The following is a 144,179-nucleotide window of genomic DNA, read 5'->3' on the forward strand; positions in this document are numbered from 1 at the left end:
GGCTGGATAGAAAAGGTGAAAAGGACTAAGAGGTACAAACTTCCCATTATAAACAAGTCACAGGGATGTAATGGACAGCATAGGGAATGTGGTCAATAATATTGTAATAGCTGTGTAGTGACAAATGGTCACTGGACTTGTAGTGATCACTTTGTAAGGTGTATAAATGTCAGGTGTTATACTAATAAAATATTATATGTCAACTATAATTAAAAGTGAATTAAAAAAAAAAAGCACTGGGCTTTGGGCCTTGGCATCTTCTTGGCTACTGTCAGCTTCACCCCAGCTCCTTCAGTTGCTGAGGAGCACCTCAGGGAAGAGGGGTCCCCTCCACCCAGACATGGATAGTATCTTAAGCCCCTCTTGAGGTGGACTGTCATCTCACTTGACCCAGGTATTGTTCTTGCCCTTCCTTTATCTTCCAAGTTCTTTCCCAAGGAGCCCAAAGATTCTCGAAGTGATTCTTCCATAGTCACTGAGGGCTGTGGAAACCTAAAACAGGTAGCAGGCACCACCTTCTAGGCACAGCACATCAAGGTCCCTTCAAACTCTGCTGGCATAGGTTACTCTTGTAGATTTCCTGCCTTCAGAAACCCCCTGATAGAAACAGATGTTCATGTCTATGTACACATACTGCCCCAAATTCTACAGGTATATGCTCTCTCTAGGCTCTGTCCATGCTTTGCTCTAGTGACAAGAAGGACCTGTAAGCACTTCTGGTATCACCCACTCCGCTCCCTGGACGTGGGAGAAACCACGCCCTTCCCCACCTCCCAGGCTGCCTGCTGCAATCACTATTTCCCCTTGAGGTCTAGGGTTCGCTCCCCCTCCTCACACCTCTCTTTACATAAACTCGTGGGTGAAGGAAGTGGTTGACAAATCCCAAATTCGGCAGTTTTGGATAGTAGGATGTGGAAGAATCATACACTTGCCAGCAATCCAGAATAATGGGAAAGCTCCTATTGATGATTCTGACACAGGTATTTGTTTTTTGTTTCCTTTTTATTTCTTATGGTGACATTGGATAACGAAATCCAGTAAGTTTCAGCTATACACTTTAACAGTAAGGCATATATATATTTACACTGTGCTGACACAAATATTTGTAAGACATGGCTCTCTTAATACCACACTAGAAACAAGGATAGGAAACAACTTAGCATCATGGTTAGACTCCAATCTAAATTGAATCCCACAACAGGAAACTCTACTGTTTTCATAGGTGTTAGAATACGTGATGATAGCACAAATGAAAGCTGGACTCAAATTTTTTTTTTTAATTTTAATTTTATATTAGTTGCAGGCATACAGTATTGGTTAGACATTTATAGTTTATGAAGTGATCCCCATGATTGCTCTGTCACCCAGCTGGCTCTGCACACGGCCATGACAATACTATTGACTATATTCCCTATGCTGTCCTCTGCGTCCATGTGACTCCTTTGTAACTACTGATTTGTTCATCCCTTCAAGACCTTTCTCACCTAGACCCCCAGTCCCCACCCCAATCTCCGGCAATCACCAGATTGTCCTCTGTATCTGTGAGTCTGGTCTCAAATTTAAGAGAAAAATTTTTTTTTCAAGAAAATTTAGAATACATTCAAACATATTAAACAAAAGCAACAACTTCAGAAATTGGAAAAACAAATATTACCTTACTAGAAGTATAAAACTACCTTCTGACTTAATAGAGTACTTAAAGTTACTTCAGTGTTCAAATTACTTTACCGTCTTGTGCACCAATGGCCACACCACCAAAAATAGCTTCCTCGTGTTTCAGGGTTGTCCTTGAGGGCTGTAGTAGACTTTGGAGCAGTGGTTCTCAAACTTCAGCATGCATGCCTCAGAATCCCCTGGGGGCTTGGACTGCAGGGCGTCAGGTGGATTCGACTAGCAGCGTCTGTTGGGTGAGGGCTGAGAATCTGCACTGCTAACAAGTTTCCAGTGGTGTCAACCTGCTGGTCTGGGAATCACACTTGGAGAACCACTGCCTACCTAGGGCCTCATTTTCTGACTCACAGCAGCCTGTGTACCCAGTTGTATCATAGCCACACTCGTGTCTACATGTTGTCTGTGGCTGCTTTCTTGGTACAGCTGCAGAGATATTACGGCCTGCAAAACTTTTTTTGGTCCTTTACAGAGTATTTATTATTGGTTCTTTATAGAAAATCCTAATCTCTGGTCTAGAGCATCAACTTCTAGCTCATAGTCAATCCTGCCACATAGCTTCCTAGATTGGATAAAGAATGATTACAGAGGATTACCCGATCAGGCTGCTGCCATGATTAGGGCTTATTTCACTAAATATACAATTTGATAAAATTTTATAATAGCCTTGACTTTGTATGGGTCTTTTATAGCCATATATAAACTTTTAAAATATTTGCTCAAAACATTGTTTTATATTCAGATCATTATTTTAATTCTTTTAATGAAAACATTTTTTTAAAAGATCTCTGTACACATTGGAAGATAATGAACTGTTGCAAATATCTATGTTATCTAGTAACAAAGGGAAATTGGAAGGATACAGCATTTATTTTAGTGGAGTTGCAGTTCATAGAGAGAAATATATACACAAAAAAAATCTCATGGAGTCAAAATTATGCTTGGAAATCTAAGTCACCTTTAAAATACAGTATACAACATTTACAGACCATGTTGGAAGCAGACTCTCAATATGTCCAACACAGCCAATTTTCCCTTCAGTGTTCAAACAGATGGCTCACTCTTTGGGTGAGCACCAGATGAAGTAGTTGGCTTGCATTTGAGGCCATCTTGTATAAAAAAAAAATACTTTTCTTTAAACACTAGAATCACACTCTGCACAGTGAGAAGCTCAGACTACAAGGCACAAAGAATCTATGACCAACTAAAGGAGATATAGATTAACATCTCCCTTTCACAGTGACTGCATGATTTAAACCCTCAACCTCTCATTCTCTCTAGTCCAGCACATACAATTAAATTGATAAACTTGTATGTGTCTCTGATAGGACTCCCCTGTGTTCATGAAGATACTGAGAATGAAATGAAGATCTTAAAACAGTGGTTCACCACTGCTGGTACCAATTTCTGTTATGGCTCTGCTCAGGTTACAAATAAGAAACATGCCCAGATAAACATAAAGGAAATATTTATTTTTAAGATATATCAGCATCACTAATGGCACTAGTACTTTGATACTTTTATCTCCAAATAATCCAGGCTGGAAGCTGACTGGGTCATTTCGTCACCATCCACCATCTCTATCCCTGAAGTTATGGCTGAATCCACACCATGACAAAACGCGAACACGCCGATTCCACATAGACAGTGCTGCTTTGGGCTATTTTCCCGCTAAGGCAACTTAGCAGACCTAAGTAATAGCCAGGAGATATAAATTTTACACTTTTAGCAACTTGTGTTATAAGGCTAGTGAAAACTAGGAACGCCATCTATGCCTATCTCGTTGAAAGATAAAAGCTTAAAACGCTTTTGTTGCGAGTAAAACTGCCTTTCCCTTTGCATATTATTTATCTAACTAAAGCAAAAGATCGAATAAACAATTTGAGTTTTATCTTTTTCCTTTCACATAAAAAATAACCTTGTAAGCAAGATTAAGATTCATGAGAAAAAATGAATACGTTAAGTTTTAAAACTAATGTAAGAAATTCATTATATTTACTCAAAAATCAATAGTTTGATTCAGTTTAATAAAATGTAATTGTTTCTTACATTTAGTGCTTATGAGTGGAGATTTTTTAGGTTGCCCAAACCACATTGCATTAGAGCATCTATCAATGATTAAAGAAACATCTCCCCATTAATGATTTATGATTTCCTACTTTTCCTTTGAGATTTAATGAACATATAACAAAAATATTGTGTCCCAATTTGTTTTAAAACCTGAACCCACTACTGATTTATACATGGATAAAATGTAAAATATCTGATCTAAATTTACATAATTTTAATTAATTGGTAAAGTTATGGTACTATTACTTGTATGTACTCAATTTATTACCAGTGTTTACCTACTTGCATTTTGGTCAGGAGAGTCCTCAATGTCTGGGACTGTCCTGAGCGCTAGAGGACATTTAGCATCCCTGGCCCACTAAGTGCCAATAGTTCACTGCATTGTTATACCCACAGTCATGTGGACATAGACCACGAGTGTGCCCCAGACACTGAAAACCCTCCCGCTCCCCTCACCCGCTTCAAGAACCACTGTGATGCGTGTTGCAGTAGATCTTGGCAAAGCTGGCAGAGACAGCTGGTTCTTTGGAACAAGTGTTTAGGACACTGCAGATGTTATTGAGTGTAAGATTTAGCTGGAAAATTTTTCTATAACTCATAACTTGACTTGCTGACTTATTATTGAGCTGGATTTAATTTTAGAGTAATACATCTACATTGTTTATTCTAGTAGATTATTGTGTTCATTTAAGTTGGAGAAGAGTTCTAAATCAGAACTATAAACTTAGAAATTGTACCTTTCTCTCTACCTACCATGTCCCCCACCCCACCCCCAAACACCACACAGGATGGACCTCTTTTTAACTTGAAAGAATGAAGTATAATGGAAAATAAGGTATCTCTATAAATTTCACATATCATGAAAGATTCTTTAAAGTAATTCAGATTTATTGATTTTATAGAGCACACTTACTAGTTTTAGACTTACTTTTGGAAAACTGTTATGCCTATACATATCACAAAGATATTACACTGCAGAGGTCTTGCACAATTACATATAAGGATTACAAAACCAGAAAGCTTTAAATAAGACTGAAGGGAAGCAACTATTAAAATGCATGTGAATCTGAAATCTCAAAAGTGGGTACAGAATCAATCTTTCATAATTTTTCTTCAGTAGTTCATCTGCCAAAAGGCAGGGGGGTAGAGTTTCATAAAAAAAAGTTTCAAATCATCAGTTGAAATCAAAACCACTCCTTAGAGCACCCAGGTACAGAGTCTGTTTTATATAAGTGTATATTAAAATTAAACCAAAATATCCATTACAGTTGTGTATTTGGTAGTTACAAATTATAAGGACGGATCCCTGCATCTACATATGTACATAAACTGGCTATATTTAATAATGAGATTGCCTCTGTAGAGTAAATGATGCAATAACTGTTCGACTATTTTGAATGGTTGCTATTTCTATTTTATGGTCAGCGATATGTCTTCATTGTTTTGAAAATGCAGACAACTGAAATTAAAGTCAATACCATTCCTCTACAGTAGGCACTAAAAGGTACATTATACATGAATGCAAACACTTATAAAAAGCATCCTATGCATTCCTTTGAAACAGGTGAACAGCAGTCATAATTTGCAAAAAGTGTAAAATAGCTGCCTTTCTCCTGATGACTTTCACTTCTAGAGTTTTGGATTAATATTTTTAATTTGGAGAATTTAAAAATATACAGGAAATGTGTGACACCCATTACACAAAACTCACATACCAACATAATTCCATGTTTACATAATAGAAGCTGTAATTTATAACATATCAAATAACGGTGCAAGCTTATTACAACTATCAAAGGTGTCTTCATTCATCCTAAAACATTTATGCTTGTGAATGGTTGCTAGCTCTAAAATTTTTATATTCATCTTATTCATTGCTTAATTTAAGCCTTTTGCCCCTACCAATACCTTGAGAAATTTTTGAACTATATTCTTGCCTTTCTGGTAACTTTATTTTGATTGTGGTCTAGATTCTGGAAATCTATAGAATCCAAACATTTGGGGGTATATGTGTTGTTAAAGTTTGTTAGAATAGGTCATACTACTTGGGCTAAAATAAAGGAGAATTTCAAAGTTAAGGAACTCCAAATCTATGATGTATATCTGCCATCAAATAGGAGGCACCATGCACCATGCTATTTAGTTGAGACCCACTGAACTAGATGCCAAGGATCACGTGAAAGGACCAGGAAAGCAGATGGTAATCTAGGAGTCTGATAACCATTCATGGAAATTAATTCATCCATGTTGATGAGTGACTAAATTATTATGACTATGCATGTTCTTTCTGGTTAATTTTAAATAACCTTAAGATAGAATTCAACTTGCCTTCTTAATCCAGTAGGAATTTAAGAACAGTAACATAAGAAATTTCCTAATGGGCCAATCCAGCAAGTCCTTTTTCAGCCTTAGAGAAGGACCCAGAGAGTTTATCTATCAAAGGCCAGTCTTTCTACCCCTACTCTGGATTCCAATATCTTATCTCTCTTGGATCCATCTTACTAACGTTTAAACATTTCAGTCTCTCCCATCTTATAACACCCAACTCTGGATCCCAAATCGACACCCTTGCCTATTATCCTATTCTTCCAGTGTCTTCCAGCTCAGTGCCAACAAGCCCATCACTGAAGCTACTAAGAATTCTGGAAGTCTCCCCTAAGAACAAGTCACCTTTTGTGATACTACCTTAAAAAAACTCAAACATGTCACCTCTTTCCATCCCCACTGCTACTCACCTGGGTCCAAGCCACCAGTACTGCTGTATTTCAAGTATGGTACGAGCCTTACACATAATCTGGTATCCTCAGATCCATTCTCCAAATTGTAGCCTGCATAACCTCACCTTAGGCAAATTACCAAACCCATGCTTCAGTTTTTTCATATGTAAAGTCTACTTTTTTTCACCAGACCTCATGAGATTGAAGATTAGATGAATACTAGAAAAAAGCAATTAGCAACTATGAAGCATAATAAATGGTAGCTTTTATTAGTTTATTAATGTACAAATACTTAATAGCAATTGAACTACTTATATTAAGAGAAAACATAATATTCAGAGACTAAAGCAAAGGGCCTAAAGTCTTATTTTCTCTGGACTCCACCAATACGCCAGTCTCATCTTAGACTCAACAGAGCAGCCTCACTCTTATAACTTCACAAAGTACTTCTTTTTGCCTGGAATAGTCTCCTTTTCCCATTTGGCCAACTAACTCCGGCTCATCATGTAAGTTCTAACTTAATCGTTCATTTCTCCAAGCAGCCTACCCCGACTCCCTCGAGCCCCTCCCCAACCATCAGGTCTTCTACACCTCCTTCACCACTTCCTGGCACATCACATCTGCAGTCATCTGCTCCATGATCGTCCTTCCCAGGACTGTGAGCCCCATGCAGGATGTGTCTCGAATTCCACCAACTAGCACCATGGCTGGGACAATATAAGTTTCAATTATTTAATAACTGACTTTAATAACGTAACTAAAAAATACCCTTAAGAGCGATACACCCTAATAGAAGCCTGTGATCCCTTCAGCGTGAGTCGGTAATTGCTGGCACTTCTCTATCACTTTGTCTCCCTTGAGTTTCACCAACCAGAAACGCTGTACCATAGAGTAAGGAAACTACCTTGATTTTTTTTCCTAATATAACTTCTAATATAAAAGTTATATCTCTAGGATAACTTTTGCCGAGGCGATAAAACACCTGCTTGGCCTATTGTGCTATTTATATCACTAAGAAATTCTATACTGAAGAAAATAGGCTGCTCGGCTTTCTCATTCTGGATTAAAAATAATAGTTCAGTGACCAGGACCTTAATTTAGATTACATTTTTCTTTAACTCATTACCTTATACCAGCTTACAAGTGCTTCTTACTATCCAGTTACAAGGTGAGAAGATTCCCATAGATTGTCATCTCCAAGAGCATACTACACACTGCTCCCACAAAATGTTCAAGACTAGCAGTCCTTATATCAAACACGATAAATATCTTCACCCAGAAGTATCTATATTATCCTTAGCTTCTTTTATTTATTTATTTTTTTTTACTGAATTTAATCATTTAAACTAAATTCCCATTGCAGCAGGACCAGAAACACTTGGTTTTGTTCCCATTAGGTATGTCTTGCTTTAATTCCTTAAGTGTCATATGAATCTAATTTTTGAAAAACAGACACTACCTGGAGGAATTTGAAATATTAAAATTCAAAACTAAACTGTAAATGCCCATGTGCATAAAGTTTGTTTTACAAAGCTCATTACATACAAATTTTCTTAAAGCAGTACTTTTTCTCTGTTTCTGCATTCAGAGGTAATGATGCTCTTTTCCCTAAAAGTTTACCTCCCGAAACTGAGTCCTGACTTCTGGCTCAGCTTTTTTGGTCTGCCTTAAGGTTTTCACCTACATTTGTTTTGAACCTATTTTTCATTCACTGGCAAGGTCACGATGGCTGATTTTCCATGTATGTCCTTTTTCCATCTTCTTTGATTTCCTATCATTTTGAATTCATTCTATGCCTGTCAATCTTCTAATTCATTTATCTTTTGCTAAAAATTTCTTTTTTCTACCAATCACAAAATTACTTTACCCCCTGAAAGTATATTTTCCATCGATCTATTTTGCTGCCACTGGATAACCGGAATATTCCTGTTCGCACAGACTACACATTATTATTTTTAATGTGCCCTAATATCCTCCCACCTGAAACATTTAAACATGAGAAAATGGGTATTTACACAAGTTACATTTTCACATTAAACTGCTTAGCAGAAGAGAATAGGGTTTCAGAGCCATTAAAGGCTGGAAAGAACCACAGGAAACAGGCTGGCCCTGAAGCCACCAGTTATGAGGAGGCTCGGACTTGGGCTTCAATTTGGCTTGATAAGGAAGAGAGCAGTACAAAAGAGGGAACACAAGCTTTGACACTGATCTCTGCTGTCATAACCTAGAAAATGAAGAGACAAATGACGTACTTAAGTGGTCAAAGGTACATCACACCATTTAGGTGTTGAAAGTTTACAACATTGGGAAAGAGATTGTCAGGGGCCAAAGCAAACAGGAAAGGCTCCACTGAATAGCCAGTTCTTGAATAATAGATAGAATTTGGTCAATTGAGAAGAAAATGCATTCCAGATGAGAATAATGCATTTACTGAAGACTAAAGATGCCAATTTAATTAAAAATAAGAGTGTCAGGTCCATCAGTAGGAGAGTAGGGCAGGTTAGAGAACCTTGAAAACAAGAATAATTTAGATTTGACACAATAAAAGTCACTAAAAGTTTATAGCCAGGACAGTAGATAATAAAAATATACAATAATTATTTCAGCAACTATTTAGTCACTAAAAAGGACCTGTGAGATCTAAATCCCAACCCTGAAATTTATTAGTATTTGACTCCAGTTACGTTATTTCTAAGCTCCAATTTCCTCTGTAAAATGAGTATGAAAAACTCCAGCTCACTGGACCATTGTCATCGTGATGGTTAAAGGGGATAAAACAAAGGACCTTGTCCAAAGCCTGGAACAAGTAAGTACTCTAGTAATGCTAAGCGTTATTAAGAAGCCAGTGGCAGTAATGTAGATGTGCAATTAAGATCTAGACAAGAGTAGAACCAAAATACCAAATACCCATCTCCTCAATATCCAAATATTACTCTGTTTCACCACAACTCATTCGTAAACACTCTCCAAACTCAGCACACATAGTATTATGCTCCACAGTGGGCAAACTCTAGGAAAACATAGCAAATACTCCCTCCCTTTACAGATCTTGATCTCAGTAAGAAACATACTTATGGAAAGAAACAGACCACAAATGAAAGGTTCCAAAGTACTATAGCAGTTGAGAGGAAGAAGGAATCATAATCACAAGGATATAATGGATTTATAGAACAAGCAGTGGGATATACTGCAAGTTGAAAATATTTTTATTAAAAAAGTGAATATATCTTTTTAGCATGTTGAAGAACTTCTATACATCAGGTAAGAAAAATCAAATTGTTCTCCCCACCCCACCAAAACATAAAAAAAGGAGAGACAGTTGACAGAAAAAAAATACTCAAAAAGCTCACTCTGACTCATAAGAGATACCGTTTTTAGACTGCAAAGGGCTAAATATGGGATAACACGGTTGGAGAGGCTGAAGGGAAGCAGGAACTCTCATACTTTGCTGGTGAGAGGGGAAACGAGTAATCTCTAAGGAGGCGGGAACTGTCAAAATTAAAGCACTCACACCTTTGACAACAGTTCTATATCTAGGAATTCATTCTACAGAAAGGCGTACATAGTACTATTTGTAAGAGCAAAGGACTACAATCAAAACACTGGTTAAATAAGTGGTAGGACATTAATATAACGTGACACTGTGGAGCTATGAAAGAAAGCTGCTTTGTATAGGATACAGAGAAATTTCTAAGATACATTTTAAGTGAAAAAGGTAAATGGCAGGGCATTATGTTACCACTTGTATGGGAAAAAAAATATGAAAAAGTTGGTAAATTTATAGAATATTCCTGATGATCATACAAAATTTATAACAATGCCTGTTCCTGGTGAGAGGAACCAGGTGACTAAGGAGAGTCACTGTTCACTGGATGCCTATTTTGAACACGTTAAAAATCTGGTGTATATTTGTTACCAACAGAAAAAAGGAAATTCAAATAAACTAAAAAATGTTATGAATATTGGCTATGTTGTAGAAAGGCAGGTGATCTGTTTTCTTTATGCATTCTGTAGTATATCGACCTTAATATTTTAAAGGACCTAAGAGTATAAACGAGGAAATTTCAGGTAGCAAAGAATATGAGTGAAGACCTGAAGGGTAGGATGAATACGGAAAACTTAGGTTATAATATACAAGCCTAAATAAGCAGACAGTTTTTGTAACAATAGGATAGACAACTGTGCCTCGCATATAGAAAAATGTGTAATAATGCTACACAATGTATGAAAAACTAGGTTGGGGGCTAAACTGATGGCATTTTTGGTGCTAGATAGAGTCCAAACTAATCCGTAGGTCTCTGTTGACATTAGAGCAGAAAATGACAATACTATTAAATTTAATCTGATAGATTAGAATGTGGCACGCTAGAAGTAAAAAGAAGCCAATTTCTGGCCCACAGACATTTTTCACGTGGCTCAGGCAGTGTTTTTAGGGTCTGGAAGAGCCACAAAGTCCAGAAACTCCATACTGTTAAAAGTCCACAAGCCATGTGAAGAAAAGGCAGTTTTCCCTTAGACAGGCCTGGTGTTCTCCATGTGTTTTCCTATGCTGTGGCCTAACCTGACTTATTTCACATATCTAACTTTTTCTGGTCTCGAGAGAGTTTTTGATTTCTAACAGACACCTGGATTAAGTCACTTGACATGATGCAAGTGGAAGGGGCTGGACTGGAAAGGCACAGCTGAGGCACCTAAGATAGAGGCTGCCTTCTAAGAGTGTAGAGACTCAGAAGCCAGACTGCCTGGCTTTGAGTCCTAGCTTCACTACTTACTAGCTCTGTGATCTGGGACCAATGAGTTACTTATCTTATTTTTCCCATCTATCTAATGAAATATAAAAGTACCTACCTTGTAGTTGTTAAAGGTTAAATGAGTAAATATCTGTAAAGCACCTAGCACAGTGCTGGATACAGAGTTAGTTTTTCATTTAGTTTTTTTCTTTTTAATCTATTGCATGCCTATCATGAGTCTGTTTCTAAAATAAAAATTCGGACTTCACATTTGATAGGTACAGAGAAGGAAAGGGAGCTATCAATCATGGTAGAATGGAGACTTTGAAGTTAGATAACTGAGAGCTAATTGAAAACCTGACAACAGATAAATTCTTCAAGGGACAACATTTAGATAAAAATCAAATAGCTGAGGACTAAGCCTCAAAAAAAGTCCCTCTGATTGGATATAGAAAGATAAGGACCCAGATAAAGTATGATTACAAAGATATAGTGTTTTACTTGAGAATCAAGGACAAGAGAATTGTGTCAAATTATTGTAACAATAATTCCATCTTACACTTGCAAATTTTTAGTTTTCAAATTATTCATGATGCCACTGGATTCTAATAATGACCCAGGAAGTAGAGAAATTATCTCCATTTTATTAATGAAGGAAAACCTTAAAGATTAAATTATTACCTAAGGTTACACAGCTAGTAAGTTATAAAACAAGAAATCAAAAACACCACTATATATATGTGTGTATATATATATCATATATGGCACATGATATATATAATATATAAAAATGTTCTATAACAATTCTGTAAGAATCAGGATATTATAAATTAATCCTAACTTCATTCAATGGAGCAAGTATTATGCCCCTCTGCTACTTCAAAAAAATAAAAATAAAAACCAAATAACAAACTATAAATTGAATAAATCAGAAACAAACATGCCTAGAAAAAAATAATACAACCTGTCACTTTTCCAATTTGCCCAAGTTAATTAGCACCTTCTATTTACTTTTATTTGAAAAAAATTCATTTGCCTAAAAAAATATTTGAGTGCTTGCTACTACCCAGGTACAGCTAAAGAGTCTTTTCAAAGAGCTAAGCAGGGAGAGACACTAGTAGATACAATCTCAATCTAATGTGATAAATGTACAATGAGTGTATGTAAAGGGGCGACGAATCCAAAGCCGGGGGAAGGAAGGTGTGAGGCTGGGAAGGAGACGAATAAGACTCACGGGAATTAGTCCAGTAACGTACCTGCAAAGGAGCTAGGAGAAGGTGCCAGGCAATGTGGCTAAAGACAGGCTTAAGAGTAATCAATAATGCTTATACCACAAAAATGCAATAACCATTCAATTTTAATTATGTTACCTTTTATTAGACCTGGAAATAAAAGAACACTTAGAATCAGAACACACAAACATCAAGCTGTAATACCTACTTGTACTGAACCATTGCTACCAAAGGGATGTAGTTTTTTAAATAAGCAGATGTGTGGCGATGCAAAATAAAATTTAAGCTTGTTAAAATGGAACAGTAAACTTTGTTTTAATGGCTATAGAAAGGAGGTGGTTTTCTTTTCTTTCTTCAACACGTCTGGTTCTGACAGCAAGTTGTATTACACGTTTAAAGCAATACATGCCCTGAAATCTTATATTTTCAGTTGTGTGCGTCACCTGAATTAGCCCAGACATATGAAAAACTCTCTCTCTCAATACCCTCAGTGCCCCTCCCTCCAGAAAGTCACAATGTTTGTGAACTCGAGATTCTGGTTAGTGAAGTATTTTACAGTAATTTTTCTCCAGTGACACTGGATTCTTTTAATTTCCTCTAAAAGAGAAGTGCTGAAAATGCAAGGAAATCCTCCGGGGTCCAAATTTCATTTCACATTCTCCAAGCAGTAAAACAGCAGCTTTACATGTTGATGAAAAAGAATTTCAATTGCTTTCTATTAGTTTTTAATCGTATTAGCATTAAAATTTATCAGGATTTGGATTTCCAAAAGGAAAATTTCAGTTGCCAAATATTTCAGAAATGCAATAAAGCATTACATATATACAATTAGCTTTTACCTACCAAAAATATATATGTATATATATATATTTATATTTATCTTACCTTCACTGAAGTTCTTTTTTTCTGTCTGGACATGGAAACAAAATTAAGTAAACCAATGCTCGCTTTATTTCTTTATAAGCACAAATTTGAGTCTTTTTTCATTCAGTACAACTGCCAAGTTCATAATAAATTCACAGAAGGCAATACAAGGAAATACTTACTGAATAGGCATCTGCCAAGCGATCATGGGTTAAGGTTAAACTCTACCAAACGGCACTATGGCATATAGGCATCTGATTTTTGTTTTCTTTTTTCAAGTTTGTCAGTTCCCTACACTTTTTTTTTCTATCTGGGAGAGTATATAGTCACAAAGTAAGGCCTAGAGACCATTTACAGTTGCTCCCAATATTATGGTGGACATAATTCACAAGAGCTGATATCAACCAAACTGAGCAGCAGTCAACAGGAACCACATTTGGTCACATTCAAACAGTCTCAACAGCACTTCACTGATATATATATTTCCTTCTTCTCGAATGATTTTGTGTTAATCTTATTGATAACATATAAGATTGCAAATTTTTTGTAGAGTTATATTTTTAGGGGACTGCTACATTCAAATGAATATATTTTAATTCACAAAATGTCATTAGTAATGTCTTTTCTATAAACATGGTTGGCAAAATAAAAAAAGGCACAAAAGGGGGATAATGAGAAATGTTTTCAACTTTCAGTGAAGAGGACCAAAGCAAGTATCTTTCATGAAGAAAAGCCGAGAAAAATGTTCAGTAATTCATGCACAACTCGAGCTTAAAAAAAAAAAACAAAAAAACTTCTCTTCAGATAGGTCCTGAGGCTTGAGGAGAAAATGTGTTTTCCTAATCACGTGCTTTATGTAAAATAAAATGTAAAGCTGCACATATGTGTTTGGTTTACCAATGGACCCATGTTTTTTAAAAAGTGAGGCAATTAAAGAAAACCAAAACCATAATACCTGCATCAACAAAGCAACTCCACCTGTAGCCTTCTGTCCTTTTTACCACTTAGTGGGGCAAAATGTCCAATAAAATGTAAAATGCAGCATACACAATCATGTAATCTAAAAACTTTTCATGATAACTTATTGCAAATTGCACTTGACAGTTAACCACAACATTGGAAAACTGGCCCCCTGTTCGTTCACACAGTCCTCGAGCCCCAAATTGAAGTCACCAGTAAAATGATCTCGACAAAAAGTTTGCGGCTGTGCTCAGCCAGCTAGCCCCACCCTCTGGGTGGGAGCCAACCCGGGACACTGCTTTGTCCTGCTCCTTTGTGGGGCTCTCATCCTCAGGCAGGTAGTCGGGCAGCTCTGTGTTCTGTTCTACTTCCACAGGCGTATCCTGGAATGGAACCAGCATCTGACACAGAGAACATGTGAAGAGTATTACGAATCAGCCTGACATAGGCCAGAAGTGAAAGGTTTACTTTACTCCTCATTCCAATCACCAAAGTATTTTGGGGGGGCTCTCTTTCTTTGAAAATGTTCCTCTTACACAGAGGTAGGCCCCACTGCTGAGCACTGTGTAAGCACAGGAAGGCAGAACTACACATGAAAACTGATGAGGGTCCAGGAATAAATGTGCAATCTCTGTCTATTTCAAGATGACAGGGTTAGGTGGGAAGGGCATTAAGAAACACAAACTTCCAGTTATACAATAAGTCTCAGGGATGTACTGTACGACACAGGGAATGAGTCAATAATATCATAACTATGTACAGTGACATGGTTACTAGACTTATTGTGGTGATCACTTTGTAAAGTATATAAATGTTCAATCACTATGCTATACACTTGATACTAATATAATATTGTATGTCAGCTGTAATTAAAAATAAATTTTTAAAAATGTTAAATAAGACAAAAGGAAGTATCTGGCTACTGTATAGATCTCTGGAGGGGCAATGAATCCCCCTTTTTGTGGGAACTCAAATGAGCTAAAGCCACATAGATTCATTTTCCCTATCACAAAGCTAGTGGAAAGAGTAGCGAGAGGCAAAGATTTTCACTGGATATATTTGCCTAATGGTGGGATTGGACTTCTTTTTTCTGGACTGGCAAAACTAATTAAGGTTAGAAAGCATTTAAAGACCAATGCAAGGAAACCACGAAGCCTTTTTATTTCTATATAATACCATCAAGACATCACTAAAATAAACAACAGTCTGAAACTCACAAAAATATGATATAAAAAGAAGGTGAAATCCACAAAAGAGCTCTCTATATTTCTAAGAGTTGACTGTTAACAAGAAGCATTAAGATATTCTGACCCAACCACATTCCTATATACTTGGCAACTTTTAGTCTAGAGAATAAATCGAGAGTTGGAGTTGGGTATAAATAAAACTAAATAAAGCTTTTACCTCTTCTCCACTTTCACTTTTCACAACTTGCTGAGCCTTCATAACCTTGGTTGATGCTATCGCTGATGCCAAAGCCTAGGCCAGGATAAAAACAGACAATTTTGAACACTGATTTGTTACCTGTAACCTCAAGCATATTCAGCCATTTAAAATACTAACCTCTGCTTTCAAATCGGAACGGATTCGCACCACACATCTTTGAACAGCCATTTGAAAAGTAAAGCTAATAACACCTTTAATTTTTAACAAAGCCTCTTCACATAGATTTCGCCGAGACTGAAAAAAAGCAAATTGTTATTAACACTGGCAGAATAATAAAAGGGAATAAATCAACTCAAACCACACTGAACTAGTCATTATATCTAGGGGGAGGGGGACACCACGGGGGCAAATGTCTCTTTTCCAGTTCTACCTTCTCACATTAGAGGGCACGAAGAGGGTGATGCTTAGCCAAGTTTATTAAATTTTATAATAGATCAATAGAATACTAATTCCTGCTAGGTTTTTTCAGGCTTCATCACTAATATTTAGTTTTAATAATTTTAATAAGAAGTTAGCCAATGTTAATTTGAATCTCAAAGCAAAAAGAATGAAAGGCTAATACAGAAAAAATGCTGAAAAGCAGAGGTTCCCCTAGCTCAAGGGTGGGCAAACCATAATCCGCCAGCTGTTTTTGTAACACCCATATCCTGACATACTGTCTGAGGAAAGTTTTGTTCTGTTGCAGTTATAACAAAGACCATATGCCCTGCAAAACTTAAAACATCAGGCCCTTGAAAGAAAAGGTTTGCTGACCCCTGCTGTAGCTTAAAAATCTCTAGTATTAAATTCTAATAAACTGAAATTAGAATTAGTGAACATTCAGTGTTTGAGTCACTATTTTTTAAAGTACTTGATATTTAATAAATATCACTGCCTCCTTCATTGATGGCATTCTCAATGGGTACCACCAACGCATTCTCAAGGTTATCAGTATCTTTTTGGTTCTCATTTCCCTCTCGCAACACAATATAGAATATACCCTTCAATGCCTCTTTGACTCCTAATAATACACTATCCTGATCTTCCATTTACACCACTGATTATTCCATCTCTGTCTCATTTTATCTCTAAGGTCCAGTGCCTAAAACTAAGGGATTTTCTTTTTACTTTGTCTCTCGGTAGACTATTCTCATCATTTCTGCCGTCATTACCAGAGGGAAGCACAGACATATATCTCCAATACAATTTTATTTTCATTTGTCTACAGATATATCCACTTGTATTCCAATGGTCATCTCAAACAAAAGATGCAAAGGAAAAAATGGATTAAGAAGTAACTAGTTTCTCATCCCTCCCTCCACCTCCAGCCACATGTCAAATCACTACCTACATTTTCCTGTTCTGTATTGAGACCAGGTTCAAGGGGACAGGAATCTGCAATTGACCCCAAGTCACTGGATAACACCCTAAAACACAGTGCTTTCAAATTACCCAGTTCACTCTTCTCTCCCATTGAATAAAATCAGTCTTCAAACCTAGTCTCACATCCTTAGAAACAACTCATATACTCGCTTATCTCCCTATTTAAACTACTTTTTCACTTCTGCATTTCAACACTACTCAGGCAAGGGTCTGGGGTACGGCTGCGCATGGCAGCACACAGACCCACAGGGGCTCATCTAGTGCACTGTTCCTGGACTCTGCACTGCTGAGCCCTGGGTTTTGCAAGGCTCCATTAGGGAACTGGTGCCAATTCATCTTTATTTTGACAGAAAATTAACCCACATTTGCAACAGGCAAAGCCTCAGGGTCGTGGAGAGGGTAAATTCAATTCCAAGATTTGATCTCAGAAATAGTCCATTTCCAGGTAAACGAGATCTTCAACAGAGCAAACAGGATCAAGAATTAGTCACAAAGGATGAATACCCTCTTGATTGGGATATGAGGTCAAGATTAGGTTGAAAGAATCATAAGTAGATAAAATTGTAAGTGGGGCAAGGATGTAGATGAGTCAAGGTTAAGTGCCTGACAATGAATAGAAGAAAAAGTGTGTGTGTGTTATTAAGAGAGTATCAATTCAAAGAACATAGACAGTAGTCTGTCTCCAATTTCTAAAGACTACATAGTAGCATGCTTTGCAGTTGAGCAAATTAAAGCAAAGGGAAAAATGCCTGGAGGATCCATTATCAGGAAGAACCTCTGAAAGCCTTGATACATACACAAAAATAATGTACATTGCTTCACTATTAAGACTAAACATGTTTCCATGTGTAGCTGTCCAAAGCAGTGGTTAAGAGTGGGATTCTGCAGCTAGACCCGCTGCCTAGGTTCAAATCTATGTCCTTCACTTGGTAACTGTATGACCCTGGGAAACACTTTATATTTGGTGTGCTTCAGTCTCATCTATAAATTGGGGCTATAATTAGACCAACCATATAATGAGAAATAAATGAGTTAACACATCACAAGGATCACTGTATTTCAATAAATGTTTGCTGATATTATTTATTGGAAATTTATCTCCTTAGGGATTTTTTCCTATTAGATTTTCTTTTGTTGATTTTTAACCTGCTGTCAGTTATTCATTACAAATATTTTTCAACTTTTTTTTACCTTCTAAGATTATATTTGACAAAACAAAAACTTTACTGTCAAACTAGAGATCTTTCCTAAAGCAATTTCTTCTACTGTCTTTTTGCTTAAAGAAGTCCTTAAAGAGATCAGTTACATGTTCAGATTTCTTTAATTTCGTAGTTTTAACTTTTTAATACATTTTGAATTTTTAATGTCTGATAAGATGCCCTCTCCCCTTCCCTTACAATTCCTGCAAAACTGTCAGTTTTCTGGCACCATTTATTGAACCACCTACCCCTTTCCTGCTGGTGTCTGATGCTTCCTTTATCATAGGTTAAGTTCTAATGTACACTAGCTTCAGGGTTTTGTTTTTTCCAAATTTTTTTCAATATTTTTCATCATGAACATATTGTTTAATTATGGAAAATTAACAGTACATTTTAAGATCTAGTAGGGAACATCTTTTCATTACTCTTATATACTCTTAGTTGTTGATATTTCAAGCCTTGGCACTTATGGCTCCCTCTCTTGGGAACATGCACTCCTTCACAGATATCCACTGACTCACACACTCCCAGTCTTTGTTGAAATGTCAGTTTCTCCAGGTTTATCGGAACCAACCTATTTAAAACTGCAGCCCTACCATCTCACCCATTAGTAGTCCCTATCTACCTTCCCTTTACTTTTCTCCACAGAACTTACCACTTCTAATATAGTATACACCTTGGCTTACTGTCTGCCTCCTCCAACTATGATACTAGCTTAATGAGGTCAAACATAAAATTTATGAGAACTTTTGCTTATTTTGGTCTCTGTTGTATCCCTGGTGCCTAAAATATTGGCTGGTATATACTGGGCACCTGGATATGCCACTAAAAAATGTTATCTAACATTATAGTACAGTACTAGAGTTAACTTGCTAATATTTTACTTTATGGATTTTAGCAATCATATTCTTAAAATATATTGGCCTGTATTTTCGTGTGGGTTTTATTATTTCATTTGGGCTAGCTTTAAAAATAAACAGTATAATTCCATTAAAATTAAACAGATGGTATTGGTGATATTTTATATATCTTAATATCTTCCATTCAATCAATTTAGTTAGCAGAACCTGCTTAGCAGAATCTTTTCAGGATTTTGTGGCCCCAGTTTCAGTAAGACAGTTAGTTGTTAACTTACTTGGCAATGTTACGGATAATATGCATATGAAGAGCTTCCCTTCACCCTTACTTACTGAATCCTGAAGCCTAATCATCCTAACACAACTAGAAAAAGCTATGTATAATCCAATGTAACCTAACTGGCACAGCTAAAAAGATGGGTAGTAATTCACCAACTGCAACCCCTAAATATGTAAAGTATATAACTTTGGATAAATAAAGGTGTAAAAACTTGGACATACATGGAGCATGGACAGAGAACCCAGAAGAGTATTGCCTCAGTAGTGCAGCAAAATTATCCTTAGGTTAAAGGGTGCTGTGGTCCTGCCTAACAGAGCTTAAACACAGCCTCATAAAGATCCAACTGTTTGCAAGTAACTGATCTAAAACAAACTCAAGAATATTTAAAGGCTTTGCATACAAAATACATGCTGTATCCAACAATGTAAAATTTGCAGCATATGCCATCCAATCAAAAAATACTAGGCATGCAAAGAAGAAAATATAATCTATAATTAGAAAAATCAATCTACAAAAACACTCAGAAATAACAGATTGGTAGAATTAGTAGACAAGGACATTAAACAGTTATTCTTACCATATTCTGTATGGTCTAGAGTAGATAAAGTATAAACACATTAAAGAGATACAAGAATCAAACTTCTAGAGATACAATAAAACAATGTCTACGGTGAAAAATACACCAAATGAGATTAGCAGCAAATTAAACACCTGCAGAAAAAAAATTTAGTGACTACAGCAACACAAACTATCCAAAATGAAACTTAAAAAACATTTTAAAAGAAATTAACAGAACATCAGTGAGCTGTGGGACAATGTCACATAGCTGAATATATATAACAAGAATTCCTGAGAGACTGAGGGGAAAGCAAGACAGAAAAAGTACTTGAAGAAATAATAGAAAAAATTGTACGAATTTGCTGCAAACTGTAAACCCAGAGATCCAAGAAGCTAAATTAACATGAAGAAAATTCTACCAAAGCACATCATAAACAAACTGATCAAAAGGAGTGGTAAAAGAAACTCTTAATAGAAACAATACAAGGGAGAAGATAGTACAACAGTGACTTAAAGTATTGTAAGAAAACTGTCACCTAGAATTCTATACCCATCAAAAATATCTTTCAAAAAGAAAAATAAAATAGATGCTTTCAGATACATAAAACTGAAAGAATTGGAGACTTCAACACCTAACTTTCAAAAATGGATAGAACATCTAGACTAAAGATCAGCAGGGAAAAAGTAGGCTTAAACAACACCAACAGCCAACTAAACCTAACAGACACTTACAGAACACTCCAGTCAATAGTACATACAGTCTCAAGTGTACATGGAACATTCTCCAGAACAAACCATGTTAGGCCATTGAACCAAGCCTCAAAAAATTTAAAAGGGTTGAAATCATATAATGCTATCTAATCACATGAAGTGAAATTAGAAATCAGTAACAGAAGGAAGTTTGGAAAATTCAATATTTAAAAATTAAACAACAAACTCCTAAAAAACAATGGATCAAAGAAAAGATTAAAGAGAAATTAGAGAATACTTTGAGATGAATGAAATGAAAACACCGCATATTAAATCTATGGGATGCAGAGAAAACAGTGCTTAGAGGAGACTTTATTTCTATAAAATAGAAATTCTCAAATCAATAACCTAACTTTCCATTCTAAGAAACAAGAGCAAACTAAACCTGAAGCAAGCAGAAAGAAGGAAATAATAAAGAATAAAACAGGGGGAAAAAAAAAACAGAAATAGAATATGGGGCGGGGCGGGGGAGGGGGGAAGGACAGAAAAATGAGTGAAACCTAAAGTTGGTTCTTTGAAAAAGACTAACAAAATTTATAAACTTTATTTAGACTCACCAAGAAAATGAGAGCAAAATGACTCAAATTACTTAAATCAGGAATAAAAGAAGGGATAGTATGACCAACCTCAATAAAACAAAAGGATTATAAGCAAATACTATGAACAATTGTATGCCAACACATTAGATAACCTTAATGAAAGAGAAAAATTCCTAGAAAGACAACACTACCAAAACTGACTCAAGAAAAAAAAAATATATGGATGGACCTATAATAAGAGAATAAATTAATAATCAGAAAACTTCCCACAAAGAAAAACCCAGGACCAAATGGCTTCGCTCGTGAACTTTAGCTAATGTTTAAGAGAATTAAAATGTCTATTCTTCACAAAATTAACAATGTCTATGATGTCTAGCTTTCACAAACTCATCCAGACACTTTCTAACTCATTTTATGAAGTTAGAATTACCCTGATACCAACACCAGAAAAAAGACAGCATAAGAAAACTCAAACTAATATCCTGTATGAATATTGATGCAAAATACCTCAACAAAATACCAGCAAATCAAATCAAGAATCATATTAAAAAGATTATACGCTACAACTAAAATTTATCCTAGAAATGAAAGGATGGTTTAACATATGAATTATAATATATGATATTAATAGAACTCAATGATAAAAAGACATAAGCAATTTAAAATATACAAAGAATAGACATTTCTCCTAAAGAAAAAATCTGTGATAAAGATGTATGCAATAAACCCTAAATCAACCACTATAAATGGCCAATAACCACATGAAAAGATATTCAACATTACTAGTCATTACAGAAATGCCAATCAAAACCACAATAAGATACCACTTCATACACATCTAATAGGATAGCTATTTAAAAAAAAAAAAAAGAAAAAAGAAATGTTGACAAGAATGTGGGGAAACCAGACGCCTCATAGATTGCTGAAGGGAATAAAATGGTATAGCCACAGCTGTTCAAAAAGTTAAACATAAAATTACTATAACACCCAGGAATAGACCCAAGGAATAGACCCAAGAGAACTGAGAACATAAATCCACACAAAAACTTGTACATGAATGGTCATAGCAGAATTATTCAGAATAGTCGAAAAGTGAAAACAACCCAAATGTTTATCAACTGATGAATGGATAAACAAAATATGGTATATTCATACAATGGAACATTATAAAGAGGAATGATACACTGATACATGATACAACAGAGATGAACCTTGAAAACATGCTAAGTAAAAGTCAGGGGCTAGGGGAGTGATTGCTAATGGGTACAGGTCTCCTTTTGAGATGATAAAATGCTCTAGACAATGGCAATGGTTGCACAATCCTGTAAATATACTAAAACCACTGAATTTTACACTTTAAAATGTTAATTTTATAGTACATGAATTCTATTTTAATTAAAAAAAAAAACCTGAAAGAATTCATTCCCAGAAGACCTAAAACTACTACAAGAAATGTTAATGGAAGTCCTTCAGGCAGAAGAAAAATGATATCAGAAGAAAATCCAGATTTAAATAAAGGAATAAAGAGCCCCAGAAATGGTAAAAATGTGGTTAGACAGAAATTACTTTTTCTTATTTTTAAAATGTCTTTAAAAGAGACTTTTTCAAAATCAGAGACAGAAAGCAGAGTAGTGGTGAGCTAGGAGGAAGGAAGACAAGGGAGTTACTGTTTAATGGGTATTGAGTTTCAGTTTTACAAGAAAAAACGTTGTACATACATATTTGTATGGTGGTGACAGTTGCACATTATAAATGTATTTAATACCACTGAACTGTTTACTTAAAGGATTAAAATGGTAAATTTTATGCTATTTTACCATGATAAAAAAAACTGAAAAACAATTTTTTAAAAAGAATATTTAATGTAATAATAATGTACTCTGGGGTTTATAACATATGCAGAAGTAAAACATATAGTAACAGCAGCACAAAGGCAGAGATAAGGGAAAGGAAGTGTAGAGGGTTTTAAGTGTTATGCTATACATGAAGTCATATACAGTAGCCCCGCCATCTGAGGTTTCCCCTTCTGCAGTTTCAGTTACCCATAGTCAACAGTGGTCCGAAAATACTAAGTTAAAAACTCCAGAAATAAACAATCCATAAGTTTTAAATTGCGCACTGTTCTGAGTAGTGTAGTATGACGAAATCTCACACCATCCTGCTCTGTCCTGCCCAGGACATGAAGCATCCCTTTGTCCAGCGTATCCACACTTTATATGCTACCCGCCCGTTAGTCACTTAGTAGTCCTCTAGGTTCTCAGATCAGCTGTCATGACATTGCAGTGCTCGTGTTCAAGTAACACTCATTTTACTTAATAATGGCCACAAAGCACAGAGTTAGTAATTCTGGCAATTCATATATGCCAAAGAGAAGCCGTAAAGTGCTTCCCTTAAGTGAAAAGGTATGTTATATACAAGAAAAAACATAATATATATGAGGTTCAGTAGTATTTGCTTATCAGGCATGCACTGGGGGTCTTAGAACGTATCTCCAACAAATAAGGGGAGAATACTGTAATATTAATTGAAGTTAGACTGTGATAAGTTAAAATATATATAAAATAAACCCTAAATCAAGCAACAAAAAAGAAGAAAAGAGGGAAAGAGGGCACAGAGGCAGAGAGGGAAGAAGAGAGGCAGGCAGGCAATCTTGGTAAATGTCCCACGTGTACTTTGAAAGAATGAATATTATCTTGCTGTTGGGTGGGGTACTGTATAAATATCAATTAGGTTAGTTATTAGTGTATTTGAGTCTTCTATACCCTTACTGATTTTCTGTATACTTGTTCTATGGACAGATTGGTATTCAAATCTCCAGCTCTAACTGTAGATCTATTTCTCTCTGCATTTCTGTCAGTTCCGCTTCATGTATTTTGAAGTTCTATTATTAGGGCATAAATATTTAAAATTATTATGTCCTCTGATTAACTGACCCCATTAGCATAAAATGCCCTACTTTATCAACATAAAATATTGATATTAGGACTTATTCTTAAAGACTGTTAGCAGATGACACTAAGGAAACTATTTAGTTAACATATTTCTCTTTCCCATCTTAAGAACCTTTTGTAAAGTCTTACCGTATCATCAAGACCATCTATATGCAAAACCACTGTTTTGGCACGTTTGTTTGTAGTTCCCAGAAAGAACTGAGCTTTCCTTCGACGTGAATTCATTTCATTGAAACTATCACTATCTGCCATATTGGAAGACTGAAGAATGTCATAGATTTCAGAAGCCAGCAGTTTTGTTTCTCCAGGAGTTGTAGTCCTTGAAAAGAAATATATAAATTAATAAATTAGTCTTGTCTCTTCTACTGATTCTGTAATATTAGTCCTCAAGTTTGCAAAGACTTGTTTATTTCATTCTGATGTTCAATTTAAAAGAAATACCAGTGAATCCTAGAATAATCAGTAATGCAGAAGTACCTACTCTATAATAAAGTCTTCACATTTTCTTTTAAACCCATTGTTCATTGAGATTCAAAACTCATCACTACAATGGTATTAAAGCACTTTTAATCGAGATCGTTAATTAAATAGGAAATCAACTAAAAAGATCAGGATATAACAAGTCCCTGGATTAACACTCACATTCAACTCTCAATTTAAAAGTACTCTGACCTTCAATTAAATATAAAAATCCAAAGTGAGAAAACAAATTCGAAATCACTCAGAGTTATTTCAATAAAAAGATTTCTTAGTAAATTCAAACTGATTCTTTCTTAATTCATATTTTTTACATCTTTTACGAAACATGTATCATAAAACTCAAACAACATTTTTATTCTTAAACTTATAAATCCTGCTATAGATCCTCACATAAACAACTAGTGAGATGCCGTCCAACAGAACTTTCTGCATTGAAGAAATGTTTTTTTATCTGTACTGTCCACTCAGATGTGGCTATTGAGCACCTGAAATGTGTCAAGCCCAACTAAAGAAATAAACTTTATTTACTTTCAATTTAAATAGCCACATATGGCAAGTGGCTACCAAATTGGACAGCAGAGATCTAATGATTCTTATTAACTGAATTAACAATATGTACACACATAACTATAAGAAAATAGTACTCATTTCACCTATAAATGGCCTCAATTAAGTCCAAACCATTTCATATACATTCAAGGCCTCTAAAATCTGTCCTCCACCAACTAAGGTTTACCAACATATCACTGTGTCCTTTTTTATAGATGCCTCTCTTTCAAACTCTTATTTCTCCCCTGAAGGCTCAGTTCACCCACCATCATTTTATGAAGCCTCCCCCTGCCCAACACCTCATTCATGCTTCTGAATTCAAAGTATCATCATGCTTGTCCGTATACTACTGATCTTAATTTTCTATTTCTTTCTCTTCAAGAATAGGGGTGTATTCCCTCTGTACCTTCCACAAAGCCTAACAAAAATTTTTTGCAATTCATTTGTTTACTGAATGAGCAAGAATACTTCAATTTCTGATATTCAAACCGTACACATCCTAGCTATAAAGACCTTCTCTTCCAGGGGTGCTAATCTGGCAATTTTCCAGGCTCTCAATTCACTATGCCAGGTGCTTTTTTGGAGCCATTGCTGACTACAAACATCAATTACTTTGAATGATTTTGGCTCTATATTGCAGGAAGCTATGAAAAGACTTTTTTTTTTAGATGTCTCAGCACTTTTCCAATAACTATTTTACAGTTTATTGAAGAAGTCACTGCAGTTCTGAGATATTTTAAATACTAGGCAACCACAAGTTGTAAAGAATATGAGGACATTAGTTAGAGGCACTCATGAATTTAAGAGGAAAAAACTACAAAAAAAGCTACGGGAAAAAAAAAACCCTGGGTGACTATTTTCTCAATTATAGAGCTAGAACCATTCCAGATTCACAGGAAAGATAATCTGTACATCTAATGGATTCCTTAGGGCTTTAGGGCTTAATTCTCTCATAAATCTGTTCTACTAGTTCCCATACCAGTGGTAAGAGAGGAGAGAAACTGCCACTTATTCAAAAGAACAATTTGCACAGTTGACACATGTGCATTTATGACTGCCTGTACAGCTACAGAGGCTACTCATACTTTGTTAGAAAGTTGAGGATTTACAATAAAATTATCCCCTATACAGGTATTATGATTTTACAATAAAATTAACTTCATCTATAGAATCATACAGACTATGCCTATTTAGATATAACAATTACAGATGACAGATTAGCAAAAATGGTTAAATGAAATAACTACTCCCACCACTGCCATTTTTAACATCCTTATTTCAGTTTCAAAGTTTCATCATTTTCATACAGTAATAAATTTCTTTCTGGAAGATTTTCAATTTCTATCTACTTAAAACCAAAAGATTTTAAAAGGATAACATAATCAAAGCAACATGACGATCTCACTTATTTTAAGTATGTTCTTCTGGTGTACCTCAGAACTAAACTTTATTGCTAGTCTTCCTGTGAAATAGTTAAGAGAATACCTCTATGTATAGACCCAGATCTCTTTTAAAACTAAGTAAAATTCTGTCTTAGGCAAAAAAAATTTACAAAATTTACAAAAGCATTTAAGCAAAAATGATTTACAAACCAAGTTACTTCTTGATCTGGATACTATTTGAGTATCACAAATATGCATATTGCTGATCAACAAATCAATTATAATTATTTCCTCAAATTAAAAATATGCTTTTAAAACTAAAAAGAAAAATCCAAGAGCATCTGCAAATTTGAAAGCTACCTTCCCCTTTAAAAAAGTCTAGAGTTATACAGTACTTTCGGCCATAAATGTAAGAGACACTGTATAATTAAGCAAGTATTAATTGCCCTAATCTTCTTAGGAAAATTAAAAGAGCTGATTAATGCCCTGGATTTAGTTCAGTCTTTAAAATCTGACATCAGAAAAAAAGACTATATTAAAAGGCTCTTTCATTTAGTAATTGGAATTTTGCTCTCAGTAATTTACTATTCCATAATGAAGTATATTGATTCCTCACCACTTTTTCTAATTAGTTATCTATATTGAAAAAAATTCAAAACACTGTTCATAAAGCACAACTAAAAGGTGAACTCTGATCTTTATTATACATTAAAAATAATTTTCATTCTGAATATAAATATAATATTTCCTTATTGGTCAGCAATTCACTCTAATTCTAGATGCTGCTAATAACATTTTCTATTGCCCATAACAGTCAGTTAAGACTTCCACATACTTCATGAAAGCAATTAATATACTATTTTATTGTTAGAGACTTGCTATTTTAAAAACTTCATGTTACCTTTTGCAGTTGGTTTTGCATTTTTCCCCCTGTGTTAATTGCCAAGAAAAAATGTTCTTGTAACATTTATGCAACCCAGAAAATTATCCCTCATCTTTTAACACAAAAATCCTAACTTGAAAAGGGTTCTAAGAAGGAAGTCAACAGCTCCGTTTAGGTAACGATGACTTCCAAGGCAGGGAAACTATGATCCTTGAGCCAAAGCCCATTTATTTACATCCCATCTATGGCTGCTTGACCCACATAGGCAGAGCTGAGTAGTTGCAACTGAGATTGTCTGTCCATCAAAGGCAAAAATATTTACTATCTGCCTTTTTACAGAAAAAAACTTGCCAACCTCTGTTCTAAGTAATTACAAAAGACATTGGAAAAAAAACTATAAAGGATGTGGAATAGAACTGCAGCCATTTAGAATGATATTGCAGGAAAACGATTATATGGAAGAGTGCTCCTGATATTAAGTAAATTACAGCAGGCTCTTGAATTATATCGTTTTATTCAATGTCATCTTGTTATAATGTTTATGAGATGCCATAGGAACTTAACTCTTGTTTATATCAATTAGCCTAAGGTAAAATTGGTCATTACATGTGGACGTTAAGAGAGGGCTTACTGTATTACTATTGTCTCTATCTTTTATAAGATAGGTTGACATCAGGCTTCTCAAAACATAAAATATCAAAGCAAAATGGAACAGCATTTTTGAGAATCTCAGGAAAACAAAAGGTGAGCCACAGATCCAGTCTAGTTGTCCTTCGAGTGTCAAGGTTATATTAAAAAATTAAATATGAAAGAACTCATAGAAGACTTGAGCCTTTCTTGATCGATCTACTAGAGAATGAGCTTCAACCAAGAGATGATTGGGAGAACTTTAACAGAAGGACTGATGATGAACATTTTACATATTTAACTGTAAATCTAAGTTTAAGATAAATGTGGGAAACAGGATGTAAGAATATATAAATGTTCTGACAAAGCAGAAATAATGCAACTTAAAAAAAAGAAGGGATAAGAAAAGAGGAAAGGAGAAAAAGCTCAGTGACTACAAAATGCATAATAGGTGGGGGTCAAAATGATTCTCATTAAATACTAACAAGCAAAAGAGTAAAAGTTTAACCAAGAAAACAGACAACTTAGAACAGGTTTTAAAAGTATAAGTACAAAGGCAACCACTATAACAATAAAACAAATCTTTCTAAGTATCAGAAGACATTTTCAAAATAAAACATCATGCAGAGAAAGACAACTACTGTAACATAATATACATGGTAACTACAACAAAAATGAGTTAAGATGAAAGGTATCAGTCAATAAGTGTAAACAGACTTACTTAGCTCACCAATCAAAAGAAAAAGATTTTCAATTTGACTCACAAAACAAGACAATTTTAAAAAGTGATTCAGAAATAAAGCAATGGGCAAACATAGAAACGAGAACAGGGGTTGTGTACTGATATCAAACAAATCCAAGCAGTAAACATGCTAAAGGGCACTTTTTAATCTTAAAAGACATACTTCACAATGAATACACACACATATATACACACACATAAAAATTATGAACATATATGTACTAAATAACATCATGTACATCATGTATGGAGAGAGAATGATAAAGTAAATATTAAATGGTAAAGCAAATGGTAAGATGTTAAAACTTGGGGAATCTAGATGTAGGGTCTCAAGGCATTGTACCGTTTTTACAACTTTTCTATAAGTTTGATATCATTTCAATCTAAAGTTTAAAAAATATATGTATATGTATATATTCATATTTAAATGAAAAGATAAACGGCATTATGGGTTTTCTTCCTTTTCGTATTTTCTAGTTTTTACAAATAAGCCACACACCACATACTTGTAATAAGATTTAAGATGACATGTTAAAAAGTAAAAGAACATAGAAAAAATGCATAAAGAAATGAAGCACACACTTCTCATCCAAGATTTTAGCAAGAAGAATAGACCACCATTTATTATGGCACTGTTTCAAAATCTAGAATTTTAGCAAGTTCTCCAGATGAATGAGATATTTTAAAGTTGCGATGCCACATTTTATTAAAGTGGTTTTTATTTCTAGTATACTTCATGTTAGATATTCACAAGTGCTTTTATAAAATGCATCTTGTATCAGAAGTATTACTCCTGAAATACCAATTAACAAATGTCTTCAACTGGGTTCAAATGTTTTCCTAAGTTGACATTTTGAAAATTCTCTTCACATAGGGATCCAGAACTAAAATAAAATGTAAAAAGGTTCTAACCTCTAATGACGAATTTTTATTTATAGAAGAGTTTAAATTAGAACATAATGCCAGATTCATTCTGAGTGACAGAGAATCTGAAATTCTCTTCACAAATAAAAAACTGAGAGTAACGGTGACTTTGAAGTCAATCCAATTGTTGATCTGTAAGCACCAATCTGACCACACAAGTAAAACCTGCTGTTGAATAACATGTTAAAATCTCAGCAATATTCTGTAGCAAACCATATTACGGTGATTAAGGGACAAAAACTCTAGAATGCAGAATTTTCCCTATTTTATACAATATTCTCCTCTACTTCCCACATGAAAATAACCTCCACTCTCCCTACCTACTTCTGCTATTTTGGTTTCCTCTTTGACCACTGCCAGATGGAAGGTTTCTCTTCAGTCAATAAAGTATCCCTTCACAATACATTTTCTTTGTTCTGTAGCTCTTTCTGGGATATGGGAAGATCTTTCTTATACTTCCTTAGTTGTTTAATTCCATTGAATCATAGTTAAATTCTCCTCCTAATTCAGTACTCCTAAAGAGAGATACTGATAGGAATCCCGTCCTGAATGAGAACAATTATCTTGAGATAGAACACTGATCTTTTGTGCTACAGTTTATCAAGGTGACTTATATAAAAATGGGATGCCAATTAGTTCATATACTAGTTACATTAGAACAGTAATAAAATCTGTATTTGGTAACACAAATGTCAAAATACAAAATAATGTTTAAAGAATATATGTTTAAAATTTCAAATCGGTTATGCATACAGTAGTCCTCCCTTTATCCTCAAGGGATACATTCTGAGACCCTCCCAGTGGATGCCCAAAAGCGTGGATAATACTTAACCCTATATATACTATGTTTTTTCCTATATATACGTACCTTTTCACATAAAGGAAGCACTTTATGGCCTCTCTTTGGTATATCTGAATTGCCAGCAACACTACTCTTGAGCTTTCGGGCCATAAATAAGTAAAATAAGGGTGACTTGAACACAAGCAGTGCTCTACCGCTGATAACTGAGACAGGCTATTAAGAGACTAATGGGCAGGGAGCATCTACAGCATGGATACGCTGGACAAAGGGATGATTCACGCCCCGGCAAGAAGATGCGGGCAGACTCGGGACTTCATCACACTACAGAGAATGGTGCACGAGTTAAAACTTAGGAACTGTTTATTTTCTGAAATTTTTCATTTAATATTTTTAGACTGCAGTTGACTGCGGTTAAGTGAAATCATGGAAAACCAAACCACAGATAAGGGGAGACTACTGTATATAAAACTCACCTTGCTCTATATGATAAAAAAAAAACTTTTCATTTTGATTTTTAAGAATTTTTAATAGATAGTACCCAAAAGAAACAAGTAAATGAAGAGATAATAAAAATGCCAATCTAATTTCTTAAAAAAAAAAATTGTGTCCAAGCCATGAGATAGTTCACAACACAAAGTTAAACATGCTGAACCAAAGCCTGATCCAATACTTCATGTCTTGAGGTTTACAAGCCAAAACACATACTTTTAACATTTAATTATACTGCTAAACTTCTAAGATGGTTATTTTGGTAAATGTGGGTGACGTTTAAAAAGCATGAAAGGCAACTTTCAAATCTAAGATCGCCAAATGAGCTGCAAAATTGTAAAAGAATTCTTACATTATATCTCCATATTTGAGAGGGCTATAGGACCAAATTATAGTAATAGAATATACAAATGTACATCTGTCTTACTACTGGAAGAGGCAGCAACAATTACCACATTGTTCTAAAAGCTATACTTTAAAGCCACTTGGGACAGTCATGGAAATACACTGCGTGGATCTTCCTTTAAGAAAGAAATCTGAATTTCAGCTGCAGGAAGTCCAGTAGCACAGCCACCAGCTGCGGTGGCTCTGAAATTCATCACATCCACCTTCCAATCCTCTATTCCAAAACCTAGCTCTTTCAGGGCAGCCCCCAGACAATGACAGAGCAGTGGGGGCTTAGGCCTAGCCATTTCTGCCTAATGAAAACTCACCTACAAGGTAATCTTAGCTCTGGAGCTCCCCACTGAGTTGGCTGTCGGACTTGCATTGCAATCTGAGACTCCTTGTCCCATTCCGTTTCCTGTCCACCTTCCTTTTACAGACGTCAATCTGCCTATAGTCTAAAGACTAATTTAATCTTGCTTCATCCTCCTTTATCTTTACAGACCTTACCCCACAACTAACCTTTTCCAGCTTTAACTCTACCTCAGTATCTCCTTCCTAGATACACAAATAGAACGATCTCAACTGACATACCACTTCTCTTAAAAAAAAAAAAAGATACAAGTAGTCTCCTGTTTTACAGATGTATCTCTCACTTATATATATTCACACACATACACACATATCACAACCTTAGACAATCAAAAAATTGTTTTATAGGTTAATTTTATATCTCTAAAACTTGCTCTATATCTTTAAAGTTCAAATTTGAAGTCTATTTTAATAAATCAACATTAATTTTTCATCAAATTTCTAATATTTAAAAATTTTTACTACCTATTTTCGACTTCAACTATACCTGTTAAAGGAATACACAACCTTAAGTTCATCATATGAATAAAACAGCCCTACAGAAGCATCTATATTATGCTTAAACCTTTCACTGTTTCCAACAGAACTGTGCCAAAATAGTTAACTAATATGGCATTAAAGCATACTGGAAATAAGAATAATGTGACCTCATATTTTACACAACATTTGAGAATTTACAAAGCATTTCTATATATATCATCCCATTGGATCCTCGATTACTTTGCAGATGTCATTTCAGGCTTATGGATAAGGAAACTGAAGGGCAAAGAAAGGATCTGTCTCAAGTCAGAACTAGAATCTAAATTTTCACTAAGGAAATTGACTTCAAATGATAGGCAAGGATTAACACAGTTGATGGCAGTCAATATTTCCTTTTATTTATTCCTATCTGATCACCTGATAAAAACAAGAAAAGAACTTCAGTCTCTATCTTGTCAAAGATGAAAACACCAAAGAATTAGCCTATCAGGTAGGTGACCCCATGAGAACAAATATTTAAGTAATCTCTAAAAAATAAGATTAATAATATAAAATTTATCTAGAAGCCAAAAACACTAAAAAACAAAAACAAAACAAAACAAACAAAAAAACACTGCCTTGGAAATCAGCTTAGATAATTCTCCACTAATATAATTCAACTTATAGTATTTGGCAATTATAGAAGAACTTTTGTGACCACTCAAGCCAAAGAAACTGCAAAATAAGTTTAAAAAAAAAACAAATAAATTAAGTGGTTACTTATTATAATTTTAAAGGCAGCCTTTCCTGTACAAGATCAAGATTCAGAATAAACTTAAAAGAAAGCCTCGGAAAGCTTACCTTTTTCTTCTAGATATTTCTCTTGGAAATATCAAAACAGTGAATCTTCAATTTCTAGCATTCTACAAAGAAATCAGCAAGGCCTAAGAAAGGAACAAACCAGACAACCCCAGAGGCAACACAGCTGAAGGGCCACAGATAAGTAACTTGGCCTCTGTATTTTCCACACCCATAAAACTGTTATCTGTCAAACCTACCTCAGAAAGTCATAAATAATAAAATGAAACAATGGATATGAAAATCTTAGTAAGATGAGAGATACAATTAAAAGCCACCCATTTGCTAAAATTCAAATTAAATAGTTCTAAGTCTCTGAGACCTCTCAATGATGTTCAGGAAAACCTTACTAAAACCTCTTTTTTGTATGACACTAATAAAGATTCTTTTAAGACCAGGATGAAGTAACAAAATAATTTTGTACTGTACTATAATACTGTCTATTTTCAAATGCGTTGCTTTGTTAGAAAATCAATTTACTTAACAAAACTTCACACGAGGTAGGATTTTTCTTTTTAAAAAATATTCATAAGCACAATGTTTATCAACATTTAAAATTTGAGCATTTTCTTAAGAACCATTAATATCAATGTTTAAGAATATCAGAACACTGACCATCAGAACATTTTTGGACATATAAATCACAAAAAGCATGCCCTTATATTAGAATAAAAACTTCAAAACACACAATGTAAATATATATATGCCTTACTGTTAAAATGTACAGCTGAAACTTACTGGATTTCGTTAACTAATGCCACCATAAAAAAATAACTTAAAATTTTTTTATCAGTAAAATTATATATCAGCCAGTATACGTTTAATAGGAAGATCCAAGTTTCTACTCTGTTTGGAAACTAACTATTGTACTTACTTCTGTATAACATTTTGCAAGCTTAACATCATACCCAGTTCTCCTTTCATCTTTTCTCTGTTAGCACGGCATTCCGCCAAGTATCGAAGAGCCTACAGCAGAAACAGTAATAGGTTAATTCCCACATCCAGATTACCCAAAATTAAACCCACAACTAACTTACTACGAGAGAAAAAGAGAAAAATAGGTTTTCGTTTTTAGAATCCATTGATTCTGAAGTGTTCAGAAACTCTTAAGTGTGATAATCAGGCAGTCCCCTGGGAGAGAGATGATCCTTTCAGCTGGAGTAGCTGAATCTGCTCTTTGAAATGAAGGTTTCCAACTTATCTGCAAAGTCAAAACTAGGTTGTTCCGGTTTTATTTTCACCATGTCATCTTGTCAAGGACGCAAAGACCTATATTCCATTCATTAATTTAGGGCGTAGTCCCAACAGCCATCATTTTCCTAGATGCTTTTTACATATGAATTAAACTGCTGAGAGGGACAAAATACACAACTAACTACTTATATGGAATCAACAGTTTCTATTTTTACAATTCGCCTTTAAAATGTCTTATTTTTTTTTTTAATTGAAAAGTAAAAGAATTCACTCTCAAGAATTTCTATTTTCTGAGTTCAACTTTTCTAGGGAGCTCCTCTTAAGATTTAAAGTACATTTTTGCACGTATTTCCTTCACATGCTAATTCTTTAGGGATTTCATTAGCTGTTCTACAGACCTCCTAATCTCTCATCATTCATGGAAGACTTTGGTACTTGATTCTCAGGAGAACACCTCCGTGAACTACACCATCCAAAGCACTGCCATCTCAGTCCACTGACCTTCACATTTTTTACTGGTCCTCTATACTCCATTTCCAAAGTGCCTGGTCATGCAAAATGATACAATCTATGAAATCACAAATTCAACAATCTCTGACTGCAATCTCCTATCCTTTCCGCAACTACTCCTACCTCGATTTTCACTTACTCCCATAAAAGATTAACTGCCATGGGACTGCTGTCCCTCCATAAAAACTAATAACCGGGACAACAGATATTAAACACACTGGACAAGAGGCAGCACAGAACTGTAATCCCTGAGAGAAGGGAAATGATGAAGTTGGCCCTAGAATTTTCCCATCTCACTGCTTTGGAGGAAGTTTCCAGACTGTAGCACAGAGGGGTACCCAAATGGAGCCCACTGGTCTTGTGGAGTTAGGGAGGCAGAGATCAGAGTTGGGGATGTTGGTGTGGTGCAGTATAATACAAAATATTTGGTCTTTATCTGGTTCCTGGCACAGAGCTCCTAAAACCCTTTGAATTTTCTAAGGGGCAGGAGTGTCTTCTGTTATTCATAAAGAAGGGGTTGAGATCTATAAAAACACCTGAACAAGGAAATTCAGTTTCTAAACTGGTGACTACATTCACTTGCAAGGAGTGGCACACTCCAACTGCACAGAGACAGAAGTTTCTGTGCTCGGGGCCCTTCCAGACCTTGCCCTATGAACCTGTTCATGTGTATCCTTTATAATAAACTGGTAAACATAAGTAAAGTGGCTTCCTGAGTTCTGTGAGCCATTCTAGTAAATTATCAAACCTGAGGACAGGGTCATTGTAACACCCAATTTATGGCAGTTCAGTCAGAAATATGGTGACCTGATACTTGCGACTGGCCTTTAAAGTGAGAGCAGTCTTGTGGGACTAAACCTTAAACCTGAGGAGTTTAATACTTAGCTCCAGGTAGTGTCAGAATTGAATTATATTGTCAAACACCAGCTGATGTCCACAGAGGATCAGAGAATTAATTGGTTGGTGTCAGAAAACACTTCAGGCACTAGATTTTGCAAAGGAGAACAACAGAGAGGAGGAATCTCAACAGCAAGAGCGCTCCAGAGACCTCTTGAGGGGGTCCCCAAGAATCTTTGATTTAATATTAGTTTGCACATGCCTGGGGTAAAAGGCCATAGGGCTAGTAAATAAAACTACCAAGGAAAGAAACACTGCCTGGAGCTCACACTGGCTGGGAAGTTTGTGGTACCACCAGCCAGAGGTGTAAAGACCTCACATGCATAGAGGAATCAAGGGGAATCCTCAGAAGAGCCTCCCATTAGTACTGGGGATATCATAAGATATAAGCTGCTTGGACTCACTCTACAAAGCCTGAGAGCAAGTCCAAACACATCCCAAGTAACTTAACTGCAACCCAGAACAAAGCTCAAGAAAATTTATAGGAATACCAAAAAAATCTGAAAACCGAAAACCATAAAATGTCTGACATCTGATTAAAAATTACCGGGCATACAAAGCAGGAAAATATGACCCATAACCAGAGAGAAAAATCAATAAAAACAGACCAAACAATGACAGAGATGGAATTAGAAAATAAGAGAATATCGGAAATTAGACAGCTATTATAAATATGCTCCATATACTCAAGGGTGATAGGAAGACATGAACGTGGTGAGGAAAAAATGGAATCTAAATGTAACTTCTATAGGACAAAAACATAACTATCTGAAGTGAATAGCACACTGGATAAGACTAACAGCAGATTAGACACTACAGGAAAAAAAGATCAGTGAACTTTAAAATAAAATTTTTAACAATAAAAACTATCCAAAATGAAGCTTAAGAGAGGGGAAAAAAATTAAAAAAAAAAAAAAAAGCAGTACAACAGAGACCTGTGGGATAACATGAAATATCTAACACACATGTAATTTGAGTTTCAGTAGAGTAAGAGGGAGGAGACAGAAAAAACTTGAAAAAATAATAAAAGACAGTTTCCCCAAATTAATGAAAACTATAAACCCACAGACCCAAGAAGCTCAACAAATTCCAAGCAAAACAAAACCCCAAGGAAACCATCCATTTCAAGCACGTCATTATCGTTTGCTGAAAATCAGTAATAAAGTCACAAAGGAAACCAGAAAAAGGAATTATATAGAGTGGAACAAAAGTTAAGAATTATGACAGTCGTGTTAGAAATCCTCTAAGACAGACAAGGAAACAATACCTTTTAAAGTACTAAAGAAAAAGCCACCAGCAAACTCACAATACATAAAAAGTTAAAGTTCTTTAGGCAGAATAAAAAGGACACTAATAGAAATGTGAATCTATATTAGGGATTGAAGAATGACAGATATGGTAAATATAAGGATAAATATAAAATACATTTGATTTTTTAAATTTTAATCTCTTTAAAAGATAACTTTAAAGCAAAAATACTGTAGATTTTTTGACATATGTAGAAGTAAAATGTATAACAAAAAATAGCAAAAAAGATAGGTGGAGATGGAAATAAACTGTTGCATGCTTCTCACATTACACATGAAGTGTATGTTTTATTTAAAGGTAGACTGTGATAAGCTAAAGATGCATATTGTAAATCTAGAGCAACCACACAAAAACAATTTTTTTTTTAAAAGGGTATAGCTAATAACCCAACAGTGAAGATAAAGTGAAATTATGAAAACACGACATCTGTTCAACCTCTTTAGGAATTTTCACCCACCAATCGCTCTACTTCCTCCTTAGCTCTGTCCCTCCATAACTTAACTTTCCTTCCGATTCAGCCTACCACCTACCATCTATCATTTCAGCCACTTTCTTGCCAAAATCCTAAACTCTCTAGCGTAGTCATTCTGTCCAACTTACCTGGCCAAGAATCAGCCCTGAACAAATACAACCATCTGGCCCTCAGAGCCTACAGCAGGCCTGAAGGGGGATGAAAAAGGAGTTTCATAAGCCATAAGTATCATATCATTCAGTATTACCAAAGTAATCAGCCCCTGAACACCTATGAACAAACTCACCATTCTTAGCAACCTTTCCCATTTTCTGCAACTATGAGAGCCTTCTCAAACTTCTCTCTAGCAACCTCTTGCCTTCTGAATTTAAACAGGTTCAAATCTAGTCTATTAAAAAAAAAACTTGTTTCAACCCCAAGTCCTTATCTAGATCAACACACTCTTCTCATCCTTTATGCAATGTCGATGTCTGTTTTGCCTGTTAACTTCGTTCTATGAAGGTAAAAAGGGAAATCTATATAATGCAGTCTGATTTTTGAAAAAGAAAAGCCAAGATTATTTTTCTGGAAGAACTTGTAAAATTAGACTAAATGGGAATTAATCATGGGCCCTTAAGTAAAGGAGAGTGAGTTTAAAATTTTCTATTATATTAACTTTCTTTCAAAAATTGTTATGAAAATTTTTAAAAGACATAAAAGTAGAGAGAAAATGTGTGGTGACCTCTGTGTACCCATTATTCAGATTTAACAATTATCAACCACTTGGCAATCGGGTTTCATTTATCTCCCCTACCAGTAACCACACTGGAGTACTTTATAGCAAATCTCAGAAAAAGTATAACTTTATTTGTAAATACTTCAGTACATCTCTAAGAAGTTAATGGGCTTTTTTTTTTTAACTTAATGAGAATATTATTATAAAACCCTGCAAAAGTATTGTTCTTTAATATCATCTACTATCTGATCTATAATATTTCAAGGTATTTAAAAATGTTTATAGTTGATTTGTTCAAATCAGGATCTAAATCAGGTCTACATATTACACCTGGTTGATGCATCCCTTAAGTCTCTTTTAATCTATAACAGTTACTGCTATCCCTTCTTCTCCTCTACCCCCACTGTCTTTCCTTTTAATGCCATTTACTGTTTATGGAATCAGATTATTTGTCCTTCAGAAATGATCACATTCCGAATTTGCTTGATTGCCCTATGTTGTTCTTTAACATGTTTCTCTAGCCCCCCAATTTCTCATAATTCCTTATGTATTTATGATCCTGTATGTTTTGATTTTCCTCTCCTTTCCTTATCTTTCCTTCCCATTTTATATTAAAACAATATAATTCATCTACTGATGAATTTATCCATTCATCATTTATGCCAACAGAATATGGCATATCCCTACAATGAAATATTATCCAGCCATAAATAGTAATGAAGTACTGATACATGCTACAATGTGATGAACCTTGAAAACATTATGTTCAGTGAAAGAAACTAGTCACGAAAACCACATAATATATGATTCTATTCATATAAAATATATGTAGGCATTTTTGCTGGAGTAGGTCAATAGAGAAAGATAGCAAGTCGCAGCCACTTACAGAAGCAGGGTAGGGAACTGGGGAATAGGTTAAGAGTAGTTTCTGAAATGATGAACATTTTCTAAAATAGATAGTGGTGATGGCTGCACAACTGTATGGATATACTAAAAACCACTGAATGGTACTCTAAATAGGTGAATTGTATAGTGTGTGATTTACATCTTAATTAAACTGTTACAAAATAAAAACAAAACAATTAAGTGCTTTTTTAAGTGTCCATCTGTACTAATACGATATAATCCTTAAAATTTAAGGGAAAAAGGTTGCAGAATATTCCACGCATGTAGTGTACTACCATTTGTGTCAAAGGTCTAGACACGTACATGTTTGCCCACACAGAAAGAGACTTACTATTATTTCCTCTACAGTCACTTCTAATTTTTTAGCATGTCACCTAACACTTCTTCAAATTCTACTTAATTGCAAAATTATAACACTAAGATTGAAACTGGTAAAAGCAACTTACAAGCAAAGCCGAGTGGACAACAGGAGGGTTGGGATGGTCCATAAATAAAATAAGGCCAGGCAGACATCCCTGATCCTGGACAATGGCTCTTCTATTTAATGGATCTGCTGCTAGATCCCGTAGTTGATTAACTACCGACAGAGCATCAGGTTCTTCATTCATGATGGAGGAGGAAGAATTCATCTTCTATACCATATACATGAACAAAATCTTCTTAAATTCTGTAGAAACGGTTTGCAAAATTAGTTCTAGGTTGCTGAACTATTTTATGGCATTTGTTAAATAATCAAGATTACAACACCTTTAGAAAGAAACAGATGAATCTAAATCACGAAAAAGCACTGGCAATTCCACAGCTTAAGACAAGTAAAATGAACATAAGAAGCTGACTTAAAAAAAAAATTCAAGTTATTTATGTATGCACAATGTTTAAAGAACATATGTCATCTTCAATATTCCAATAAATTCCTTTTTAGCAATACATATTTTAACACTACAGCACCACAATAAACAAAGTCTTTACAGTGCAAGCTTGTAACCTTTGCTGCACTTCTCAAATTGTAACACTGCCAGTGCCTTTTTTCCTCTTGAAGTTTTCTGGAGCCTAAGTCAAGTACCTCAGGGAAAAGTGGCTGGCTGACAGTTTTTCTTATTCATCTATGAACAAAACCCAGCATAATGTGTCTGCAAAAAATAAAACCCTCTAGGAAAAAGGAGAGTCAAAGAAGGCTGAAAGCAAAGAAACCAGAAAGGTTATCTCATCCTGTGCCTCAGGCCAGTGGAGTCTGGAAGGTCATGGTGAACCTTAACTAAACCTAAACACACCTGTCCACCTCAGAGTTTGCCATATTCAGAAGAATGAAATAGAATTTGGTAATTCATTTCAAAGTCACAGAGAAGTTAAATAATTTGCCCCAGGTGACAAAAGTTAGTATAGAACTGAATTACAATCTTATTTACTATCTGCTAAACTGGTCAGCGGTCTCTCTACTTCCCATACAGTTCTTTTAAATTCAGCATATCCTTTTCCCATAAAAGTAAACAGGGTATTTTAGAAAATGTTACATACAAAAGCCAAAGAAACAAAATATCGAAGAATAATTTTCACATGAGCAGAAAATTAAAATTAATCACTTCAATTAACCAAGTTACACAATATATTCCTTGTGAGGAAGAATACAGAGGTGTAACTACTTTTCACAAATTAATAAGTTTAATGCAAATTTGAACAATGCCAACTGGAGGAGGAGGTCCGGAACAAGATTATAACTCCAGAAAGGCTAGTAAAGCTATTTTGGGGAAAAATAAAGTAAAACTGGCCATATAAGGTATTAAAATATACAAAGCTATTAAAAGTAAAGCAATAGGACTTGGATTGGGGGTTGGGGGGAGTAAAGATTCTATTCCCAGGAAAGTTTTTTTATACATTCAATATAAGAAAGTAGGCTCTCAGCCAGACCCAGGCTCCACCACTTGATAACTGAGATTTTAGGCAAATCATTTAACTCTTTGTTCAGTTTCTTAATCTGTAGAATGGGGTTAATTATAGCAGGTGTATTGTCCAAATGAAATAAATACATGTAAAGGGCTTAGACTAGTGCCTGGCACACAATAAATGCTCAATAAATTATAGTTAAATGAAGTCAAAAATCAATAAAAAAAAGTAAGATTATTCAATAAATTGGAATAAGCAGTTTTAAAACCACTACTAAGATTCTTTAACACATATCACGTGGCAAAAAAAGAATCATATTCCAGATAAAATACATTAAATTTATAATTTTTAAGTCTACAAGCAAATGCAAAACAAAGTACTCAGAGAAAATAGGGCTTCAACAGGATAGTATTTCACAGGTAGTTTTCTCAAAGTGAAAATATAGTTACTGTGGCAATAAAAAGAGATTTATAAAGAACAATAGACTGAATATATAGGGATAAGGATAAGACTAAAAGGTTTGGGGACATGTTACATTTTAGATGCTCCTGTTATCAATAGCCTTTATATCCCTGTTTACAAACCAGTTTACCCATGAGCTTTATGTGCTGTCACCAGCACAGACCCTATCCAAAATGGAACCTGCAGAACCAATTACTGGCTCAAAGGCCCAAGAGCCAAGTCACAGTTAAGAACCAAATACTCTGGGTGATGGTTTTTTGCATATAACACTGGCCTTGGAACTGGAGAGCTCCATTCTCACCTAAGGAGTCCTTAGAACTAACTATTCAGTGAGAAAGACTGTGAAAAACCTGTTTGAGATGAACAAAAGTCAAAAGAGTTAAAACTTTCAATGTTCAAAGCCCACTGATAAGGAGAGGGCTCAAATAAGGATCTGCCTGTGAAAGGTTGGAATACCACATGGCATCAAGTATCCTAACATAACAGCAGAGGCAGAAGCTATGGTCAAGCACTGCATTTCCTACAGCACTTAAATGAAGGCAAGAAAGGCAAGCAGAAGCTGCAAGTTGCTTCCCTAAATTCAATGGGTTTTTATGTAAAACTTCGGGAGAGAATTCCTCAGTGTCAGAGTTCATATTTATTTAACATTCTTGATATCATTACTCTGAGAATTACCTAAATCCTGTGAAATGACTATTATTTCTATGGATCGATGAGTTCACATACAAGATTTTATAAGATAGCTATGGAAGAGCTGAGAAAATGGAAACAGGTAAGCAAAAGTGAGGACTTTAATCTCAATTCATGTATTAGATACATTTCGTGTTTTTGTGTTATTCTATCAATTTCACACAAATACTCAAGTTATTTGATGAAAATATTAGCCTTCACGGGAAGAATGTTTTTAATAACCAATGAACTATAATGTAAAAAAAAAAGCCCTCTCTTCTCTTTCCTTTGTCTACAATGAGTACTGCATTAGATTCAAAAGAAAATAAGCTTGCTTTCTAAGGCCAAGGTGTGGACCTGGATAGCATACATCAGAATAAACTGCGTTATTAAAATATAGATTCTAAGACGGACCTAAAAAGGAATCCTTGGAGGTAGGGCCCAAGATTTATTTTAATAAGCACACCAGTTGATTCCTGGTGCCATACTTTATGTTGGTCTATAAATGCATGTCTTTTTAACATGGCTATGAACATCTGAATAAAACCCTGAGCAGTAAAACTCTACAAGATACTAAAATTCTACAAAATACTGAATAACACGACGGGTAAGTGAATTTCGGCCTACGTTTTGGTTTTATTACTAGATAATCAAATTAATAAACTGGAAAAACCACCCCCTCTTGCCAAAGAAACTGACTGGAAGATCTTGACCAATGAAACAAAATTGTGGGGGAAAATTATAGTGGGAAACTTGGGTAAACGGAAAGTTCTTGAAATTTTATTTAACTGTAAGCAGTAGTAGTTAATATTTTTGTCTCAGCCTTTTAAAAACCAGCATCTGATGTCTTACAAGTTACTTTTTAATTACTATTTAAATATTCATGTCTATTTTAAGATTTTAAACTGCAAAGCTAAAGTTGCCAACATAGACATTTAATTTTTATTAAAAAATCATATCCCCTCTAGCAAATGAGAAAAATGAAAGAGGAAAAAAAAAAACTTTTCCTCTTTGTAACTCCAGTCTTATTAGAACACGAATGGACATACTGCATACCTTTTCTCTTTCGTTTAGTTCAATTTGTACAAATCATTATAACACAATGAATGTACCCCAAACTTTAACAAGCACTCTTAACAAGATCACTTAAGAGATCTTAAAAAGCAGATTCTGATTCAGTAGGTGAAGTGAGGCCTGAAATTCTGCATTTCCAACTGGCTTCCAGGTGAGGTCTATGTGGGTCAGAGAACCACACTGAGAAGCTAGAAGTTAGGTAAGTTGATGTGAGACATCTGTAATAGGGCAGATGAGTGATTTGCTTTTCTTTCAGCCAACATTTACTATTCAATTCACAAGAATTACTTAGCTCTCATATACTGAAATGCAGAGGGCACTCAACACAATCTAAATCCACATTCAGTTAAGCGACTAACAACTAACTCTTTGAGAAGTTGGGTTACCTCCTTCGAACCTCAGTTTCCTCACATAATAATACTGAGTGGCTCCCCGGATCAAAGAAAATAAGAATTTAAGATGAAACAGTAGCGCATCGGCAATTACCAAACAAGAACAATACTTGCTCCTGTGGGGATTTTATACCGCCAGATATTGGGGTATGTTCTGCACCGCCCTAACATGTCAGTACACTACCTCGAAAGGAGTTGCTAACAATACTAATGCTCCCAATAACGGTTCTTAAAATACAGAGATGTAAACACTGGTCTCTCTTGAATGAAGTCAGACGACCAGGTCCTTCTGCTCTTAGTGTAGACATGTAGGCACAAAACCAATAGAAAGTTACCAAAGAACCACCTGGGGAGATAAAAAGTGAGATGACATTCATTAATAACGCCAGGATTTGTAAAATTCGGACTTGCGGGGGATGGAGAGGAAATGGGCACAGCTAATACTTTTACAGGACACATGGGAGCAAGGGCGCTTTAAAGAGCGGGGGGTGCGGGGGGGGTAGACGCACTGCTGGGTCCAGATAAGGTAGGCAGAGCGCCCCTGCCCAAGCCGATTCGCCCAATCGGTGCAGGCAGGGTTTGCTCTCTGAGGCCTTCCAGGCTCCACCGCTTTGTCTAACATCCCTGTACCCTACATACCGCTGCAGAGGTTCAGGAGTCCACAGCCTGCCGCACCATCAGGATCACACCAATGGATGAGGTAGAGGTACCCGGAGACGCGGAGGGGGTTCCTGGGTTCACAGCCGGTGCCGCGGCGACAACAAACCAGCAAACTTACTATAGAAGCCAAAGAGCCAGGGCGCCAGCGGAAAAAGCTCTACAGACTCTCCCCCGTGACCCTGACACATCCGTCGGTTCTGCCCTCTTATTGGTTAATAGCATTCCAACGCGAGAACAAACCATCCAATCCTCGAAGGCTTTCTTATACTAAAGCGTTCATTGGTGATCTAGGGAAATGCACTAAGTGTTGAACGAAAGGCTCCAATGAAAACCCAGGAATTCTGAATTGGACCAAATGCCTATCCGTCCACTAAGCAAAGAAACTCCATTCCAGCAGAGAAATCGTCGGACTTTCCCGACTACAACTCCCAGCGTTCCATTTTAGGAAGAACTCCGTTCCTGCATTCAGAAATTCAAGTTGAACGTTTTTTTCTCTAGCAACTCTTTCAGCTCTCTTAAAGGAGTTGCATAATATTTCATTCGCTTCTGTGAGACTTAATTCATAATCTTTAAAAAAAGTTTAAGTTTTTCTAAGAACATTAGCACTATATTAGGCATTTCTTGGATCTCATTCATTTCTTTCTCATGTCCACTGTCTTCCTAGCAACGCAAAGTCAGCAAAGTAGTTTTTTGTTTAAATGGTAACTTCCACTTTGGAGCGATTTTTTCATGTAAGAGAAAGGAACTTCTCATCAAAGAGTTTTCTCAAATTCGTCGTGAAGTATTTTTTAAATATTGTCTTCTATTTAGTTTATCTAAGTAAAGATTTATATACTTGTTTTATGGATGGCAGTGACTGAAGTTGTTTGTTTGTTTAGGTATAGGTTTTTAAAACATTTTTTTTCTAAAGTGTAATCTAAAGCCCACAGGCCAATCTGAGCATAATACATCCATCCATTGCCCTCAGTGACCTCACTGAATAGATTCTGGATTCTCTTTTACAGTTTAATTCTGCCATGTAGCTCATATACAAAAGTCAGAGGAAATTCGAGAGCCCTCTAATGGAGAAAGAGCGTGGGTGAGAATAAATCTCCCGGACTGATTCCATGCTAACATCTCCAATACTTTGATTCGTCTGTAAGTGAATTTAAAAACAAAACGTTTACTTTTGCTCTAAATTCCTTGTCCTCCTTTTTCGTTGTTATCCTTCTCTTCCTTCTAATAAGCTCAAGAAGTAAATAAGAGTAGAGTAGAAAAAATCTTTTTCATACCATTTGACCTATAGCAAAAACAAGTCTGGCGGGGTTTCTGTTTCCCAAAGTCACAAAAGGGAGTGGCGGTAAGTGAACACTGAGTCTGAAATAGAAAAAAGAGATGAAGGTAATGTCCAGTGATAGAAACACCAGCCTTATTTACAACAATCAACCAAACCAATCAACTGCTGGAACTGAAAAAAAAAAGGGCGGGGCCGGGGGAGGAAATTGTAAATGTAGAAAGCTGTAAAAAAAAGTACATATAAATCCAAAGGGCACAATCAGGTTAAATATAATCCAAGTGACTGAGTGAATGAAATTTCATTCAGTATTCTTATTAAAAACAACTCATTTACCCAGGAGCGTAAACTTGCTATTTTTGCTAATGTTAATTTGTACATTAGAAAGAGAAAAGACATTTGAGATTTTCCTAATAACTGATGACTTGTTAGGTTTGTGGCACTGTCTGCAATATATGTTCAGTAGTCTTTGTCTCTTAAAAGTTTACAATCCAAAATATAATCATGCTTCTGACATGAAAGTATACAGATATTCTTCCTAGCAAACTGCCATTACAGAGAGTAAATAACTAGCTTTAAAAAGCAGGGATGTATTCATAAAAAATAATTACCAGTTTCATAAGCATGTATGGATTACAGGGAAGTCTTTAAGATGTTAAGAATTTCTATTCTCCTATTAAAAATGTAAGAACTTAAGACCAGTGGAGTTATACTATTTGTCATTATGAGTCATTGCTTGTTCTAGCCTCAGATATTTTGCCACAGGACACAGCTGGAATGTCAAGTTTCTCAATGGCTGTGTTGCTTAAGACACATGCATCAGACAATGGCAGTTTCATTCATCTGATTATTTAACAACAATTTTTGGAACACATACAATGTGCCAGAGACAGTCTTAGCAATGGATTCAAAGATAAGGAAAAACATCATTAAGGAGCTCATGGTCTAGTGCAATGGTTTCCAAAACTTTTTGATCAAGCACCCCTTTCAGCTTAAAAAAGTTTTTGAACATGTAGTTCCAATACAGGTATATGTATCTATTTATTCATAAATTCTATACATATACTATCAAACTAATACTTAAAAGCATGTCAACGTAGAAATGCTTAAAGGATGAGAAATAATTATAAATAGAAGCCCCGGCTATCCATCTAGATGAAAATGAAATTGTATCCATATAATGCATCATTTTCCTTAAATAAATTCCAGATGGATCAAAAACTCAAGTGTAAAAAAATGAAATATAAAAAATTTTTTCAGAAAATCTTGGAGATTACATATAAAATATAGAAGTAGGGGAGACCTTAAACAAGACGAGAAACCTGGAAGTTAAAAAAGAAAGACATGTACATATTTGACTTGTTTTAAAGGCATTTTTTTGTATGGCAAAAAGATATATAAGCAATGTCAATAGAAAATAAGTTTGAGATAAATTTGCAACTCGGTGGACAGAAAGTGAGGGAAAAATTGAAAAAGAAAATGGAGTCACTATACTTAAGCTGCTAAATTACTTAAACCAAGTAGGTTGAGGAATGAGGAAATGATTCTATTCTTGCTTTAACTAGCCTGGGAACTTAACTAGAACTCTCTCTCTAGTTATGCTTGAAGATTATATATATGTATATGTGTATACACATATACATATGTATAAATTCTATAGATACCCTCTGATAACCATCTGAAGGATACAGAAAAGAATGTTTACATATCCAGAGTGCCCAACATCCATTATCCAGACCATCAGACATCTGGAAGATTATCATCTTGGACTAAACCAGAGGCTAAGAATGCAGTACTGATTCTTCTCAAGAATGTACTTTTTACTATAAGAACTCTCAGTTTTTGTTTCTTCTTTTTCTTCAAAACACTCTAAATATTGCCTAGTTACATTTATGATTTGCAAATCCTAAGACCCTTGAATAAATCTTTATCATTTATTTCTAGCCAAAGCCTCCTTATTCTTTGTGCTCAGTTGACTAGGGTAACATTCAAAACTTGATTACGAATTGTCAAGAAGGGAACAAACCCTATAGAAATTCGGTAAAGAATATAATCGGTATTAAGAGAAAAATCCATGTGGCCAATAAACACGAAAAGATATTTAAACTCACTTGTACTAAGGAATGTAAATCAATATAACAATAAGAATAATCATTTGATGCTGCTCAGCCTGGCAGAAATCACTATGACACAAAGTTTCTAGCAGGGATACTGGGCAAGAAGAGGACCCTCCAATATTGCTGTGTAAATGTAAATTATTACAGCCTTTTAGAAACCAATCCAGCAAAATCTATTATAATAATAATATATTTTTTGACCCAGCAATCCCATTCTCAAGAATCTAAACCACAGAAATAAAAAGCACCAGTATATTAAGACATAAGAACAAAGATGTTTATTGCAGCATTGTTCATGTTGACAAAAAACAAACACTAACCAAAAAAACCTAACATCAAATGAATGCATAGCAATAGTAGAATGTTTTAATAAATGCTGGTATATCTAAAGATCATAGACCATTATGAAAAATATATTAGAAAACTATTAAGAAAAGGAAATTAGAGCTAAAGGAAAAGATATTGAGGAATTTCCACATCTTAATAAAAGATGCTTAAAAGTATGTATGTTATGATCTGATTTTTTAAAACAAATCATATCTTACTATGTTTATATAAGTACATGTCTTTATATGTTATTGTATAAGTATGGAAAATATATAGAAAGATACAATCTAGGTTTTCAGAATATATACCTGAATGAGTAGGATAAGATCTGAGAGACTGGGGGGCAGGGGGAGGGTGTAAATATAGTTTTATATGTAACATGATAAATTTGCATTAAGTGAAATCATATGTGTAAATGTAATAAAATGTGTTCAACAAAAATCTATGTGTTAGGTTATAAGGCAGAAGGGTATTCACCAGTTCCAGGGAAACTGCTTTTCAAGTATGAGAGTGACAAACTTAGAGTCACAAAACAGTAATGCCTGAGGAGGATATATGATAAGAGGTAAGATAGGAGGCTGGTGCAGTAACCAATGAGTCCTACTTAGTGACTCAGTGTCTGTAGGACCTCACTCAAAAAAGCTACATGTTGCCACGTGGATCAGACAAGTCTGAGTTTGACCACTTGCTGGCTGTATGACTTTGTACTTGCCTCTCTGCTACTGAGGGCCTCAGTCTTCTTTAAAAAACAGATACCATGGCACCTACTTCCAAGACTGCTATGGTAATTAAGTAATGTGAGAGCACCCTGCCCAGTGCCTAGAAGATGTTCCATAAATGTACATTTAGTCCCGCTTCTCTCTGTGCAAGAGTCTGCTATCAAGAAAATATCTGATAAACACTAATTTATAATGATAAAATAATGAGTGCTTACTGATCCTGGGGGGCGGAAAGTAAAGAAAAGAAAAATCACCTGTAGAGAATTTGAAAGAACCAACTCAATTTTCCTGAATACTGGTAAATAAAGAGAATCAAACTAAGCATTAAACTTGCCTTTCTTATATGTATTACACCTTGGGTAACAAAATAATTGATGTACAATACTTATTCTGAAAATTGGTAAATATTAAGAAACGAGCATTCAACTTGCTTTCCTTTACAAACATTCCTCAAGGTAACCAATTAGCTAATAACTGAAAAAAAAAAATGACAGAATATCACCATTTTGCAAACTCTTCATGAGGTCATGGACCTAGGCAATGATCACTAACAGCTGATAATGTTATAAAGAAAAACACATGACCATTATATAGCTTCTGATTCAGACCATTGCCTATGAAGTATTCTAGCCAAAAACTGAACCTGAATCAGATCAAATCTTTAGAACTACCAGTTTTCAGAAAATAAAAGGAGACAAAAGAATGTGTTAAATGTCACCATAGGAATGTAATAGGCAAAATCCTGAATATGGGAAATTTCTACAGGATAAAAATCTCAGTTTCTTCATCAAAACAAAACAAAACGAAAAGGTGGGGGAGGGGGATCATGTAGATTAAAATAGATTTCAGAGGTATGTCCACCAAATATAATGTGTGGCTCTTTTTAAGATTCTAGTTCAAAGAAACCAACAGTAAGAAATAAAAAATTAATGAGATATCCAGGTAAATTTGAACATTGAATTGATGATACTGAGAAACAATTATCAATGTTTTAGGCCTGATAATGAGATTATAGTTGTGTGTTTTTAAAAAGACCCTTTAACTTTTAGTGATACACACTGAAATATTTATGGTTGAGATGACATGCCTGAGAGCTTCAAAAGAATCCCAGAGTTCATCCCCTAGCACTTCCAAAACAAACAAACAAACAAACAAACAAACAAAAAGAATCGAGAGGCCTGGAAAAGGTATGGTGAAACCAGTAATTATGAGCTGCTGATTGCTGAAGCTGTATGATAGATACATGAGAATTCATTGTATATGCTTTTTACTTTTGTGTATGTTTGACATTTTCCGTAATTGCAATTTAAAAAACAAAATATAATTTAAAAACATTTTAAAAAGCTCTGCAAGTCAGGGTCTATCCCAAGTGTGTTTATAGAAAGAAATGGTATAGTCCCTGGAAGGCAGAGGCATATTTTAAATATGGGTCTATCTGACTTGAAAACCCACATCCTTTCTACAACAGAATTCAGCTTCACCATCTACCAACATGAACAAATGACAATCTGAACTTTTGTTAAATCTCTACAAGGAAGCTGGCCCACAACTGGCCTTGGTCACCTAATATACTGCCTGCTATACACTTAATAATGAACAAATCTGTTACTTAAATAATGACATTATAATCTTTTAATTTCCTGTTAGGAATCTGGAAGCATAGAAAGGTCAAGGGACTTTTTCAAGGCCGCAAGTGAGTGAAAGCTCTGATCCTTTCTTCTCTATTTAATAAATACTCCAAATAGCAGATAAAGTTTCAGTCATTCTGGATTCTGCCAAGAAAGCTGAGCCATTAATCTGGGTAAAAAACTCCAGGATCAGATACACTAAAAAGGAAAAAAAGAAGTCTATTTTCTTCTAAAATCCCCAAATGGTTTGCCGTGTAACCTTCTACATTAGTTTCCAAATTTAGCCATGCAGAACAATCACCTAAGATTCTGGGAAGTATGTATTTTTAAACAAGCTCCAAAGTAAATTTAAGAACCATTGACCTTAGGGAGAAGACAGATCATATTAGTTATCCATTGCTTCCTAACAAATTACTAAAAAAGTAGAAGCGTACCACAACAATCATTTATTATCTCAAAGCTTCTGTGTCTGAGGGATCCATGTGCAGCTTAGCTGGGTATCTCAGGCTCAGGGTCTCCCACAGGCTGCAATCAAGGTGTCAGTAGGGCTGCAGTCATCTGAAGGCTCAACTGGGAGAGGATCTTTTGCCAATTTCACTTACATGGCTGTTAGCAGGTTGACGGACAAGAGGACCTTAGTTCCTTACTGGCTGTTGGATAGAGACATCCCCCAGCTTCTTGCCATATGGGCCTCTCCTTAGGGCAGCTCACAATATAATGGCTGATATCTCTCAAGAGAAGGAGAGACCAAGAGAGAGCAAGCAAGATGGAAGCCACAATCTTTTTTGTAACCTAATCTTGGAAACGTCATCCTATCACTCTTGCTGTATTCTATTCATTAGAAGGAAAACACTAGGTCCAAACCACTCTCCAAGAGGGGATTACACAAGGGCCTGAATATCAGGAGGCAGGGATCACTGGGGGCCATCTTCCAGATTGCCTATCACAGAGATATAAACGAAGAGTTAAAAAGGAGTTGTAATATATTTCCTAGCTCTGCCTGCTAAGAGAGGCTAGATTCAATGACAGTGATCAACGAGATCACCCAGTAGCAACGAGATCACCCAATACCTAGATCTAGCACTCACTCCTCTCTGATGTGTTCCCTGAGCCACCAGGCAGGCTTAGTTCCTAGGATCCCTCCATGCTTTCCTTATAACTTTTGATTATGTACGTGAACTTTGTATTTCTATCTCTGTTAGCCTGTAGGCACACTGAGGGTGTGGTTCAAGGCTTTAAAAAATCTTTGTATTGTCATAGTGGGCCCTCCAAAAGCTCTTGTTGGGTAAATGAATTAATGCTTTTGCTGAAGGAGGAAAGCCCTCGCCAGGCAGACTTTGGCAACTGGAACAAGAACATCAGAGCTCGGGTGCCTGCCCAATGATCTCTGGGATCAATTACACTGGGAGGGTAAGTGAGACAGCCAATCAGCAACAGCCTCTTGAAAGGTCCTACAGAAATACTGACTGGTTTCTTTCTCTACATATGAATCTTTTATCATGCCTACACACTTTACCATGCTGAATATATTGTTCGCTATAAATGGAATGAACATATTTTCCCGACAGGAATATTTGAAATCCATAATGTCCTAGAATATTCAACTATTAAAAAACACGTCTCCCAACGAATCAGAAGCAGAGTAAACAGATGCTGGAACTGAAGATGGTAAAGTAAAAACCTCATCCATCAGGCACTTTGTATGACACCGCATCCTCACTTTCCCTAACCACAAACATAAACCAGATATAAGGTCCTCAGAAGCAGACCCGCCGCGTGAGCACAAGTCCTACAGCGTGGGACAAAAGGGCTCAACGTATGTTAGGTTAACAAGGGCTTAAAACTCACAGCTTCTTTCAAGGTAATACACTCTTTAGGCTACATTCAGAATGTGGGTCTTCCTGCACACCTAGAGCATGAGGTTTACAAACAAAGTACTTTCTGGGCGGAGCAGCGAGGCCACAAAACGAGGTGCTAGCGAAAGCGAACGCAACAGAGCGAGCCCCGCGCCTGCGCACACTGGCTGCGAGAGGAGGCAGCCGGCACGTGGGGCGGTGCCTAGCCTTCCGCTCCGCGATCTCAGTGCCCGCCTCCGGGCCAGAGGAAACAGCTGATTGGTTAGTCTGGTCTGGTGTTCGGGGCGGAGATTGAATGATTGGCAGCAACGCCCCGGGACCGCCAAGCTGGACGCCTGAGTAGCTGAGGAAGACGCCTCGCTGCCGCGCGGCTGAGGTAAGTAAGTCTGTGGACTCGGGAAAGCGGTTGGCGTGGAGTCGAGGAGGTGTCCCTGGGCCTGACGGCGACGGGGCACCCTGGTAATAGTCCCGGCAGAGTTTGAAGGAGCCTGGTTCGGGCTTGCGGGGAGGCCGGAGGGCTTCATGGGCCGTTGGGTGGCCGCACCGCTGCTGAGGGCAGGCGGAGAGGTTCTCGGGGCGACTGAGGGCCCTGGTGGGGCTGGAGCTTTGGCGGGACGGAGGGAAGTGGACGGAATTGCCCTGAAGGCTGGGACTCACCACCCACCTGCTTAGCCCATGTCCGCCCCTCCCCCGCCCTGCGGTCCGTCCCGCGGGCGCTTCGCGGCCGTTCCCTTGGGTGTTGCTCTCTTTCCCAGGACTAGGCGGGCGGGACTCGGCGGCGGCGCCCCCGCCCCCGGCCTCGGGGCTTCGGCGGGGAGGAGCGCGCTGCGGGTCTGCCCGGGACGTTTAAGCAGCCTCACCTGGCTAGTGTTGCTTTTTCGCCTCTCAGAACTTCCCAATGCATTTTCCTGATCATAGGATTTGCATTAAGCCCCAAAGAAAAGGTCGACCTTTGGACATTTAAATACACTTTTTGTTTTGGAAAATTTCAAGCTATGCAGAGGTCGAGAGGAGTGTGTAAATCGGTGTACCTATCACCCAATTTCAGCGATTACCGGTACGTGGCCGGGCTTTCTCCTCCTCCCTGAGTTAATTTGAAGTGAATCCTAGACATATTCCGTCTCTTCTACAAATTCGTACGGCTTTGCCGTGCTTTTCCATTCGTTTACTTTCTAGAGTGGTTGCGTAAAGTAAGGTACATGTTAAAGTGTGGACGACGCTAATTTAGTTTGCTACAAGAATGTAGGGAGTTCGACTGTGCTGTTTCACTACAGAATCACTGAAAAACAGGTATCAAATAATCTTGTCTCGGCAGCAGCGTTACCGGTTTTGAGCAGTAATAAGAGCATTGATAATTTCTATTTATGGAGTTGTTAATACATACAGCACTTTAAAATTGTTTCCACCTGTCAGTTTAATTTTTACAACAGCTGTGTGAAGTAGGTATTCCATTTTACAGATAAAGGAAAGGGGCTTAGAGAAATTAATTTGGCACACCTGGGATTTAGGATCCTAACCCTGAGTCACTGCAGAGTCCTTGCTCTTTTAAACATAATTGAATGTCCTAAGAATTGTGGAACAAATTTAACTGCTGTGGGAAATTATTTCTGTTGAGATACGAATACATAATGGAGAAAAATCCTTGAAATTTACATGAGTACAATAGTATAGGTATTTTTGGCTTTTTGAAACAGTAAAACGTTAATACAATTGAATTTAAAGTTAGGAGCAAAGGATAGAAGTGTAGTTCAGTAAGTGTTAATTTTTTTTCTATAGTATATGCCAGTTAAAGGGGAATAGAAAAGGAAAAAAATACACATCAGTGAATAGTCTCTATCTCTTTTGGCACTTATTGTGTATATTGGCTGTTTATCCCGAATACTTTCATCCGTATCTTTGATCTTCTCAACCCTCTAAAACAATCTTCATCCAAACAGTGTTAGAGAAATAAAGAACTATAAACAGCTGGTCTTATTCAGAGGACTAAAGACTTGTTAAATTGGAGTTCAGGATTCCTGCTATAGGCGAGTAATTCAGAAGTCTGCAAGTAAAGTTAGACTCACTTGTGAAGGAACTTGAGAGCCAAGTTTAGGGTGTTTAAACTTGAGCAAAGAAGTGACATGATCACAGCCATCTCACTTGAAATGTAAAAAAGATTAGTGAGTTGACCTGATGAATATAAAGGAAAATAGATGTGGGTAACTGGTGAATTTATGAATATAAGGAAAGGAACAGAGAAAAAAGTAGTCTAAAAAAGAAGAAAAGACAGCATGGTACAGTAGGTTTTGAAATGCTGGTAAACTTCATTTTCTACAGGTTTGTTTTCTTAGGCAGTCTTGGTGATGAGTATTATACACTGCCCTTTGAAATGTTAACTACTGCTCAGCTACTTTATGTTTATTGTGTACCATTGATACAAATTACACTAATTAGATAAGCAACAAAATGACACTAATTCCATCAAGGGTAAACCACTGATGATGCTTTAGTATCTGTCCTAGACCAAGGGTTGGCAAACTATGGCCCAAGAGCCTAAACTGGCCCAAGGTCTGCTTTTGTATGAACTGTGAGATAAGAATGTTTTTTACATTTCTAAGAGGGTGGAAAAAAAATTTAAGACTGTTTTGCGATGTGTGAAAATTATATGAAATTCGAATTTAATGTCCATAAATGATTTTTTTAATCCAGCCACACTTATTTACATATGGTCTATGACTACTTTTTTCATTACAAGGGCAGAGTTGAGTTAGTTGTGACAGATCGTATGACCCACAAACCTAAAATATTTATTATTTGTCCATTTACAGAAAAAGTGCCATCCATCTCCTATTTTGGACCTTTTTAATGAATGTGCTTATACACTTTATAAAAATGAGATTGTAGATATTATTTTGCAATCTGGATTATGTATAGACCATCTTTTTCAGATTTAAGACTATCATCTTTTTTTGCATAGTCTTCCAAGATGTACGTGAAGTACTAATGTGTTTTTAAACAATCCTCTTTTGTTAGATTTTTTTGTTTTTCAGATTTTTAAACATTTATTCATAATACTTAAGAAGACACCTTTTCCTTTTCAGGTTTTTGTGTGTCAGATTATTTCTTTAGGACAAATTTCCAGAAGCGAAATTGCTTTCCAGCGTGCCCACCAGAAAGGTTGTACTATGTCTGTGCCAGTGTTGGGTTGTTCCCCTTTCCATCTTTGTCAATTTGATGAGGAAAAAGAGATGTTTTAGTTAACACGAATTTGGTTAGTAGAAATCATTAAATAATTTTTCATATTGTCCGTTTGCGTTTCCACTTGTAAAATGCCTACTTATGTTCTTTTCCTATTTTTCCATTGGGCTTCTAATCGTTCCTAGATGTGCAAAGACTTTATATTTATTAAAGATAATAATCATTTGTTATATGCAAGTTGCAAATAGGTTTCTCCATTACTTGTCTATTCTTAAGTATTGTATAATGGCTAATAAAATATGTGTATCATCTAGGAGAGCACTCAGTGCTGCAGTTTTAGAGAGCAGCACATGCAACCTCTGAAACAATTCCTTCATTTATGATACTGGAGTTATTGCTAGCCGATCTGTAAGTCATTATTACCAAATAAATTGTATAAATATTTGATATCACTTAATAGATTAATTTATACAACTGTATTTGACTAGCGTAAGTTGTTTGTGGATTAAAATGTAAAAAGATAAATAGGAAAATTAAGTCAAGTCTCCTTGACTGAAAAAAATAGACATCATAATACATTCTTTAATATATATTTTAAAACAGTATAAGCTTTTTAAGAAATTTTATTAGTAACTTTTGAAATGGAATTCTTGTGTACTAGTAAGTGTTGATATAATGTGTACTTGCAATAGAGCAGGCTAGTAGTATCCTAGAGAGATGATTTAGGTGGAGCAGGAATCAACTTTGTATTTATTTTAGCCAAGATATCTCTTTTTATCTCAAATCTGTTTGAGCTCATATAGGGAGTACATCCTATGTTAAGTTTTTTAAAGTGTTTTGAGAAAAATATCCTGAAATAGTGAGCTTTGATTACATAGATTTTATTGGGATAAGATTAAATTAATTAATTATTTTTTTAAAGATAGTTGATTTAAACCAAACCATTAAGAGCATTCAGATATGACAAAAATGGTAAATCATAAAAAAATCTTAAGTCATAATGTCTGAAATTGGGAAGTACAATTCGTTTCCTCAAAGTTTTCTTTTTTTTGGTGAGGCAACCCTTGGTTGACCTCACAGATTGCAAGGACCTTGACAGCTTACAATTCCTTATTTTTTATTTTTATTTTTATGCCTACAGCACCTGGTCTTCCTAAGTGATCTCTCATCCAAGTACTAACCAGGCCTGACCCTGCTTAGCTTCCAAGATCAGACAGGATTGGGCTTGTTCAGGTTGGCATGGCCATAGACGCCTCCTCAAAGTTTATGTATTGCCATTGTTTATTTACTTATGTCGTCCAAAGTTTAATTTTTATACCTCTGCTTTTTAGTTTTCATTTACTTGGTTTAGAAAATATTACTGGTCTTTAAAAATTGCATAAGTAGTTTATCATTTTGATAAAAACCACATAAACAATACAGAAATGCATATGTGTGAAAAAGAAAAAGTGGAGGATTTCATCACCAAGCCTTAGATACCGCTTTGGTATCTTCTTATATTTTTTCGCGTTAACTATATGTAAAATATCTATTTTACCACTATTTCTATGCTTAGTTTTACTTTTTAAAAAATGGAATCACATATGTGGGTTAGCTTGCAACATTCTTATTTAGTGTTTTATCATGAAATCTTTTCATATAGAGCTCTTGTCTGTAAACTTGAACAAGTACTATATTGAATTTAACTATTTTATTGATGAACGTTTAGTTTGCCTCTAGATTTCTTCTTTTAGAACAAATGCTTCATTGGTGCCAGCTTTTAAAAACTAAACATCTTAATTTACAAAAGTATAATTTACTGAGTCTTGCAAGTAAGGTAGTTTTGACACACATAATAATCAGGGGACAGTAATTATTATATAATTTGTCAAAATTGCCTTTGTAGTGAGTTTTCATCACTTTGCTGTGCCCAAGGACAGCTTTTTTAGTCAGTGAAAAGAATTATTGACTTCCAAGTTGAGTGTGTGTGTGTTTCTGCTAATGTCCAGGATCACTTAAGAAATTTGAATAGTCTTTTCAAAAGATTGTTTTAAAATTGATGCCACAGTACTTAATTTATTTGCATAGGAATGCTTGAAGTAAAAATACTTTAAGAAGAAAATACTGATATTGTTCACATTAAGGTTATATTTCAGAAATCCTTACATGATATGGCAGACCTTTAATTCATATCAAAATATGACTGCCTCTACCCTCTTTTATATCATAAAATGTGACCTCTAAAAATGTTACAGAAAATGTTCTTCAAGAGTTTAGTTTCATTGCCAAAATCCATTAACTTTATTGAAATTATTTTCATCAAATTTTAATTAACTTGTGTTCTTATTCTTATCTAAATATTTTTTGTTGTTGTTGAGAGATCTATAGGTCATGAGATTTATTAATTTATGAACTGAAAAAAATGACATCATGTGTCATATTTCGTGTTAGGCACTAGGAATTTAGCAGTGTACTTAATTTTGCATGAACAGTATAGAATATCAATTCTAAATTGTCAGTAAATTGTACCCAGAGGTCAGAGCTACATCATTGTTTTATAGGATGGTGAGGTGTTCTGATTTAACGTCTCAACTAGACTGATCTGAAGTGTAGCGCAGTAGTCACTAGACCCGAATTTCAAGTTTAATGGATGTTGACATTAGGGTTGACAGCTTTTCATTGTGACAGTAAGGACATCTTTTTAAAAAAATTGAGTAACATTCATCTACTGTTCCCATTTCCTAAAAGAAAAGGCATTTTATACCAAAAAAGTAAGAAAGTAAGGACAGACTCAAAATAAAGTACAGTCATTTTAAATAAGTTTTGTTTGTTTATTTGTTTGTTTTTACTTTATAGCCCTTAATTTTCTTTTATCATTGACACCAGAATGGGATGCTAACCTCTTAGTATTCTGAGAGCTGGAAGCCTTAGTCTAATAATTTAGCCAACCAAATAACTAAGAAAGTTCTGTTAATCTTCCAGGACTCCTCACAGCCCCTATAAAATGGTCATACTCCTTTCTCATTGTGAAGATAATTAAATGGCCATTTCCTTGAATGATTCCCAAAGACCTTATAAAAATAAGTACCACCATAGTGTTGTAGCTTTTAGTTTTTGGCATTTAAAATTTAATGACAATTTTCTTATTATTGCTAACAGTTATCGTGAAACTATACTGCTAACTTTTTAAATTATTACAACTACCTCAAAAACATGCATTGTGTTAGTTGTGAGCAGTATTATAGTAGTTCCTCCTTATCCTTAGGGGATATATTCCAAGACCCCCCATTGGATGCCTGAAACTGCAGATAGTACTGAACCCTATATGTACTCTGTTTTTTCCTATACTACATACCTAAGATAAAGTTTAATTTATAAATTAAGCACAGTAAGAAGTTAAAAAAATAGTAAAATAGAATATTTATAATAATATACTGTAATAAAAGTTATATGAATGTGATCTTTCTCAAAATACTATATTGTGTTATACTCGCCCTTGTGATGATGTGAGATGTTACAGTGCCTGTGACAGGATGAGGCGAGGTGAATGATGTAGGCATTGTGATGTAGAATTAGGCTACTGTAAGGGTTATCTGAACACAAGTACGATATTGTTGCAGTCAGTATCGAATGAACAGTATAAAACATCAATTCTAAATTGTCAGTAAATTGTACTCACAGGTCAAATACTCTATCATTGTTTTATAGTACAGTAAAGTGTATGGGTAGTGTATACAGCATGGATACACTAGACAGAAGGACAACTAATGACCCTGATGGGATGGCATAGGTCATTGTGAGATTTCATCACACTAAGAAGGGCACACAATTTAAAACTTATGAATTGTTTATTTCAGGAACCTTCCATTTAATATTTTCAGACCACGGTAGACTACGGGTAACAGACCATGGAGAGTGAAACTGCATAAGGAAGGACGACCATAGTTTTGTGTTATCTTTGATGTGGTAACCGTAAACTTGAATTGGTATAACTCTACACTAGTTTTCATTTTCATAGTATTTGTGGAGTGAAGAAGTTTGTTTTCAGAGTTTATCTAGTTCTCATTTAGTGTTGCTTTTCTCTTTTACTGCCCTGCCAACCACTCCTCCCCACAATAAGTCATTTACAGTTTCTTTTAGTCTATGCTAGAGTAGACTAGACTGTAAAGCCTATAGCATTATAAAATTTGTAGAAGTTAAATTATATAGTCCCACAGAGCCTAGGAAGCAAAATGCAGCTTGATTCTTAGCCATCTTTTTTTAAAAATTTTTTTATTTTGAATTATAACATGTGTAACAGAAAAATGCAGAAACATAAATGTATAGTGCAATAACAAATTACACGGCAAACATCTATGTAATGACCACCCAGATTAAAAAATAGAAACTTGTTTGCACTACAGAAAACTCCTTTATTTTCCCTTCTGCTACCAACCCTTTCAATAGTAACTTATGCTGTAGCTTTATTTTGCCTTTTATGCTTAATGCCTGTGGGATATTTAATGATGTCCCCTTTTTTATTCCTGATATTGGTAATATGTGCCTTCTGTCTCTCCTTGACAAATTTCACTAGAGTTCAGTCCTTTTTATGTCTTTTCAAAGAATCAGCTCGGCTTGATTACACTTCTCTGCCTTGGTAGTTCTCTCATGCTTTCAAATAGATGGTTTTGTCCAGCTAGTTTACTTGTCCTCGATGAGAGAAATGTTTGTCTGACATTACCTATTTTACCTGTAAATGGAAGCGTAATTCCTCTTAGATATTTGCTTACAATTGAGATAGTGTAGAAAAAGCACTGGCTTGGGGCTTAGATGTTTTTAATTTAATATTCAAATGTGAATTGAGTAACTGTTTTAACCTATACACTGTGCTAAGTGCTGGGATCACTGTGATGAATAGTGATAGAATTTTTGGCCTTAAGATGATTAAAGTACAATGGAGGAGGTAAGCAGTTTAGGTACATTGTTTCAATGTTCTAGGTAGAGGAATATATATGGGATGGCCCTAATCCTGATCGATCAGGAAAGACCTCTTGGAGGAGGTGAGAGTTAAGCTGAAACAAAGGATTAGTAGGAGCGAGCTTAGTATAAGGATACAGTAGGGAGATGCAATAGTAGATAAAAGAAAAATCCAGAGAGCACGTCGAATTTCTAGAATTATTTGTATGACAGGATCAAAGAGTAGTGTGTGAAATACGTGGAGGAAAGAACAGAGAACAAAGGACCTACTTCAATATTGAGAATGAATAAAAAGAGGAGAGTAAAATTGGGGGAGGAGGGCAACTAGTCTAGTTAATAGTTGTTTTTTCTTTTTACAACAGTATTGGCTTAGAAAAGCAATAAAGGCAATGGAAATGGAATCTGATTTATTTACGAGGAAAAATAGAACCTAATGAGGCCAAAGTGCAGAATTCCATTTAGGAAAGGACTTGGAGAGAAGACTCAGCTGAAGTCATAGCCGAATGATAGGGAATGACTTAATTGTCCTTAAGTCAACCCCTGTGAGGGGCTGAGAATGGTAGAGCAATGCTAACAAAGAAAAGCTTTTTAAAATGAAAGTATAATTTACATACAGCAAAATTTACTCCTTTTGACAAAGATTTCTTTAATGAACACAGTTGTATAACCACCTCCACAATCAAGATATACAGTAGTTCCAATTTCCCAAAAGTTCCCTTGTGCTCCTTTGTAGTTTAACCCTTCTCTCTACTGCCACCCCTGGAGACTACTGATTTTTCCCGCCCCCTTTAGTTTTAGGGGTTTTAATTGAGTGGAAGCAGTCTTGATTTAAAGTATGAGAGAATAAGAAAACAGGAATTACTTTTTTTAAATTCATTTTTAAATTGTAGTTAATCTACAATATTATGTTTCAGATGTACAACATAATGATTAGACATTTACATATCTTATGAAGTGATCTAATCGCCATCTGTCACCATACATAGTTATTAGATATTATTGAAGATATTCTCTGCGCTATACATTATATCACTATGACTAGTTTTATAATTGGCAGTTTGTATTTTTTAACCCTCTTCACCTTTTTTGCCCATCTCCCCACCCACCTCCACTCTGGCAGCCATCAGTTTCTTCTCTATGAGTTTCTGGGTTGTTTGGGTTTTTTTTGTTTTTGTTTTTAATTACCTCCTCCCTCCCCATTTCCACCCCTGACCTACAGATGTTGCCCTTCTGCGTGTAAAGCAGACGTGCTAACCACTACTCTGTGGAACCTCTATGAGTTTCTGTTTTATTTTGTTTTGTTTTTTAGATTTTACATGTAAGTGAAATAATACTCTATTTGTCTTTTGGGATGCTTTCTTTCATGTAGCATAATACCTTCTAGGTCCACATGTTGCAAACAGCAAAATTTCATTCTTTTTCATGGCTGAGTAATATTCCATTGCAAATATGTACCACATCCTCTTTATTTGTTGTGTCAGTAGACATCTAGGTTGCTTTCATATCTTGGCTATTGTAAATAATGCTCCAGTGAACATAGGGTGCATGTATCTTTTTTAATTATTGTTTTGAGGTTTTTTGTGGGTTTTTTTGGATTAATACCCAGAAATGGCTATACCAGTTTACAGTACTCCAGGGTTCCTTTTCCTCCACATTGTTGCCATCACATATTCTTTGTCTTTTTTGATGATAGTCATTCTGACAGGTGTGAAGTGATTCCTATCACCTCATGTGATATGTGGTTTTGATTTGCATTTCCCTGATGATTAGTAATGTTGAGCATCTTCTCACATGTCTATTGGCCATCTGTATGTTCTCTTTGAAGAAATATCTGTTTAGGTCCTTTGTCCATTTAATTGGATTGTGTATTGTTTTCGTTTTTGTTTTTTGATGTTGAGTTGTATGAGCTTTTTAAAAAATATGTTTTGGATATTATTGAATATATCATTTGCAAATATCTTCTCCCATTGAGTAGGTTGCCTTTTTGTTTTGTTGATGTTTTCCATCACCGTGCAAAAAAGCTTTTTAGTTTGATGTAGTCCTATTTGTTTATTTTTGCTTTTGTTGTCTTTGTCCTTGGAGACTTAGCCAAAAAATTATTGTCCACACCAGTGTCAAAGAGCTAATTGCCTATATTTTCTTCTGGGAGTTCTGTGGTTTCAGGACTTACATTTAAGTCTTTAATCCATTTCGAGTTTAGTTTTGTATTGTATAAGTGTCTAGTTTCATTTTTTTTTTGTATGTATGTATGTCCAGTTTTCCATTTATCAAAGAAACTATCTTTATCCCATTGTATATTCTTGCTCCTTTGTCATAAATTGATTATGTAAGCTTGGGTTTATTTCTAGGCACTGTTCTCCATTGGATTATGTGTTGGTTGCACACGTGTGTGCACCAGTACTACACTATTTTGCTTGCTATAGCCTTGTAGTGTAGTTTGAAATCAGGTGGTGTGATACTTCCAACTTTGTTCTTCTTTCTTAATATTGCTTTGGCTATTCGGAGTCTTTTGTGTTTCCATATAAATTTTAAGATTATTTGTTTTAGTTCTGTGAAAAATGCCATTGGTATTTTGATAGGGATTGCTCTGAATCTGTCAATTGCTTTGGGTAATATGGACATGTTAATGATATTTAAACTTTCAATCTATGAGCACAGTGTATCCTTCCATTTATTTATGTCATCTTCAGTTTCTTTCATCATTGTCTTAAAGTTTTCCAAGTACAGGTCCTTTACCTCCTTGGTTAAATTTATTCCTAGGTATTTTATTTTAGAAGCCGTTGTAAATGAGATTGTTGTCTTAATTTCTTTTTCTTATAATTCATTATTATGGTATAAAATGCAACAGATTTTTGAATATTGATTTAAGGCCACTATTCCCTTGTTTATTTTCTGCCTGGATGATCTATGCATGATGTCAATGGGGTGTTAAAGTCTCCTACTCTTGTATTACTGTCAGTCTCTTCATGTCTGTTAATATTTGCTTTATGTATGTAAGTTTTTCTACATTGGGTATGTAGATGTTTACAAGAGTTATATTCTCTTGGAGTGGTCCTTTTATCATTATGCAATATCCTTGTCTCTTGTTACAGCCCTTGTTTTAAAGTCTTTTTTGTCTGATATTGCTACTCCAGCTTTTGTTTGTTTCCATTTGCATGAAATAATCTAATTCCTTCCCTCCACTTTCAGGTTGTGTCTCTCCATCTGAAGTGAGTCTTTTGTAGGCAGCTTATGTACAGATCTTGGTGGGTTTTTTTGTTTTGCTTTTTGTTTTTGTTTTAATTCATTCAGTAACCCTGTGTCTTTTGATTAGAGCATTTAGTCTACTTCTATTTAAAGTAATATAGTTATATTGTTATATTGATAGTTATATAGTAATGTTGCCATTTTATTGTTTTATTCATTTTGTGGATTTTTGTTTCTTCTGCCTTCTTATACATTGATGACTTTCTATAGTGGTTTGTTTGCATTCCTTTCTCTCTGCGTATGTGTATATGTGTGCATGTTTCTTTCTTCCCCTTCTTTCCTTCCTTCCTTTCCTTCCTTCCTTTCCTTCTTTAACTTCCTTTCCTTTCTTTCTTTTCGGTTACTGCGAGACTCATAGATACCAAGCTATGTTTATGGCAGTCTATTTTAAGATGTTGGTCATTTAAGTTCAAACACATTCTAAAAGCACTAAATTTTTTTTACTCATTTCCTCCACATTAATATCTTTGCCATCATATTTTACATCTTTTGTGTGTATTTATCCCTTAATTTATTGTTGTATTTATACATGATCATACTCCTTTTGTTTTTTTAACCTTCATAGTAGCTTTATAATTGGTTGATCCACTACTTTTACTAAATGACTTTATCAGTGAGATTTTTTTTCTTTCCTGTATTTTCTTATTTTTAGTTTTGACCTTTTCTTTACCACTTAAAGAAGTCCCTTTAACACTTATAATGCTGGTCTAGTGGTGATAAACTGTTAGCTTTTGCTTGTCTGAGAAACTCGTTATCACTTCTTCAATTCTGAATGATAATCTTGCTATGTAGAGTATTACTGGTTATATGTTTTTTACTTTCATTACTTTGATTATATTGGGCCATTCTCTTATAGCCTTCAAAGTTTCTGTTGAAAAATTAGTTTATTTTATTATGAGAACTCTCTCATTGGTAAATAACTGCTTTTCTCTTGCTACTTTAAAGATTCTCTCTGTCTTTAACCTTTCATACTTTAATTATAATGTTTGTCGGTGTGAGTCTCTTTGGGTTCATCTTGTTTGGGACTCTGTGCTTCCTGGACTTGTATGACTATTTCCTTAGCCAGGTTAGGGAAGTTTTCAGTCATTATTTCTTTAAATAGGTTTTCTTACCCTTCCTATCTCTCTGTTCCTTCTGTGATCCCTATGATGTGCATATTGGTATACTCGGTGCTGTCCCAGAGCTTCCTTAAACTATCCTCATTTTTTTGGATTCTTTTTTCTTTTTGCTATTTCCGTTGGATGATTTCCATTATCCTGTCTTCTGGATCGCTCATTTTTTCTTCTATATCATCTAATCTGCTGTTGATTCCCTCTTAGTGTTATTTTTTTCATTTCAGTTATTGTATTCTTAAGTTCTGATTGGTTCTTTTTTATATTTTTCTCTCTTTTGAAGTTCTCACTGAATTTATTTATTCTTCTCCCAAGTTAATTGAGCTTCTTTATAACCATTGTTTGAACTCTTTATCTGGTAGATTGCTTGCTTCCATTTCATCCTTTTTTTTTTTTACATAGAGTTTTGTCCTCATTTCACTTGAAACATTTCATGTCTCCTCATTTTGGCTGTATTTCTGTTTATTTCTATGTATTAGATAGATCTACTGTGTCTCCTGGTCTTGCAAGAGTGGCCTTACCTAGAAGGTGTCCTGTGGGGCCCAGGGGTGCAGTTCCTCCTGTTCACCAGAGCCAGGTGCTTCAGAGATGTCCCTCTGTGGGTTGTGTGTCCCCTTTTATTGTAGTTGGGCTGAGATTGCTGCAGGCATGTTGTTGGGTGGGGTTGACCTTGAGGCCAGCTGACTATGAGGATGGGCCCTGGCAACAATGGTCAAACTATTGTGTAGGGGCTGGTAGAGTGGGAGTTGCTTTGGTGGGGCTCTGGTGCCAGCCAGGGCAGTCTGTTGGGTTTGTAGGTTGTATAGCCTTTGAGTGGGTTCTGGCTGGATGTGTTGGGTTTGGAGCCTCTTAAGAGGGCCTGTGATGTGGGCTGAGGCCAGCCAAGGCCAGCCACAGCTGTGGTAGGATTGGGAGGGGCCGTAGTGCAGGCTTAGTCTGGCTGCTGCTGTGCCTGCCTTGGGACTGCTTGGTAGGAGGGATGATGAGAGCTGTGGCCAGTCACCATCAGTACCAGTCACCATCAGTAGTCACTGTCACCACTTGTACAGGGAGTGGAGACATGTGGGAGAGGCTATGATGCAAACCAAGGCCAGCCACCACTTGTGCCACGCTTGCAGCCCCTTGGTGGGAGCTATAATTCGAGCCATAGCCAGTCACTTCTTGTGCTGGGCTTGGGCATACTTGATAGGAGCTACAGTGCTAGCAGAAGTTGATCACTGTTGTGCTGGGCTTGAGGGCATTTCGGAGAGACTGCGCGTGTGTCTGAAAGCTAGCTGCTGCTTGTGCGGAGTATCTGAAGCTGCTGGAAAAGACTCTGCTGGACAGTTAGGTTGGATGGCTCAGGGTCTCAGGGAAACACCACGGCAGGATAAAGGGTGTCAGTCAGGATTAGCCAGGTTAAGGGAGATTACAAATTTTACACCTGCCTGTGCTGGAGCAGCTAGGTGAAAGGAGATCTCAACAAAGGAACACTGGCCTCCTCCAGCACTCCTGTCCCCTGAGAGAGTTCCCACTGATCCCTGCCCCTCCAGCCCTTACCCTGAAGTCAGTTTAATTCCTTGTATAACCCAGGCACTTCTCAAACTGCTGCCTTTGTGCTGGAGCTTAGAATCCTTTAAGATCTGATGATTTTTCTAATTTAAGTAATTAAAAAGCTTTATTCTAATATTTTGGTGCCAGATGAAGAACTTTCCCTATCTGTAATTTATAGTGTACCAGTCCTATAACAGATTCTGATACATGCCTGTAAAGTTAGAATAGTGGTTAGATAGGTGAGGCGTGGATATTGACTAAGTAGAGGCCCAAGGGAGCTTTTAGGGTTCTGGAAATGTTTTATATCTCAATGTGAGTGGTGGCTACAGAGGTTTATACATACATAAAAATTTGTTGTGCTGGACACAAAACTTGTGCACTTTTCTAAGTTATATCTAAAAAAAGTGATAGGTTTTCAAATTCTACTTAAAACCATCCTTTTTCTCTAACCAGTTTTTTGTCATTTCCAGCTTTGACATTATTTTTAGCCCTTGACTGTTTTTATTCCCATTAACTCTGAGTATTCATTCTTACAAGCAATAATAGATGTTGATAGCATTAAAATATATGTCTCAACCAAATTCTAGTCATGACAGTTTCATAGCTATCATATTTCTTTGCCAGTGCTGTTACATACTATCATCTGTCATTAGTGCCTGACTCATTTTAGTTCGTGTTTTACCCAGTGTCCGGTATATTTGTGTCACCTCCCCCACCCCGCCCCCGGCCAACCTCTATAATTGTTCATAAAGTTCTTTTCCAAGTATAGACCACACTCTATGTTTCTGGTCCATAGTGGCATTAATTTACATCAGAATGTAAACCAAATGTATCACTACACTGTTTTGTTGAGCTGTTTTTTTGTTTGATTTTTTTTTTAAAGCAAGATTTCTTGATGAGGAAGCAGTGCATTGATTTGTAGTATGGTGCAAATTCCTTGTCTCTTTGGAGACCAACACTCAGTCAACTGGGTTACACCGTATGAGTTAACAATTTAATTCTATCACATGTACAGTATATTGATGGAGAAGGGGTGAGTGGCAGGGATTATATCTGCCAATGTGAAAGGACTTTTGTTATTATTATTGACCTTCTGGCATCTTAATTCCTGTTCAATATTTCTGGAATTCCTTTATGACTTTAAGTGGCAGAACCTGCTCTCTATAGCCAGGTAGATTTGGCCAATCAAATACCACCAGTACGGATAGCAACTCTGGAGCCAGTGAGACAGAAAAGTGGGATCTGGTAAACTCTGTTCTGTCAGGGGTGGCAATAGCAGTTGCAGTGGTGTCTTCCTAGGACCAATTCTGCTGCAATTTTGGGCGTCTTTTCTGGCCGTGTAGCCTATAAGGCAGGTTCTGCTAAGATTGTTATCTCTTAGATATCTTTTCATAAATATATCTTTTCTTTTTTATCTATGTATGTATGTATGTATATATTTATTTTAGGTGAGGCAACCTTTGGTTGACCTCACAGATTGCAAGGACCTTGTCAGCTTACAATCCCTTATTTTTTATTTTTTACGTCTACAGCACCTGGTCTTCCTAGGTGGTCTCTCATCCAAGTACTAACCAGGCCCAACTCTGCTAAGCTTCCGAGATCAGACAGGATCCAGTTTGTTCAGGGTGATCCATAAATATATTTCCTAAATTAGCCTCAAGTATGTTTTTGTTGCTTCCAACTAGAACTGTAACTGGAAAAAATACTTAAAAAATTGTACTGTTAGTGTATTCAAAGCTAATTACAAGCAAAATTTGTTTTCTCTTAAGTAAATTTACACACACACTTTTAAAATGTTTTAGAGTAGAATTATTTTGTGAGACATGTTGCAGACAGTAAAGATTCTAAATTATTTCATTTTAAAATTTGCATTTTAAAATTTCAGTGTGCTTTATGGACCATGTGCTGCTGTGTATGCCTGAAGAACTTGAAATGCAAATTTGGAGAGACTTTGCCATCTAAATGCTTGGCTGGATTAAGCGCCTAATTAGGATGGTTTTTCAACAAGTTGGAGTAAGCATGCAGTCGGTGAGTGCTCAGATTTCATTTTTAAAATCCAGATATTTAGATGTCTTAAGAATTTTTTTCTGAGAAAGTAAAATGAAATGACCAACATTTTGAATTCAGTATGTTTATGTACTATTTAATTTGCTTGCTATTTAAATGATAAAAGTGAATCTTTACTTAGCTTCCCAAGTGTGGGAGTAACTTTCTAGGTTACATTGAAAACTTACCAATATTCATTTGACTTTTAAAAGCAGTGCTTTTGTTATTAGGGAGGAAAAGGCTTAAATATATATAAAAATCATTGAATATAAAATATATTTGACTAACACATGACAACTCAGTGTTGTAGAAGTATTAATATTGCATGTTATAATATGGTTTATCACACAACTATTTAAAAAGTAAGTCATGTCTCCTAAACAACAACTATAGATATGAAGAAAAAGTTAGTATAATATGGTTATTTTGTGCCAACAGTGTTCTGGTCTTGACATTTTTAAAAGTGTTTTCAACCGATACATAATTTTTTTTCAGATCCAGTGTAAAGTTATGAGAATGATAGTTGTGCCAAGCATATTTTGTGGAATATTTTTTATTTTCGAATTCAACATTTTGTAATTGATGACATGGAATTAAGTTTTATGTATTAAAGATATAGGCAGGGAACATAATTGTAATATTGGGTATACTTTTTAATGCACTATGTTTACTTTTTTGTTTTTATGTTTTGTCTTTTCATATCTTAAGAGAAAGTTGAACTTTGAGACCCCCTAATCTTCCCAAAGTTACATCTATTTTCTTCGGAGAAAAAACGAAGAACCAAAAAAATTACCTTTTTTTTTTTAATAACTGTAATTTTTAGATTATTAGTGTGAGGATAAGCAATAGGAAAATGGTTTGTAAAGTTAATAGTATTTTCATCTTTTTCAATTACATCTTCCTATGTTTTGGACTTAATGCAGCTATACCACCTTTCTCATTTGTGAGTACTAAGGGCAAAAGAATTTTTGCTTTCAGAAAAATGTGAAGCATTTATTGATGATTCCCTAAAAGGGAAGCCTTTACAATTTATAATTCCTACTTATTTGCAATTTTAGTAAGAAGTATAGTTTAGTGGAAAGATTGTAGGTCCTTGATTCAAACAAACCTAGGTCTGAAATTTATTTTTGCCAGTTACTTACTTCTACAAATTACAGATCAGGAGAACTACTGAGTCAGTCTGCAGATTAAATGATGATGTAAGTAAAACACCTAGTGCAATGGCTTATAGGTAGTTGTAGGTACATTCGATAATGGTTAGTTTCCTATGGTTTTGCTCTGCCCTCCACCCCACCCCACCCCAAGTCAGGTGAATGTGACTAGTGCTGACTGAGGCCAAGGTACAGGATTTTCTTTCTGGAACAGATAACACGCTTTATTTAGCTCATTCATTTATTTAGCTTTGTTCATTTTGAGCTGTAAGACTGGTGCCTTTTATCTAAGAATGGATCAGGTAAGAGAGGGTAACTTCCTCTCAATATTGTGATCACAACTGAGGGACCTTTCCACTAATAGCAAATGAACAAGATCATTTTTTTCCTATAACATATAATCAACAACTTTAATCAGTTAACTGAAAATCTATATAAAACAAGTTTTCTTCTAACATAAAGCAATTTGCTCCTCTGGAGTTATGTTCTTTCTTAGTTTCCAAGATCTCATAGCCTGCTGCCTAAGAGTAAAAAGGCATAGTCTACCAAAATTTTATCTTTGGGCATCTGAAAATTTAAAAAAACATTTTAGCTTCACCTTTCAAAGATAAATATGTACTGTTTCAGTAGTTTGATGTAGAAACAAACTTGATACTATGTTTGAAAGTACGCTAAGAGCAAAAAGTGCTTTCATCCTTTACATACTTTATCTGCCCCCCCAAAAAGAAATGTAACCTTTGAGATCAGGGTTTTGTTTTTGTCATTAGGACAACCGGTGATGATTAGCTCTTTGTATTTTACTTTATTTGTCAGCACCACCACAATAGCTATCACTGATTGGCTTACTATGCCCAGTTCTTTTATAGATGTTACGTATGTTAGAACACCACTTTTTTTTTTCTTTCTTTTTTTTTACAGATGAGGAATCAGAGGTTCAGAGGGTTTAACTGACTTGACCAAAGTTACATAATAAGTGACAGAGCTATAATATGAAACCAATTCTGATTCTAAAATCATTTCTCATTTTAGTATACTTTACTACCTCTTACAATAGAAAGCAAAGAGGTTTAATTTTTATTAAATATTTTAACTCACTTAATGCTTATAGGCTCAAGAAGTAGATATTGTAGGCGAGGAAACAGAAGCATAGAGGGATGAATAATTTGACCAGCTTTATACAGGCTGTAGTGACAGGCTTATGTGCTGCCATGGCATCTATGTTTTCTCTTCACTGCCTTCCATTTTCTTCAACATTTGTTTGAATTTAAAACCATATATTTGTCTAAACTTTCTCCTTAACCAAAAACATTTTTAACATTAAGAATGCAAGAAAAATATGAGGATAATGTGATTCTGATTAATCTCAGTATATTATGTTGAAAAAGTTATAGCAAATATCTAATTTGTATTAGTAATATAAATCCAGTAATACTTAGAAATTGTACCCTTGTTATCCTTTTGTGCTTTGCAAGAAGAATGTGAATGTGGCTAGGAGTTCAGAGTAAGGAAGAAGAGAAATGAAGGAAGTGTTATCTTCAGTTGGGGATTTTGAAATTGTTAGTTTCTTCTTTCTATCTCTACCCCTTCTCCTCAGCACACACTTTTAATATTCTCTTGGCTCTCTTGGAATTAAGAATTTATACTTATTGGGTCCTAGAATCCCTGAAAATTTGACTAATGGTATGGTCATTCTTCCCAGAAAAATGTTGTATATACACATAATTTCGCTTGTAATTTCAGTGATGTGCAAGCCCCAGAATAAGAACCCTTGCATTAATATTATATAGTTTGCCTTGAGAAAAATATATTTATTTAGAATTAAATTTATACTTTTCCTGCTAGTGGTGCTTATCAAATAATAGTGGAGATCAAACCAGTCTATAACAAATGAATTACCACATAAAGCTTGAGTGTATTCATTATGGTAAGACAGATGGCAGCTTGAGTCCAGCCTCATACTTCAACTCTTCTACGACAGCATATCACAACTGAAAAACAAATGCTTTCCTATTTTCATTCTCTTTGCTATCATCACTTTTAAACACTGTTGCTAAATGTTATGGACTGCCATTACTAGACACAGACATGCAAATACACATATACCCCCCACACAGATTCATTAGATTATTAGTAGTTCTTATAAATAAGTTATTACTTAATTGCTTATCGATGGACTTGCTATTATTAATTACATCGAATTGTCAAGTAATGATGGCATTCTCCATGCTTTCTCTTACATCTGTAAAATTATTAATGACAGTTTGTCTTTAGAGTAAATTTTTCATTCTCCAGACAAGTATAACTGACAAGACACAGTTCAGCCACCATTAGGGTTTGGAGATGCTCTTGGGCTGCACAGCCTCCCCGTGTACAGAGGCTAACTTTTCAATACCATATGTTCCTCTCTTTCTTCACAGCCATTTACAATTTATCTCTCTCCATGAGAGCTGAAAAGAAGAAAATAAAGACCTGGTTTTAGAGTTCCTGGAAGTTAGCTGCCCTTTCCCCTCACTTTTTTCTATAATCCAGCAAAGGTTATGGCTTTTCCTCTTTTCTAAATATTCTAGTCATTAGCTTACATAGACACTTCATATTTCTTGGTGCAAACTGCTGTGCAGTTCACAACAGAAGAATATCATTGTTAGTCTATACTTGAAAAAATAATCACATAAAGCAATCTGTTCTTTTACTTCCTTTAACTTTTGCATAAGCATAGTCTATTTAGTCCTTATAAGTAAAAGCTCAGTCTTTGTCTACCTTCTCTTGAAGAAAGCACCTGGTATTCTTTGTTTCTGATATTAAGCAGATGGGAAGGAAATAGTTGAAACAGCCCTGAGGAATGCATAGCAAGGAATGGCAAAAGCTGGCAGAAACATTAGTTCCTGACCTTGGCAAATCCTTTCTAAAAATTTTCTCTAAGCTTGTCTTCTTCACCTTCAGTTAAGATTTTTGCTTATTGGAGGGACAGGATATTCCCTTTAGACTATGTAATTGTCATATTGTGATGCACAAATAGTGTTCCACTACTACATCATAGGAGAATTTTGACTTGTGAATAAATGGAAGACTCGAGAAGAGAAATGACTAAATGGCATAGATACTGTTGCCCTATGGATTTATTTTTAAAAGATCAAGACCTATTAACATGTATAAGGTAAAGAGTTTGCTTAAGTACTGTCTTAGAGTTACTTGCCCATGTTTCTTTTTTTTTTTCTTGGCCTCTTTGTAAAACTCTGATGCTTCTCATTTTCATTTAGTCAGATGTTTTCCTTCTTTTAGTCCTCATGTGTTATTTAACACTATTCATGTGATAATCCCCCATATGAACACTGGTGGGCAAGATTTGAGTTCTGAACTACAGGTAATTCCTTTCTAAAGGAACTTTGCCTCAAATATTCTTTGTTTAATATTCATATTTAAATATTGATGCCTATATTTCTCTGACCAATTTTCCAATCTGTACTATCTTTTTAATTTATATTTCAAAACAAAAGATACAATTTTTGGTTATAGTAGCAGTGTAGGTTATAGTACTTTCTGGAACCCTCCCAGATAACAGTCAGTGAAACTTTGAACATTTTGATAAATTATATAATTTATCAAAATTATATAACAGCTGAAGCAGATGCCAGAGGTAGTATATATATCCCCATGATCCTCACTTTAATTCATACTGTTATCCCTAAATTGGATTTGGTTGCTAAAACCTAAGATGTCGTATTGCTTGTGTGCTCATTCTAAGAATGGTGCATGCTTTTAGAATGGTCTAAATGCCTAGTTTGGGTTATGTGTTGGAGCCACCACTATTTGCAGTAACATTTATTGCTTGGTAATACTGTTAGAGTAATTCCATTCTTTAAATTAGAATGGCCATGGTTTGACTTTAAAAAGGAGTTGGTTGGTGTACATTGCTTAGAATACATTTCGACGGATTTGGTACTATTCATTTAGTTTTAGGATATAATTGAATGTTAAACTTGAATGAATTAGCTACAATAGTCATATCAGTCTCATTCCTTTTTTTAAAATTGCTTTTAATAGCATACTACCTCTCTTTACCTCCTCTTCTGTCCAGGCTTTGCAGTATATCACTCAAAACAGATGGGTAGTTTTTCTCTTTAAGAAAAGATATACTTGGGGAGAAGTTTCAAGGTACAATTTGTAATAATTTAACATTCTACATGTGTGTTTTTATTTGTTTTTTGCTTTGGGGGTTTCTTTTTGCTTTAAGCATAGCATAATGTTTTCTAAATATTAGGATTTTATCTGGGAAATCCTGCTCATTAGGGCCACCACTAGTCCATATAGTACCTTCCATGTAAATTAGAAAAAGGCACCTTTTCCCTGGGGACAAGGCCTCACAAGATGTAGTGCAACTGGAGTTTGGCTCCTGCTCACCCTTGGCCAGGCATTCTTGTGTAGTAAACAAAATGCATTACCCTGCATGGTACAAATAAGATTCCGAACTTTGTACTGATTTGGATTTGTTTTGAAAAATCCATGATAGCAAAAGTAGCTCAAGTTTTAAAAATTTATGTGTATATAAAATTCTAAAACTAAAAGTACAGCAGAAGTAAAATAGTATTTCCTTTGCAGAACAGTACGAAAACCAAATGAAAATAATTTTTACTTCAAATATAGTATTATTTTGCAATTACTAGTTATTTTGCAAATGTATGATGCCTACGTTAAACTTTACTACATTAATAATAACCAGTCATATATATTCTTTAATTTTTAATTGAAAAATAGCTCATTTCCCATAACGTATAGACATTCTGATCCCATAATTAATGTGTGAGCATGTTATGCAGTTAATTGCATAGTGCTTTGTATTAACAGTACGATAAGTCTTATAATTAAATGTTTGGTTTTTCCTACTTCCTCAGGTACTTTGGTCTGGAAAGCCATATGGTTCATCTCGAAGTATTGTAAGGAAAATTGGTACTAATTTATCTTTGATCCAGTGTCCAAGAGTTCAGTTTCAGGTACTGTATATTTCACATTTTTGTATTAATATATATATTAGGAATATAAGTAAGCTAGACAGCATTAAAAGTGTTTTTTGAACCTTTTCCCCCCTACTAATGCCACTATCAATAGTGTAAAAGAAGATAAAATCCAGAGTAAAGTCTTTCTAATCTTAGTTCCTCTGTGAAGTGATTATTTAAGATCTAATACCTATGCCAGGATTTAGCACATAATAAGCCAAGCAGTTTTTAATTCCCAGGTGACCTCAAATGTAGGCCTTATATTACTTTAGGAGCTTCAGGTACTGCCATCTTTTTCTTTAATTACACCTTCCTCTTTGGACAGCCAGTCTGTTCACCAAATATATTTTGAGATGTCTATGTGCATGCTATGTAAGTTGCTTTCTCCATCTTTGGTTTAAAACTTAGCGTTAATTGTATGAACTATTGCCTTGGTAACAACAATGTTAAAACAAAGAGATCATTGTGGTTCTCTGAATGAGGTGATAGTCACACCCTTAATTAGGATTACTTTTGAAAGGTCAGGTCTGAGTATTCTCTTCTAGCATCAAAATCAAGAGCAACTCTTTGGAGACAAATTGTTCTGTTCTTGATTTGGGCTTTTGTTCTTTATTGTTGTTATAGTGTTGGACATATATCATATAGCTTTGTTTTTGTTTTTCAGTAATTCTATATAGCAGTAATACGATAAAACCTTTCAGATTAACATTTAAGAAAATAAGGTTCAGCAGATAGTGATACCAATTTAAAATAATAGATTAGCATGTGGAATGTGGAAGATATATTTAGCTCATAATTCAATAGGCCAAAGGTGGCCCCGTGGACTTATGTCATACTTGTAAACACCTCTTCTTGGTAGATAGAGGTGAAAAATCTGTTCCTAAATGGAAGAAATTAGTGTTCATTCAGTTCGACTAACAAGGTTATTCATTATTGCGCTTATACTCCCACTTACAAATTGACTGGCAAAACCTTTGTGCATAAGTCTGGAAATGGACAAATTGGAACTTTCTAAGAAGTAATTTTTATCAAACTATAGGTTTAAAAAAATCAAAATTAAGAAATGTGTGGTAGTGAGTCTCTCTAGCATAATTTCTGAGAATTCAGTTCTTTTAGACACAAGTTACTGATTGCTTTATTTGCCAGCTTTCTTCAAAAAACTATTGTCTTAACTAAGGCTTATTAACTTTTTCTGATTGCTCAGTTCTATTAAAATTTTCTTTTTTATCTACTCAACCTAGTGGCAGGAGAACTTGTTTCAACATTTGTGTTCCTGTAGCTGGAGACATGTAACAGGAGATGGAGATAATCTCTCATTTTCTGGTAGCAACCCAAATCTGCCTTGATAGTCAGTGAACTAAAGTACTAGAGTCAGGTAAATTTCATTGGAAATACTCTATCTCAGTGTTATTAGTCACTTAAAAGGGAATGATTGGAAGAAGAATATTAGCTTTATTACAGGAGCTGTATTTGAAAAGAGATGGGTTAATATAAAGAAAGGAATAAAGTAAGAAAATTGGGTAATTTGAGAATGTAGTGGAATACAGAAGACATTTGTTTATAGTGAGATTTTTATTTCCAGGCAGTTTTGTAGCATACAGAGTCTTTTCAAATTCAACATCAGTATTAAATTGGTTATTTTACCTGCTACTTAGATATTTTAAATCTGCTATTTTTGCTCTGTATCTTCAATTTTTTTTTACTACATCTATTAGAAATATTAAAAAGTAGAGTCGTCAAAGAAAATAAAAGTGCAATTTAGAGTAATAAAACTGAAAATGCATTTTTGCTATTTTTCCGGCTCATTTGGGGGTTTGATATGGAATGTAATTTGAACTAAGAGTCCAACATGAGTAAATACTACTACAGATAGTTTGGAACTGGGGAACCACACTTGGGCCTACTGATACTGCTTCTTACCTTAATAGGTTGTTTTGAGATAGACACACACATTTTCCTCCCTCTTGTTGCTCTGGTCTCTTTCATTCTGCCCTTTCCCTCCTACCCCCTTTTTTTCCCCCATTCTAGGTGTGTCATGACTAGAAAGCATTAATACATGCTCGATTTTTAAAAAGTGACCACATTACTCAGAAACATTAGTGTCTGAGTCTCAGCTAGAATATTTAATTGAGCATTACAACTTTCAGACTAGTATTCTTTATACAGGTATACCTCTTGGCCTATTGGTGTCACTGTATATCACCATATTAAAACACAGAAATTCTGTTTTCAGTTTTTCTCATGATGGTAGGAATTAGAAAAAAAAGAGGAGCAATTAAGTATGTCTGTAGGCAAAAAAAGCTAGAGATTATTTTACAGTGTTGCTCTTAAGAATGCATGTTTTTTATTTGGCTATAGTAAATGGTGGTAAGAGGGACCGAATCTATTTACTATTACACCCTTTTTGGTAAGAAACAGAACATTCTAGTACCATTGTTTTTATTTTATGAACAGTCACATGAGGACAAAGTTAACTCTTCTAATATTTCATTCTAAGTATTTCAACTTTGTACACGCTTTATTTTTTTCTTTTATTCATTTTATTAAGTGAATCAGTTTCCTTGGTTTACTATTACATTATCAGAATATTTTAAATTACTTTAGGAAAATTCTTGGAATATAATTGAATTTTAGATAATTTAGATTGTATAACATGTTCCATTGAACTACTTAAAAATAGTAAAAATACAATGCTGCTGCTGGATTTTTGTTTTGAATCAAATGTTTTTCACACTTTCTAAAAGGAACTTGAATACTTATAAAATAATAAGCACTAATTTTAATTTAAAAATTTATGTCCTTGATTTTTTGGGGAAAAAAGCCTATTCCTTTCACTGCTGTTTGTTTTTTTTTTTCTCCTATTAACAATAGCGATGGTAGGACAAGACCTTGCTGGAACCTTTAGTAAGTTGACCTTTTTCTAACTTTTATCAGTCATCCATGCATGTCAGTAGTGGTGTCTAAATCATACTTTGAAGAATTTCATATTGTCAGTCCCCTTGCCTGCAATGACTTCACCTTAACTGGTATACTCATTGAATTGTCCTTCCCATTCGATGCTTATGTTACTCTGTGCACATTTCAGCAACAACTAAAATGGACTTTTTTTTAAATTAGTATTATTTTTCAGGGTTGTTTTTTTTTTTTTTGAATTACTTCAAAAAGGACTTCATTAGGCTTCTTTTTCAGTGGCATAAATCACTGTTAGAAATGATACAGATCCTATCAGTTCTGGAACTGGTTCTTGACAGTATCATTAACTTTTTTCATTTCATTGAGCACATGTTACAGACATGGCATTATTTCAATGATGAAATATAATCAGTACTTCATAGTAAGACCATAAAATAATGTATGGTCTTTAATTACATTATAAAATACTCTGAAAAGCTGCCTCAATGTGTTAACTTTTATATTTTTTACTATTTTTTAAAAGTATCTTTTTGCTTCCTTCTATAAACAAAAATATCTGAGATGATGTCGGCAAGTTTTGTAATTTTTATGGGAAAGTAAGAAGTCTTGAGGTCAAACTAGAAACTGGTAACCGTATTGGAACATATTTTTATTTTCTAAACAAAGAATTATCATCACATTAATCTTCATGAACTAGCACTGTCATGGTTGGGGCCGTTCAGAGTTTGGCGCCCCCAACAGTAGTGGGGAGGAAGAGGGATAATGAAGGCAAGGCCTATAGTTAGCATATTCCCTCGGTTCTTCTTTTTTTGACATAGTGAGGAATCACAGGTCATTGAGATTTAATAGTTTTATTAAAAGTATATTTTAGAAAGACAAAGAATGCCCCAAGGAGGCACATGGTCCCAGTACTGTAACCAACCCAAAGGGGCCAAAATGACTACAAAAGGGCAAAAAGGCCACAAATGGCCACCAAAACGGGGAGAGAGCCCAGAAGGGCAAAAAGGACCCAGAATCGGGAATGTCTACCTTATATTTGCGCCATGATGTGTGGTTCCAAAGGCATTCCTAGGTGATTGGCAAGTGAGGTCATTTTGATTGACACTTGGCTGCTATACAGCTTTGCCTAGTACGCAGGTACCTACTCAGAATTCAGTCTGTTCTGATTAGATTCATGAACTTCTTCCTGGCATGATCATGAAATTATAATGATGATATAGTGAGGCCGAAGTTAGGGACAGTACTTTCTGCGCATGCGCGTTTGTAGCTGGTTTAGGCCTGCAGCTTTTATGGCCTTTGTGTTCTAGGATTTGGGTAATTTATAACTCTAAAAGGGAGGTATTTCTGGGAGGTGCTTAAGGAAGGTCTTCAAGGGAAGTTTCTATGGTTACAGAGCTGGGCCCCTATTCCTTTGTTCCCCTATAGCTCATGTCTGACTAGCTACTTAACAGCACCTAGGAAGACTCCCTTCTGGCTTTATTTTTATGATCTCTCTCCTACAGAATAGCCCATTAATACTATATCTTCTGGGATTTCTACGAGATTTGGGGACCTTCTTGTTCAAGTATCTCCAAATAACCCACTCAGAATCTCCCTATTATAATGTTTTAGGAATGTTAATATACATTCTGTTTTCAGTAATGGTTTGGAACAGAATATTACCAGATCCCTCAGTTTCTTCAGATCTTATGTGATGCTTGGTTCCCTAGAGTTAAGTTGTATAAGGTACCCATTTACTGAATACGTTTGTTTATTGACTTACTTGGTAAAATTTCTGAAGCACTTTAGGGAGAAATACAAAAATCTAATTTTTGATTTTTTTTGATCATGTCCTATTCTTTCACAATGTACTTGCTGAAGCTTATCGTTTTTTTTCTCTTCTGACCACAATTATACCACTACATGTAAAACATTGGTATTTTGAAAGCCTTTTCTTCTTAATTCCATTTTTTTAACTCAATTAGCAATTTGTTTTCTCTCATCTCTACCCCCATTCTTCCCCAAAGCAGTAATTTAAGGCATTTTAAATACTTGATGCTCTTGATATGTTATTGTTAAAATACCAGTTTTCAAGTGCTATTTCTAATGCTATTTTATTAAGTTGATAATGTTAGGTAATTATAATATTGAAATGGGTACACATATCAGCTGATAATATTCAGTTAAAATTTTATTTATAACATTAAAGATGTTAAACTTTTAACTATATTAGTATTATGTGTTTTATATATATATGTATATTTTATATTTTTATATTTGAGGAAGCAGCATTATTTAGTGTAGCTTCCAAAAGCTTGATCTGGCAATGATAGTATTAAGGTTCAAACAAAGCATGGATTATAGTACAAGCTTTCTGATAAATATGTTAATAATTAAATTTCTTTGGCCTTTAAATTTTTTTTCTTCATTTAAAAAGTGTGCATCTTCTTTATTTAGACTTTATTCCAACTTCTAGGATGTTTTATATTCTGATAACTTTATTTTTTTATTATTCACTGACCATCTGACTCTGAGGCATTACACTTATAACAAAACTTGAATTAAATTATATTTCCATTTTTAAGGTAAATTTCAGAACTTGCATGCTCTTTATTTCAAAATATTCTGTTCCTTCATCTATGTGTTCTCTAGCTAATATTAGGTAGAGAATCCTGATGTGCTATTTGGATTTTTTGTTCTTTAACACAGCCAGTAATTTTATTTAAAAATAGAGATTTAAGGATTTTAAAAAATGTATTTTCAACATTATAACAGCTTGTATATTTAATATTCATTTAAAAATATTCTCAGATTTAGCATAAATTGATCACTTGCTTATTCTTGTTCCTAAACTTTTTTTTTAAAACTAGATAGCTTTAGGGAAAAAATTGATTTTTAATGCTTACATTCTAAAATTTTTTTTAATGTTTTAGGGTGACCAGAGTTGTTTGTTTGTTTGTTTGTTTGTTTGTTTTAATTGAACCAGTCTCACTTGACCTGTAACAAAAATTGAATAAAGTTAAATTAGAATTCAGAGATCGTCATATACTGTCAGGCAAGTGTGATATAACTACTGGACCCTTTTGTGGGGACCTTTAGTGGAAACATTAGAAACTACCCATATGTTTGTAACTCTAAAGCTGATGATTTTTATTTAGGTAATTAAAAAGTTTTATTTTAATATTTTGTTGCCAGAGACAAACTTTCCCTGTTTGTAACTTACAGCTCACCAGCCCTACTACAGAATGGAGCCCCAGTCACCTGGGAGAGGATGCAGTAGCATCTTTTGCTGATGTCGGATGGGTAGCCACAGAAGAAGGAGAGTGCTCAACAAGACAAAGGTTAGTCTGTAAGCCTATAAGAGCTGACATGTGTTTATTATTTTAAAAGATGATACCTTTGCGACATTTCCTTTTAATAGCTGAATTTGATCTCTGATAACTAACCTGTTTATTTTTATTTTTTTTTTTGAGCAGTCTTTTCTGTTCATTTTAAAAGCTCAGCTAGTATTTATAAAGTTCCTAGAGACATGTAACCATGTCCTAAGTCCTTATGAATTACAGAATTCTCTGTAATATAAGTTTACATTCTAATATGAGAGACCAGGAAGAACTGTCACAAATATGTTTAGATAAGTACAGTAATTATAATAGTCTTATTGGGGCAGAGGAGTCAGTGTGGGTCATATTAGGGAATTTGTCTAAATACTGGACAGTATTTCCTAATTTGTATTTTATAAGATTTCCTCGTGAACAGCATGAAGAATAGAAGGGAGTCAGGCCTGGAAATAGGCCAAATAAGAGATGATCAGAGTTTAACTAAAACTGACAGAAGACCTGGAGAAGAGAGACAAAGTCAAGAGATAGTAAGAGAATTGAAAAGATTTAAACCTTTTCAATATTGAGGTTAAGAAAGGAAGTCTAGGATAACTCCCAGGTTTCTGGGTGGGATAATTATGAGAATGATGCAACAATTAATAGGAATATAGGGAAACAGATTTTTTTTTTTTTTGGTGTGTGACAGTTGGAGGAGGTATTCCAGTCTAGAATATGTTGTATTTGCATTTCCTATGGCACATTCACATTGCTCTAAAAACAGTTTGTGTAGCTAGATATTGATAAATATAGATAGAATGGCTGATAATCATTGTGTTCATGGAGCATATGTAAGACATGAAGTACATTTATATTCTGGACAAAGCCTGCATTTGAGAGCTTAATCAGGAAAAAAGAGGAAAAAGAAGAACCACCCCTCCCCAAGCCTACTCCCTAGCCCCAGGGAGAAGTGGTTCAGGAGGCAGGAGAACTGGCAGAGAGTATTGTCGTGGAGGCAGACACAGGACAGTTTCATGGAAGAGGAGTAAACTCTAGTAGTCACTGGTGTCAAAAATTTAGAGGCTAGGTAAATCAAAAAAACAGCAAGTTTCAATTTTGTTTTGCAGTATGAAGATTATCATTGGCTTTAGCAAGATAATTTCACTTGAGTAGTATTAGTTGGATAAAATAAGCATCATGTAACCCAAGAGCATAGAAAGAATTTGATTTGAATGACAAGTAGAAGTGAGGACATAGCAGTAGATGAACATAGACCAGGATTAGCAGGTAAAGAGCCTTTCTTTTTTAAGATATTTATTTTGTAAATTAAACTTTTTATTTTGAGATAATTGTAGATACTTCACATGCAGTTGTAAGAAATAATACAGAAACATTCCCTGTACCCTTTACCCAGTTTTCTCCATTGGTAATATCCTGCAAAACTGTGGCACAATATCACAAGCAGTGTACCCTATGGTACAGTACATTTCCATACCTTCAAGAGCTTCCCTCACATTGCCTTGTTACGGTCACACCCACTTTCCTTCCCTCTCTGGCCTCTCCTTAATCACTGAACAAGTATGGTTTTCTGTTTTCTATTTTCACAATTCTGTCATTTCAGGAATGTTAAATAAATTGGATCATACAGTATACAACCTTTTGGGACTTTTTTCACTAAGCACAATTCTCTAGTGTTGTGTATATTAATACTTCATTCCTTTTTATTATTGAGCAGTATTCCTTTGTATGACAATGAGGAAAGGGCGTTTAAGCTCCTGATTAAATCCATAACCAAGAAAGAATAATGATCCTCCTTAAAATTCTTCATTAAGGCAAACCATGGACGCTAATCACATATACCTTCTGCAGGGTTTCAACACTAAAGGTCAGTCATTACAGAAAAATGGCCTGTTCTTTCTATATCCTGATAAAAATTGCCTTAAAGAACTTCAAGGCAATTTGATTGTTTTCAGACTTCCTGATGCCAGGGAGGGCACAGCAACTCAACCTTATCTTTATATTTCTTCGAAACTATGTACCCTAATTGAAATTTCTGACTTACTAGGTGTATATCTGCTTGTTTTTCTGCCTGTATAAGTGCCACTCACTTCTTTAAAGTTAGCACCATTTCAAGGCTTCTTAAAGCTCTGCTCTTGGGCTATCGTCCCCAGTAAGGTCCAAATAAAGCTTTCTTAGTTAAATATATAGAGATTGCATTTTCTTTTCATTAACAACATTTTAATTACAGTATGTCTTGGTGTGGGTCTCTTTAGATTTATCTTATTTGGAACTGTCTGGGCTTTCTGAATCTGAATGTCTGTTTCCTTACCCAAAATAGGGAAGTTTTTAGTCATTATTTGCTTCAAAAGGTTTTCTATCTCTTTCTTTTTGCTACTCTAATTGGGAGAGTTCCACTGCCCTGTCTTTGACTTTACTGCTACTTTATTCTGCTTCGCGTAGTCTATTGTTGAACACCTCTAATGTATTTTTTTTTTTTAATTGTTATTCTTCAGCTCTGTGACAAAGAGAAATGTGGGCCATTTTTATATTTTCTCTTTGTTGAAGTTCTCACTGTATTGATTGATTCATTGTTCTCCCATGTTCAGCGATCATCTTTTATGACCATTACTTTGAACTTCGTATCAGCTAAATTATCTCCTTTTCATTAAGGTTTTTTCTCCCTAAGGTTTTAGCTTGTTCTTTTTTTTGTGGGGGGGAGGGCATATTCCTTTGCTTCTTAATTTTGCTTGACTCTTCTGTATTGGTTTCTCTGTATTAGATCAAACAGCTACCTCTCCCAATCTTGAAGAAGTGGCCTTGTGTAGGAGATGAGCCTTCTTGTTCAACCCTGGCCTAGCTCTTGACTGTCCCTCGAACCTCTGTGATTGTCTCAGCAGCTTGTTTTTTCTTATTTTAAGCAACTTATTTTTAATAGTTCCAAGTCATTCAGAGTGTGCCAAGACCTTTCCATATTCTAAAAGGGAGGATCTCAGTTAGTACCTAGATTCAGGCAGATTAGAAGCCAGACCCTCAGTCAGCAGTATGAAAATATACAAAGAAATATAGTCCTGAGGGACCCCAAGTATAAGCCCCACTGGCCACCAGAGCCAGGTGATCTGGAAGTATCTCCTGGGCAGCAGTCACAAAAATGGGGGCTACAGATGAGTGCGTAAGCTTTCGGGGAGATACCAGTGAGCTACGGTGAGGCAGCGGGAGAAGGCGAAGCTGCTGTCAACCAGCCTGCATTCTCTGAGAGCATTTCTCTAGACTTCTAGATGTGTGCCAGACCTGACGTCTGCCCCTCAGGCCAAAGCTGGCCAAGCAAATAGATCTCAGGAAGACTGGAGATGTGTTTCAATCTGCTCTCTGTGCAGTGAGGGCTGTAGTCCGCCAAGAACTGTCTCTTTGATTGTTATAGTCACATGGAACCCAGGAATGCAAGAGCTCCTTGCCTTCAGAGCCAGGTAATCAAGGGTTGTCTTTTGGGTGGTAGCCACAAAATCGGCACACCAGACATAAAAACGGGCACAGACATGTGTAAAAGGTCCCCTCTGGAAGATAATGGTGCTCTGGAGCAAGGCAGAAGGGGAAGGTGAAGGTGGTGCTTGCAGAGAATTGGGAGAAAGCCTAGGGTTCTGGGGAGAAAAAAATATGGTACTTAAAGTTGGTTCCTGGCAGCCTCCATCCTTAGAATATACCCCAGCAGGCTTCTTGATGTGTGTTAAATTAGATGAGTGCCCCTCAGGCCAAAATTTTAAGATTAGCAAATGAGACTCTTATGTAAAGTCTGGATAAGATCAGGGATCACTTAGAGAACCCTTTTCTCAGATCACTATAGCCTTGTGGGTCTTGTGGATACAAGCCTTATTGGTTTTCACAGCTGGATGTTATGGATGCTCATCTATCTGGTGCAGGTCTTAAAAGTTGGGATGCCTCATGTGGTGTTCAAATTCTTCACTCCACAGGAAGAAGCTCTGGGTTTTGAGTACCCTCCTGAGTATAAGTCATTGTGCCTGGGGTGGGGTTTATGGCGAGATTGTGTCTCAGCCTCTTCTACCACCTTCAATGTGGTTTTTTTTTTCTTCTCATATGATGTGTAGTCATTGCTCAGCTAGTTTTTACTTTTTTTTCCCAGAGGAAATTGTTCCTTATGTAGCTGTAGATTTAGTGTGTCCACTGGAGGAGGTAAGTTGAGAATCTTTCTATTTTTCCTGTGTGGCCATCTTGAATTGGAACTCAGTATTCCTTGGTATGGAAGGATCAGTTTGTGTAACAAAGTACCAGTTGATGGACATCTGGCTTGATTCCAATTTTTGGAATAAAGTTCCTAGAAATGTTGGTGTACAGTTTTTTTTGAGTGAACATAAGTTTTCATTTCTCTGGGCTAAATGCCCATGAGTGCAGTATCTGGGTCATAGGAGTCATAAGGTCGTTTATGTTTAGAGTTTAAGAAACTGACAAAACTATTTTCCAGAATGGCTGTGCCATTTTACATTCTCAGCAGCAGTATATGGCTGATCCGGTTTCTCTGTATCCTCATCAACATTTGGTCTTATCACTTTTTATATATATATGTGTGTGTGTGTGTGTGCGCGCACGCGTGTACACACATATACACACATATATATTCTAACAGGTGTGTAGTGATATCTCACTGTGGTTTTGAGTTTCTTAATGGATAATGATATTGAACATCTTTTCACATGCTTATTTTCCATCTTTATATCCTTTGGGGTTAAATATCTCTTCATGTCTTTTATCTATTTTCTAATTGGATTCTTTTTGTTCTAGATGTGAGTCCTTGTCAGTTATATGATTTGTAAACATTTTCTCCCACTTCATAGCTGTCTTTTCATCTATTTAACAGGGTCATTTCACAGAGCAAAAGTTTTTAATTTTGATAAAGTACAGTTTATCAATTTTTCTTTTAATGGATAATGTTTTTGCTGTCAGTGTAAGAACCCTGTGCCCAGTCTTAGATCCTGAGGATTTTCTCCTGTTTATTTGTTTGTTTTTAATTATATGATCCCTTCTCTGTTTTTTTGGTGTCAGTATTAGCTTCATAAAATGAATTGGAAGGTGTCCCTCTTTTCTGAACAGATTGTGTAGAACTGGTAGGAATTCTTTAAACATTTGGTAGAATTCTCCAGTTAAACCATCTGGACCTGGAGATTTCTTTTGGGGAGTTTTAAAATTATGAGTTCAATTTTCTTATTAAAGTTATTGGACTATTTTATATTGGATGAGATATAGTTTTTGCTTTTCAAGGAATTGGTCCATTTCATCTATGTGGTGAGATTTATGTGTATATTAATATTCTTGGTACTGCAGGCCCTCGAATAATGTCATTTTGTTATAACAACAACAACAAAAAAATCAGTTACTGGCTAGGGCCATTGTCTGTGTGAAGTATGCACATCCTCCCCATGTCTGCGTGGGTTTTCTGTGGATACACCAGTTTCCTTCCACATCCTAAAGATGAGCACATGAGGTTAGGTGTGTCTAAATTGGAATTTCACTTTGATTTATATATGTTTGGGTATCTTTCTTTGTATAGTTCTTCTGGTGGGTTTACGTATCAACAGCAAGTCCTCACATTATGTCTTTTGCTTCATTGTTTCATTATAATGTTGATGAAATGTTGTAGAAACTTAGCCTTTGGTAAAATTGGTTCCATTATATGTCATTTTGCATAAAATTGCAGAACCCATTAAACACGAAGGGAGGACTTGCTGTACTAGATTGTATATTCATAACTTATTACAGTCTACTGGTGGTCTTATTTTACCTGTACAAGGTTTTTCCTTTATGTTCCTGTACCGTTTTCTATAGACATTTAGAATCACATCAGACAGTATTGTTTGCTTCAACCATCATACAACATAGAAAACGAGAAAATAAGTCTAGCGACACACATTTTTTGCTTGCTGTATTTTTTTTTCTTATTGATGTAAATTAAAGTTCCTCCTTTTTTTGCTTTCTTTCTGTTTAGAGAATTTCGTTTAGCCATTCTATTAGGGTAGGTCTGCTTGCAATGAATTCTTTTAGTTTTCCTTCATTTGAGAATTCTTGATTTCCCCGATCTGAAAGGGTATTATGCTGGGTATAAGGTAATGAGTTCACATGGTTCATTTTTTAGCACTTGAAAAATGTGCCAGTTTCTGTAAGCCTCTGTGGTTTCAGATGAGAAGTCTTCTGTCATTGATAGCTTTCCCTTATAGGTACGGTGTTCTCTCTAGGTGCTTTAAAATTTTCTTTGTCTTTAGTTTTCAGAATTTTCATAAGATGTGTCTTGGTGTGGAATTTTTTGGGTTGATCTTGTCGGTCCTTTTTCATATTTGCCCTCTTTTTCCTTTCCTTCTGGGTCCTGGTGATACAAATAATAGATCTTCTGTTATAATCCCACTATAAGGTCACTAAGAGTCTTTTTCCCCTAGTCTGCTTGCTTTCTGTTTTTCAGACTGGATAATTTCTGTTGTTCTATCTCCAAATTCACTGATTCTCTATCTTCTCGATTGTGTTTTTCATCCCATCTATTATGTTTTTATTTCAGTTATTGTACCTTTTAGTTTTAAATTGTTTTGTGTCTCTTTCTTTTGCTGAGACTATTTTTTCTTAAGTTTTGAAAGTGATGCTGATTGCTTATTGAAGCCTTTTTATCATAGCTGCTGTAAAATCTGTCAGATAATTCTAACATCTGTCATCTCAACTGGCATGTATTGATTGTCTTTTTCTATGCAGTTTGTCTCTTTTTTAATAATAATATATACATTTTAAAAATATTTTTACAGTCGAGATAAATTATTACATTTGCTTCAGGCATACATCATAGTGACTATATTCCCTATGTTATACTTCACATCTCCATGACTATTTTTATAACTGGCAGTGTGTACTTTTTAATCCGTTTCACTTTTTTCATTCATGCACCAATCCCCCTCCATCTGGTTACCATCAAAATTTTTCTTAGTATCTATGAGTTTCTGTTTTGTTTGTCCATTTATTTTGTTTTTCATATTCCATATATAAGCGAAATCATATAGTATTAGTCATTCTCTTATTTTACCTAGCATAATACCCTCTAGGTCCATCCATGTTGTTGCAAATGGCAAGACTTCATTATTTTTTTATGGCTGAGTAATATTCCAATGTATATATGTATCACAGCTTTATACATTAGTCTATCAATAGACAGGTTGCTTCTGTATGTTGGCTATTGTAAATAATGCTGCAGTGAATATCGGGGTGCATACATCTTTTCTAATTAATATTTTGGTTTTCCTTGGATAAATAACCAGAAGTGGAATCCTGGGTCATATGGTAGTTCTCTTTTTAATTTTTGAGGAACCTCCATATTGTTTTCCATAATGGCTGTGCCAATTTACAGTCCCACCAGTAGTGCACGAGGGTTCCCTTTTTTCCATATCCTTGCCAACACTTGTTCGTTGAGTTTTGGATGATAGCTATTCTGACAAGTGCGAGGTGTTATCTCATCACCTCATGTGCTTTGTAGTTTTGATTTGCATTTCCCTGATGATTAGTGATATTGAGCATCTTCTCATTTGTCTGTTGTACATCTCTGTGTCCTTTTAGAAATGTCTATTCAGGTCCTCTGCCCATTTTTTAATTAGATCGTTTTTTGATGTTGAGCTATGCGAGTTCTTTTTATATTTTGGACATCAACCCCTTATCAGATGAACAGCATTTGCAGATATTTTCTCGGTTGACTTTTTGTTTTGTTGATAGCTTCCTTTATGATGCAAAGGCTTTTTAGTTTGACGTAGTTCTGTTTATTTTCACTTTTGTTGTCTTTGCCCTGAGAGACATATCCAAAAAAATATTGCTAACACCAGTGTCAAAGAATTTATTGCCTATGTATTCTTTTAGGTGTTCTATGGTTTCAGGTCTCACATTAAAATCTAATCCATTTTGAGTTTAGCTTTGTAACAAATTGGTCTAATATCATTTTTTATATGTGTCCAGTTTTTCCAACACCATTTATTGAAGAGACTAGACTGTCTTTACCACATGTGTATTCTTGCATCCTGTGTCATAGATTAATTGACTATGTAGGCATTGGGTTCATTTCCAGGCTCTATTCTATTCCGTTGATCTATGTGTCTGTTTCTATGCCAGTACCATGTTGTTTTGATTACTATAGCCTTGTAGCATAGTTTGGTATTAAGTAGTGCAATACCTCCAACTTTGTTCTTCTTTCTCAAGATTGCCTTGGCTATTCGGGGTCTTTTGTGGTTACTTATAAATTTTAGGAATATTTGTTCTAGTTCTGTAAAAAATGCCTTTGGTATTTTGATAGGGATTATATTGAATCTGTAGATTGCTTTGGGTAGTATGGACATTTTAACGATGTTAATTCTTCCTATTCGTGAGCATGGTAGATACATTTATTTGTGTTTTTAAGTTTCTTCACTATCTTAGTTTTCCATGTACAGATGTTTTTACCTCCTTGGATAAATTTATTCCTAGATTTTTTAAATTTTTGATGCAGTCATTAATGGGATTGTTTTCTTAATTTCTCCTTCTGATAGTCTGTTATTGGTGTATAAAAATGCAACTGATTTCTGAATATTAATTTTGTATCCTGCTACCTTACTGAATTCATTTATTCTAACAGTTTTTTGGTGGAATCTTCAGGATTCTCATGTCATCAGCAAATAACGAAGTTTACTTCCTTTTTGATTAAGATGCCTTTTATTTCTTGTCTGCTGTGGCTAAGACTTCCAATACTATGTTGAATAAAAGTGGTGAGAGTGAACATCGTGTCTTGTTCCTGGTCTTAAAAAGCTTTCAGCTTTTCATCATTGAATACGATGTTGTGGGTTTGTCATATATGGCCTTTATTATGTTGAGGTATGCTCCCTCTGTCCCTACTTTGCCGATAGTTATTATAAATGGATGCTGGATTTTTCTCGAATGCTTTTTCTGCATGTATTGATATGATCATGTGATTTTTATACTTCATTTTATTCATGTGGTATATCACATTAACTGATTTGCAGATATTTAATCAACCTCGTATCCCAGGAATAAAGCCCACTTGATCATAGTGTATGATTTTTTTAATGTATTGCTGAATTTGGTTTGCTAATATTTTGTTGAAGATTTTGCATTTATGTTTATCAGGGATATTGGTCTATATTTTTTTTTTTTTTTTTTTTTTTTAGTTGTGTGGTTTTGGTATAAGGGTAATGCTGACCTAGTAAAATGAGTTTGGGAGGTTTGCCTTCTCTTCAGTTTTTTGGAATAGATTGAGAAGAATAGGTATTAATTCCTCTCTGAATGTTTGGTAGAATTCACCTATGAAGCTATCCACTCCAAGACTCGTGTTTGTTGGGAGTTTTTTGATTACTGATTTGAATTCATTTGTACTTATCAGTCTGTTAACATTTTGTTATTTCCTGATTCAGTCTTGGAAGATTGTATGTTTCTAGAAATTAAACCATTTCTTCCAGGTTGTCCAAATTGGCATATAATTAATTGTTCGTAGTATTTTCTTAAAATGGTTTGTATTTTTGTGGTGTCTGTTGTCACTTCTCTTTCATTTCTGATTTTTTGGGGGGGGGCCCCTTTTTTTTTCTAATAAGTCTGGCTATAAGTTTTTTGTTTATCTTTCAAAGAACCGGGTGTTGGTTTCATTGTTCTTTTCTATTGCTTTTTAAAAACCTTTTATTTCTATTCTGTCATTTCCTTCCTTCTACTCACTTTGGGCTTTGATTTTTCCCTAGTTTCTTTAGGTGCAAGGTTATTTAACTATTTATTTGAGATATTTCATGTTTCCTGTGGTAGCACTGTATTGTTATGAATTTCCCTTTTAGAACTCTTTGGCTGTGTCCTACAGTTTTGGGGTCATTGTATTTTCATTATCATTTGTCTCAAGGTATCTTTTCATTTTTTCCTTATTCTCATTGTTAACCCATTTATTGTCTAGTAACATATTATTTAGCCTCTACGTGTTCACGTTTTTCAGTTTTCTTGTAATAGTTTCATACCATTGTGATCAGAGAAGATGCTTGATATGATTTCAGTTTTCTTAAATTTATTGGGACTCGTTTGGTGTCCTATCCTGGAAAATATTCCATGTGCATTCTAAAAGAATGTACATCCTGCTGCTTTGGGTGAAATATTTTAAAAATGTCTATTAGTCCATTTGGTCTAATGTGTCAAAGGTTGTAAAGCCCATTAGCTGATTTTCTGTCTGGATGATCTATCCATTAATGTCAGTGGGATGTTAAAGTCCCCTACTATTGTATTACTGTCAATCTATTTATGTGTGTCAATAATACTTTATATATTTAGATGCTCCTATGTTGGGGGTGTAAATGTTTACAAGCATTATATTCTCTTTGTGGACCGATCCCTTTATCATTATGAAATGCCTTCTTTGTCTTTGTTAGTTTTTGTTTTAGAGTTTGTCTAAGTATTGCTACCCCAGGTTTTTTTTTTTCATTTCTATTTGCATGAAATCTCTTTCTCTATCCCTTTACTTTTAGTCTGTGTGCGTCTTTTGATCTGAAGTGGATCTCTTATAGGCATCATATGTATGGGTGGTTTTTAATTTGTTTTTATCAATTAGCCACCAATGTCTTTTGATTGGAGCACTTAGTCCATTTACATTTAAAGTAATTGTTGAAAGGTATATAGCTTTTTATTGTTTTCTGGTTGTTTTTGTACTTCTCTGTTCCACATTCTTTTTCTCTCTTACATGTTAGTGACTTTTTGTAATGTTATATATGGATTCCTTTCTCTTTATTTCTCATATATCTCTTGTAGATTTTTGCTTTGTGGTTACCATGACCTTCATATATCCCAAGCTATGTTTATAGCAGTCAATTTTAACTGATGGTCACTTAAGTTCCAACACATTCTAAAATCACAATTTTACTCATGCCTCTACATTTGTTTTTTGTCCTTATTAACTTCTTTTGTGTATGTTTGTGTATATCCCTTTATTTTAATTACACATTAACTTTCCACTTTTTTAACCTTTATACTAGCTTTATAATTGGTTGATCCACTGCTTTTACTCAGTGTTCACCTTTGTCAGTGAGTTTTTTTCTTTCCTATATTTTCTTATTCATATTTTTTATCTTTTCTCAAAGAATTCCCTTTAACATTTCTTGTAGTACTGGTTTAGTGGTGATGAACTCTTTAGCTTTTTCTTGTCTTGGAAAATATCTCCCAATTCTAAATGACAGCCTTGCTGGGTAGAGGAATCTTAGTTGAAGATTTTTTCATCACTTTGAATATTTTGTGCCATTCTCTTCTACCCTGCAGTGCTTCTGTTGAAAAATCAGCATATAGGCTTATGAGAGCTCCCTTGTATGTATCTACTTTTCTGTTGCTACTTTTAAGATTCTTTCTTTGTGTTTAACTTGCTATTTTAATTATAATGTGTTCTTGGCATGGGCCTCTCTTGGTTCATCTTGTTTGGGACTCTACACTTCTGGACTTGTATGTCCATTTCCTTTGCCAAGTTAGGGAAGTTTCGGTCATTATTTCTCAAATAGGTTTCCAGTCCTTTTCTCTCCTTTAGAGACCCCTAAAATGTGAATGTTACTAACACTTGTTGTCCCAGAGGTCCCTTAAACTATTCCTTTTTTTTTTCTTTTTTCTGTCCCAATCGTGTTTTCTGCTACCTTGTCTTTCAGATCACTGATTCGATACTCTGCTTCTTCTAATCTGCTGTTGATTCCCTCTAGTGTATTTTTCTGGTGTGGGGTTTGTGGTCCTTTGAGTAAATATGTGCAGCATGAGTCCAGCCAGGCCACTTCTGTGGAGGAGTGGCTGGAAGAAGCAGTATAGCGTTTTGGGTGGGGTGGGGTCCTTGGGAATCACCAGGGCTGGACGACCAATGTTATCCATGTTACTGGAGATTTGACACCCTTTTTCACCAGACTGACTGGTGCCTGCCAGCACTTCAGTCCTGGAGAGAATTGCGCCAGCCCATTAAGAGCATTGTGTCTTGATCTCCCGTAGCCATTTCTCTCTCAGTGATGCAGTCCCTGCTGGTTTCATAGCCAGGTGTTACAGAGACTCATCTTCCTGGCACTAGCATCAGAGGTTGGGACCACTCGCTCCTCACAAGGGATGTTTGCAGCCAAGATATCCCTCCCAGTTCTTAATCGCCACACCATGAGTATGGGCCCTGACCTGTCTGCGTCTCCTCTCCTACTTGTCTTGACATGGCTTTTTCTTTATAGCCTTAAAGGAATTATGTTCAGCTAGTCTTCAGGTAGTTCTCAATTGTGGGTGTGTTGTAATTTTGATGTGATTGTGGGAGGAGGCTATCTCAAGAGTTTACTCATTCTGCCATCTTGACCAGAGGTCCTAGTTTGTGTTCTTTCTGGTTCTTGGTAGGAGTGATTTTTGAATGAAACCTAGATCTTATTTAACCCTTTTCTGTTAGCTGGCTTTCTCCGATAGCACTCTGGTAGGGGAAGAGGGAGTGCTACCTTGTTACTGCCAGGTGGAAGCAGAAGTCCAGGTTTCTCAAGGGCCCTCTGTTCATGGCCAAGGGTGAGTACTCCTTATTAATGATCTGGCTCCCCTTAAGCCTCCTGTGAGTGTCCCAGCGAGCAGGGAAGGTGCCTTGTTACTCCTCGGACTGGAATCCCACGCTCCCCACATTGTATCCACTGATAGCACAGGGAAGTGAAGTGCCTTGTTAAGTCCTGCTCCCTGCCTTCTCTGACACCATCTTGCAGGGTTTGAGGCACCTCATTACAGCCTGGCAGGAGTGAGAGTTCACCTTTGCTGCATGGGGGACATGGGGCCACAATGTTTTCTGTGTTGTCTGGCTGAAGTAGAGCGCTTACTTTTTTATGCTGTCTGTCTTGGGAGACTGCCCTTTCTTGGTCCTTTAGCTGAGAGAACAGGCTTTTTGTTGGGGCTTTTTCCTTCTGCATACACTGGTATTTTTGGCTTACCAGGGACTCCTGAACCCAGTTTGGGATATATGAGGCAAAAGAAAAACTCAAGGAGCTCACTCCTGTTATTTATTTTTTTATTTTTTGGATCCTAAAGTCCCAGCCAGTCCGTCTCCTTTCCACCTTTCAATCTTCTTACATTTATTTGTTTTATATGTAATGTCCAGTGTTTTTAGTTAGCAGGAAGACTAGGGAAGAGTACATCTGCTCCATTTTCCAGAATACATCTGGAAAAAGAAGTCTTTGAAGGTTGTTTTGTTTTTTTTTAACACAGATGTCATGTTTGCACTGGATGTGACATACTGGAGTATTCATTATGGGGATTGTGATTACAGAATAATTGAGTTGGCATAATGGCTCTGAATTGTATGTGTGATGTTGAAAATAATTGGTTAAAGGGTCTTTGAAAAAGTGCCTAGAAGTACACTAGGCAAAGATAATCTGGACATGAAAAGAAGGAAACAGAGGAGACCCATTTGGAAATGAGTGATGCTCTAGAGGAGGGTGTTGACAGGTAGTGAAGTGCCCCCAGAGTTCCAAAGTTAGGGACATTGGTGGCCCAGGCAACTAGAAAAAATTGGGCAGACTTTTACAAGTGTGGTGTCATATCGCTTTTGCATTGATTGTGACAAAATGTAAGTGTACATAAACCTAGTTGGCTGGGAAGGGTGTTCTCCATGTTTATGTTTCCTGGTACCCAGTAAATAGGATGATATATAAGTCTCACCGTATTCCATGGGAGGGAGCTTTGAGGAAGCTCTACTTTATCAGTTTCACATACCAGAAAAACAGTACATCGTACAGTGTGAAGAGGTAGAGCAAGGTTACCATAATATTTTAAACAGTGGGACAAAGTGGAAGCAAGGATAAGTTGATGGAATTGTACTTTGACAATTATAGAATAGTACTCTTACCAGGCAGTTTGAGTCTTTTATCTGTCACTTAGATATTAATGTCACAGTATTATGTTTCTGGAAAAATAACATACATATGAGTCCCTCATAATTGGTTAATTGTTCAAATGATTTTCTCAAATGCCCTGAACTTTTTTCATCTCTAATGTGGAAGTAGTAATACCTACCTTGAATGGAGAATTTTTAAATGGAGAATTTTTAAAGATAACATGAAAAACTCTTAGCAAAATGGCATGCACAGTAAGGCCTCATTTCTTTTCTATACACATTTTCATTTCCCTTTGAATTAACAGAATGGCCTCAGAATTGGGAAGAAATCTCATTCTTATAAGGAGCATTGAGATTCTTTGACATAATCAGTATAACTGATAATCTTGAAGAGTCTCTTTCATAAAGGAAGCCTAAGGAGAATGTCATCTTTGGATATATACACAGCATGATACTTGCATGAAGGAACTATGATGAAATTAAAGACTGTAATCTCTGGCTTCTAGTAGACAACACAGACATTGTCATCATGTATTCGAGTAACTTGGATTAGAAGCACATTACTTATGGAATATTGAAATATTTCAAGTTGAACTCTGGTTTGGTCATTCTATATTAATATACTAATTTCTAATTGCATCTAGTTCTTAATTCTGAGTGCCATATACATATCTGAGTCTATTAAATAAAAGCTTATAGGCTCATAGGATTGAAGTATTTCACATATCTCTTTTTCTTGCACCAGAATGTTTGTAATTTAATTGCTAAAATGAGGATATTTACAAAAATCTGTAATATAAAGATAGTGACTAAAGTGAGACCGAGGGCTTTGACTAAAAATGTCCAACTTTTAATTTTTCAGGTTTAAATATTAAGTGTAAAATGGAAAGTACTATTTTTTAAGGAGTGTTGGGGAAGAACCCCAACCTCATAAAGCATGACAGTAACTATACTCCAAAGGAAATGACTCAGCAGGCAAGCAAGCAGGCTGGCTTGCCACTGCTTTATAGGTGTGAGTGTAGACCAGGAGACTCAGTGGATCAGAGCCGAGAGTTTGTTCCTCACAGCAAACAGCAGGTGTTATTTGTTCCTATTTTAATCTTAATTATTTGACACTTGACATTAACTGATAACATATATCAATAAAATACTGCATTCAAGGGAGAAATGTCATTTCTATTAAGTATCATTTTTAGGAAGATCTGGCTTTTAAAATACGAGACTGAAGTTGAACAGAGCCTAGAACAGCTAATGCGATCAATCCCACTAGTTGTCTAGGTCTGTAGCCTCACAAAAGCCCTGCCAACTCACTATCTTTTAATGAATTACTTCTTTCAGTCAAAATAATTTTTCCAGTCCAGTTGTCTTCATCCAGCTACTTGCTCACTTTGAAGATTATTAGTTAACTTTCTACCAACTTCATGTTTTCAAGCAACTAACTGTTATCCTATTGACAATGTGGTGTATTTTTATACCTTTCTAAGTAATTCTCTACCCTTCTGCCATAAGGCACTCTGGAGCCATTTGGCTGTTTGTCTTCTGCTTTGGGGGCATCCATACTTGATTTTTTTTTTATATGTATATTTGTTTTTGTTTAAAATTTCTCTGAATTATACACAAAATCTGAAGAGCATTTCTTAATTTGGATTAATTCTGCCTCTATATTCTAGTTCTTAATAGCCCTCTATTCTGAAGAATGGGAAAACAGATTGGTTCTGAGAATGAATTATTTGTTGACTGTTTTAGAAAACAGATGTCTGTGGGGAAAGAGAATGGTGTGTATTTTTAAAGCAAGGAGCATGTGAGAATTTTCATAAAATCTAAACTTTTTCCTTACACAAGGAAGACTATTACAGAGCAATTCCTATTTCCGTTTTTGGTTCTCGATCTCCTGTAGATGTCTCTTTGAGAAGACATGATCATTTAAGGATTACTTTCCTTTTTCAGCTTCTAAAAAGCCACATTTAAACTTACACGTTTCCTATAATTACTTTGTTTGAACTTGTAACCATCAGTAGTATTTCACATAGAGAAATGCAGAATCTACATAATCAAAATTATAAAAATAGTATAAACATAAAGTACAGGTGATCTGACACTGTTGCTTAAATTATTTTGCTAAAGGCCCTAAGCTTTTTTTTCTCTTACCCAGGCATACAGGTATTCAATATTAGTGAGTGCTTTGTCCTTAATTTTTAGTAGGTGGAAAAACAAAAGGATGAAATTCACCTGTAGAAGTTACAGGGAGATGTAGCAGCTTAGGTTGTTTTGTTTGTTTGTTTGTTTTTAAACATTGTAGTTGCTGTTCAATATTCATGAATTTTCTGTTACAATTTATTTTGGCTTATAGTTTAAAGAAACTAAGCTGTTCAAACATGCCTTACAGTTGCTATCTTAATCTAAATTGTCTTGTTAGAGAAAATATTTGTAGGGTTTGAAGATTATATTACTTGAATGATAACATTTAAAAACAAACTTACAAGCAAAGCATTTAATGCTTTTGGTTCCTGTGATATCTAGGAGAATTTTAGGTAGGGAAACACTCTCTACTAAAATGACTCTCAAGTCTTGAATAGAAACAGTATTATAATAATTTTTGTTCAGTAGCACTAAAGATTTTAGTATCCAAAATTTTACTTTATTTGCTATTATATAATACAGACTTCATGACATGGCTACACTCATACATAATATGAAAACAAACCATCACCCTCACTTCTACCCCCAGGTGTGAATATATACGTTCTTTGGGTATGTGAAGTGGAAGATGGTGGGAGTAGAAATCAATCTTTATCCTCTGGTTCTTTGTTTCTCTCCTGTCTGCACAGTTCTGTCCATCACCGGATGCCCGTGGGTGGCAGCCATGTCCATCCTCTGTCCTGAGAATACTGCTTCTGAGTGCTCTCTTCTTCTAAATTCAGTTTACTGCTCTTCTGTTTTCTTCCACTATTCTTTTGAACAAGTTGATACTTTAATTCTACATTTATTTGAGATTTCTCTATTTTACCCAGATTGTTCATGAGACTAGAATTCTATCACTACCACTATCCTACCTACCTGCAGTTCCCCTAGGTCTCTCAAGAAATAACTTTTAAAAAATCGTATTTTGTTAAAAATCAAGTTACCAAGAATATAGTTGAAGAAGCATTAAATAAGAATATTTGACATACTGATATAATTAAGTATCCCAAAACTTCATAAATAGAATGATTTCTGTCTACTTGTAATATAACTTCATGAATATTGCAGAGCTGTTTAACAAAATTTGACCTACCTGTGAAAGGTAGATAGAAATCAGAATTTAGCCTGTTGCATCAACAAAGAGCCACTGTGATTTTTTTCAAGATTTTAATATCTTAAAATTACTTTCTTTATTGCAGGTTGATTAGAGCACATGCATCTAATCTCTATGTTCTGATTTATGTAAAAGAAACTTTCAGAGAACATAATATAGTTAATCAAAGCATTGGTACTGTTCCTTATAGATGTTTTTACCTTTGTTTAATCTTCATGTACTTTTTAAGACATTTCACCACCTGTTCCTTCTCCTTGTGGGGATAAGGAAGTGGCAGTTAAAGCTTTGCAAGCCCAACACATTTCCCTATCCCACATGTTAAAGTTGGTTTCTGAGTAAGAACTAGAACATATTTTTGTTTGATAATGTTACAGGTTAAAAACTTACAAGAACTTCTGTGTATGGTAGTTCAATTAACAGGGTGTAAACAAAATTAGATATGAAGAAAAACACCAGAATTCAGTGCATAAGACCAAAAGCTAAGAGTCCAAGAATTCTCCCATTCAAATTATCACAGCTCTCAAGCAGAAATAAAATACTAACACCCAGATAAAGAAAACTAAAATGGAATTTAATGTTAGTGTCATATACCAGGATTAAGTTGGACTACATGTAACAGAGAAGCCCAAAATAATGGTGACTTCAAACAGGATGGGAGTTTTTCTCTCAAAAACATCCAAAGTGGATAGTCTGGAGCTGACAGTGGCTTCAGTGTCCTCAGGGACCCAGCCAGACTCTACCATCCTCAGCTACCATGTCAAGGTTAGCTTCTGGTCCCCTGTGACTCTCAAACTCCAGTCATCACTGGGCTGTCAGAGAAGGGTGGGGACTACAGATGAGAGGATTTTTTCGTAGAGTCATCTCCCTTTAAACTAAGTCTTCCTAGATGGCTTGCAACATTCTGCCTGCATCTTGTTAGCCTGACAATTAGTCACACGACCACATGAAACTGAAGGAAGCTGGGAGATGTTAATTTTCTGATTTCAAAATGTATATGTATATCAAACCACCTTAAATATGTACAGTATTTTGTCAACTGTACTTCAATAAATTGGAAGGAAAAATGGCTTAGAGGCCAGGAAAACCTCATTGTAGAAAATACAAATTGACAGTTTAAAAGAAATCTGAATTTTATTAACTCCAAAAGACTTCCATTTGGAGCTATGGGGTAATGCACATTAGAAAATTTTACACCTTAACTGATTACTTAGTTATCATGTAGTTATTATATGGGTTCAATTATAATGATTCTTTTTTCTCCTTTTGATTCTGTATTTGGCCCGTATTGTTAAAATATGTCTTGTAGACCGATGTATTCTATTCATTGACATGCAGAAGCCAAGACCCTGGGGGGGAAGGGCTAAGGCATTACTGATTTAATTTTGTTGTCTAATATAACTAATAATTAGTTAACCATTTTTAAGAGCATTAAAAAGAGTTCAAAACAAAACAGAATTAGCAAAAACATTGTTGCGATCTGTGACACCCCTTTGGTAGTGTTGGCTTGTGCATATTATTAGCTAGAGAATGATGGCGACCAGAAGCCCATGCCTATGTCTGTGTTAGGTTGACAACTGCTCTGTTGTTTTGAAACTCATGGGAGGGGATTTATGTAAATTCAGGCTGCAAAGTGGTTCTCAGATGTTATGTTCTGATACTTTCTGATTAATTGATAATTTTTCATATTTTTTTTTTACAAAGCCTGTGACAGCCAGCCATCTCTCTTCCTTGCAGGACAGAGGTCTGCTTAAGGCAGCCCCTTCAGGATGAACTTCCTTTCTTTGAGAAGCCCCCAAGCAGGCAGTTTTCCTTACCAAACCTATCTCCAGAAAAGCCTCAACTGAAGACACCACTGGCGAATGAGGAAGCACTGCAGAAGATCTGTGCTCTTGAAAATGAACTTGCTGCTCTGAGAGCTCAGATTGCCAAAATTGTGACCCTGCAAGAGCAGCACAATCTCACTGCAGGTCTGTAAGTCCTACATTTGTTTTAACCAAGCAAACTGGAAATCAGAACAATGTCACTAATTTTAAAATTTATTAGCAAGTAAGAACCATTGGGGTTGTTAGAAAACCAAGGGTTAGTCTCTCTGCATAGTCCAGGACTAGTTAAGTTTAAGTGGTTTGTTTTGAACAATTGATGCAATCAGAGTGGGAATATATTTGGAGAACACTGAAATTCCTGCAGTTGAATTGCTACTCAGGTAAACACTATGAGAAGCTTAGTTGTCTGTGATAATGGCACCAATATCAGACATGAGGTCATCTCACAACTGCCTGGGCAGGGCTGAGTGCTGCTTCCTAACTTGCAAGTCCTTTCTACCTCCCTCTCCTGCTCTAAAATGGGGATAACCTTTGTTATGGAATTATTGTGGGAGGAAATGGCATAAAATAGATTTAGCACATACTGGCTGCTTATTAGTCATTTCTCTTGCTCACAGTAGAAACAATTCAGGTCCTCTGACTCCTGGTCTAATACTGTTGCTTTTGTGTGGCACTGTCACTTTGGAGAAGAAACCATAGCCTTGAAATCCTAGTAGTTGTTTTTCCTAGTGTTGTTCTTGAGGCCGGGCTAGACTCAGTGTTAGCCAACTCTGTCTAAATTACTCTCAGCCACTTAGCTTGTGCTCCTGGAATTTAACGTAACCCAACGAGGAAACCTCACCGGCCAAGGTAGACAGGGCGAATGCACTCGGCACCAAATGCTTGGGTAATTGGTGTTACTTAAATGAAATTTGCGTGTAACTTTAAAAACCAAAAGTCCTTGCCCTTTTCTTTTAACTTTAAATTGCATTTCTCTTTCTCTCCTGGCAGACTAGGAAAAGTGCCGTAAATAGTGTGATAATTTGGGGATTTATGGTAGGTGTTCTGTTTATAATCTAAATCCCTGAGTAAAAACTTTTGCATCGAGTTCTCCCGAATCAATATAGTTTACCCAATTAAAAAACTCTAACTTCCAATTATGCAGAAAGATGAATTTTAAGGTCCATATAACTGCTTTAACTCTTTAATTTCCACTTTTTTTTTCTTCCAGACACATTCTAGTAAATGCAGGCTTTTAATGTTTAGGAAGTATTTTATGTAAATATACTTTAAATGAACCACAAATTTATCATAGTTTTTTAAAAATTATAGTACTAAATTATCAAACTGTATATAATGAAGGTATTTATGCAACAGACTGCTTTACATTTCATTTAAAAGTAGTTACAAACTGTGCCACAGTCAGACTTGAACATTTGATATCACAAAAACACTCCTGTTAAGTTAAATGGAACTTTTCCATCTGGAGCGTTTAGGATTAAATGATACAGTGAACTGAGATTGAGGCATTTAGATCCTAACCAAGTAACTGAAACTTCCTTTCTGCTTACATAACAGATTCTTTTTAAGGATAAGGTTTTCAGGCATATAAGTCTTTAACATAATTAAATTTATTTGCCTATTACCACCAGGATTAAAGATGATTTTTTCCTTATTTCTGTAGGTGATTTAGATCCTACCACACCTGTTACCACAGGACCACCCTCTGTCCCTCCACCTCCGCCCCCTCCGCCCCCACCCCTTCCACCAGCGGTCCACCAAAGCACATCTGCTATTGACCTGATCAGAGAGCGGAGAGAGAAAAAAACCCATGCTGGAAAGACTTTGGATAAGCATAGCCCAAAGAACCCCGATATGCCAAATATGCTGGAGATCCTTAAAGACATGAACAGTGTAAAACTTCGGTCAGTAAAGAGGTGAGGATGCGTTTACCTTTTCTCACGTCCCTCATTTTTTAATGTCGTAAAACAAAGTACTGGGCTTCTTGAGAACTTTATTTTAATTTTGAGTTTTTAATTTTAAAAAGATGGGCTCTAGTGGCTCCTATACATAGTTAATTAAGAGATTGGCAAAATAAACAGCTCCAGGTCACTTTTTGAAGTCTTCCTTGTCAGTCATTCAGTAAAGCTAGGTGGTGGTCACTAGCCTTGTGGAGAATGGAACCGTAATTGCCCGAAAAAGGGTGAAATCATTGCTCTTACTGAGCCTTCAATCTGGGGTTTCCATCTCGCTGCCATCAGTGTTTATCAGTTTATGTTGATACCTGTGATGCTAGGGAAGTGCTTGTCAGCACACTGAACTGTCCTTGGTTTCTGTTCACTTCTCTAAGGTCAGAACAAGCTATAAAGCCCAAACCAGTGGATGCTACTGACCCTGCTGCCCTCATAGCAGAGGCTCTGAAAAAGAAATTTGCTTACCGGTATCGAAGTGATAGCCAGGGTGAAGCTGAAAAAGGAATTCCAAAGTCTGCATCAGAGGCTGCCTCAGAAACAGTGTTGGTGAGTATTAGTGCAGAGCTCTCTCCCAGGACCATGTGGCGCTTCATGCCATTGCTGAGCACCTACATTTTACAAGATGTGTCAGCTGTATCCGCTGCCAGATTCAAAAGGATGTTCTACAGAAGAGAATAAAGGAGAAAGCAAAAGTTAATCCTGGTTTTACTACTTAATATCTGCAATGGTAAATTTTCCATGCTGTGTTTTATATTTAAGCATAATAAAGTCAGATTTATAGGTTGTGACACAGAAATTAAAGGAACGATCACTTTTCTCTTAGGGGTACCCTGTGAAAGTCTTCGGAAGAGGGTGAAATTTCACTTGGGTCTCGCAGGGTGTGGGCCAGGTTTAGGTGGAGACCGAGCAGATTTCCTGGAAGGTCTTATCCTTAATTTACACATTCTTTCTATTCAGGTTACTGTCATGGGAGATATGTAATTCAGAGGCAGATATTTTAGAAATTTTTAGCTTCTTTGAAACTTTTTAGACATTAAAAAAGCTTTGGGGTTCTTTTACTTAGAGGAGTAAAAGTGGACTAGGCTAGGGTCTTGCTAATGATTGTAGTTTTTTAGGAAATAATTTGGTTACTTCTTTGCCTTTCATTCTGGTGATGTGTCTGTCATGTTTATAACAACCTGTCACTTATAGTTTTCATATTATCTGGCGCCTTGGTTTTTCATATAGAACATGCCAGTCTTTTGATCCACGATTGTAGAGGGGCACATCATTATTATTATTATTATTATATGAATCATTACCTTTATACTTTTTGTTTCTTTTCTAGTTTGGGCCTCACATGTTGAAGTCTACAGGAAAAATGAAGGCTTTAATTGAAAATGTTTCAAGTTCCTAAAAGACAAGGAGCCAAGAAGGACTATCCTGGTTCAGCGGTTGGTTTGTTAGAGCTGTTTGGCTAGTAGAAATCAACACTATTTAGTAAATACTTGAATTTAGTATTCATTAGTCTCCTTTTAAATCTAATTATTCTAAAATTTGTGCTTTTATGAGGTCAGTTCTGAAGTTTTCCAGAACATACATGTTTTTAATGTGTAGTCAGGACAATTAGGATTCCAATCAGAACGAAGAAGGGACAGTTCTAGATGTGAGTTTTTAATAACACTAGTTTACCTGTACAAGTGTTCTAGATGCATGTTTGGATATAAAACAGGGTACTGTTATCGTTCATTTTCTGTGATCATTTAGTATTCAGTGATGAAGAGCTGGCATCACAGTTTGTTGGAGTGAAATCTTACCTTGAACAGAACTTTTGATTCTCTCATTTTCTTTGCAATGGAGTTTACAAAGGAAAGTCAGCGACCATGAAAGCCACACTTTCACCTCGGTGCTGCCAGTTCTGAGGAAGAAAATGTAGTAATGAGGAAACAAATTATTGAATTAAATCTGTTTTTAAGTAAAAACCAGAATGTATCCTTATCTTTCACTTTAATAAATGGCATCATAAAGACGACTTGTTGCTAAGTTGATACTTCTGGAAATTATCGGGATAATAAGTTTTAAAAATTTTTCAGTATTGGTCAAAGTAGTAGCTTTATAATGAAATACTGAATCGGTGAATTTCCTACAAGCCGTTCATCACTGGTCAGAATGCTATTCTCGAGTTAAATTATGCAACATCAACCTTAGGTGTTATCAGTGAGCGGAGAACTGCCTTTCTTATCTAGGAATTTGAATTTTTATAAGTGATCATTTTTAAATACTTGATAAATCCATGATTTTTCTATATTTGTTAAACTCAGCTATAGTTAATGCCACAATCCTCTACCATGAATAAATAGCTAGATTTGTTATTTAAATCTAGTTTAAAAAGTTGTATTTCCTGGCATGGGGATTGGGAGATGGGAATAGTAGACAGACATTTACTTTTAAGTTATTGAAAATATGTGCAATGTTCTAGATATTAGCAAATATTAGTTAATTTACATGGTTCGGTCATTCATCTTAAATTTGAACTGTGGCTTTGTTGATGTACATTGTTTCTCATTGTTTTATATGGTATAAAAGAAACTCATATTTGTATCAGTATTAAGTTTTGGCGAGTGCTCCAATATAAGGAAGTTAATTACTGATTTGAAATAAACATACAGGTTTAATGGTCAAAAGTTTGCTTTAAGTAGATTCTTTTATATTGCACATGTAGCTTAATACTACTTTGCTTTTCATTTTTCTCAGTTTCTGGTTCTCAAATCCCCGAAGCGAAATATCTTAAAAACAGTTAACCTCTGCATTTTTTGTATAGCTGAGGCTTAAATATAATTGATATAATGTTCTGTCTGCTATGATTCTCACTAGTCCAGGGATACACTATGCGTACATAGTGTGAGTCAGCACTGGACTTGTAGTTACACATGGTCTGTGGATGTGATCCTGGCAAAGTCATACCTGTTTTTAAAATGGGGACACCACTCAGCTCAGATCGTCGAGGATTAAATGGAATACAGACTTTGAACATTCTATGAACACTAGAGTGCTAGTAAGTTATTACTTACATTATTTTACACGAGCTCACTGTAGTTTCTAGCAGACTGGTCTCTCCCAGGGTACGTGGTTGGTCCCTGACACCTACACAGGCTTGGGGCTGCATGGCAGGGCTTAGTCTTTAGTTCTGGCTGTCTCCCCAGTCACAGGCTCTTCTGTCCTCTTGCTGCATTAACAGTTTCTGTTAAGGCTAAGTGGTGAAGAATATCACACAGGTGACAGCTACCAAAAACAAATACTTTACAAAAACTATCTTTCTGATAATCTACCCCCTGGTTAGAAGCCAGCAGATAAAAGTTTAAACTTTCAGGAGTTAACCAAGTAAAGTCAGCTATGGGATTGTCAGGGAGAACAAGACACTTGGCTTTAAGACAGAGTATCATCATTTCTGTTGTCACAGTATTTCTGAGGAGCATTTGGCCACTCCCAAGTCCATTCCCCTTCTCAAACTAGAGTCAACATTCTTCTCAGCTACCCTTTGTAAACTTTATAAGCAGGCTCGTTCTGTACTGGTGCTAGTGCAGCAGCATATCCAAATAAGAGTCCAGGAATCTTTCATGTTTCCTTCTGACACGGCTTAATCCACTTCCTAGGGGCGAGAAGCCCTAATGTTCCTCAGCTGGAGCTTCTCAAACCTTCCTCCTCTGGTAGATTCTCCAGCCTTTTCCAAAGGTCACAGAGAACTCTTTCCATAAGATTAGAGAAGGACGTGAGGGTCACGTAGACATTCCCAGGAAGGTGAATGAGAACAGCGCCTCCCGAACAGCCTGACTACTACAGGGCAGTCCCTTGCAGAGAAAGGCCAAACTCTTCATAACCGGACTTTTACTGGAGGTGTGAAAAGTCTGCTGCTACCCAGTGGCCATTCCTATTCATTAGCCAGTCAGGCTTTTTTCCAAAGGGACAAAAGATGAGAACTAGACTGTGGTTAGGAAGTCATCTGTGATACTGGTTAGCAACAAGGGTAGAGAAGTACCTTGGGGACCAGGTTATCTAAATCCTCCTCAACGCAACTCATAAGGCAAACCGCCCAGCTCCTGACCCGCCGCCTTCCCTCCTGCAGGACGGAGCACCTAGTAATGTGCGGAAGGTTGGTGACCGATAAGCTGGTCCAATCAGACCCTACCCCAGGAATATGCATAAGAAACCTGGAGAGAGAGAGAGGGGGCAGTTCTTATCTGGAGATCAAATAAGGATGTCATAGGTACAACTAACCTGAGCAGTTTAGACAAAACAGATCATGAGGAAACGAATTAGGTGATAGATTTGACACTGATACGTGTCAATACATTATTTCACTTTTAGGAAACAGACGTTTTACAGGTTAGGAAGCCACTCAAGATTAGGTAACTTGCCCAGGGACCCACAACTAATACATGACAAAAGATCCAAACCCAGGTCTGTCTAGCTGTAAAGACAGCGCTATTAAAAACGTTAGGTTACATGCACTGCCTTTCTGAGGCAGAGGGGAGAAAGAACAGGAGTAGCTTTGAGGTGGGGTGGGAGAGGGTGGGGGGGGAATAAGCAAATGCAGCAAGAAGCTGAGACCCCAGGTTCTTTCCCCACAGCCCTCACAAGGTTTGTCACCATCGTCATGAACACGAATCTTCGTGATAAAGGCCCCAGTTAACCTGAATGAGTCCCTATAACAGAAAAGACTGACCCCCAAGCTTGTGATGATTCTTAAATGGAAATTCAACAGTTCTGTTTTCTTGCAAATGTTCAGCTAGACTCTCTTTAAGAAGATATTTTCCTTCCAAAAGTTTATATACGTAACTTTTATAAATTTTAGCTAAAATAAAGGAACTTGGATGTCTATCATGAGGCCTCCAGATTCTTTATAGGATATGGCTCAACAACAGACTTCAAATTCATGCTCAGAGAATCTCACACAGTCAGCATCATGGTGGAGAACACCCCCTTTGTATCTTCAATTAACAACTAGCGGGATGTCTGTCACCCAACAAAGCTTCCTCTGCGAGATCCGGGGGTGATGCAGCTGAAGGTGGGCGTATTGGGAGGCGCAGGGAGGCAAGATGGGAAGGGCAGGGACCGCAGATGCTGCACTGAGGCCGCGGCCCCAGCTGACGTGGTAGGCAGGGGCGGAGGAGTCAGAGTGCAGCCCCTACACTGTGGCCCAGTCGGGGTAAGGGGGGCGGATGCAGCACTGGCTCCCCAAAATCTGTCTCCCTTCCCTGGGGACGGCGCAGGGCCCAGGAGCAGCAGCAGAGATGCACATCCAGCTCCTAACCAGGAAACCAGGTGACAGCGTGGTGGGTTCGCGAAGCCGGCTCCCCCCACCTGCCCCGTCCTCCACCAGGTGGTGCCCCAAGACCCAGGCGACACGCATAGCAGGGACAGCCCCCCACTGCGGAGGGTGCAAGTAGCACAGGTGAAAGAGAACAAAAACTTGTCTATAGCACCATCTACTGGTGCTATGAAAACAAAGACCTCCAACTCACTACTTCGCATGCACAGAGACAACACATCAAGCACAATGGACAACCAAGGTAACAAAGAAAATGACAATTCTCCAGAAACCGAACTCAAATTCATGACAGACTGATCTAAATGATACGAGTTCAAAATCTCAGTCATGAACAAACTCAATTAATTACATGCAAGAACACTCAGGCAATGCAATGAGCTCAAGAATAAAATTAACAGAAGGAGCACTTTATCAAAGAGATTAAAACTACAAAAAAAAATTCTGGAACTGAAGAACTCAATAAATGAGATGAACGCATCAGGAAGCACTGGAAACAGCAAACAATACGGAAGAGAATTAATGAACTAAAACATCCGTTCTAAAACCCCTCGACGCCTTGAATTCATTTTGCACAATATGAAAACCTGCCATATTGAACAGATACTTTTCTCACTTCATTTTGTCACTCAAACATGTTGAGAACAGAGACCATGTTTCATAATTTTTAATACCTTTATTACATCCAGCGCAGTGCTCTGCACACAACCGGAGCTTGGATATTGCTTACCACATAACTTCAGCACAGACAAACTAGTTTCAGTATAGTTTCTCTTAATGATAGACTGATAGCTAAAAAGGAAACACACAATTAAAACACCAAGTTACATGTTCAACAAACATTTACTGACGGCCCAATTTGCACCAGCCCTATTGTGAGCATGACGGACAAGATGGAGGCGGCCTGCTGTGTGCCCCTCCCCCATTAGCTCACCCTCACGTCTGGTCATTCCACCTACAGACCATGGACCCTTGGGGGCCTTCCACAAGACAGGCTGTCTGCAGATCCTTAGCTGGCAAGGACTGGCTCAGAGCAAGTCTCATATGTATCTATACGATCTTACGCTTCCAATGGATGCTGATGCTATGGTGATTAATGTGCACATTTCCTTAAAAGCATCACTGCGGAGTAGCTATCGGTCATTGTATATTTCCCCAAGCAGAAGATGCTGATTGGGAAGACATTTAAACAAAATATTTATACATTTATAAAAGTACACATGAAAACATTGTAAACATCTGCGGTGAAAGCTTTAAAGTTTTAAGAAAATTGAAAGTTTTAAGAGCCAAGAAATCACTTTGGAAAAAGAGACCCATAGGACTCTTCGAAGAATTACTAGCACCTCTAGCCTGTATGTCAGGTACAAATATATTTCCCAGATTTGCAAAGGACATAAAATATTTACTTATTTTATAAATATTTACTTATACAGAGAATCATTATGAATCATCACATTTACAGAGTTCAACTACTGACCGGAAACCAGAATTTTTTTCACTAGGCTAAGGCTTGCCAAAACTTTCTCTTTGAGGACCTTTACCCCAAGCAGACAAGATGCCCCCCAAAACTAAGTGTTGGGCCTCGAGCCCCAATGGGCTGCTACATGCTCAACAATTCTTCGAAGTCTCCTGTTTTATCTTAAAACTTCATGTGAATTTTTCCATAATATTACTTATTTTAAATGTGATATAAATTACTGAACTACTCAATTTTTAAAGAAAATTAATGTTTTAAAATTAATATTTCAAGGAATATAGGTCATTTAAAATACAGAGCTATAGACTGTGATTCCTTCATATATGTAACAAAGAACAATAAGTTTATTGTATGTGTAGGCAGGAAGTGGGAGCAACACTGAGGAGTCTCCCCCCTGAGAATGGAAATAAGACAGTCCCTTGATATCAAACAATAAGAAACATCATGGATAAGAGAAGCAAGCAATCATACACAAGGAGATGGCGCCCAGGCAGGCTCAGATGAGACAAGGCTGCAGTACTGGCACATCTACTTGGAGCGCCAATGAGAAGCCGATGTGAAGCAGCAGCTACTGGCGGCGAATCTCTAGCATCATCCAAGGGAAGACGGTACCCTGGTCCATAAACATGAGTATCTATCTGCAGGGAGATGGAGGCATGAGACAACTTGCTTCTCATGCTCAGAATCCATGCTCACCAAGTAACCGGGCGATCATAATTTGGCTTCCCAAGAAGATCTGCCTAAAGGGAGAGAATGATTGATAGTTATATTTCACACTGTAGATTTAAACACTAACACTAAAAAACATCAGTTACTGTTGAGCTTGGCTAATGTGAATTTGCTACGAGATAGTTCCACTCTCCATGTGCTGACATACTAGGTCTGTGAGCTTGTACAGATCTTAGTCAGACCATGGAAGCATCTAATTTGCCAAGGTAATGCCACCTCAGGTAAGTGGCCAGTTGACCTTCCCCAGGTAACACTCAGCTCTGTTCTCAGCACACTTCTCTACCCACACCGTCCAATGTGGCAGCCACAAGCCACACGCAGACACGGGACAGTTGAGAAAAGTGGCTAGTGTGAATTGAGATACGCTAGAAGTGGAAAATACATATCAGATTTCAAACACTTTATACCAAAAAAAAATAATGTAAAACATCTCAATTTTTTAATAATGACTACATATATATATATATATATATAGGAATAGATGGTATTAAAATTAATTCCGTTTCATTTTCCTTTTTTAAATGTGGCTATTAGAAAACAAAACCACTCATGTGGCTCGCATTATGTTTCTCCTGACCGTCACTCTTCTAGGCAAATGATGACAATGTCTGACTTTAAAGTCTGCCTTCTAAAGACAGAAGAGGCACTGTGGTACTTTTCTTACATTGGTATCAACCAAGAAAAATTAAGTGCCATTTCTTATTACTTTAAAAAGACCAGTACAAGTAAGTATTTCAGTACGTGCAAAGGTGCAGTTTCCAGCTGTGGGACAAAAGGCTGTGGGGTCAAGAGGCCTGGGCTCAAGCGGGCCTCTACCGGGCATGAGTCAGGACCGAGCAAACTGCACGAGTCGGCCTCGGCCCGCTCTCTCGGGAGGTACAAGTAGTCATCACCCCATCGGCCGGCGCCTGCACCCAGCTCTGCCTAAGTAACACCTGTGAGAGGATGCTGGAGCCGAGGAGCTACGTCTTTGCCTAGCAATTTAGCATTATGATTTCCAAAGGATTGAACTATAAGGTAAATATCAAAGATAAAAATGTAAAAAGATAAGTTTTTATTCATCAAAAGTTAACAGCAACAGGCACATATTAAAATGAGTTTGGCAAAGCCTTTACAAACGGCTTTACACTCAAGCTTTCTTCCAAGAAAATGGCTGTTGCAACAAACTGTAAACATAATTAATAAACAGTCTTTTACAGTAACAAGGGAAATACAAGTGAACTAAAAGAAAGCACCAGTTTCTCTTAAAACTAGATTACAGTTGTGCTTGCTATACATAAAACAATTTAAAACAAATTACAAAAGTGGAATGTTTTAAGTTTAAAATTAGTCCTTAGATTTTGTCCTAGAAAACATCTGTTCACATCAAAAGGCCCGTCAAAGGGTAACGTTTCATCAAAGGGAGGGACAAGAAAACAATGCACTTTTTTCCAAATCAAAACAAGAAGTTTGGTCACTTAGCTTTGTGCATAGTTTAAGGCAACTGGAGCGATCAGTTACAGCTGTCCTACCTTCCCCTCCCCCTCCCAAGTGTGGCTGCTCGTTATGTCACATTCTAAAATAAATAAAGTTTACATCTCAAATCCTCTCCCACATGGATAAATAGAACACATGCACAGTCATACATGCACGACATGCACGCAAACACGCGTCCATCCATTCACACACAACATACCTCTCACTCACGGCAGCGAAAGGGACTTTAGTACCTTGCTCTGAAGGACACACTTCCCCATCCCACTTTATTTCAGATTGGCAAATACCCTGAGCTGAGTATGGTGTTTTAAACATTCCACCTTTTCTTGCATGTGCAGGTCAAGTGTACAGTAGTGAAAACAACATGCAATGTCTTCACTGCAGAATCATAATACAGCTAGGACACTGGTGTTCTTCCCCTCCCGCCCCGAATTAAAAACAAATAGTTAAAAAAATTGCATTGCCAAACAGCAGTGGAGTGAAAGCTTGGCGGCACTCTATGATAAACGCACAGTTTCCAGTGCAAAAATAAAACTACAGCAAACGGGAGGCTCTGGTGGCGTCCAAAGAAGAAAAAAAGGCAAACCAGGGGAGAAGAGCTGCAGTGGAAAGTTTGATCTTTAAAATTTTTAGTGGTTCCTTCACGATTATGCTCCAAGGCAAATGCAGAACCAGTACTTCAGAGCTGATTTGTAAACACTGAGTCTTGCCGGACGCAGCAGAGGCTGGGCCTTTCACATTTCCGTTTTCTCAGAGAGAACCTCGTGGAAGGTGCAGACACACAATGTTGCATCCGACCGGTTGAATTCCAAGAGATTTCTGCTCAAAGATTCAGTTCGAGCTTCATGGTTCCACGACGAAATGCTCTATGAAACACGTGGCACGTGGCAGGATGTCCTTTGTTCCCCCTGCTGGGCTCTGGCATTCGAGGCTTCGTGTGAAAGCCAAATGCATATTGCTGCTGTATGTTCAGGTTTCAACTGAAAAGTGGGTTCCACTGACCCAACAGAGGAAATCTTGGAAATAAATAATGCTGGCATCATTCACTCGGAAACCTCGGCAGTCAAAGTAAGTTCTCTCACCTCAAGACCCCACTTCACATTTCTAAAAACCTCCGGGAGGCAGTCTGTCCTACTGATATGGGGTTATGATAACCGATTTTCCTGAGGTAATAACTGTGAGTTCAACTCCTCAAACGCAGCATCAGTGTCCTCACTGCTGGCCTGTTCTCTCTGCAGTCCCTTCCAGCTGGCTTTATTCAGCCCCACGTGTCCAAGCATTGTCTGGGACAGCCTGCTGTTGGAAAACCGGGCCCATTCTGTGAATAAGGGCTCCACTAGGTAAGTCATAAAACCTTGGGAAAACGAGAGAGAAAGGTTATCAGCATATGCTCCAAACTTTATCTCTAAAACATCTATATAGTGTTTATCCTTAAGTCCTATTTCAGTATTACTGAAACCTTATTTTTCAAAAGATTCTATATGGATGTGTCGTCACCTTAAATTTTTCTGAAGAATCTGTTAATGTAACTCATTGGAACTTTTTAAGTAAAAGTGAACTAACAACCCTATCAAACCTTTTCTGATGGTGCTTCGCAGCTGCAAAACCACATCCCCTTCCTTAAGCAAACACAGGGGCCCCATGGGCTCCGCGGATGGCAGGGAGCAACCAGTGTGAGGGGCCGGTCGATAAGACAGCTGGAAGCTAACAGGGGAGCCCTCCAAGAATGAGGGAACAAGGCTTGAACTGAAGGGAGCTAGGGGTGGTTCCCTGTTTTACACCCTCAGGGATGTAATCTTCACACCTGGTCATGATTACAATCGGCCATTCCATTCAACTCAGAATTTATGAAGTCAAAACTTGTGACAAAAATTGAGTCAAAAAAGAACGGAAATTCGTGTAAACCATCATTAAAGCGAACATCAGAAGTGTGCCAGGGTCCTACTTTATAACAACTCGCATAACTGACCCCCCTTCATTCCCAGTCAGAAAAGAACCGTGAGTAAGTGCAGGGCCGTCTGCATCTTCAGGTTATACAGCACTCAAGTGAACACTGTACGGGATTTAAAGCCACAGAGTATCTTAACACTGGGTGGAAAGAAACCTCTCAGAAAATACCTTATCAATTAAATCATATGTATTGGGAAAAACAAATCACATTATCTTCCTAGACGTTGATCTGTTAAGGACAGGGAAAATGTACATTCAAATTCTATCACTGCTCATGTAAACCAGTTTTTAAAATTTTCAGCTTCTCCAAAACCTTTTTTTTCTCTGCGGCAGAGGACACACTGACCACAGACAACACAAGTTCCATTTAGCCAACAACAACAACAAAAATCTCACTGAAATTAAAGTAGTCGGCATCCATTACTTTTATTCAAAAAAAGTCATCTATGGTCTGATGGTTGAGTTTTTTTAAGTGCACGAATTACAGTATCTGAAGTAGTTATGATATCAGAAACGAGGCTTCCTTTCATTTTTGTTCCCTTCACACATGTTGGCCGAGCCCCTACCCTATGCCACGCACTACCCTAGGGTGGCTAAGGGACAGAGCGGTGAGTAACACAGGAAGAGATCTGCCCCCAAGGGGCTCCGTCCTGGTGAGGTAATGGAAACATGTCATCATGGCAGTCGAGGAACACAGCAGTTTTTCGCCTTATACCAATCCATCAGGCTGGACCAGCCACCCAAAGCCCTGCCTTTGCCAGGTGCCACAGCTAAGGCACGAGCAGCTGAAGTTCTGTAGCCAAATGAAGAACCTCATTACCATAGGTTTTACATGACTCATCCTAATTGATTCTCCTGTTGTTCTAACTTGAGAGCTTTTGGATCCTGGGCCTCTAACAGCCAACAAATTAACTGTTACTTCTGGCTCTATGATAAGGTAAAATTAAAGTCTTTTATTGTACTGCACCCTCTTGAAGGGTAGGGCTCTATCCATCAGCTGCTCCACCACCTGTGGACCCATTTAACTGCACTAGCCCACACGCCTCTATCTTATCCTCACATCCCTCCGGAGGCCTTCTCAGAAGCCTTGCTTGTACCTACTACATGGTATTCTTATTCACCGAAACTAGTATTCCTGTCAAAGAAGAGACCTGTATTAATCAAACATGGCTTCTAATTACTGACCTCCATGCTGGCTCCAAGTAATCACTGCTTGGCGTAGTATTTATTCTAATAGTTACACAATCTACCCTAGAAACAATCTTTCCAAGCCCCATGTTAGCTAGTATTTGATGTCAGAAAGACCAACCAACACCTGTTAACTGTATAAATTGGGAAAACTGAAAAAAGAGAACAGCCATACTTGTCTCCTGGGATGGCTGTGTGGAGTCAGTGATGTCAACTATTGTTGTCACTTACCTCATCCCTGTCCCTCTAAAAACCCATCTGAGATGGACAGTTTAAGGGATCTAGTTCCCTTTCCCTTTTAAAACATTGCCATTTTTTAAAACTTCATTGGCAAGTTCTCCCATTAATCTGGGGAGTGATGTTCTCAGCCAAAAGCACATTTAAAGTGGCTGGAGTGAGTTTCCTGCCCGTTCACTACTTTCGGTTCCCTTTCGCCTGTATTTCACTTGTTCTTTTGCATTCGAAGATAATTCTACTTGAGAATTATCTGTATTTCAAAGCAGCTGTATTTCTTGCTTGTCCCACCGGCCTCCCCCGCTCTCCTGGCCAGTCGGCGCCCCTCACTTTCAGCCCAGTCCTCACGCCCACTCATCCTCTGCAGTCCAGCCAGTCACGGCCACTGACTCCTACGTGAGGGCCCCTGGCGACTGCGATGGGAGCAGCACAGTCCCCTTTTCAAAGTACTATGCCACTGTACTGTGCTATCTTCTAAATTTCTAGAAACTTTCCTCTTTCTGAAGTTTGTGTATGCATTTCACTACGTTCAACCTAATTCTCAAAGGCCCTGTCCCGTGGCAGCCTGACCCTGCCTGGCCATTTCCTGCGCCAACAAGGTCATTCCTGACTGCCCTTCCCCCACCTCAAGGACTCTGCGGCTCACATCAGCTTTTCACAGCTTGCCAACCAATCAATGCTCTTATCTCTGTAGCTGTGTAGGAATGACAAGACTGTAGAAAACTGCCTGTTATGTTACAATCGGGGCTCAGCTTTGGAGAAGAATCTGCTGAGCCAATGCCAGCATCAATAAATGCTGCTTCCTGCCTTGGTGTCCCGTCTCGCGGTTCGAGAATCCCGCAGCAGTTCAACACCAGCTACCAAAACACCTTCGTCCTCGATACCTTTCTGAATCGCCCCTGCCACAGTCCTGGACCTTCCACTCGCCCAGCCCATCTCTGCCAGCTACAGCGGGCTGCACAGCCCTCGACCTTGGCGCACTCCACTGCGCTTCCTCTTACGGCCACGCTCCGCTCCGAACAGCTCCCAGGGTGCAGTGCTAGGCCTTAGGGATACGCCGCCAAAGGCCAGGCGATGGCCTGACAGGGAGAGGCACGTCTGGTGCCCTGGGAGCCAGGAAGAGGACTGACTGATTCTGCCTGGAGAGACTGGAGGTGGTTTCTGGAGGACATGACGTTTGAGGTGGATCGCCAAGAAATGGGGAGTCTGAGGCAGATGGGAAGGACTGGCAGGACGGAGGGTGAAGGAGCTTCGCGGACTTGGGGGACACCGAAAGGTCCCGAGGTGCTGTAGGTGAATAAGGGGGTAAGAATGAAAGGACCATTCGAGCTCAGTTACAAGAGGCCTGTGCAAGACGGGGATGATCAGACTCACGCGACAGGCAGTGAGAAGAGAGAAAAGCCGGCAACTGTGCAAACTGGTCTTCACGCCACAATCATGCTCAGTGGGCACCTTTTTCATTTTGAAATGACAGTCCCAGAATTATGCAAAAGAAGCTTCCACACGGGCAAATAATGTATTCTTTCAGTCTTAGAAAGTTACTGCTACCTGCTCTGCAAAAATTATGCTTTTTATGACCTAAGATCAAATGAGAGTAAATTATAAGAGCCAAAAAAAGGAAAAACAAGGGTAAAACTTTTTAATTATTTAAAAAAATAGAAATGAGCATAATTTTAATATTTTATATTTCAAACGTATATCTCTTCTAGGCAAAATTAAAATCAGTGCCCTTTTTCTGACCAGCCTGTATCTCAGTTTGTATAGTTACCAATCTGGATGTTGGCAACAGACTCGGTCTGACGATCACACAGTGGACTCACACCCAAACGGTACTTCTTTTCTATATCACCTGGAAATTAAAAAAAAAAAAGAGTTCTTAATTAGTAGAACATACCTACTGGTTAAATATATAACTAAAGTCATCTAGCCTGTAAATTCCTTAGGAAAAACATAACACATTTAATCCTCACGAGAGGACAACTTTTAAATGAGTCCTTTAAGTTATTCAAACACAGAAAAGGCTGCCATGCTGATTCCCAGATTCGATGGTGAGGGGGAAAAGTTTCACCAGGTGTCACCTCAACACTAACTCTGTGTTTTAATTTAAAACTTAGGTTTCTAAAAGGAAGGTGCGTGAAGTGAAGACCCTCAGTCCCTGTTTAAATTACGACAATGTCGCACACGTCCTGGCGTCTGGCCCCACCCAGGGGCCAGAGAAACCCTTCTGCTCAGCAGTTTCCAGCCTGACTGAGGTCCATTCATGAATGCATGCACTCACATCTGATGGTTCAAAAGAAAACTGTTAACTTTCAAAACAGACGTTCAATTTGTATATTACTGGTTATATGTACATCTACTATAAATTGTCACCAAAAATATCAAACATCTACCGCTAAACTCCTTATTTTACCCATACGATGCTGAAAAAATGAACTGAATAAGTGCGTCGTCACCCAGCACGGTACTCGCCTTGATGGAAGAATTCCTCTGTCACTTTTTCACTCCACTGCTTGCTTAGCTCCCAGGTCCGACAGGGGTTACAAATATCAGCGCATTTCAAAGCCATCTAGCAAGCAAAATGTTAAAACTGTTTTAAGAAAAAAAAGGTAAAATTTCAACTGTGCTAAGTTTAAATCACTCTAACAGTGGTCAAATGAACACCTAAAAACAACACAGTGCAACGGAAAATTGTTTTTTTACATTAAGTTTATGATACTATTAGGTCTACCAATCATTTCTGCAGAAATGCTGAAAGGCTGCTACCTTAATCACACGTGCTTGATAATACTGAAGAGCCAAGCGCAAGGACTGGATTAACCATAAAGCTACAAATAAATCATCCAATTCTCTTTCGTTTTTTAACGCGAGAACTTATTAAAGCAAAATGCTATTAGCTGACTGGCGCCCCAAACTTGCAAAAGTTGTTTTTGTCCGAGATCTTGAGCATGAAAAATATTAAAGCGATAGTGCTTTCCTAGGGAGCAGGCTCTCCTTCTGGAAAATATTTTACTAATGGAAGGAAACTCCATAGCTTTCTCTCAAGATTTAACCACGATGAAAGCTACACTAGAATATCTCATTTTCATTCTAACAGTCACCTGATTTACCCTAGAAATAAAATCCTTTAAGTCCCATTTTACCTGTAAGACCAAATGCCTATGTCTGGCATCTTCTAGGTGTAAGTCACCTCTATCCAAATGGGACCTAAACAACGACAGATATTCATTTTGGCGACTGATGTCGGTGGCTAGTATCAAAGCACCTATCTGAGTCTCCATTTGTTGCCTGGAATTAGAAAAATATAGAGAGAAAATATAAGACTTTCAATTAAACAGTTACTTCTTGATTTTCCTTCTTAAACTTAATACTCAAAGTTTTATAGAGCCCTAAGATATTCTAATTGCCATTCAAACTTTAACCTATTACAAAAATGAAACTTTAAAGAATGCATCAAAAAAACCAAAATAGTCAAAACTAAAACCAAGAGAGCTTGTAGAAAAATACCAATATGCAAACATTCTAAAAAGAGTGCCTTTATTTTGCCATCCGAGGTGGAATTATTTGCCTAATACAGATATTATACATATATTTGCCTAAAATGTATATGATTGGTATATTGTTGGAGAAAATCCTTTGCTGGGATGTGCTGAGGGCAAACAGCTTTCATTTTTGTTTTTTTTTTTTTTTTTGTGCCTGAGATCTGTAAGGCAGAAGGTTGGTTCAAATAGAGGAAGAGCCCATTCAACAACTCTCTCCTGTAGACATTTTAAATAAGATGCCTGATTAAATCCTGATGAAATTCCACCAAACGGTTTAATAAAATTTAGATTCAATTATATGTATAGCTGAACAGTTGTATAGGTAGTTGATAGCTGTATAAAATTGTATATGTATATTCAAGAATCAATCAGTTATCTACATGTCCATCCAAATTTTCTGGAAGGGAAAAGGTTACATGTTAATACAAATAACAAATACATAAAATATAAAAAACTGTCTCAACTCAAATAACAGGAGGGAAAAATTTGCCTTTAGTTTAAATGGGCCGTAGTAAACATTATCTTTGTATAATGATCAGTAAAGAGCTGTCAATAGAGTAACAGCTCACAATATCAAATATTAAATAAAACAAACCCTAAAGAGAACATGAAAGAATGCTATTGTGTAGTGTTCCTTATTTTCAGTTTTTATTTGTATTAAATCTGAGAATTCAACAGGTTCAATCATAAAGTACAAAACATGATAAAAAGTGAATAATGAAGCAAACTTTTAAATCTACTTTAAGGAAAAGAATTTATATATACAAGCACTGTAGGGTTTAAGCAATTTTTATATTTGTACTACAGCAAGAAACAATTTTACTTACCAGAAGTATTGTCATATCTCCAAATGGTATCCATGAATAAAGATTTAAAAAAATGAAAAGTAAAGTCCAGCTTTTTTCTTATGGTCATTACATAAAACACTTAAGTTTTTTTTTTTGTTTGTTTTGTTTTGTTTTTTAAATAAAGTTGTTTTAAATCATGAAAGGGAAAAAGGAAAGAACAATGACAATAACTTAAATTTTAATACCCAAACATATTTTTATGCCTCACCTTTTTCTAGAATTAGATGGTTTGTAACCACTAGCTGCATCCTTTCTCATTGAGGCATTCATTTTTAAAGGCTTTTTGTTTACGGACCAATGACATAACATTATGTTAACCACCATCACATTGAGCTCACTTACGTTAATGCTTTTTATTAGGCTTTCAAATGGCCTCCTTACTATTAACCTATTCTAAAAAATTAGTATTTTCTGTTCTTTCCATTCATTACTGTCTCCTATAGCTCCAGATGTGACTCCAGGACTATGCTACTGAGGATACAAAGCATTCTTTTTACTTATCAGTTTTGAAAACTTCCTGAAACAGATTTCAATCAATCCATTTATTACACAGACTGTTTACTTTCTATCTTATACTTACAACTTAAGGTTTTATTCAGATTAGCGTAAAATGGAAATACATAATACTATTTACGTAAATGAGCAGTAAACTGACTGACCCACTGTGTTTTTGGAGTTAATTTTACAGTACTCAAATATATGGAATGATCTTTCCTAATAATTCACTACAAAATATTGACTATAATGCAGAATAGGTTTAAATTACTAAAATTTTGATATAAATTTGTATAATTTACCCATTAAATGTAACAAAAACTGAAAACTGTGGAACACCTGAACAATGTAATTTTTAAAACTTTATAAAATTATTTTACCAAGTTAATTTCCATAGTTCATAGCAAACTAAATTTGCCTTAATTCAACCTACCTGCTCTCTAATGGCATGTGTGAGAATAAACCGGATTCTCTCAATAATCCCACTGCAGATCTCCAGTGGTGATTTTCCAGTACTGAGGTATTCTACAAAAAAGGGCATATCTGAGTTATTTAATAAGCTTCTTTCTGAACATAATGATTTTGATGAAAAAAATATTAATGTGGTTAAAATTCTAACATTTATTGAGAATTTGTTTACCGCTGTCATGTCTTAAAAACGTGTAACATTTTCTAGAATGCAAGAATATATTTTGATGATAAAACTGCACTAACCTTGTATAAAGTTGCCAAGTAATGGTTAGTTTTAATAAGGAAAGGTTGATTAACACCTGGATGGTCCAGATCATGAGTGGCAGCTGCAATTAAGCTCAGCAAGACATCCCAAGGAGTTACAGAACTGGCAAGCTAGAGTTGACAAAAGAAAAATTAATTACAGACATATCTGAAATCTGCTCTGTACCATTACAACAGTTTTGAATTGGCCCCAAATGGTAGTGTTGACAGTCTCCTCCCACTTCGTGTTTTTCAGACTGTTCATCAAAGCCACCAAGCGCCCGCCACGTGCTGCCTCGTCACCGCAGTCCCTGACCTGAGCACACAGAGTTCAGAGCGCCCACCCTCGCACTGCCGCATTCGAACAAGCTTAGTTAACATGGCAGCTAAAGTATAAACCACCTTTCTGAGAAAGAATGGCTTTAAAACAAACATAGTTTGTGGATTTTTATTACTGTAGCTACTCCCAAACAGAGAAGACCTATATGAGGTTAAAAAAAAAATCACTGTGGTAATGTTTACTTAACATGAGATCTATCAACAGATTTTTAAAGGTATAATATACTAGAAGACTGAAGGTGTTTATTTATCAACAAATTGGTTATTGGATTTCAAATAAGAATCTGAAGTGCAAGGTTATTTCTGAGGTCCTAATTTAAGGAGGCTACTAAGGAAATCACAGAGAAGTTTACATCAAGTCTGTAATAAAATCCTCTCCTAGTAGATGGACACGTTCAGACCAGTGTACACACTGAGGCATGTCAGAAAAGGCAACCTTTTAAGTATTACTCTCAATAATCATTTCTAATTTTGCTTGATACAATAATCACAATAAAAGTTGATTATGTGATTGAAAGTTTTATCAAAAACAATTAACCTTGAGCACATCACCTGCGTTTCATAAATCACCTGTCATTTTCTGGCCAACTTCTATTCACCGTCCCTTATCCTTGGCCTCCAGTTCCCTCCCGAGCAAGTGACCAGCTTGTGTGCCCGCAGCGCTTCACGTGTCCTGCCGTAACAACACTGGGCAGAGCATACTTTTATTCAGCTTTCCGTGAGGGTGACGCTCACTAAACTTGTATGACCTGGTGCCCTAACAGTAAAAACTGAACACACCGTCACCGTCGTAAGCGTACCTATAGGCTATGATGCTGAGCTAACGTATACTGCGCCTGATAAAACAAGGGTGAAATCTTTAAAAATATGAGATAAAAAATAAATTAAGATTCAAATTCTAAATATTTTCTTTCTATGCCAGAATGGATCATTTCCCATGCTGTGTCATTCACCTCTGAAGGAAAAAAATAAATCACTAAGGGCTTGAATTCCCTAGAAAACTATAAGCTGTTTGAAAGGAGAGGATGCCTTTTTGTATTATCTGTAATCGGTACATGGAGCAGCTCAGTGAAGGGGAGAAGATGAAGAAATTACTTCCTCTTGAAGATATACAAAAGCATTTTAAAAATTACAAACTGTTTAAAGCTCTGCATACTGATCAGGAGGAACACTACACGGAGCAGCCTGCACGCAAAGCAACTCCCCTACCCAAAAAATAAACGTGTGGGCATGGCTGTGGGTAGCTTACGAACACGGAATGATTTGAGCAAGTTGTGAAAGTGTTGCATTCTTATGCCAACTAAAACAGAGGGCAAGTGGCAGAAGGACAGACATACCTTAAAACCTTAAAGCTTTTTTTAGAGTTCACTTTTAAGACTTTGAGTGATTCTACTTTTAAATGAAAACTATAATAGGGGAGAAGAGAGTTGTTTCATTTTAGGGCTTGGTGATTTTACCTATATCCTTAATTGAAGCTCTGACTAAGAGTTCACTGAATATGTTGATGAAAAGTGTTTAAAATAAGTACTATCAGAGCTGCAGGCTAAGACAGCGTTTCTATTCATTTTTATCCACTCCCCTCCCTGCCCTGCACGCCTCTGCCCCTCTCGCCCTGCCCGGTGCTTCTGGTGGAGTGTGGCCAGCGGGAGGTTGGAGGGAAAAAGCCGTCAAAGACACGTGGACCAGGTTAACCACCTCCGCATCCCTCAGAAAGAGGCACTTACCTCTATCACTCCATTTACCTGGCGGTATGGTGATTACTTATCAATTTCTCCCACAAGACTCTCAAACAGAGGCTTCAAGCTTGGCCCAGAGGATTTTTTTAGTTTAATTTAAAATTTGAAGCACTTGGGAGTATACATTTGTCAAAACTGTACACACAAAATGTATACATTTTGTTATTATATATAAATGATATGACAATATAGATTTTTTTTTAAGTCATAGTATATATATATATATCTCTACTTTAAAAATTGGGGTATTTTCACATATTCCACAAACTCTTGAATAATCAGAAGACTGGAAACCACAGGGCTATATTCTCAAGTTGGCACAGACTGGCACAGACTGGCTGAGTTGGCCTGCAGCCCCCTGACCTCTGGCCGGGTCTGAGGTCCCCAGGAGAGTTCGGAAGCAGGGCTGAGCATGCGCAGATGAGATCGGAGACGCTCCGGGGACAGGCGCGTCCACGGGCAAACACCGCGTTCAGTCCCATCAGCCGATGCTTCCCAGATCTGTGTCTCCAACTCTAATTTCTCACCTATGCTTCAGACTCTTATCCCACTATTTGACAGATATTCATTTGGATATCACAGAAATACCTGTAACTCCACATATTCAAATGGGTCATCATCCCTACCAGCCCCACCCGCAAACTTGCTCCCTTTTCTGCGTTTCCTCTCAAGACTTCCACTTCCCACTCGACTGCCCCAGGCAGTCTTCGACAACCCGCCTCCCTACCTCATTTCCCCCAGTGCATCCGGACACCACGTCCTGGCCGGATTCCCACGAGATCTTAGAAACCATCCACCCCTCTCTTCCCCCAAGGCTGCGGCCTAGCTCAGGCCACTGCATTAGCTCCTGACAGACATTGTGTTTCTGGTCTTGCCTGATTTACTTTTACACCACAACCCGAATAGTCTTCGAAAGCCTCCTGCTTCCCCTCCCATGTCTCCCTACTCATTCACTGAGCTGGGCTAGTGCTGTCCCTGCCCTCATGGGCTCAGCGTGAATGCCAGATGTCTGGACACAGTGTCCGAGGTTTCGCCCTGGCTTGGAATCCCCCAGGTGCTCATTCAGCAAGCACCCCACTTCTCCCGTTGTTGTGCTTGGAAGCTCGATCAAGCTAGATTTCATTCTTGTGAAGAAAGCTTCTGATTTTGAGTCACATCACTAACTTAAGGAAAAGTATCTGAAAATAAAGCAAAGGAACCTTCTGTAAATGTCGCCGTCTCACCTTAGGCTCTTTTAAGTAACAGTGCATGGCCTGGGTGACATCCGCAGCGTGGACTGCGTTGTGGTAAGGGTTTTGACTGTGGTAATCTTCTTGAATCATAACTGCAGCAAAGAAAAAAGACCCTAGATTTAAATATAAATGGGAGGCATGTATAAATAAACACAAAAATTGTGATGATTACAAGTTCTCCACTTATACTTTTCATGTGGCTACGAGCTAACTGTTCAGATTCAGAGATGATAATCACCTCACAATTCACATGTATACCTAGAGAATGTCATTTTACCTTATAACTTGTTTGTAACTTTCATGAGAAAGTATTCATGCCAAAATTATAGTGTATTTTAATTTTCTTTTGCCTTTTAAAATGTGACTACCGTTTTGTAAAACTCCTGACTCTCTTTAATTAAGAAAATTTTTAAGTAGATTTATTAAACTGAGACAAAAAGAGTCTCTCAGTTTAATAAAAAGCAGTATAACAAATATTTATTTTGCCATGTACTTTTCTAGGTAGTGCTAGAAATTCATCAGTGAACAAAAATCTTTATGATGCTAAAACAGTCTAAGTATTGGGGTGTATAAAAATGATCCTATGAGGTGAGTTTCGGGTCTGCAATTCGTTTTTCAGCAGCAGGATGGGTCTCCCGTTAATCCTGCCTTCTCTGCTCAGTGTGTGTTAAGCTATCACGGAAAAGTGGACGAGGGTTGGAGGTAGCCCTCTCCCTGCTGCCATGAGACCGGCCCCAGCACCTAAAACCGAGTGACTTCCAAGTAAAGCGGGCCACCCCCAAGGCGGTGAACTACGACCCATTGGTGAGGAGGAAAAAGCATTTGAATTCTGTATTTACTTTGATCCTATCATTTAAAATAGTCTTTTTGTATGCGTTTTATGGTTTACATATTAGTACAATATCACAGGCATACAAATTATAAATAAATGTGCATTAAAATTTTCTCAAATTTACCTTAGTTTGGTACTTAAGAGGAAAGAAAATATTATTTTCTTCTTTTGAAGAAAGAATCTTCATGCTACTAATTTTTTTCTAACATATTTCTTTGTATTCAGTGAAAAACTTCAACGTCTTTCTTAGCAGAGCAGTCTTAAGTAAATATTACCATGTACATTTAAACATATTTGAAATAATTTTAACATTTCCTGTCAAAATAAGAGACCTAAGTGCAACATACCCAATCTTTTAAAGTTTTAGCCTTCGAAAATGTAGAAAAGCACAGAGACTGTGTCGTACTTGTCAGGAAGCTGAGGCCGGTTTAGAGACTGAGTGCAAAACTGCCCCAGCTCCCCAAGGCCTCCCGTGGCTTTGAGCCCCCGCAGCTCCCCTGCCAGGAGGGGCAGTTTATCTCCACCTGACTCACTCTGGCCACCAGGACACAGCGGGCACGAGCGCCGGCCAGTGCTAACCCAGGTGCCAGGGGCCTGGGCATGCTGGCGCTCTCAGAAGCTGGCCACTGCTCTTTGAACGAGCTCAGCTTGTTATAAAATACATATGTATTTCTTTTGTTTGTTTTTAGTGTGAATCTACCATGGTGCCTAACTCCCCTGTCTCCTTGTCATCTACTAAGAGACCATGTAGGCTTCAGCCAGGTCAGGCCCTGTGTTCCAGATGAGGTTCCAGCTGAGGCCTGCAAAGCCACCATGCAGCTCACCTACTGTCAACTGCAGTGCATAAACGGGCTGAGCCAGACCAGAAGCAGCATTCAACAACCCCACAGACTCAGGAGCTAAATAAATGCATGTTGTTTTAGGTCGCTAAATTTGGGGTGGTTTGTTTAAGAGCAATAGCTAACTGATAAACAATTTTTTAAAGTTCCTGTATAAATCTTATTATTATTAAATGGGTTAAAGTCACTTACCTAAAAATCTACGAAGTTTCATCATATCTAAATGGAAGTACTCAATTAATCCATGAAGACTAAATAAATGAAAGGTTAAACTTACTAGACTATTTCCTAAAAAAAAAAAAAAAAAAAAAAAAAAAGAGATATCAGTAGCTAACATAATTGCGTTGTTTTCCAAATATGGGTTTTGAATATACAACATAGAGCACTAACTCCTACTTTTTAAAATTTACATCTTATTTTACTAGTTATAAACTTCAAACATCGCATCTTTTTTCTATTCTAAGAAAAAAAATTTTTTTTGTTTCGTTTCTTCACAACCAAGTAACAGGAAGATAAACATTTTCTAATAGATTGATTTTTTAAAGACACTGAAATAATTAAAATCAATAGAAAACTTTGAAAATTGTCCCACAGTAAGCTTAAGTCAACTTCCCAAAGCACTTGAAACATGGCTGCCCTCAAGCTCTTCCTAAACACCCCCCACCACCTTGCTTTAGCTGAACAGCGATGTTCCAGAGCAAACTGCCTTGGCTGCAGTCTTGTTAGGTGGACACTGTGATCATTCCGAAACATACAGGGCTGGTAGGAGGAATCAATGACCTTCTCCAGATCAAAACTCTGAACTCAATCACCTGCCTCTCCTATACTTGCAGCAGAAAATCTGAGAATTGGATTTGGGGAGGAAAAATCATAAAACTAGGCAGATTTCTATCGCTATAAATGAAAAGTCAACACTATCCAGCAATCTTATTATGTTTTTCTAGTGAAAGGCTCTTTCACTTTACAAAATGCTTATTTTCAAGCCTTCTCTCCTCTTCTCGAACTTTCAACATACTCACATTCTATTCACCTCACCCCCTCATTCTCAACAACCTCATACTTCACATACATAAAAATACAAGTCCTCAAATTTCCCCTTCTTTCAAAAGCCAATCCCTCTACCCTTCCACAGCTTTTCAAGGATCGTCCTCGGTCCATCAGATACATCTACCCCTGCCCCACCGCCAGCCCCATGAATCGAAATAGCCCTCCCACCCTCCTGCCCTATCTCAGTAAGCATCAGCACTCAGACAGGCTTGAGATTCTCTCATCTTTGAAACAACCAAGGATCTCTGACTCTCCTGGCCCCTACAGTTGTCACCCTCTCTATTCCCCTATACAGCAAAGTTCTCCAAAAGAGGTGCTACATGCAATGGGGATCATCTTCATTCTCAATTTCCACTCCTTTGTCACTGACAACTGGAGTCATACCAAACACAGAAATTTAGAAAAACCACCATTTTTATAATGCTTGGTTTTCCCTTCCAAGGTACAACTCTCCAGGTTTTTTAAACCTTCCATTGTATTTCCCAAAGTCTTATAGATTTCCTCTCCAGAACACAATATCAAGTAACTGTGTTTTAGATGGGTATGAGCTTGTAATTACAGCCAGCACTCATACAATACCAGAAACACGATTCTAGTGTTCTCTAAAAGAAATCTGTGATTCTCCCAAAAATGTATAAAAGACCTAACAAGTCCCACATTGAAATTTTTCAGTAATAATATTTATGAAGGATTATAAAAAAACTATTGGACTAAACTCATTATTTAAAACTGCCTAAACAATTGTCAACAGAAGCCCATGGCTGAGGCAAAAAGTAAATTAACTGGAACAATATTTGCATGAGTAACATTGCAGAGGCTGTGGCAACCCCAGAGAAATTTTTGATTTTTAAAAAACTACCTGACATGTCACCTTCAAAAGGAAAGAAAAAAACATTTCAAATCTTTTATTTTTAGGAATTAAATGTTAAAATGCGTTCAAATCCTAAAAATGCTGTACTGGTACAAACACGAGCCTGTGCAGTTTGGAAGCATTTGTGAAAAAGTAAGCTATATTTCTGTTATTACTGTTGTAACAACCAACTTTTCTTTGGGAATATACATAAATATTTCAGAATGTATATTCAAACAAACTATCCAATTAAAAAATGGGCAGAGGATCCGAACATTTTCCCAAGAAGACACACAGATGGCCAACAGGCACATGAAAAGGTGCTCAAGACCACTAATTACCAAGGAAATGCAAATCAAAATCACAATGAGATATCACCTCATGCCTGTCAGAATGGCCGTTATCAAAAAGAAATAAAAAGTGTCAGAGAGGATGTAGAGAAAAGGGAATGCTTTGTGCACTGGAAATGCAAATTGGTGCAGCCACTATGGAAAATAGTATAAAGGTCCCTCAAAAAATTAAGACTAGAACTACCATATGATCCAGCAACTCCACATCTGGGTATTTATCTGAAGAAAATGAAAACACTAATTTGAAAAGATATTTGCACCTAAGTGTCCATCAATGGATGAATAGAGAAAATGTCACACAAACACACACGGAATAGTACTCAGCCATAAAAGGGAATCTTGCCATTTGCGATGACATGGATGGACTTGGAGGGCATCCTAAGTGAAATAAGTCAAAGACGAATGCCATATAATCTTTCTTACATGGAATCTAAAAACAAAAATCTGAGCTTGTAAATACAGAGAAGAGACTGGTGGATGTAAGAAGTAGGGGCTGGCAGGGGTAAAATAGGTGAAGGGGTCAAAAGGTACAAACTTCCTGTTATAAATAAGTCATAAGGATGTGACGTACAACATAGTGACTACAATTAATAATACTGCACTGGATATTTGACAGCTGCTAAGAGAGTAGATCTTAAAGTTGTCATCACAAGAAAAAAAAATTTTGTAATAGAGTATGGTGACAGATGTTAACTAGACTTACTGAGATTATTTTACAATATATACAAATACCGAATCGTTATGTTGTATACCTGAAGCTAATGTTATATGTTAATAATATCCCAATTTAAAAAAATTGTATATACATTCTGTATATTTAGGTTATGATAGGGTTCTCCCCAAATCGTTTTCCAAACCTAATGAAACAAATTACCGATTTCTAGGGTCTAGAATAAGTTTTAAGAAAGCTGCAATCTGATAGTAAAATACCCTCCTCTGGAATCCAAGCAAACAGCAGTAAAAAGCACAAGTAATGTCCTCCGTCAAGGACTTCACAGGAATCTGACGAGAACCGATCTAGTAAAGTGTGCAATCCACATCGAAATGAAAAATTGCATGTAACATTTTTTCTCATTTTCAGTTTATAAGATACCAATTATTTTAATACCAGTGAATAAGAACACAAATCAATGAAACATTTCAAAACAAGTGCTGCTTAGTTGATGCGTTAAACAAGAAACAAGCACAGAAGAACTTATTTTATGTGAAAACAGACACTCTTGAAAAAGAAAACTGTACTTACAGAAAAGTTACCCTCATAAAAATATATCAAAGGACAGAACTGCCTAAGGTGCTGTGGCCCTTGACAGTTTTTAGAATGTGACTCCAGACGGCAGGTGGCAGTAGAGAGCCACCTCCACCACACAGGCCTGGAATGAAGCTCCTCACATGCCAGGTAGCTTTCAGCGGTGACAAGCAGCATATCTTGCTATCTCACATAACCTAACTTTCTTTCCTGAAAAAGAAACATCAGATACATCCTCCCAGACAGTAACTACTTCCCTCCCTGCAGCAACAAGCGGGGACCGTCTGTCTTGGAGGCGATCACTGAGTTCTGCCTCCTCCCTGCCTCTCCTGCAATATCATTTGGGAAATTAGTAGAGTGAGCAACGCAGAAGGCACTGGAGCAAAAGCAAGAAGGGAAAACTATACACCTGGATACCATGTATGTGTATCATCCAGAATTCATTTCAGGCTGAGTGGTTTTGAAAGGAAAGCAGTGATTAAATAATGCCACATTAAAGGAATTTTCTTCTGCCCATTTGTTTCTCAACAGCAGCTCTTCATGAACAGAATTCCTGTAACTTTTGGGTGCCTGTAGTAAACTGAAAACATTTACCACCATCTATAAAATCACAGGTAGGTAGCTAACCATGGGTGGTTTTTACTAACTCCTAACATCAACCCTAAAGAAGAAACCAGTCAGCCATCGTCTCTACAAAAAGGAGTGAGTGACTGAAGGGAAAGCAAAGTGTTAATTTAACGGAGGCTAATGGCCTGTTACTCCCGCCCGCCCTGCACACTCCAACCTCCGCTTTCATCACCAAGCGCCTCGACCAGCACTTTCAAAAAATAAAATTTAGAGATCGACCAACCATTTCAGTGAGTGATCAATGTCCCAGTGGACTAAGAATAGGCTGTGAGCTCTTGCAGGTAGTAAGGGGAGCACTGCCTTATTTGTGTTATCTTGAGGTAACAACCTAAAGCCATATTTGTGTTGAGGTAGGAAAGGGGAGTTTCCCAGATCTAGAAGAAGCTGAGCCACCTGATACTTCACCACCTATATTTTCAAAAAGGGGAAGGCAGACGGGAAGGACAACAGTGCAAGCGATATCACAGCTGAGCCTGTGTGGACAGCCAAAAAGTGGGCAGGGAGAGGAAGACGACAGTCAGTCCCCCCAGCGCAAAGGCGAGAAACAGAGACGGAGAGAAACGAGAGGCAGGGGAGTGGGAGGGAGGCTTTGCCGATAGGTAAACTTCACCGTCTTTACACTTTTGCCTAAGATCCATTGATTTTCTGTTAACTGCGCAGACAGACAGAGGTGATGACCAAGGTATTTTCACTATGCATGTCACGCAGCTTAGAGGGAATAAAGTAGTGATTCTGAAAAGATGGACCCACACTGATTCTCCAGATGAATAAAGCTGTATTTTCTATATTTGGCTTACTCGCGAAAGGACCTTCATTCCAAAGTAAAATGAGAAAAAAGAAAAAAGTGCCTTCCGAGCACAGCAGTGAACCACACATTTATTTCATTCTGAACTGTCAGAACCGACTTCCTCTCAGTATACTCTCCACAATGCTTAATTTATTAAGATTTAGACAAAAGGGGCAAAAGTCTAGTTGAATTACACATGCCACCAAATTTCTATGACAAAAATTTTACCTTATATAAAACTGCTCCTGTTCCCAAGGAGAATAAGGCAATGTGAACCCTCCCCCAAAACAAAACTGGGGGAGTGGGGGAGGGGACCAGAACAAAATCACCTGTTTTTTTCCCCAAACCACCCATAACTCTGTAGATTCTGATAAGCCCCCTCTAGAAGGGCAGTGCTGGAGGGAGCCAGGCTACTTATCGCAACCTGCCGTCTCTCTCAAGTGTGCAGAGAAACAAAAGCCAGAGAAGCACTAAGCTGGAGGATCTCTCTCGAAAGGTCATCAATCTACCACACATGTGCAGCTATCAAAGCGGGAATACAGAGTCAGATGTCACTGTAAATGGCCACAATTCAAAAGAAACTAAAAAAGAAAAATCGAGAAGATAAAAATGTTCACTTAGGTTATGAATAATAGTAGCATTAATTAGGAATGGCCAAGCGCTGGCGATGATTTTTTGATTACTGCTAAGAGTAATAATCAAAAACTAAAATTATAAGACTGATTCTCTAGGCTTATATAGCAGTCATAAAGAAGTGACAAAATGATGGTCCCTCTGCCAGCAGAGAGCTGGTAACCCAAGTAAGTGAAAGTGACAATCCACCAGCGGCTGTGCCATCAACGTGGCAGTCTGGAGAACACATTACTTTGAGTAAGTCAAATTCTTCACTTACCATTTGTTAGTCTATCAAATAGAAAGATATCAAAATTCCAATTTCCAACTTTTCCCAGCATACACTGAAATGAAAACCAAACATTCCTACTGTAATTTAATTTCAATAACATTCTCTATCTTTTGTAGATAGTTCATGGAGAAGTTAATGAAAATGGAAAGTGACTGATTTACTTTAAAAAACACTAAATATCACTGTCCGTTTAATCATGACCTTTCCAATTGGCTCCAAAAAAAAAGTCTAAAAGAAATAACTCTATTTAAAAAAAAACAAATATTATTTTGTTGTCCAATTAATGAATGTACAGGTAAGGTTACTATTTCTTTCAATTTAACCCTATAGTCCCATGAACTTTCAAGAACTCTAACATAATTGAACATCACAGGAGTGTGGCTCAAATGTTGCATGGTCTAGACATTAGATTTTAAGTCAAGTGAAAATAAGTTATAGTAACTGAGTCCTTACTACATTCCTGGTACTGTTAAAGGTGCTTTACTCACTCTTACTATTCACACCAACGCTGTCAGGTAGGCATTGTTTTCAATCCTCATTTACAGATGGCGAAACGGGCAAAAAGTAAACAACTTGCTCAGCTAAAAGTTAACAGAGCTGGGATCTTAAAATAAGTGGTCTGATTCTGGATCCTAGGCACCTGACATCTACCCTATACTATGTTTAAATTATTTGTTATTCATTTCCTTAAGAAACACTCTCAACTTATTGGTATTTATTTATATCCTTTAAGCATCCTTATAAAATAATTAATAGCACGTACTACATTAATTTTTAGGTATGTATTTCAGTCACGCAAATAAATCCCACATTGACCGTAAGAAACAAATAGATTACATTTTTACACTATATATTTGTAACTTGAAAAATCTGTGGACTTTATTTTTAAGAAAAAAGTTTTATCGTATCCCAAAGTTGTTATACACATTCATGACTAAATCGACATAAGCAACAGCAAGATACTACTAGTAGAGATTAACTATGATAGTACTAACAACCATACACAGACCAATATTTGCATTCTAAAAAAGCAGACCTTGTGAAATTTTTAAGATTTCAAAAAACCATGAACACTCTTCATGGATTTCTTTTATCAAACAGGGAAGCAATTTTTTTCATTTTAATGTCATCATAAAGGTACTCCAGCCCTATCTACACAAATTTCAAAGTCTGGCCTATAAATATTAAATAAAAAATAATTTTAGAAGTATTAGATATCGCAAGATTATTAAAAATCTTCATTTGGTCAAAAACAAGCTCATCTAACCTTCACCTTCATTAAGACATTTCAAACTACATGAGAAAATAATGCTCACAATCACTGGGTTTAATTAAGAAACATCGAAATCCTCAAAATATCTCACTGATAAAAGAGACTATAAACGATTTGACTGAAAGTCATGAAACCTAACTTCCTGAGTTAATTTACCTCTACATGAATTGCGTGAGCTCAAACAAGTGTCTTTTGCTCGTTAGGCCATCGTTTTTATCTACTGAATACAGATTTTAGATCAGATAATCCATAATAATCTTCCTAGCGCTAATAGTCTGTATGATCTTACAGTTTAATGTTCTACTGATCTACCTGTTATTTAACATTACAATAAAACATTTTCACTTATTTATAATTACTTCAGCAATTTCCTTTGCTCTGTAATACTTAATCATAAAATAAACAGCTGTTCTAAAGGAAAAACCTGAAAAATGGGCTCAAATAACTTTTGCATACAAAAAAAGGCTCTATTAATCAGTACCATATGGGGTAAAAAAAGTATTCATTAAACTCATCAAGAAAATTAACGTTTTCTTGAAAAAGCTATACATACCTTGGCTTGTCCATTATAATCATCATCTAAAATGTTTAGGGAATTTGAAACAGTAGTACCACGAAAAAAGCGTGAAGATCTCAGGTATCGCTGGAAGCTTAGTAACCTTCTGATATTCCTCGCAGACACAGAAACTTCAATTTCAGATTGAGCTGAAATAAAGGTGTAAAAGGTGAGTACAGCAAGATGAGACTACATCTCATATCTCTGTAACATCCTTTTCTAGTTATACACAAATACATTTTTTAAATTAACCATTATACCACACCACATTTCTAGGAGAGAAGAGGTGCTTTATTCGTATTTTCAATTAAAGAACTATGAATAAGGGGTAAGTGGCTAACTTTGACAGCATTTAGAAAGCTAATAATGAGGAGTGTGGCTGGACGAATAATTGGTGTTCTAATCATCTCTTACTTTATTGTTTCAATACACTATCTACATATTATGAAGCAGAAAGACAAAATCTAGTTTCGAACTATGTTTCATATTGAGAAGCCAGGTCCCAAGTTACATATGAGACTTCGACAAGTACACAACATCTTAAACCCTAATGAGGTATCGTTTCAAATATTTCCTTAGGGTAAATTCATTTAGAAGTAGAGAAAATGGAATGGAAAACAGTTTCTGGCCTGTAAGAGTTCTCAAGGATAGGAATAAAAATTCTGTAGGATGAAAAATTCTAGGAAAGATAGGCTTCCGTGTTGGAGACTGATGTGTAAGTCTAACAGCCACTTTTCTTTCTAGTGTTAGAATAGACCAAAGTTTCTTTGAGCAAGAAACAAAATAATAGACTTGAGTTAAAAGTTATCTTGTAGGGAACATGTTATCTTTAAATTCTAGAATCAAACTAAATTCGGTGAAATGTTCACAGTATAAAACACATGAAAATCAAGACTAAGAATCAACAAATCATTATCTCTCATATTAACTTCCATTAACTGAGCATCACCAGGTGGAATGCCAGGTAATCAAACATATTTTCTCTCGTGTGTCCAGTCCCTAACTCTTCTATTTTATCTACAAAATAATGGTGAAAATATTTAATTCAGAGTGCTGGATTAAATGAGATAAGGCATACACAAGTCAGATACATAGTAAGTATTAAATAAATGGTGGCAATGTAGATGATGATGAAATTGATGCTGATGCCACTGCTTGCAGGGGTGCTTCTAGGTAATGACCCTAAGTTCCAAATCTGATCATGCTGTTCTCAAGTATTCACTGGCTACTCATTATCTTATCATGAACTTCACCTCCTTAGCCTGGAAGAAAATGCACTACGTTCCAGGTTCTGGCTTGCTTCAAACTTGACTGAGGTTGTCACCTTCCCTGGGAAGCAGACCTGAACACCTACATGCACCGTCCACATCTAAGAGAGAGAGGAAGCACTGTCCCTGGGTAGTAATAGCCCCCTGTGCACAGACCTATTGTACTACTTGATATCATATTATAATTGCTTATTTATCTGTCTCCTTCATAAACGATGACCTCCAACAGAGGCACAAACTATTTTTTTCATCTCTGTATTCCAAAGCCTAGTAACAGTACCAAGTAGGTACATGTAAAACATACTATATAAATGTTGAATGCATACTGTTTTCAAAATATTTGATGAGTTTTGAGGTTCCTGTATACTCGCATTAAGTCAGAAATAAAATAATAGAGACTGTTATGGGGTTTGCTTCTCTCATTTTTCATTCTAGTGAGTCTAAAACAGAAAATATTTTGAACAACTATGGAATTAAATGTTGATCTTTATCAATATAACTCACGTTATAAGGACTAGAACCAAAATGGTAAAAAGATTAATATCAAGTGATTATGTATGAACTAGAATTAATTCAATGAAAGCAATGTTCCAAGTGCTTTACAAAAAGCATCTCACTTAGCCCTCAACAATCTGCTTTACACATGAAAATACTATTATTTTCCTCTGCTTTACACATGAAAATACTGAATCTACAAGACATTAAGTAAGCTGCCCAAGGTCATACAGCCAATAAAGGGTGACAACTGGATTCTAAAACACAGATGTCTGTTTACAAAGCCTGTGTCCACAGTATCAGTCATAAGTTTTTTTTAATATCTTAACAGTATTGTTTTATTATGTTTATTATAAAAGTTCAGTGTACGCCATTCAAAAAACTGACCTTACTGGGATGAAAGTGTGTGTGTGTGTACATATACATACATACACATATACATACAGAAAGAGAAAAGCTAATGTGCAGGAATGTAAGCATTTAATGTTGGCCCTTCTAGTCTTACTCCTAGAAGAGAGTAGATCTGGAAGAGACAGAAGGGACTGGCACGAATATATGGGGAGCAGATGGGATCTAATTAATACAATGATGGCACCATCTCCTCTGTATTTACAGGGTACTTTATTGTTTTACAGAATGTTGCAGAAGATACATATTCTATTCAATAAGGAAAAGTAACCCAAAAGAGTTCAAGGTCACGAGCATGACTTTGATTTTTCTTACACACGAAAGATAACTATTACTGGCAATTACATGACATCGTGTGTGTACACGTACATAAGCACTAATAGGATCACTGCTTTCAAATTATATGTCTCAATTAATGCATCCTTGAAGTAAATTTAGAATCTCTTGGGAAGAATAACTGCATAAGATCCAAAAAATGAATGAATTTGAGAGAAAAATCCCAACAACTCAATCTACTGTGCTAAGTCCCTGTGTCAACAGGGCAGGATTCAAGGTCAGTGGTTAAGACAGCTGGCATTGTCTGGAAGTAAGGACTCCATCCACAAGGTCATAGTTGTACCCTCCCCTGCCTTACTCCTATTTTCTGGGTGACTTCTGACAAGTCACAAGTTATCGATGTCTCTCATATTCCTTAACTGAAAAAAACTAACCATAATTCATATCTTTTTCCTCTTTCACAGAGCCTTGAAGTTAGGACTTATTATCAAGAGTTCTGCTTTGACCACGATAAGTTGAGAATAAATATTAGACATTAACTCAAGGAGTAATGCTCACTCATCACAGGAGCCCAATGCCTTCCAGTAAGACTAATTCTAAAAATAACCTACACTACAGGATAACAGACCTTTGCTTACTGACAGAGCCAGCCTTAACAATTACTGCTTATTTCATAGTCAAGAAAGGACAGAGAACCTGTTCAGATGAAACAGCAAATCATCTAGAGAAAAGTGTTTTCTTCACCCAAAGGGCCTTTGGAGCCTATACTAGAGATGATTTAGTTCTGGAAAGAACTGAAAATCCCATAAGAACTTGCAGAGATGGCAACTAGAACTACCGAAAGTTATGCCTAAGACTTAATACAGGACCAGAACTTGGTGTGTGTGGGTGTGTGGCAGGGGGGTGGTAGGGAGGGGATATATGATTTTTTTTTCACCAATCTAATTTTTGAATATGTAATGCACTCATGTTCCAAAAAAGAAAAGAAGGGATGAAGGGAAGGAGAGAGGGAGAGAAAAACAGTAAAAAACCTCCCCTGTACCAAGGTCCCCATCCAACAGACTGCCAAGCCCGCCTTTAAAATGATGATCTTTTCCTTAAAGTTTCTTGGGTATCCTTCCTGAATTTTTTGGTCAAATGTATTTTCCTATTTTCTATTTCTTTTACATAAACAGGAGCATGGCAGACAGCCTGTCCGGCATCTTGCTTTTTTTTTTTGCTTGCCTATCAGCGCCCCTCGTTCTAAGGCTGTAGAGCATTCCATCCTGTGAATGAACCAGCATCTGTTTAACCAGCCTTCTGCTGAAGGGCGTTGCTACAATTTTACAGTTTGCAAAAACACCTTCATTTTGTTAAATATGCTTATATTTCTACACCTTATTTAGATATCACCTTTAATTTTCTTGTTATTACACGAGAGGAAATCACTCGACAGCCCATCTTCTTTCCCTTTCCTCTTCCAACGTTTGTTACCAGAGCACTTATTTTTTTTCTTTCGCTCTAATTCCCACTTTAAGTTCAGCTCTGGAACTGAATATATTCAATATTCAAATTCTTTTCCCGTGGCTTCTTCCTCAGTTACAATTTGCTTAGTTTTGTCCTGTACTGATTTCCTCAAAAGGGCTCATGAAAACAAATCGCACAAACAACGTATTCTTAAATGTTTAAAACTTTTTTTGGCAGTCTTTGTACTTGAAAGTCAGATTGACTAAATATAAAGTTGGTAGCTCTCATTTTTCTTCCTTGAGTTTATTTGAAGGTGTCAGTTGTCTTCTCGTACTAAGATTTACCAAATCTAAGGCAAACCCACTATTTCCCCTTTTAAGTGACTTGATCTTTCTGCATGGCTACCCAGAGAATATCTCTTTATCTTTAAAGTCCAAGACTTTGCTAGGATAGACTTCATGTTAACCATTCTGGGCCATTATCACCTGGTATGTGGTACACTTTTTCAACATGTAAATTTAAATCTTCTATTATTTCTGAAAAATTTTTCTTGAACGATTTCTAAATATTTATTCTGCACCACTATTTTAGCTTTCTTATTCAGAGATTCTATTATTATGTTGAAACACCTTTTCCTGTCTGCTATATCTTGCTTTCTCTCCAAATTTTAACCACCATTCATTTTGCTTGCTTTTCTCATTTCTATTCACTATGCTCATGATCTTGTTTAGTGCATGTTCTATCTTGTATTCCTACCAAATGTCCTCATTTCTGAAATATATTTAAATTTTTGCTCCTACTATGATCTGATTCTGAATGCACGTTTTGTTGTCTTATTATTTCCCTGAGTTCTTGAATTTGTGCTTTACAATAAAGTATTGCTTCATTTAGTTTAAGTGAGCAGTGGAAAGTGTGGTCAATTTTCATGAGTTCAATGACAACACTTTTCCATGAAGAGCTCCTCAATCACTGTTAAGTCCTCCTCTCTTCCACCGTTTTCGCTTAATCTAATTATCTGATGCGCCAGTTTCTCTGATTTAAAGAATCATTACTGAATGGGCTGCATTTTCCTGGACTAACTCTTTATATCAAGTTGCTAATGGGGCTGGGAACTGAGGTCTTAGGAGAGGTCAGGGGAGCCCTGTGAGCTTCACTCCCCAGATGGCCCTCTCCTCCTCTCCCAGAGACAAACTGCTCTTACAAGCCCCCGCTCTTTCTCTAAACTAGGCCTGGGGAGACTGCACCTACCCCCTCCTCAGCCAGATCACAGGCCAAATGTGGCAAGTAAAATACTTAACTTTCTACTTCAGGGTGAGTCCCCTTTACCAAAAAAAAAAAAAAAAAAAAAAGTTATTAAGATTTCTTTTGTAGCTTAACATATACTATATAATGGAGAAAGTTTCACGGCCATTTAAGAATGTGTGCTCTGCTGTTGTGCGGAGTATTCCACACGTGCCTGATAAGTTTAACTGGATTATAGTGTTTGTTCAAGTCCTGCCTCTTTACTGATTCTGCCTGGTTGTTCTATTCATTATTGAAAATACGTAAAGTCTCCTTATTATAGAACTGTGTTTCTTCCTTCAATTCCATCAATCTGTGCTTCATATATTTTGGAGTTTTGTGGTTCAATGTATGTATGTTTCTAATTTATATTTTCTTGCTAGACGGAACATTTATCAATGTACAATGTCCTTGTCTCTTGTAACCTTTTCTGACTTAAAGACTACTCTGTCTGACAATAAGATAGCCACTCAGCCCTCTTATGGTTACTATTTGCATGTCATGCCCATTCTTTTACTTCCAACCTCCTTATATCTTAAGTGAGTCCTTTCTACACAGCATACAGATGGACTATCTTTTTAACCCAATTTCCAGTCTCTGCCTTTAAACTGAATTTAATCTATTTATATTTAATGTGATTACTAATAAAGGATTTCTGCCATTTGCTCTTTGTGTTTTGTTTTTTGTTCATTAATTCTTCCATTATTGCCCTTCTTTGCATCTAGTTGACTTTTGTACTGTGCCATTTTGATTCCCTCTTCTTTCCTTTTCTATATATTTTTTAGTTATTTTCTTAGTTGTTACTTTGGGGATTATGATTAACTTTAAATACCCCAGTTTGAATATCGACTTAATGTCAGTAATGTACAATCTGCTTCTACAATCTTCATCTCTTCCTCTTAATATTGTTATTGTCACAGATTCTATCTTTATTTATGTGTGGCCATTAACATAGATTTATAAAAGAGTAGTTACAAACCAAAAATAAAGTAATATTGGCTTTCACATTTACCTATGCAGTTATCTTAATCAGCGTCCTTCTTATGGCTTTAAGTCACTCTCTAGGACCCCCTTCCATTCCCTCCTCAAGGACTCCCTTTAGTATTTCTTATAGATCAGATCTACTAGTAGTGAAATCCCTCAGGTTTTGTTTGTATAGAAATGTGTTAATCTTTTCTTCAATCCTGAAGGATACTTTTGCCAGATATAGAATTCTTGGTTGACAGGCTTCCCCTTACCTCCTGGCCTTTCAGGATTTGAAATCCATCATCCCCACCCCCATTTGGCCTCTAAGAAATCAGCTGTTAACCTTACTGAGGATCCCTTCTTTGTTAGAAGTTGCTTCTTTCCGGCGGCTTTTAAAATTCTTTGTCTTTGGGGTTCAAAATTTTAAATGTATCTCAGTGTTCACTGAGCTTCTTGAATGTGTATATTCATATCTTTATCAGATTTGGGAAATTTCCCACCCTTATTTCTTCATGTATCTCTTCTGCCTCTTTCTCTCTTCTTCCTCGTGCTAGGACTCCTGAGATTCATATACTGGTATGCAGAGTGAACCCCCACTGGTTTCCAGGGCGCCGTTCATTTCTTATTCTTTTTCTTTCTGCTTCTCAGTCTGGATAATTTCAATAATCTTATCTTTAAGTCTGCTAATCCTTTTTTCTGCCTGCTGAAATCTGTTATTGAATCCCTCTACTTAATTTTTTTCATTTCAGTTGTACTTTTCAGCTCCAGAATTTGTTTAGTTCCTTTTTATAATTTCTACCTATTGAGATTCTAATTTTGTTTATATAACACTTTCCTAATTTCCTTTAGTTCTCTGTCCATGGTTGGCTTTGGTTCATTGAGCATTTAATACAGCTGGCCACACTTTCTGATTTCTTTGTATGTTTTTAAGTTATTTTAATTGAGAACTGGACATTCTGAGGATTATACTGGAAATCTAATCTCTCACTTCTCCAGGGCTGTTTGTTTTTGCTTGTTTTACTGTAGGCTGGAGCCATCTGTATTGTGACTTTTCCAAACTATTTTTGCCTTTGTGTGGTCACTAAAGTTCCTGTTCCATTATCTCTGCAGTCAGCCAGTGACTGGACACAGATTTCCTTAAACGCCTGGCTCCAAAAGGCAGAGAGCGGGTGGGTGAGAAAAAAGTACTGGTTCTTTAAATCTTCCAGTACATGCCATGGGTGAGACCTCTGCAGTCAAAACGGCCCAAACCAAGGCAAATGTCTGTACCTATACCTCAGGGATCTGCCAGACTGACTTAAATATGCAACTTCATATTTTTCGAGGACAAGGTCCCCACTGCCCAACCCTGGCTTCAGCAAGCCACTCCGGAAACATGAGGCACTATCCGCATAGACAGAAAGGCTGAGGAATGGGGGGGATCACCGGTCCATGCACACCAACCAACTGCCAAAGAACAGCAGCTGCTCCTTCATCAAGCACTCTTGATTGTCATACATGTCCAATCAGGACTGAGTCCTGAAATGGTTGATTCTGTTCTTCCCCCATTCCCACCATTTAATGGTTGTTTTGGCGGAGAGACCAACACCTAGAGCTTCCTACCCTGTCATTCTGAGTAACATCCATCCCTTTTCTGGTCCCTTCTGGGAAGAGCTGCCCTAAGCCTTCTGTTTTGTTCAACCTAGATTTGAGAAAGGGAAGAAGTTGTTTGGGAGGGCTTGTCTATCCAGAAACAACCACTGTTAACAGCCTGGCACTCTAGATACTTTTCTATGAATTATTTTCTATATGCAGGTGTACACAGTTTCTTTTACTGAACACATTTCGTAGTTTCTTTACTTAAAAATTCATGAACGCCTTTTTCAAGTCAATAAATACTCATATGTGCCATCATTTTGACTAGTCATATATTATTCTAAGGTATGAAATCATCATAATTTACTTAATCTTTCTGCTCTTAGGCTGTTTCTAACCTTTATTTTTCTGACAAACAATTCTGTAATAAACATTCTTATAACTAAATCTTTGAACACATCCTCATTGATTCCCTTAGAATAAACCTTCAGAAGTAGATTAAGCACATAGCACATTTCGATGGCTTCTGAAACAAAGTAAAATAAGTTTTGGACAATAAGTTTTCTAAAAGAAAATTAGAGAGCTTTCCAGAACTGTCCTAGAATAGCTCCAAAAATGTGATCTAGGGAATCAGTAACTATTAATCAAGAATGAAGCATGAGATCATTTAAGATGGAAATTTTTAGTTTCTTTGGGTTTGCTCCATTTTTCCTCTGTACACACACTCACACATTCTTACTCTCATTCTCTTCCCCCTATGATGATTAGAAATTCTTACATTGAAACAAGCAAGTAGAGGCTACTAAAGAAAAAGGATATGAAGTTGAGTAATTAGGAACATATAAAAGGGAACTAGAACAGAAAATGATAACTATGAGAACTTAACTAGTACTTTCATTCAATTACTAGAAATCTCACCCTCTGACCACATTACATAGTCTAACCCCGTTGTCGATACTTTCTCATGAGCTCATTCTGTAACGTGATACACACCATTATTTATTTCATAGCATAATACACAACAGACTAAAATTTTCTTTATTAAAGCCCAGATTCTGCCAGGCTAGGACTATTTAAGACTCAGGCTTGTTCTAGTTTACATGGTTACCTACATTCCAATACAGCTTAGAAAGCCAACAGGGCTCAGTGAATTAATCAAGTTACTATGAAAGAGCTGGTGGCTCTGCTGGTTCTCTTCTAAAACATCGCATTCCCTCACTATGCGACCATGAACAAACTAATCAGCCTCCACCAAAACTCAATGAGCCGTGTTAATGATCATGGGAATTGCTTCCAACCACCCATTCTTAGCTTCTCTGAGCCAAAAAATAAAATGTGGGTAGCAGGCAAATTTAGAAGCAAGGTTTTTCTCTTGCTTTTCCTTCATACTAGAAAGTGAACGTGAAATACTGGTTAAGGGAACAAAAGAGCTGGAGAATCAACATCTTGAGCAGTATTCCTCCCAACTCTCCCACAGACTCTCTTCTCATCCAAATGGCACACCAAAAGATGTCACCGATACCCAGCTGTTAGACAAAAGACGTTTTTAACAGAAAAGCCTTCGGATCGTGAGACTTGACCACTATTTGCTTTAATGGTCCACAAGAGGGAGCCCTTAGTCGCTGTATCGGCCACCTTAAAACTATAACAACCATTTAGATGCACATAGTCATGAATTACCCTTGAAGATTGTTTAAAAAAAATTTTTTTTTTTTTTAATTCAGTGCTGTAAGGCTTTAGGACAAGGCCATGTTGAATAACTGAATAAAAAAATCTGAAGACATTCTATATTCTAACCTCCCCTTTCTTTAATTTTCTAAAAAACAAAATAAAACAAACAAACAAAAAAAAAAAAAAAAAAAAAAAACAGGAGCCATATCTGAAAGCCTATTGTTAATAGTGAATAAGTACATTTATCTACATCTATGAGATAAGTTTTCTTGGAAGAGTTTTCACGTTTAGCATGTATTGGAGGGCGAGTAAAGTGCTTAGGGCAATGTTCTTTAGTAGAGTAGCCCATGCTAACACGAAGAGGCAGTACAGCAAAATGGGCTTTGGAATCATATAGCTGAGTTTGAATCCCCCACTCTGTCATTTTTACTAGTCTTGTGACATTAGGAAAGTTATTTAAGGTCTCTGATGCTCAGTTTCCTCACTATAAAATAAACCTCACAGGACTGTTGTGAAAATTAAATGAGATAATACATGCAATGTCTTTTTGAGTGAAAAATAAAACATTAATGCTAAATTTATTACAAATATCAAATATTTTCTTATTGATGTATAGCTGACATATTAGTTTTAGGTTCAAATATTTTTAAATACATGACTTCACACTATTTAACAAAACCTGATTTATTCTTCATAACAGCATAACTTCACCCTGAAGACCACTGCATACTTTTACATACTATAGAAACAAATGCTGTTAGTTGTCAATTTGTCTTACATGGCCTTTGTCGTCATCATCAGAGAAATGCAAATTAAAACCACAATGAGATATCACCTCACACCTGTCAGAATGGCTGTCATCAATAAATCAAAAACCAACAAGTGTTGGCGAGGATGTGGAGAAAAGGGAACTCTCGTACACTGTTGGTGGAATTGCAAATTGGTGCAGCCGCTATGGAAAACAGTATGGAAGTTTCTCAAAAAATTAAAAATGGTATACCTTTTGACCCAGGAATTGCACTTCTGGGTATTTATCCAAAGAAAACCACAACACTAATTTGAAAAGATATGTGCATCCCTATTTCCACTGCAGCGCTATTTACAATAACCAAGATATGGAAGCGACCTAAGTGCCCATCAACAGATGACTGGATAAAGACATTGTGGTAATAGACACAATGAAATGTAATCAGCCATTAAAAAAAAAAAAGAAAGAAAGAAATCTTACCATTTGCAACAAGATGGATGGATCTAGAGGGCATTATGCTAAGTGAAATAAGTCAGACGGAGAAAGACAAATGCCATATGATTTCACTTACATGTGGAATCTAAAGAACAATATAAACTAACAAAACAAAAACAGACTCATAAGTACAGAGAATAAACTGGTGACTGCCAAATGGGAGGGGTGTTGGGGGTCTGGGTGAAAAAATGTGGAGGGATTAAGAAGCACAAATTGGTAGATAGAAAATAGTCATAGGGATGTGAAATACAGCAGACGGGATACAGTCAATAACGTTGTAGTAACTATGTATACTACCAGGTGGGTACTGGATTATTCCGGGAGATCATGTAAATGTCTAACCACTATGCTGTACACCTGAAACTAACATAAAATATTGACTGTCAAACAAAAGTGCACACATTTAAAAGATTTCAAAACATGTATACAATTTCATTCCTTTAAAGTGAATACAGTCCAAGATTCACTACAAATCAAAGAACCGAGTTACTCATAATCTCAAATTAGATCAATGTGAACATGAGAACTATATAACCAGTACTCTTTCCCTTAACCAATTTTTATAACCTTAGTTTGCAAAATTCAATGTTCACCCTGACATGATTTGATAAAATAGTCAATATAAAATCCTTTTTAAAAATTAGTCTTATTGATAGGGATTAGGCATTTTCCCACCCTTCAGAGATGGGTTATGTGTTACGCTGGGTCCCTCTTATGCTTAAACTCAGGGCTGGAACATAGCTCCTTATACATTACATTCTTAATTCCCTTATTAGTAAGCTGAGAAAGAAGAAAAAGAAAGTACTCAGGCCTTAATGGGTAACATACAAAATAAAGCCTAATGTTAAAACTCCAAATTCTCCAATTTTCCAAAGCACAAGAAGAATTAAACTACCATTAAACTGTATTATGATTAAGGTCCAATCCACATCAGTTCCCTAATTTATGCTATGAAGTTATCCAGGAGATAAGAATATCCTATTACTTCAATTTGGGACAAAGAAACAAAAATCAGTTGTTTTCAAATACAGGCTTTTCACGATTACCTGGAAACTAGGTAAGTTTTTAAAAATACACACATGGGCAGAATGCTGTTTCCTAATTCAATTCGATACGGCAGCGCTCGTCTCTACAAGCACTGCTCGGCCAGGGGATGGTTACAGAAAGGAGGGAGAAACATTTGTGATGAAAAAGATGGAAAAAGGACATGAGGTTGTTGCTTCCCGTGGTATCTCCACCAACTAGTACAGAAATGTTGTTTTCAAAATAATCAGATATAGTTTCAAGACAAATGAGTGACTGGGAAAAAAACTAAATCAAATAGGAACTCCAGACAAAATCTGACTTTAGTCTACAAGACCACAGCTCTAAGTAGAGGCTGGCATGGCTCATGTTTGAAGGAGAGACTAAATTACAAATGATGGATACCCACTTTGGCAGAGTAAAAAATAATGGCTGAAAAAAAAT

At 36.5% G+C, this 144,179-nt stretch overlaps 3 protein-coding genes, 1 long non-coding RNA gene and 1 pseudogene across 14 annotated transcripts in view; 2 read left to right on the forward strand and 3 right to left on the reverse strand.

Annotated features, from left to right (window-relative positions):
- Window positions 1-12,535: 12,535 nt before the first annotated feature.
- On the reverse strand, window positions 12,536-44,462 carry ARMC1 (armadillo repeat containing 1). Its single transcript, XM_039841769.1, has 7 exons — window positions 44,254-44,462; window positions 39,583-39,803; window positions 34,009-34,100; window positions 24,313-24,502; window positions 15,805-15,921; window positions 15,646-15,720; window positions 12,536-14,642 (listed from the first exon to the last, which is right to left on the reverse strand). The coding sequence occupies exons 2-7, from the start codon at window positions 39,763-39,765 to the stop codon at window positions 14,451-14,453; spliced, it is 849 nt and encodes a 282-aa protein (XP_039697703.1). The 5' UTR covers window positions 39,766-39,803; window positions 44,254-44,462; the 3' UTR covers window positions 12,536-14,450.
- Window positions 44,463-44,503: 41 nt separating this feature from the next.
- On the forward strand, window positions 44,504-47,490 carry LOC120585456 (uncharacterized). 2 transcript variants are annotated; one of them, XR_005648330.1, is made up of 2 exons: window positions 44,504-45,411; window positions 47,156-47,490. It is a non-coding gene; the product is annotated as an uncharacterized LOC120585456 (long non-coding RNA). The 2 variants fall into 2 exon arrangements; XR_005648331.1 differs by having other exon boundaries at window positions 44,506-45,411; window positions 47,208-47,490.
- Window positions 47,491-52,436: 4,946 nt separating this feature from the next.
- MTFR1 (mitochondrial fission regulator 1) lies at window positions 52,437-104,173 on the forward strand. Of its 2 annotated transcripts, XM_039841764.1 has the most exons (8): window positions 52,438-52,570; window positions 68,083-68,225; window positions 74,284-74,382; window positions 80,503-80,618; window positions 99,470-99,702; window positions 101,222-101,474; window positions 101,888-102,056; window positions 102,838-104,173. In XM_039841764.1, exons 2-8 carry the CDS (start codon window positions 68,160-68,162, stop codon window positions 102,904-102,906), a joined length of 1,005 nt encoding a protein of 334 aa, XP_039697698.1. In that variant the 5' UTR covers window positions 52,438-52,570; window positions 68,083-68,159; the 3' UTR covers window positions 102,907-104,173. The 2 variants fall into 2 exon arrangements, with proteins under 2 accessions (XP_039697699.1, XP_039697698.1); XM_039841765.1 differs by lacking the exon at window positions 74,284-74,382 and having other exon boundaries at window positions 52,437-52,570.
- LOC120585660 (uncharacterized) lies at window positions 56,504-56,622 on the reverse strand (annotated as a pseudogene).
- A 3,303-nt stretch (window positions 104,174-107,476) lies between the features above and the next one.
- PDE7A (phosphodiesterase 7A) overlaps window positions 107,477-144,179 on the reverse strand; it is a 95,264-nt gene continuing 58,561 nt past the window's right edge. The window contains exons 4-14 of one of the 9 annotated variants that reach the window (XR_005648327.1): window positions 132,081-132,232; window positions 130,243-130,306; window positions 124,636-124,731; window positions 122,764-122,885; window positions 119,466-119,597; window positions 119,185-119,276; window positions 117,010-117,154; window positions 116,339-116,435; window positions 115,638-115,718; window positions 110,697-111,851; window positions 107,477-109,032 (exon numbers count right to left, since the gene is read on the reverse strand). Coding sequence is in view for 7 of the 9 variants with exons in the window: in XM_039841757.1 (XP_039697691.1) it covers window positions 111,643-111,851; window positions 115,638-115,718; window positions 116,339-116,435; window positions 117,010-117,154; window positions 119,185-119,276; window positions 119,466-119,597; window positions 122,764-122,885; window positions 124,636-124,731; window positions 130,243-130,306; window positions 132,081-132,232 (1,190 nt within the window). In the remaining 2 variants the exon portion in view is untranslated. Of the gene's footprint in view, window positions 109,033-110,052; window positions 111,852-115,637; window positions 115,719-116,338; window positions 116,436-117,009; window positions 117,155-119,184; window positions 119,277-119,465; window positions 119,598-122,763; window positions 122,886-124,635; window positions 124,732-130,242; window positions 130,307-132,080; window positions 132,233-144,179 lie in introns of those variants that run through there. The other 8 variants (XR_005648328.1, XM_039841760.1, XM_039841757.1 and 5 more) reach the window with 8 other exon arrangements.

Source organism: Pteropus medius, unplaced genomic scaffold, assembly GCF_902729225.1.
Source record: "Pteropus medius unplaced genomic scaffold, Ma_sr-lr_union100, whole genome shotgun sequence".
Lineage (NCBI taxonomy): Eukaryota > Metazoa > Chordata > Mammalia > Chiroptera > Pteropodidae > Pteropus > Pteropus medius.

What these genes read in the sequence shown, in the direction of transcription:
- MTFR1 (XM_039841764.1), top strand. Translation starts at nt 68,160, where the DNA reads ATGCTTGGCTGGATTAAGCGCCTAATTAGGATGGTTTTTCAACAAGTT. An exon ending in TTGGAGTAAGCATGCAGTCG is followed by an intron (nt 68,226 to 74,283) that starts GTGAGTGCTCAG and finishes CTACTTCCTCAG; the next exon opens with GTACTTTGGTCTGGAAAGCC. An exon ending in GTCCAAGAGTTCAGTTTCAG is followed by an intron (nt 74,383 to 80,502) that starts GTACTGTATATT and finishes TGTAACTTACAG; the next exon opens with CTCACCAGCCCTACTACAGA.
- ARMC1 (XM_039841769.1), bottom strand. Translation starts at nt 39,765, where the DNA reads ATGAATTCTTCCTCCTCCATCATGAATGAAGAACCTGATGCTCTGTCG. An exon ending in TAGATGGTCTTGATGATACG is followed by an intron (nt 15,922 to 24,312) that starts GTAAGACTTTAC and finishes GCTTTTTTTCAG; the next exon opens with TCTCGGCGAAATCTATGTGA. An exon ending in AAAGTGAAAGTGGAGAAGAG is followed by an intron (nt 14,643 to 15,645) that starts GTAAAAGCTTTA and finishes TCTCTGTGTCAG; the next exon opens with ATGCTGGTTCCATTCCAGGA.